At 36.9% G+C, this 144,179-nt stretch overlaps 1 protein-coding gene and 1 long non-coding RNA gene across 3 annotated transcripts; one reads left to right on the top strand and one right to left on the bottom strand.

Moving 5' to 3' along the window:
• Positions 1 to 53,665: 53,665 nt before the first annotated feature.
• cdh10b (cadherin 10, type 2b (T2-cadherin)) lies at positions 53,666 to 101,884 on the top strand. The gene is made up of 12 exons (XM_079595963.1): positions 53,666 to 53,874; positions 60,389 to 60,727; positions 75,755 to 76,049; positions 82,073 to 82,192; positions 83,072 to 83,239; positions 84,341 to 84,528; positions 85,254 to 85,507; positions 90,391 to 90,527; positions 90,977 to 91,095; positions 91,284 to 91,392; positions 92,406 to 92,657; positions 100,647 to 101,884. The coding sequence occupies exons 2-12, from the start codon at positions 60,530 to 60,532 to the stop codon at positions 101,135 to 101,137; spliced, it is 2,331 nt and encodes a 776-aa protein (XP_079452089.1). The 5' UTR covers positions 53,666 to 53,874; positions 60,389 to 60,529; the 3' UTR covers positions 101,138 to 101,884.
• On the bottom strand, positions 95,077 to 126,919 carry LOC306989898. Of its 2 annotated transcripts, XR_013795767.1 has the most exons (5): positions 126,556 to 126,919; positions 114,430 to 114,477; positions 114,121 to 114,232; positions 95,513 to 95,555; positions 95,077 to 95,405 (listed from the first exon to the last, which is right to left on the bottom strand). It is a non-coding gene; the product is annotated as an uncharacterized lncRNA (long non-coding RNA). The 2 variants fall into 2 exon arrangements; XR_013795768.1 differs by lacking the exons at positions 95,077 to 95,405; positions 95,513 to 95,555 and having other exon boundaries at positions 113,993 to 114,232.
• Positions 126,920 to 144,179: the final 17,260 nt, after the last annotated feature.

The raw sequence follows: 144,179 nt of genomic DNA, 5'->3' as shown, positions 1-144,179 counted from the left end.
TATCCCTGTGCCAGCTCACCTCATACCTTCATGAACATCCGAATCCAATTCTGTAAGCGACGGTGCTTCCAGAGTCTGAGTGACATTTCACCCGCCAACTCCACACACATCTGAAGGGAAAAATTGAAAAGCAATTTTAATGCATAAAGTGATTTGCACATTGTTATTTGGGCCAATCCTATTAAAGATGTCACAGTGTAGTTGAAGGGTCTGTAGATCACGGTTTCAAATATTCATCTCAGAAGATTGCAATGCGGTAACTGTTCTGTTGGGGCAGTTCATGAAGAATATTATATAAAGCTTCATATCATTGAAGGAAATATTTTTCGCTTGCAACAACAGAGCCACATTTTTGTCACCATTCAACAACACATAACGCAAAAAAAATTAAGTTTCAGTCAGATTTAGCATTTGTTTCTTCACAGACATAATATTAAAATATTTGAAAATAGTTTCAAAATAACATCATAAAGGTTAATTAACCAAAGAATGCACCATCATCACACAACATACATAATTTAGAATCTAACAGACTAATAAACTCAACATAAGATCATCAGTTTGAACTGTGACTAAAGCCTGAAAATGCCACCAAAATAAATGCATTTCATTAATGAGGGATTTTCTTTCTGCAAGCTGTGACTGACAAACTTTAAACCATCCATGGACCCTCATGAATATGCATCATGTGCAAATGTGTGGCAAGATCAAGAAGTAACCTTTAACACTGAGCTTTATATCATCATCAATATTTTAACCAACACCTATCATGTCTGCTGCAGGTTGAGAACAAACAGCTTACTTAGTATTAATGCATGCAAATTAATGCTTTGTTTATTCATCTTGGAAGGCTTCTGGGCGTATAAATTGTACCACTCGATAGACATTGTATTTCATGCATGAACAAAAAAGATGGTTCCCTAAAACTGACTAACCCAAAAGTTTGCCAACTCAACATACACCACATAATTGTAACTTATCCAAGTGCATTTTGGCACTTGAATGTCAGCCAAACTATGAAATGTAGCAAAGGGAAAACTACACATCAGGACTTTTGGGAAAGAATGTCTTCTAGTAATAGGCTTAAAAGGTTGAAAATGTCAATTTATTCACAGAAACCAATGCGTCTATAAGTCTTCTTCCACTGTGCTCTAATTACAGTGTTTTGATGCTATTTTCATGGCCTTGACATGCATATTGCACTTAAAAAGCTTTTATTTAGCAGCCAGGGAAAGCATCAGGAGTCAACAGAACAAAACATCTCTCCTTTGTTTCTTCCCTATTTTGCTGAATTGTCTCAGCTTTCACACTTATCTAGTGAAAAACTAATTTTCACACACATTTTGGTTATCAGAGAATGTTTTCGTGTTGCTTTTCTGAGATCTGCTGTGCTTTCTCGAAATAAGATTATTTTCAAAGTGCATTAAATACCATGCATATAGTACTTCTGCTTGTTTAACAAACACATGTGAATTACTGTATTCTCAAAAAAGTTAAGAAACTTGCAACAATTACTGTTCTTTCTAAATAGCTATTATTCTTACTGTTCCTGTCCTGATACTCATGATTTAGCACCACACCGTAAATGTTCTTCTCATTCATGAAGATGCTTGTCTTTCAGGATTTCACATACCTGGGTAAACAACCAAACACTGACAGAGTGAAAGTTTGACATCCCAATAATGAGTTGTCGGCTTTGATCACTTTCTGTCATAATTTACCAGTTGTTATTCCACACGTTTCTGACCACAAATTAAATTGTCAGGAAACAAAAAGCGCCTCTAAAACCGTAGGGGGAAAATGGCGCAGAGAGCATCATCATGTTTTTTGACACATACATTACAGCTCTGGCAGAACGCTCCTAGCTTCCATAAGATCCAGATTACTTTATAAGGGAAACACACTTTGGAATCACATCATAACAAAGCTCTTTCTTTTTTTGTGAAGACACAACAATATAGAAGACTAGATAAATGGTAATTATCCCTTGCCAACCAAAATGGTTTGATCACACTCTTTTGTTTATCATAATCAGGCAGGGAAACCTGGCCACTTAAAACTGTACAGTTACTTGCTTTCATACCACAATGACAAGACAACATTTGAAGTCTAAGCTTGTCCGGTAGCTTTGTAAAATAAGACTCAGGAAAATAATTCTGAATCAGGACTAAATTGGACTTGGACCAGTGAGAATATGGCAGCACTATCAAAGGGGGGAAATTAAAGGTTAAATAAAAGCCTTGAGAGTCTCACTTGAACTATATACACTGACTGAACCTACAGTGGCCTGTTATTGATCCTTTGCAGCTTTAACTGGAAGAATGAAAGGGATGAAGCAAAAAGAGTGAAATTTGATACCAGCAGACTTAATGGAAGTGTATAGGTGTCAGATACTGTAGTCACACAGTTTATAGTCTCAGTATGTGCGCCTATTACATTACATTTGACATGTATTCACTTTTCAGACTCTTTAAATTATTACAATTTATATTGTAAATTGCATTAAAAGTAGTTCATGCATTCTCTGAGAATCAGACCCATGACCCTGGCATTGGTATAGCATAACATGCTCAACTGTTAGAATGCCCACACGACATAATACAACCTTTCAGTCCACATGGACAAAAAACTAAACCATGTTAACAAGGTATTGGGTTAATGGGGTTATTGTTAACATATACTCAAACAGTAGAACATAATGCTAACATCGCCAAAATCATGGGTTTGATTTCCAGGGAAAGCAAGATCAGATCATATCTATAACTAGAATTCAACGTATAGCTCACATTGGATAAAAGCATCATGCCAAATGCATAAATGTACATATTAGCCCACGATGATCACTTGCTGAACTGTTAAGTTTTGGTCGAAGTTTAAATCAACCTAAACAGTTTGCATATATATATATATATATATATGTATATACACCATTATTCCAAAGTGTAGCTGATTGATCAAAAGTGACAGTAAAGACACGTTACAAAATATTTCCATTTCAAATAAATGCTATTCTTTTGAAGAAAGGAAACTGTTTCAACATTAGTAATAAGAATACATTTTTTGTAATCACCAAATCAGAATATTAGAAGGATTTCTAAAGGATCATGTGACACTGAAGGACATCACAGGAATAAATTAGTTTATAATAGAAAGTTATTATTTTAAATTGCAATAACATTTCACATTATTAGTTTTTTTTAATTGTATTTTTAATCAAATAAATGCAGCCTTGGTGAGCATAAGAGACTTATATTACTATTATATTTAAAAATATATTACTGACCCCAAACTCTTGATTTGTAGTCTATATGCAGACTTTGTTTGGACATTTCAAAGTTTCAGTTGGACTCGAAATAACTAGATTTGCCTGTCAGGAATAATTCAAAGTCTGCAGAAGATCTGTGGCTTATGAGGTATTATAGGATGCAAGCATCCCATCATGCTTGTGAATGAGGCATTTCAAAAAAACAAAAAAAAACAAAACAAAAACGTGGACCACCATTAGGAGCGACGCATTTCAGAGGCTCTGCCTTAATGAGCATGCAACCAGCGGGTCCACGCTCAATCAAACTCTTCTACCACTGTTGCTTTTAGTGACTTTGAACATATACTTGGATAAACTACACAAACAAATGATATCTGTAAACAACTCAATGCTGATTTTTGGCTCATCGATAAGAGGAAAACACATACGGTGAGTAGTACCAAACGACCTTGACATCGGTGATTGAAAATGTGTCTGTGACAAAACTTCATTTTTTTCTCTTCTTTGTCTTGCAACTTAACTTACTAATGTGGTCTGAGGGAACCAGCGGGAGATTGTCTGAAATAAATGATCCATATTTTCCATCAGAGGCTTCTCCGCACCACGGACAGATGGTTTGGGATGTACAGTACGTGTCTCCGGTAGAAGCATATTGTTTTTTTATTTGAAAAGGCACGGCGCATACAGATGTAAGATATCAAGATTATGTCTCGGTATTGAGATGTTTCTCGAAGAATAAAAGGGTTTTTGATGTGGTTTCAAATGGACCCTTTTTGCCGAGATGGAACCACAAGTGGTTGTCAAAACAATGTGTTCTCCTGTTGAGCGAATGAAAGGAGGAATAGCTAAATAGATAGAAAAATAAATAAATTAATGCACAAATTGCCTATTTGAAATGATAATGACTGAGATGAGACTATTGAGGTTGCAGCCAATATCTCCGTGATATCAGGGTCTTGGCAAATGTGAGCAGACCATTATGAACCCTGTCCAAATGCTCTCTGCATGCAGTGAGCAAATTTCTCCTTGGGAGATAATTACAGAGATTAATCTTGTGTTACCAGGCTGCTCCAAAATCAGTTTGTCATGCTTACCCAAGACTGTCTTCCAGCCAGCAGTGACTTCAGCCAGAAGACAACTCGTCCTTTGAGGCCTGGTCAGGCACCTGTCCTTGGAGATGTCAAAGGGATAGAATCTCAGAACTGATTTTAAGTCTCCATCTTGACTCCGAGACTGACTGTTCAATCATTGGAGAGATTTCAGAGAAAGGTTTCTGGGTCTGGTAGAGTCTGACTGCAGTTCCCCTCTTTTTGTTGTTATACCATATGGTGCCAAATGGCGCTTGAGTACAGAACTACAGAACAGTTCATCAATACGTAATTGACTGGCCGAGAGTCAGGCTCCCCATGAAAGTGAGCAATCGGCAAAGAGTCCTACCGCTACCAGAGAGAATATTTTGAGTGCCTGCTCTGCCAAATGCTTTCTGCGAAAAGTAATTTTCCCTATTGACTTGCATTGTTGTTGCGGGCGCATTTGGCTTAACGTTCGGCTCTATTGTTAGCTTGTCACTACTGGGGTGACACTTGACATAACAAAAGGTCCTCTGGTGAAGGAGGACGTCTTGTAAATCGAAATGGTGAACAAGCCCAACAATAATAATACAAAAAACTTTTCAAACTAAGCAAGAGTTTGAGCATTTTTAGAAAACCCCAGCATACAATTTTTTTTCTCTCTCTATCTCTAGAAATAAATTGTACATCAGCAGCAGATAATTTCTCACAGTAAATTGTTGGATACATCCAGGAGTGGAAATGACACGGCATATAATAGAAGCAATTATGCCGTGAATGAGGCATGCTTTTTGCATTGTGTCAGAGGAAGATCTTTTGTTTTGTAGAGGGGATTTGGTCTGCATGTCAATAAGCTCACGGCCAGATCTTGTTTAAGAGCATCAATTTGTTTCCTATCAACTCGGATAAATTCAAAGGCCAGCTACAGAAATCAGACAGACTATTGAAAAATAACTCACAAACCTTATTTATTTATTTTTACAAGCCTTGAAATATATATATTGTTTTTAAATTTGATTTAATCCTAATATATGAATGTTGTTTTTAAATATGATTTATTCCTATATATTCTAATTTAATATTATTTATGTCAAAGCTGAATTTCAAGAAGTTTCAAGTCTCCAGTGTCGCAGGATCCTTTGGAAATCATTCAAATTTGATGAATAGGTGCTTCTTAATTCCTTCATAATATTTTAGAGGAACTGTGTTATTTTTTTTTTCAGGATTCGTTGATGAATAGAAAGGTCATTGAACAGCATTTATTTGAAACATTACTCTTTTGTAACCTTGAAAAAAGTCTTTAAATGGTCACTTTTGATAAATTCAATGCATCCTTGCTGAATAAAAGGGTTATTACCTCAAACTTTAGAATAGTTGCATATCACTCACGATTACCATGCGTTAAATTCAAATAACATATGCTGCATTTCCTTCTAAATTTAGTGTCCAACTGACTAGTAACATTATTTGTTTGCAAGAGCCTTTGTACTTGCAGAGAGCTAATTCTGGACAAATTGTTGTTGCTGCTTCTGTTTATGGCTATTAGAATAAAGGGCTGATATACTCATAATTTAGCCAGATTAGGTATCGGTGGATTTACAACAAATGAATGAACAGCATTACATGCTAAAACATAATAAAACGTAAAAAAATAATATATATATATAGCTCATAGCAGATCTGGTCATATAAAAACTTAAAATTAAAATATTGACTTGACTTCAAGTTCAAGGAATGTATCCATGCACCAATACAGTACATCTGCCAATCATCTTGTTCTGTTTTGTTCCTGTTGTTAAGAATTGAAAGTCAAAAGGCATATACAGTAGAGTGCCATACAGACTTCTGAGGACAAGAGATATGGAACTCAGAAGGCATAATTCAACACACACACTATGCTAGATAACATCAGCAAAGGAAGACTGGCCCTCACACTACCGTTACTGGAGATTCACTTTGTGACCCTGTCTTCAATAGGTCGAAATCATAGACAATGTACAATGCAGTTTTCTATGGGCACAGTATAGGTCAATAGTTCTCAGAACTTGAAGACGGCAGAAACCTTTCAAAGGTAATACGGCCTCCACGTGAATTGTTTGTTCACACACACACACACACACAAACAATTATTGTGATGAAATAAAAGATCGCCCATTCAGTTACAACCTCCCTCTGAATTGTTCGCACAGACATGAAATATAAAAACCAAGCCTGACCTGAGATGGAATCCGCTGTATTGGACAAAACAGACAAACAACAGTTTCTGCACAACTTCAGATGGAAAAGCCAGAGTTGGTTCAAAAGCTGTAAAAACCTGGCTAGATTGAGGCATTCATTGCCGACTGAATATCAAACAGTCACTTGAATTCGAAGAAGGGAAGTCATTCTTGAAAAAGTGTGCACAAAGTTCAGCTATACTGCAGCAACACTTTTTTATTTATTTATTTAGTGCAAAGATATATTTTTCTTAGATTTTAGAGGTGCTCAAAACGACACATGAACACAGAGAAAACGTTAGAAATCTACAAGGGCAAATTGCTTGTCAAGGGCACTTTGTGGGGACAGGAGTTGCAGTTTGTCATTTAGTTATTTGTCATTTAGCTGTATAGTTATTTTGTCATTTAGCTGTCACTTTCTATTGAATGGAACTCATACATCTAGGGTCACGGTGTCTGTCAAGGAGGATTCGGGGAAAAACCTGCAGCCAAGGACGCAGTGGCGATAGGGCATACTCGGATCTCAATATTTCATCCACATGGAATCAAAACAAGCTTTTGTGACAAACACCATACTCTGCTTTATCACATGACTAGTGCCAGAGATTAATCTACCAAGTCCCATTTCTCTATCCACAAAGGAACTTCAAACTTTTCTTACGGAATTTGTAACTGGATAAATTATCAATGTTTCTATTTGCATCCAAGGTTATGTTTCTCTATAAACAAGACATTAAATCTATAGTTATACTCCCTAATTTAAAGGGATAGTTCACCCCACAATGAAAATGATATCTTAATGTTCTTACCTTCATTTAGTTCCAAATCCAATTTGGATATTCAGGAAATATTTAGCAAAATGTCCAAGTGGCTTGGAAATTAAATATCTTTTGAGGTGGACTATACATTTTAAGTATGTGACCTGGAGATCATCAGCCATCCTGCAAAAATAATTATCCGCATTATGAGTACAGTACTGTGCGAACCTGTTATGCAAACATTAGTATGCAAAAATCTAATATTTAACAAAACCTTCCGACTCGCCGGAGGGTTAAACAATCGTCAAATCCCTCATGCTTATTCGATTCTTTTTTAAATGAACACAAAAAATGCAGTTCCTTTTTAATGACCTGGAGGAATGTGGTAATTTCTCTTGGTTCTGGCTAATATTTCACACTGTGAGTATTAGAGGGCTTGACAACCATGTATGCATCTATAAATGAATGTATCCAACCCCCAAAATGCAATTTCAAATTCTCTTCTCTCACAAATGGCATGTGTCTCCTCAATAATATGTGCCTCTGTGCTGTTTATAAAGTCCCTTGTTTACATAGTTGGGCAGTGTGTAATTATTTTATTAACGGTGCGGGTTATTATTGATCTCTCAGTCTATCAGGAATTCATTATTTCCCAGCATTGCAACCTCTTGAGGTACAAATACCTGGCAATTAAAGCTACAGAAATGTGCCCAGCATCTAAATTACACAGACAGCATATCAAATTGAGTCTTCTGTAATGAAACCAGACTAAGGATTCTTATATGTTAGGGAAAAAAAAAAGATTATAAGCAATCAAATTGCCCTTAGTTTGGTTATGCTTAAATTAAACACCACCATTCATAAATAATGGTATTGATAATGTATGTTGCAAGGTGATTATGAAACATTAGTTGAATTGTTTTGCACAAGGGTAGTCTTAGGAAATATAACGTTCCTAAAATCAATCAAATATTCAATTCTAAAAATAAAATATTCAAAACATAATATAATTTCGCAGGAACATCACATGCTTAAACGATGAGCTTTTGATTTATGTGTTGACATTTTTTTTTTTTTCATGACCAAAAGAAATCGCGAATAAATAATACAAAGATGTTAAAATGACATACAATCCGATTAGAGATGTGGATTTGTTGTTTGGGTCATCAGTGTGTCTCTTCGTCTTGGCTCATTCTCTGCAGCTTCATGCCAGTGACCTTTAGCATGTCTGGGTCGAGTTTGTGGACACTGTCTTGTCCTTATGCTGCTTTCAAACAACACATGGTTGACGGCAGACGGTAAACCAGATGTCTTTGTTTTCAACGAGTGCACAAGCGCAAATGTTGCAGTGCTCAGCGGACAGCTCAGAGAATGAAGTGAAATAGATAGCTAGCAAGTCGGCTACTTTGCTAATCACTTGTATATTTGCCGGATACGGACTCGGTACTGTTGTTATCTTGTCAAATGGCTGGCCTAACATTATGCACACAGTTGTTTTTCTTATGATAGACAAAAATCATTCACGAGGAATGTCTTCTGGCTTCTATACAAGGTTTGCATTAAAGGGGCAGTTTACACACACACACACACACACACACACACACACACACACACACGCACACACACGCACACACACACACATACACACACACACACACACAAGTTTCCATTTAATGTGGGGTTTCCATGTTTTGTCCCCTTACACTAACCCTACCCCTAAACCTTAACCTACTCATCATCACAGAAGGCTTTCTGGATTTTTGCATAAAAAAAAAAAAAAAAAAACATTTATATGCGGGTTTCCTAATGGGGATCGAAATATTTCCCCATAAGGATATCACATATTGCCATCTTTGTAGGGATTCGGTCCCCATAATAACATATAGGGTTTACCAGAATCACAGACACACACACACACACGCACGCACACACGCACACAAATGTATTTTGAAGAATGTTGGGGTCTAAACACTGGACTAAAAATGAAATATGAAAAACAAATAATAATAATGATAATAATAATAAAATAATAAGTAAATAACCTCCATCTATCAGCTTAAGTTCCTACATTATGTGAATATAAAAACCGTTTATCAAAATGTTTGCAGAGACACCGTAAATTATCCTCTCTGTTGGTAATTGCACACCTGCAGAACAAATGCTAGTGTTGTATAGCATTGTTTATCCTCTGTAATTTGGTTGCTATGAGACCTCTTTGTTGTCAATCAAACAACTGCCCTCTTCATGCTTCGAAAGTCAGAGCTCCGTCAAGGAATATCCTACATTTTGAATGATGCATAAATCCTAAATGAATAACAAATTCTATTTTAAAAACTAACCTAAAAATCTACAAATGCTAATGGAGTATTAAGAGATACATGCTTAGAGGAATAGTTCACCCAAAAATGAAAATTCTGTCATCATTTACTCACCCTTAACATGTTCTGAACCTGTATATACTGTATGTATTTGTTCTGCTAACCCTAACACAAAGGAAGATATTTTGAAGAATGTTTGGAACCTCATAGTTGTAGGGCACCATTGATTTCCTTAGTGAAAAAAAAAAAAAAAAAAAAAACTATTTGGTTTGGAACAACTTGAGGGTGAATAAAAGATGACACAATTTTAATTTTTGGGTTAACTATCCCCTTTAAGTTGTCCTTGTTTGATTAAATATGCAACTCTGACTTCCGAAGCATGAAGAGGGCAGGCTTTACACACACACACACACACACACACACACACACACACACACACACACACACACACACACACACACACACACACACACACACACACACACACACACACACACACACACACACACACACACACACACACACACACACACACACACACACACACACACACACACACACACACACACACACACACACACACACACACACACAGACACACACACACAAAAAAGTTGATTACAATAAGAAAAGAAAAAAGTTTCAAATATATTGGTTCAACGAGTGACACTAAAGACTGGAGTAATGACCATCAGATAAATAAGTTTAAAATACATTGACATAGAAATCAGATATTTTGAATAGTAATTATATTGAACAACATTACTGTTTTATTGATCAAGGCTGCATTTCAAAATAATTATTTCAAAAACATTAAAAAATCTGACCGACCACAAACTTGTGACCAGTAACGTATCTTTGTGAAGGCTCCATTGCTAATTTCTCAGAACTTTCAAACTTTTTAACTTTCAAAATCCGACTAAAAGTTTTGAATATTTTTCCAAGTACACTAGTTCAAAGAGTGATGCACCATGTATACAACTCAAATAACAAAATAAAGCACTGTATGCAAGAATAACCAATGCGTTGAAAGTTACTGCCGCACCAAATAAACACACTGTGTTTGAATCACAGTCCTGCACACATGTATTTGCGAACATAAATATGTCCTCAAGCAGGTGGTCTGGTTTAAAACAATAAAATCTTCCAGAGATAGCATTACCTCAAGGGCAGCTCAGAGTTAATCCAATAAGAGTAAACTGATATGATCTGGCTCCGCAGCACTGCAGAACACACACAGAAAACATTAGAGGTCAGAACGCAACATGGAGGGACGGAACTGCAATCTGGCACATGTCAATCATTATGCCAACCACAGCTGCTCTTCTGCACCTCCATTTCAGAGGCTGAATTGAGATCTTCTTTTCTCACCTGATGCCCGGTGTCCCTGGTCAACAAAGATCAGTTGGATAATCACATTGGAAGACTTACATTAAATTAACCTTTCACAATGCATGGCATGTGTGCAAAAAAAAAAAAAAATCCTGATCTGGTACCACAGACAACTTTGGTTATATTTGAGCATATGGGTCACAGTATGCCAAAAATTACATGATTTACTTTTTAATCCTTATGTTCCAAATTCTTCCTGAGCTTAATAATTAACAAAGTTTTTTTGTTTTTGTTATGCTACTGTCTCTTTAAGCCTATTTTGCTCTAACTCCCAGGTGTCTGAACATCCAATAGGCATCACTGACATTTATTCATTTGGCAGACACCTTAGAATGTAACCCATGATCTTGCATTGCTAGTACTGTGCTCTACTGGTTGAGCTATAGGAACTGTAAACCCTAACGCTCAAAATAATTATTTGGTTTGAGTAGGACAAACTTAAATTAAACTAATTAGTTCAGTCAAATGAACTTTTAGGAGTATTTAGCACTTTCTTTTTCTTTCAAGTTCACAGAACTGATACATTTTAAGTAAACTGAACTGTTTCAATGTTTTGAGTTTTAAGAAATTATTTATTTTAATTTAGACAAACTTAAGTTTAACTGAAACGGCGTAAATAATAAACTGAGAGTAAATGCTAAAATTAAGTGTAATATAATGTTTTTTGTGTAAGATTAATGTTAAGTGGGAGATTTAGTAGTGATTAATGTTTTGTTATGCTAATTTAGAAGAATTTCTGTTAATGTTGGTTTTAGGATAGTTACCATCATGGCGACAAGTGGTGCATGCGCTTGATTTGAGAGCAAATAAAACCTTTATATTCTTGCGCTCATACAGCAAGTGCTTCTGCATAACATACTATTGCTAAGATGTTAGCAAATTACTATGTCAGCAGATTAGCTTGTTAAAGCTAACAAATTTTATACTAATGAAAGTGTTCACATTGAGATTCAATTGAGAACAATTCAAGGGTATAAGTACAAAACAAATCTGCTAGTTCTGCTTACTTGAACTTTGAATTTCAAAACGTAAAACATTTTAGGCAATTGATTGCCTTATGTTTTGAGTTCTGCCAAATTATTCGGGTTTATAATTACAATAAAAACATACTGTAAATGGAATGTGAGTAATGTAAATGTAAATGTGAGCAGTTAAACATTCAAATATCTTTTAGAACAATCAATTCTAGTCTTTTCTCTAAGCAAGTTTTGAGTTCTAAAAGTTACCAGATGTTTTTTTTTATAAAACTTGTTTTATTCCTCACGATATGACTATTAATATTTTCAAAGGCAACTCACACTATAGTAACGTGTGTCATATGCCAACATCCCACATGCCAACCAAAAGGTACCAGCATGAATAGCATTCAACGATTAACCAGCCTCCATAGAAAAAGTGACAAGAACATTTCCACCACAACTGAACAAAAGAAAAAAAAGCTGAACATTTAAAGAATGCGAACAATCAGAAGAATGGCAAAAACGCACCTGCTGTGCCGCGCTAACCACAACGTTCCGGAATGAGATGAAGTCCTCTCTTATTTTCTTTAAATCAATAATTGTCTTCCCAAGGCCATGTTGTCCAAATTATTTGATGTTTTAATATTCTAGCTGTAAGACGTGCCGGCTGAGAATGCTTTCAGAAGCTAATGTAATTGCAGGTAGCCATGACTGCACTTTGTGAGATTATGGACGGTGAACTACACAGGGAACAGACAAGGAGAGAGGTTTACATCCTACAAAGGAAATTAATGTAATACAATTAATACACACAAAGAAAGACAGAAAACGCACTATATATGTACCTACTAAGCGCTACAATTTCTTTCCGTGTTTTTAATTAATCTTAGTGAGATCATGTCTTGCATTTCAAGCACAAAGCTCAGGGCCACATGGTCCTTTGTGGCACGTGGTCATTGCAATATGCCTTTTAAAAACATGTGGGTAGTCTGTAAAAGCCGCAAACTCCTGCCGCATTGACTCTAGACTAGGCTGCCATAAAGATTCTGACATAATAGAAAAGAAATAGAAAGCGGACAGAGGAAAAATGAGAGTTTTGAGTCATCCTATGAAACAAGTGTCGTTTCCATTTTGGAGAGGTGATATTTCAATCACATTTTAAAGGGGACCTGTTATGCCCATTTCTACAAGATGTAATATAAGTCTCGGGTGTCCCCAGAATGTGTCTGTGAAGTTTCAGCTCAAAATACCCCAAGAGTCATTTATTATACAATGTTGTAAATGTCTATTTGTGAGTGGAAGTTCACATGCCGTTTCCGTGCCTGTATCTTTAAATGCATGTGGATAGATAGGCACCTGCAGAATTTCCAGATTCCAGATGCCCAGATAAAAGTAAAAAGCTACTATTTTGTGTAGATCCATCTCCGACTTCGCTCTCGAAACGTTTCGACTTCGCTCTCCAAACGTTTCGACTTCGCTCTCCAAACGTTTCGACTTCGCTCTCCAAACGTTTCGACTTCGCTCTCCAAACGTTTCGACTTCGCTCTCCAAACGTTTCGACTTCGCTCTCCAAACGTTTCGACTTCGCTCTCCAAACGTTTCGACTTCGCTCTCCAAACGTTTCGACTTCGCTCTCCAAACGTTTCGACTTCGCTCTCCAAACGTTTCGACTTCGCTCTCCAAACGTTTCGACTTCGCTCTCCAAACGTTTCGACTTCGCTCTCCAAACGTTTCGACTTCGCTCTCCAAACGTTTCGACTTCGCTCTCCAAACGTTTCGACTTCGCTCTCCAAACGTTTCGACCACGCTCTCCAAATGTTTCGACTTCGCTCTCCAAACGTTTCGACTTCGCTCTCCAAACGTTTCGACTTCGCTCTCCAAACGTTTCGACTTCGCTCTCCAAACGTTTCGACTTCGCTCTCCAAACGTTTCGACTTCGCTCTCCAAACGTTTCGACTTCGCTCTCCAAACGTTTCGACTTCGCTCTCCAAACGTTTTTGTTTTGTATTTTGTTACTGTAACTTGAACTGTGCTCCACTGAAAACTGTCAATTCCTCTTCACTATGCTATTTACAATGCCATTTTACTATTGTTTGGAGGTAAATAAGAGATAAGTCCGGATTGACATTCACAGACACAGATCAATGATCCTTCAATAATTAACATGAATGTATTGATAAAAATGTGACAAGTCTAGTGTGAATACCTATGCAGTTTATCACTGAAAACTTGTCATATTACTACATATCCAAAAAATGTAATAGGATAAAGTATAATTGATTTTGAATGAGTATATTTACAGTAGGTTCACAAAACACATAATAACACAATGTTTGTTTAATGCATTTTATCAATAGATATGGACAACAAATGTTTCGTCCATTGAATAAATAAATTCAAGCATCTGTTGCAATAGACAGGGGGAAAAAATGCAAGAAAGGAAGGCTGCAACCAAGTCAGTTCAGAGTGAATAAAATGAACTCTGTCAGCTGTGGACTTGAGACAGAGGTAAAGAAAAACAACAATATATTTAAAAAAATTCTTGCACTGGCACAAGAACTTACGAGGAGAGCTCAGCTGCAGGCTAGGAGACAGGCAGTGACTTGGCCACCACCATAGACCCACCAGCTGGAGGGCATTCTGGATAAGGGTCAAAATACATGATGAAAGTTATCCTGAATCTGATGACATCTATCCTCGGCCACAGGCAACACTCAGTGAAACCAAGCGCTGAAAGATTCACGTGGATTTAACGGTTAACGAGGACAACACATTTCTAAATAACACACTATACCAAAACTCACATACACTGTAGTAGAACTGCACCATTAAAATGACAATCAAGAAAAGAAAAGATTTGATCTGATATGTGAACACCAGAGAAAAATTCGTAAATAAATAAAATACTGTTATGGTCTGCAAGTACTGACACTGACATTGTCAATGCGGTAATGTCTGGAGTACCTACGTGAGGGATAACTGGGCCTCAAAAATGGATGTGTTTTCTGAGGACGCTGGGACAGCGAGCGCACTCTCTCCTCTAAAGAGCGATGACTGCGATCGGACAGACATGGGAGAGTGAGGGGAAATTAAAGTGGCTGACCTATTTGGGCAGCCAAACTGCTGCATACCAATGGGAAACAATGACTGACGAGACCAAATGGGAAGTGGATGTGGAGACGGAACATTTGCTGACGCATTTGCTTTTACTGTTTTTTTTTTTGTTTTTTTTTTCATAATAAAAGAGAAAGCAATTTTGAGTGTTACTTCAAGGAATAGCTCACCTCAAAATGAAATTCCAGTCATTATTTACTCTCATGTTCCAGCATCTAAATTCGGTTATATTTTCCCCACTGTGGAACACAAAATAGCTCTTCTCCATACAGTACAATGGCAGTTCCTAGTAGCGTCATATGGACAGTAGCATGGCTCAAAGCTACTCAAAAATGTACTTACAGCTTTAAGTTATGAATGCATTTCTCTGCACTTGCTCATTTCATTCATTTACAGTTCAGGAGACCCTCCATTCTATATTTAATCATGACTCTAATCAAATACGGAGTCTATAGTTAAAGCTGTACGTCAATGGAATCAGACGTTACTGGTTTGTGCATGTCTTGTGACTAAACATTATTGACATGTTCAATTTATGACTTTGTCTATATGGTGCTTAACAAATCTGGTCACTATGAACTGTCATATGGAAAAAGTTGTGTTCCACTGGAAAAATAACAACATAGCGGTTTGGAAACCTATGAGGCTTTGTTTATAATGAGATAATTTTTATTTTTGTTGGAGATATTCCCCATCACGCTGTTCATATCTCTGAAATTGCACGTACTGGAAACTTAGCAATGCATTAAATGCTTCAATAAATGCGGCCCTGTGAGCATTGCACATGTTCTCCATTTGCACAAATGTATAATCCTTTACATATTAATTAGCAATCAAACCAACAGATGAATCTGATGCTTGAGTTGTTTCATTTAAAAAGCACTGTTGCATTCTTCGGCTGGGTTTTTATGCTCTGTTGAGGCACGCTAGAAAAAAAAGACGACAACGGACTTTGTAAATCTATGGTAACAGCAAAATAACCAAACCAAGAGCATAACTGCCATAAATTACCTCCAAGTGTGGTGTGTCCATGCACAGAGGGATGCTGAACAACTGGTGTCCAGGTGCCATGGAAACAACTTGGAAATGAATATTATCCTGACACTGTGAGGCTGGCACAAGACGTCAGGAAATGTTCCTTCCACCTCCCCTCGGCTCGGTTGTAAACATGGACACAACACATCATGCAAATTACTGGGCTTGACTACGACCCAAAAGATCTCAAATGGGCCAAGAACATCACATCTGTTACTGTGTACGAACACTAGCACAGACCTCCTGCACCATTGCAGCAAAAAAAAAAAAAACATTTTTAAACAGTTTGCACTTTGTACTGAACCATTTCCTATTGAGCATGGTCTGGTTACGGACAAAAGGGTCTCAGCATGTTCTCTCTCTCAACTAACTTTTCTTACATCAAATATGTCTGTTCTGTCCCCTTCTCTTTTGTGTTTGCACCTCAATGAAACCTGAGTATATAGATGTATTTATAGATATAAAGATCTCTTTGTATTACTCTATGCATTAACCAACTGAGCTCCATTTTCACATGGATCAAGGGGTGGGTGGTATGGCACAAATGTACATTTATTTTTTTCCAGGCAAGATCATGATTTGTTGTCATGTTGGTTTTTGAGACTATGTTGCGAGATACATCCCTAACAAACTTTTATCTTTAAATAAAAAATGTTTTGAATCATAAACAGCATGATATTTTCTTAAAATTATCTCAGTATGTACAAAGATGTATTTAAATGTGTACTCTGATTTAATTAATTTGCTTAATTATCACAATCAATTTGACATAATCAATGATTCATTTGGGTAAACGAATTCATGTGCTGCAAACGTTATTTGTTTATTTATTGGACAGCCGACCATTATTTTGAAGTAATGACGCTAAATTTGAAAGAAAATGTTTCCTTTTTTAAAGACTTGCATTATGTTCTGTAGTCTCACCATGCACTTTATGCATAAATAAATGCATGTTTGCTTGACTGAATGTTAATACAAAGATACATTTTAGGGTTAGTCAAAATGTATAACTTAATGCAAACAGAGAAAACTACACTCAGACACCAACCTTACAAGTGTGAACACTGAGCAATACAATTTGAGCAAAAAACATTTTTTTTTTTGAATGTTTAGCAAAAACAATATTGTTAAAAAGCAAAACAATAAATCTCCAATTGTAAAGCTATAAGTATGTCAAGCTCACCCACGATGAGGAGGGCAGAGGACACCCCCCCCCCCCCAGTCCCACCGTCAGAGTTATTTTACCTGCACATACAATTTACCTTATGCATAATAAAATTGGCCTTATCGAGTCTGTTCCATTTGCCAAGGAATCTATTCAAATTCTGTATTAACATACCACTGCAAAGTGAAATTGATGGAACACGTCCAAATCTGTGCGTGACATCTAGCAAAATATAGATCAACAGTCCAGTCAAAACAGGTTCTTTCATTAAACAGGTGATACAAAACTCCATCAGCGACTAATATCCACTGGCAGTTGGCTGAGATTGGATTTTTACATTAGTGTCAAAATTTATTCTCAACTCGCTGTGGAAAAAGTTCAATTTTAAGATTGGGCTAGAAGGCTTTGCTGGTCAGAAGAAGAAAAAAAGTGCAGCCTATACAGTGCTGGGTAAGTAAATGATTGCATGTAATCTGGATTACATAATCAGATTCCAAAAATTAAGTAATTGTAATAAGATTATATTACATTTTAAAATACTTGTAATCATACTACAGTTACTTTTACATTGATTACGTTACATCACATGTTTTTCGCACATTGGCAGTGAATTATTCATAAGTCATTGATTCTACTTCTTTTTATATGTTTATTTTTTGCTCTCAGGCATTAAGTCATTCCAATGGCAATTAAATCCATTGCAAAATATGCCCTGGAGAGCAGCATCATTAAAGTCAACCTGATAACAAAGTTCACAAAATTCCACCACATAATTCTCTATGGAACGATCAACTTGGCGTAGACATAGTATAGGGAGACTGCTGGGTTCATGGTAGGTCAGGTTTTCTATAATGATCCACTGAAGGCAAGTTGTAGAGAGAGCCCAAGTGCAGTTCATTTAAAAACATAACCAGATCAAACATAAAACAAAAGCATGGCATGAACTTTATGAGCAAAACTTAAACATGGATATAAAGCTTACCAAACAGTGGTATAGTGGAACAAAACTTGACCAAGACACAATGCCTGTTTGGTAACAGTTAATGGTAACATTATGACTTAAATACACATGGACTAATGACAAGAGACACTTGTGAACCATGAAACGATGAACCAAAGACAACATGAGACAACAGACAAGGGAAGACATGGCAGGATCACATGACTTGAACAGAGGATCACATGACAGACATGTAACAGGAACATGAAACACACCCGCAGCAGTGGGCAGCTATTTGCTGCGGCGCCCGGAGAGTGATTGGGGGTTTAGTGCCTTGCTCACAGGCACCTCAGTCGTGGGAATTGAGGATAGAAGGGAGCGCTGTTCCCCACCATTTTCCTGCGTGTACTGAGAACTGAACCCGCAACCTTCGGGTTACAAGTCTGACTCTCTAATCATTATGCCACGACACCATCTTCATTTGTGTTCAGAAGAAAAAAATAAATGAATACAAGTTTGGAACTTGAGGGTATGTAAATTATGAATAAATATCCCTTTAAGGCAAACTATCAGTTTCTTTCCACAGGCAAGTAACATCACAAATGCAATCTCTTTAATTTTTGAATGTTTGCTCTTGTCTCAAACAGAACAAGTTGCAGAAAATATCTCAAGCTTTTTCATGTAGTTCTTCTAGGACCAATTTATCTGAGATATACCTTCCACATTCCAAGGATAGCTTTATACACTTAGTCTGTGTGTTAAACAAATGAAACATACAGTACATGAAACATACAGTCTCCTGACTGTTAATATAGAACAACCTCTGAGAAACAAAATGTTCTTCCTGTCAAACAATAAAAAGATATAGCAACCACATCGTGAAAAGCATGCTCTCAACTGGTAGAACAATGTGCTACCAAGGTTGTAGGTTTGATTCCCAAGGAAATACAAGTATTGATAGAAATCTCTTAAAGAGGTATTTTACGAAGTCTTGATTTTGTTTTTGGGGTGTACTACAAAGTTTTCATGCTTCATTGTTCAAAAAACGCATTATTTTTCACATATTTTAAATGATTACAGCACCTCTCTCCCCAGTCTGTCTCAAACATGCTGTCTAGTTCCTGTTTAGATGAACCCCTCCTTCCGAATTATGAAATGTGCTGTGATTGGTTAGTGGGCCAAATGTTTCGTGATTGACACCTAGCGTGTGTTTGGGAAATGCCCTGCCCCTCCATAACTGGGAGTTCTGCTCTAGAGTAAATATTTTCCTGAGGAGGAGTGAACCATCTTACAAAAGCGAGAGCTTACAAATCACCAGAAAAAACAAGCTGTTCTCCATAAAATGTGCAGCGCAAAATATTTTAACTTTGTCTGCCTTAACAAGGCCAAACAAAGGGTTTTGGGGAAAAAAAACATATCTTCGACTTAGCAGCAATACTCTTGATCTTCTCTAGCGAAGCTCAACAAGGCCTCTTCCCCCTTTTTGCGTATTCCGTGGGCGGGATTATTTAAATGAGTACCATTGTGACTTCATGAGATCCGGAAAAATTGCGTTGTAGTCCAAACGAGCCGTTCGTTATAGTTCTTGAAAAGTGGATTCTGTTAAATAAAATATATCCCTTTGGAGTGGACTAAAAACTTTGTAACCTTCCATTTCTTTTTTTTTTATGCTCAAACAGCAACATTACTCACTAACTAACATTGAAAAAGTGGAAAAGCATAATATGACCCCTTTAAATGCACCGAAAGTCACTTTGGATACATTTATTTGACAAATGCATACATTTAAATGTGACGCCCACCTGTCTCATCTGTTTTCAGTGTTGACAATATTTCAAGCAGATGTTAATTGTTTTGCGCTATAGGACTAAAGAATAAAGCAGAACGAATTATTTATGTAAGCATCAGTTTGGAATATGAGCTATGCTGCCGTCTATGAATAATTTGAGTTTTACCAGCAGCTGACCCCTCATTATTGCAGTCCTCAGTAAACCTCTGCATCTTGGGTTGCTTAACAAAAGCTCACCAATCAGATCATCACCATAGCCAATTCAAGTGTCACTCACAAGGTCAAATCTCACTTTTTGCGTAGGTGCTTATCATATAAATTACCGTTTGAAATGTCATCCCGCCCACCACTACCCGATGATGATTAGAAATAAATCTGAGGGTTTTTTACTTCCTTCAAACTAGAAGACTTCTCAAAACGTGTGTCAATTATTGATGAATGGTTTTAGGTAATATATCAATCAATTAATACAAAATCAAAACATTTATTCCGTCGAGAATTATGTCATTTTGTACTTACCTGCCTGCAGTCATTCTAAAGGCTATTTCACAGTTCACACCAAGAATAAATACATCGATAACTATATTAGCATCTACACCAAGCACAAAAACATTCTGTTTATTATAAGCACGCACTGCAGTTTTGTTGTGTGTCGCTTTAAATGCTCATGCTCTTTAAAGAAAGATGGATTCTGATTGGCTGTCAATGTTTTTAGCATTTATCAGCTGGAAAAAAAATAATTCTGAAAGGGATTCCAATGATATTGTTTCTCTGTGTCATTATCCGTATACTGTAGTTGTGGTGCAGACTTTTCTTAGTATTTTTATCGTTATGGTGGGTGCACGTTTTTTTGTTTTTTTTTCATTGAATACAAGTGTAGATTTTTTCATAAAAACAGACACAGTGACTTCTTTAAGAACGAACACACACACACACACACACACACACACACACACACACACACACACACACACACACACACACACCATTAAACTGTATTCAAAGTGGCCCATACGACTTGTGCAATATATCACTTGTGCACTATAAGTATGAAGAAATTTGAAAGTTTTGTGTGACAAACACATAAAATTAAGTCGAAGCTCGAATGCAACAATTTGGAATCTGAATAGAAGTCCACATTATAGAGCATTAAACACTAAAATCAATCATTTTAAATGCTGTAAATTAATTTAGGCACCACATCTTTATAATGTACAGTATGAAAAAATAGGTATTTGATTTGAGATTTTCTAAATATTAAATTTAATAGAGTTATTATATAATTAGTGATTGTTTTAAGATTAACTTTGAGTGTTAGATGTAAAAATGTAAAAATAGAAGGAAATGAAAAATGAGCATGCACAATTTTATCAGACAACATTGACACATGAAAACTTAATGTTAGTTGTTAACTGAAACCATCATTTTTGCCCCATACGATCACTAAGCTAAATTGGAAAAACAGTGACTGATTCCAGACAAGTTTCTCGATACATTGTCTGTCATTGGTCGAGAAAACATATAGTCCTGCTTATTGGTTAAACCACTAGTGCAATGTCGGGCTGGTTAATAATTAAACAAGTATAAATAAATAAATACCTGCACACATCAACTTTAAATGGACACTTTCATAATTTGGAAATAACCTGCCATAGTAAAAGCAGAAAAAGTACAACGATATGGATTTCACAGCCAGGGTCAAGCACTGATTCAAAAGCTACCAAAAAAATAACTAAATGAAAAATCTTATATAAAACCACAAATCAATAGTCTGATATGACTGTCCAGTTCTCCCCAGACAAAAGGTTGTGATGGGCAGAGAAACTATGTGAAAGGCTGTCCTGTGCCCTCTTAAATTGGAAAGGGAGAACGTTTCCACCAACACCTGATCACAGCTCAGCAAGCTATTATTAAAAAGCCTCCTGCACTAACTAGATTTCCTTGCACTGGATCATAGCAGTGACAAGGCTGCTGTCAGTCATGGAGTGGAGATGATGACCCTGTCTGGACTACACGACCTTTTGACCACCGCCAGACAATAACAGTCCCAAACAGACTTGATTCTGTTTCATTTACTGAAAGTGTCGCTTTTATCCATGCTGAAGCTTTGGTGTAAAACAGACCAGGGAATAAATAATAGCATTTTTTTTATTATTTTTTTACATGTATGCATTTGGCAGATGCTTTTATCTAAAGTGAAGTGACACTGAATCAAGCTATATATTTTATTGCACTCTGCAAATGTATCAAACCTTGCTAGCGTTATTCTTTACTGTTTGTAATAATAATAATAATAGTAAATGTAACAATTTATTGCAACTTAGTAATCATTTTTGGTTGTTGTTATTATTATTATTATTATTATTACTACATTAACACCAATAATAATCATAATCATATTTTCTAAATGTCATAAGCATTTGTTAACAAACAAGTATTCATTACTTCAATGAGCTCATTGTTTCTGCATGAAATTATTACATTGTTTAAATTAATACATTTTGTGACTTTGTATGTACATTTCTAAAATACTTAACTTAGACAGTTCCCTCTGATAAAAGATCACTCTAAATTGTAATATGGACTTTCTGTAAAGCTGCTTTTAAATTATGTGTATTGTAAAAAGCCCTATACAAATAAACGTGAATTGAATTGAATAGTATAAAAAAAAAAAAATGTATGTAAAAAAGGCGAACACATATAAAAACAATAAAATGTGGTTTAAAGCCCTGTCTGCTACCGAACACGAACATAATATTAATTATAATAATAAATTAATAATAATAATAAATTAATATAATATAAATGAACATAATACAATGTATAATTTCCCTTTCATTTGTGGACAGGCAAAATGCTTGTCACTGGAAACATATTTGTGTCTGGTAAAGATGTGTAAAGGGCAGCTTCATAACCTTTCACCAGCCGGCAATCAGGAGAACCTTGAGACAGACAAAAGCGCAATCAAAATCATTTACTTCTCTTTGCTATTGTACAGGTCAATAGCTTCTGCAAGACAATTAATAACTACACTCTGACCTGCTGATTGTTCAAGATTATATGGTAAGAAGGACATCATCTACAGTTTTTAGCACTGATTCCATTTTCATTACAGGCAAAATATAAACTGTACGTCTAGAACAAGAACAAGCTAAACTGTGAAACAACCTCCACACTCATTTTTCTGCTGGACAAAATTAGACTCCTAATCAAATTTCACTCAAACAGTTGAGGACAAGCTGACCGGGCCCTCGGCCTCCAACCGAAAAAGCCTTCACAGTATTCAGTGCATATAATGAATAGCTATGAGCTTAGGTGGGCTGAAAGACTCACTTTTTTCAACCTTCAGCACAATTACTTTCAGTTAAACAGGTAGGAACTTCCTTGCATCGTGGCCACAAACAGCACAGAAACTTAATGATGGAATAAGGCACGATGACAACGAATACATCACAGGAATCCCTGCCTATTAAAGCTGCAATGTTTTGAAGTTTTTACACTGGTGGAGAGTACAGTAGCAATAGGCCAACAATCCCTGCAGTCTTCAAAGAAACCTATTCACAATGAAGTCTAATTAAAGTTTTAGAGCGCTGTGCATCTTCGGCGGCATGCAGGGGATGCGGGCGGGTTATTTGTGTTTCGTCATATCTGCAGTGAGGACTAGACTGTGAATGCAGAATGAAAGCTGTCCTGACAACTTTTTTTGTCGATGGTGCAGCCAGGAACCTCTGTGGGAGATGATTCTCCCCGAGGAGTTGGATGGTTGCCTCAGGCAAGGTCTCTGAGGAAGAGTGATCGTACCTACAGGCACACAGTTTTTCTGTTCAATAGACGCCACACTTCTGGCATTTTTATCCACAAGTGGGAAGATTAAGCATTTTTTTTCTCTTATTTTATTCATCTCCCTGTCACTTTCCCTTAGTCCTACATAGAGACTGGGGTCAAATTCCTCAGCTGTTTAAGGTTGAGTTTAACTTGATTTATTGGAAGATCATGACATTCCGGTTCGGCTTTCTCCTCCGGCTCAGTTCAACAATTCTGTCAGTGCTGGCACCACTTGTTTTCCCTCGTTTTATTGAAAAGAGCTCATCTATATGCAAAGAACTCAATGAATATGGCATTGTAACTTCATTTTAGGTCATCAAATTTCAGTTTTGACTTGCATCGTCAACTAAATAAGATTTTTTTTTTTTTTTTCACACAAAGTCAAGTACTAAACCAGCAAAGCACTTGACCTAGTAAATTACCATACTCTTTTGTCTGCCCAATTAAAACCATTATAAGCATGTAATGACTGCACTTACATCTTGATTTCATCCAATATCAACAACTGTAATAAACCGACAAGCCCTCGCACTTGACCTTGAGGTGATTTCCTTCATGAAGGACTAATGCAGTTAACTATAAAAAGAAGCCTGTTCATCATCTGTTATTCAGCAACATCTCAACAGCAAAAGCATGTTTTAAAGGATCAGCTCACTCCATAATTAAAATATCCTGATAATTTGCTCCCTCCCATGTCATCCAAGATGTTCATGTCTTTCTTTCGTCAGTCGAAAAGAAACAAAAATTTTTGAGGAAAACATTCCAGGATTTTTCCTCAGTGGACTTCAATGGGGACTAACGGGTTGAAGGTCCAAATTGCAGTTTCAATGGAGCTACAAATGGCTCTACTCGATCCCAAGGAATAAGGATCTTAACTTCAAGACTTCAAGATTGAAGAACTCTTTTTCCCCTTCTGCCATTAGACTACTAAATAGTCGATAGGAGTTTGTTTGTTTGTTTGTTTGTTATTTTATAACTTTTATTAAGGAATTTACTATTAAGAAATTCTTCTTCTGCTATTTATTTTATTTCTGTATGACATTGTATGTATTGTATGACATTTAATGTGGACGGCAAAGTAAGAATGTCGTTGTACAGGGAAACATGCTTTCTGTCTGTGCATATGACAATAAACTCTTTTGAACTTGAACTTGAACTCTTATCGACTGACGAAAGAAAGACATGAACATGGATGACATGGGGGTGAGTAAATAATCAGGAAATTTTAATTCTGGAGTGAACTAATCCTTTAAATTGCAGATATAAGTCACCCGGCCATATTCAGTGTGTCAATGGTCTTTTGTGGTCCAACATAAAATGTTTCCAAAGTGTATGGAAGGCACAAATATTTTAGTGCTTAATTCAGTGTTCCTCTTGCTGGCTTGAAAGTATGAGTAATGATGGCTGGATGCTATTAGCTTGTAATTGTGCAGCTTGGGCTGTAACTCTCTCTCATCTTTTATGGGAAGTGTAATCAAATGGTCACTCTATCGCCACAATAAATCACACACTCTCCTCATCGCTTTCCGCTCATTTTCATTTCATAACTGCAGCTGCTCTCTGCAGTCAGTGATGCATTGAAAAAGACTAACACAACAAGCGAAATTGAAACATTTAAAAATAAAAAAAGATTAAAAAGCAAAATCGCTATTCACTTGACAAATTAATTCATGTTGCATCAGTTGAAATATTGTATTAAAATTCAGCTCAAATGCTAAAAAAGTGTTTCCATTCATTTTGACATTTTTTTCATCATTCTTCAAAGCCACATTTTATAATCACAAGCTTACACATGTCTTATATTCTCATATTTCTAACAATTTCTCAACTTCTAGCAAAATCTCTAGGGGATGAAATATTTGTGCCATCAAACCACCCTGCCCTACTGCCATATTGAATTCATCTCAATGTTTGTTATTTATTTATATTGAATATATTTGGCAGTATAGGGCAGGGTGGTGTGATGGCACAAATGTTCCATCCCCTAGAGATTTTGTTTTTAGTCATCAAAAACATGTTTAATCTTGATTGCAACATGGCCACCTGAAGCCAATAACTAATAAGCTTAATTATTCTTAATAAAGAACACATAAGCTCTGATTTGGGCTTATTTTACTAAAACAACTGAAAAAAAAAGAAAATAAATTTGTTATGTATGCAGAAACTCTTATATTACATGTATGTAGAGCCTCTTATATTATCAATATATAAAAGGCTTGACCAGTCGATGTTGCTATATTAATGATAAAATAATTAATACATACATATTACTTACAGTAGATCATCCCGTGCTGTTGGGCACATCGAGCGACAAGGTCTCTTCAACTTTTCTGGTCCTCTGCCAGCAAATCAGATTTGTCCCAGAATACAACGGCAAGCTTGAGATCGTTGATGAAGGTTCGATGACAAGTGGTGTGGGGTCGGCTCCGGCCACACTTGGCACCCGGGGGCCTCCAGTGCATTGCCAACCGGGGAATGCAATGTCGTTGCATTCATAGAATATGCCTGGCTAGCCTGAGTCGTCTTTGTGTGATTATGACTTGAAGGCTGTTGGAATTTCCCCGCAGTAAGACTTCTTCGTCTGGTGATGCGGTCGATGTACCAGATCTTGAGAATCCACCGGAGACAACGTTGGTGGAATGCGTTTATCCTCCAGACAGGGTTCACCATTAGCTTCAACGTTTCGCATGCGTAATAAGATCCTTCTTCAGGCGTCGTAAAATATCTTAAAATATATTATCTTGTGTTCTACAGAATAAAGTAAATCATACGGGTTTAAGGTCTAAGTCTGGAAAAGCAAGTTGTATGCCATTTCTACAGTATATAACAGTAAATAAAAGAACCTCCATTATTACATGCAAAAAAAAAAAATATTAGTGTGCATACGTTATAATTCCTGTAACAAAATATTGATTTAAAATATGAATGTCAAATTGTATGAGCCAATAAGCTAAAGAGGTTAGGTAAGAGGTTTGTTTTGGTCCTAATCTATCCAGGGTCAGTAAGAGCATGCTTTCTTTATCAAATCTGCCCTTATGAGGTAACGGATGTGTGATGGGGGCAGCTTACTGTAGCATTACTGGAGCTGCTCTGTGTTTTGCGCTCTGATTGGGGCCAATAAGGCAGTGCCTGTTCAAGGATGAGGACAACCTGTCCTCTGGCACTGGGTCCCCTTTCCTCGGTATAATTAGCTTTGATTTAAAGATGGAACACAGACCTATTATTTAATATAACTGCTGCTAATGGTGGCAAATTGTACTAATAATCTCATGGTGGAGTTTATGGAGGTCAGGAGATGAAGCAGCAAGAAAATGGATGTCAGAAAGTGCTGCTTCACTCAGAGAAGACAGACACTGACACACACAAATACACACACACATCAACAGAACTGAAAAATGTCTAATACATTGTGAAAATGAAGGACCAATGACAAATGGGCTATAGGATATATACAGGGGTGTAACAATATATGTATTCGTACAGAACATTTCTGCATGTATACCGAACAAATAAGTATTTGCGAATCGGTTGTTTTAACCGCTCTGTGTCGAACACATAACAAAATAACAAAGGACACAGAGTGAGGTGCTGCCAGGGAAGTGCATAATCTAAGTTGCGCTTCAAACTAAAGCATAAACCTACATTGCTTGCCCTACTGTCAGATGTGTGTGTGTTGTTTAATGTTTTTGAGATGCGTTTTCCTGTGCTCATCTTGCTGGATCTGACTGCTGTTTTTGACAGTCAACCACCAGATCCTCCCGTCAACCCTCATGATGAAGGGCATCTCAGAAACTGCACTCCAATAGTTCAAGTCTTATCTCTCAGGTAGGTCCTTCAGGGTGTCATGGAGGGGTGAGGTGTCTAAATTGCAACATCTAGCTACTGGGGATCCTCAGGGCTCAGTGCTTGGACCACTTTTCTTCTCCATGTACATGTCATCACCAGGATCTATCATTCTGAAACAAGGTTTTTCCTATCACTGCTATGCTGAAGAAACACAACTCTACCTTTCATTCCAGCCAGATGATCCTATGTTAGATGCTCAAATCTTGGTCTACCTGACTGACAATCTTGCTGGATGAAGGACCACCACCTTCAACTCAACCATGCGGAGACAGAACTGCTTGTGGTCTTAGCCAATCCAACACTTCATCACAACTTCTCCATTCAGCTAGGTTCGACAAGCATAACTTCATCCAGGACAGCCAGGAACCTTGGAGTTGTGACTGATGATCAGTTAAACTTCACAGACTAGAACTGCCCGGCCCTGCAGATTTGCCTTATACAACATTAGGAGGACAACATAGGCCCATGCTACACAACTTCTTGTCTGAGCTTTTGTTCTATCCAGACTGGACTATTGCAATGCTCTCTTGGCAGGCCTTTCTTCCAGCATGCACTGTCAAAACTCTGCAAATAAAAAAGAATGCTACAGCAAGAGTGTTCTTTCACGAGCAGAAGAGAGCGCACGTCACCCATCTCCTCATAAAATTGCACTGGTTGCCAACTGCCGCTCACATCAAATTCAAGACAATGATGTTTGCCTGCAAAACAACCACTGGCTCTGCTCCCCTATACCTAAACTCACTACTTCAGACCTATGCGCGCCCTCCAGAAGCTTGCGTTCTGCAAGTGAATGGCGCCTTGAAGTGTCATCCCAAAGAGACACAAAACCACTTTCACAGAGTTTTATCTTGACTGTTCCAAGATGGTGGAATGACCATGCTAACTCAGCCCGAGCTGCAGATTATTTTGCCATTTTCAAGAAACGGCTGACGACACATATTATGCCTATTTCAGACTACACAACTTTAAACGTCGGCAGATCGCTGTGCTGATCAGACTACATGACTTGCTGTCTATAATCTGGAGTCTTGAAGTTATTGTGGTGTTCAAACTACGTGACACTGCATAAATGATCCGCAACAGGGGGGTCACACACTACACAAGCTGTCACCTAACGACTCTATCCAGACCCCAAACCATATTTTGTCACAAAAACACACACGCGAAGTGAAATGGATCACATGACGTGAAACAACGCACGAAACAGGAGTTGTTCATTTGAAAATGGATGTGGGGAAGAAATTAGCGCTGCAAGCTATTTGCGCCATGATCGGTTTTTAAATAGTTTCCCACCCCACATGGGATTGTTTGTGCTACAGAGAGAGTTAGAGGTTAATAAAACATTTTTGTAATGAAAAAGTAGCTGCCTGGTTGTGTTGTGGTTTGGCATGTTGCTGCTGCTGTTTTTGTTCCGGTGACCTCAACCCATGCCTTGCTCTCTCATTGGCTGTACCTCGTCACGACACTTGAGTCAAGTCGGCCCATAGCTCCAGATATTTAAAATGCTAGATATTTGTCTGCCGTCGGTGAGGCGTCAGCGAGCCTCTTTTTGATGTGTTCACACGTAAATAACAAATATATATATATATATATATATATGTTTACTGTGTTAGACTAAACTGGGAAGGGTCACAGCACCTGTATATTGTTGTCCTATTGTTAGTTTAATTGCTTGTATTGCTCTATAATGTGTAAGTCGCTTTGAATAAAAGTGTCTGCTAAATGATTAAATGTAAATAAAGATTGGCGAGCACTGATTGCCTGCTGTTTTGCCCCCTATTGGTCGGCGAGCTTGTTGACTTGCAAATTGGGCTTAAATCAGGCTTAAAATCCTGTAGTGTGAACTTGGCATTAGACACATACAACTATAGAACTGCACCCAAAGGACATTGAGATACTGAGATTAACGATTTCACCTTTCTTTTCCATGTTGGTGCACTTTATGTTGTGTGTGTGTTTCTATTTTCAGAGAGAAATTGGGTTTAAAATAAGATGCAACGCATGAAGCCATTACTGGCACAATAATGGAGGACTATTCGCTGAGCTATCTGGGATGTCATTCAGCAACCTTGATTGAGCACCGCTCTAAAGACACAGGTGTGATTGCTTCAATAGCCACATTACCAGCTGAGAAACTCACTTTTTTTTAAACAACTGAAAGTTTGACAGCCAAGGATCACATCAAGCTCATTGTATCCAGCAGTGTGGCATGTTGTCATAATGAAACCTGCTTTGAACATCCAACTATAGACTTTTTTTAATTTAACTGCATGTGAAATCTTTTGATTTTTCTGACCTGAAAGTCATGACAAAATAGACATTGTGAAATCTGATTGAAAAATGTATTGCTATGGACTATTAGGCTAGTGGTATGTATATTGACCTCTAAAGGCACTCTTTGTCGATTCAAAGCTTTACTTGTCTGCCACAATAGTATATGCCACAATAATGTCTTAACTTAATTTATGTGTTTTTCTTAGCAAATACTGATTTATGCTGATGTTTATACATGTATTAAATTAAAAAAAAAATATAAACTATAAACTACCGCTCAATAGATTGTGGTTGGTATTTGTTTATGATTTTGAAAGTCTCTTACGGTATGTTCTCCAAGGATCATTTATTTAATTAAAAATACAGGGGGGTAGAACAGCAATACTGTAAAATATTATTACAATTTAAAATTACCATTTTCTATTTTAATTGTTTTATTTATTCCTTGATGGCAAAGCTAAATTGTCTGTATTATTACTCCAGTCTCCAGTGTCACATGATCCTTCTTGAAATCATTCTAATATGCTGATTTGGTGCTGAAGAAACATTTCCTATTACCATCAATGCTGAAAACAGTTTGGCTTAATATTTTGTGGACATAGAGATTGTTTTTTAGAATTCTTTGATAAATAGAACTGAGGCGAGCAGGACGAGGGCCGTGAGAGAACGGCGCAAGGCCGGTGGCGTGATTAATGATAAGCGACACACCGGTCTTGTATCTCTCACGGAGGAGCTCAAGCATAAAAAGGAGGAGCGTTTACAAGCATCTAATTTGTAATTAGATAATACAAATATAATTTCAATCACCAAGCCTATCACTTGAAGCAAATATCCACATCTTAAATGTCCGCGCCAGCGAGCGCGTGGGGCCGTTTAGTGAAACTGACCCATATCTAACGGCAGATGAAGTAAAACTAAATCTTCATTATGAGTCCTAATCATAAATAGGCTACAGTTGATATAAAACAATGATTTAAACTAACTTTAGATTAAATATGCCATTCTCATTAACGGAGTTAAACACTTAAACTACATGACATTTACTGAAAAGTAAAAAAAAAAAAAAAAAAAAAATATATATATATATATATATATATATATATATATATATATATATATATATATAGCCTATAAATATTTGTTGTGGATGCAATGCTTTTGAACACTTTTCCTTTGGCATGCTGTGTTTCAATGTTTTAACTACAGAGATTACATGATAATAGCAGATTGTGCAAATATAATGCACAACAAAGTCTATCTGTTTCCATTAAAAATATAAATCAATTAAAAAGACTATTTGGCCAGTGGAAAAGATTGAGAAAAACTTTCTCTGAAATGTATTTTACACTATTTGATTTATTTATTCAAAAACAAGGCAAGGATAGGCTACTAAATGATTTTTATTAATGTAATGTGACGGCACATCTGTATTTCATATTTTCCTAATGTCTTGTACCGTTAAACATGTTATCACGTGGATGAATAATCATATGCAAATGATATGCAGATGAGGATATGTATAGTAAAACTAGGCGTTGTAAGCTCCATATATGGTTATTTTGGGGAGGAGACGCATGTGCGCACAATCTTCCGCTGACTGGGATTTATAAAGTGAATCCTGCGCAGGTTCTGGCGTACGCACGCTTTTATAAGTCTGAATATTTTTTTGCGCACGCCATTTTTGGCTTTCGGGCGCACTACACTTTTAGTAAGGATCCTACGCACAGTTTTATAAATGAGGCCCCTGGACTATTTCTAATTTTTGAGTTATGTTTTATGATGTGTTGCAGCGGCAGTCGACCGTGAGGGGCAAGTTTCCGCCTCCTTCTTCCCACAACAACGAACTGCGTTGCAAGAACATTCAAAAGAACAGCATTTATTTGGATTTTGTTTTGTTTTGTACATAACGTAAAATTGTTTGCTTTTGCTGATGCCAAACTTTTGAATAGTGTATTATCCAGCTTGATGTTCTCAAATCATGCCAACACACTACATGCATTTTATGACATTAGACAACACACTGAACTGATCCATATAACTATCCTATTGCAATAGCTGCAGGGACAGTTCTTTGTGGTCTGGTAAAGTAGATTCCTTATTGTTCTGAAGTAATGTAGCGACGCAAGCGATACACAACCATAGGCCTCGCTCAGTCGCTAGTGTAATAGAATCTAAATGTAATGTGCGGGTCTTGACTCTTTTGTGGAATATGATATTGTGGTATGCTTTCAGGCTATGCTAACAAGGACCTCTAGAACTCGATATGCCTGGTTTAGTCCCCGAGTGGGCAGTTCATGTCCCATAGCAACAGTGTCATACTTCATGGGTGTGAGTGTGTGGGTGTGCGTGTGGAGCGCTGGATATAAACCTGATATTTTTTTGATTTGCAGGTCCCTCTTTCTCTGAGGTAATATCTGCCTGCTTATGGCTCCACACAATATGCTGCTCACTAAAAAGCAATGGAAATTACAATGCTAATAAAATCAATATTAATATGCAGTTATTTATGCTTGAATTTATTTTTCTTTTTTTACAGTTTTTATAAAGTGGCATAAAATGCTTGCAATGTTTGGCATCATTTGATACAGTTAAACTAAAAACACTATACAATATGGAAAATATGGTACACATGGAGAACTGTACTAATGACACACTAACATTGTCGTTCAGGAAAGGCCACCTCATTACTAACGTATATTCTCTCACAGACCTCCATCTCATTTAATTATCATTAGGGCACTGGAAGACCAGTACACCTTACCGTTAAGTTAATTATGATTAATAATCCTGCCAAGCGAGGCACACAGCCAAAGTCAGTCGTGGATGTCTGCCAAAACCAGTGCAGGACTGGTTAATAAGGATGTCCTACAACTACTCATTCCAGATAAAGTCAAAAATAATAGGCAAAGCAAATACTCTGTCCTTGCAAATCTAAGGTCCATTGATTCTACAATATGCAAAACTCAGGTTTAAGTATGATAAAACAATGCACAAATTGATCAGAAATGGTACATGTGCTTCAAATTGTTGAATGCAGATGATCCGAGTTCACTCTGTCATCTCTGAATTGCCCTCTTGTATAACGACAAAATGGCTATTGAAATAAACAACTGTAGCCAATTACTCTGTTGAAGAAAATTACTTATTAGTTTAGAGGACAGCATTAGACTATACCAGTAAGATAATGGATATGTGATTGTAAACTATGAGGGGAAAACAAAATAATAGGAATTATAAGAAATTATTTTCATGAAGAATTCAAAGACTGGAAAGAATAAGGGAGTTCTTAGTTCAACTAGAAGAGCCTGGCAACACCAAGATCATGGGTTTGATCCCAAGGAAAAAACACAAACATTTTGCATAAAATAATTTTAAATAAAATGAAAGCCAAATTCTTACATAAATTATTTGTGTTCCCAAGTTTTTAAAGGGATACTGTAGTTAATGACATAATTTGAAATGGTACGTTAACTATCCCTTATAAAGCCACACAAACTAGATCAATGGTATGCAGAATTAAGTTATGATTCCATTAGAAAATACTAAAAACATATTTTAAATATAAAAAAAAAATATGATTTCAAAATGTGTGTGTTGATATGAAAATGGTTTATCGGGTGTATACATTTATACAAGTTATGATAAGCACCAACAACTAGATATTGATGATAATGACGACAACGCTTTTGGGAACGTTGTTCTTCCACTATACCTCAAAATGTAATTTCAGACGTTCAAAACTCAGGTGGTTGATACAAAGCAAATCACAATGGCATTCATAGAATAACTTTGAAAGAGTCATAATAGCCTTAATTTAGAAAGCTTTTCAATGGTCCAGGAAATGCATGTTTTAATGTGAATATTGAATTTAGTGAATTCATTTTCTCTATTATTCAACATAAAGCCCTAAACATATTATTGCCTTATTTTTTGTAGCTCTGCAGTAGATACCAGCTTTTACAATGGGGCATGAAAGAATGGGCGCCTACATTATAAAACACTGCAGCAGTCTGGAATTTAAGTTATCACTTTGTCTGTTCGAGAAATATTGCACAGTTGTGAAGTTATAACTGCAGGTAATTTATCCATTCATATTCTGCTCTCTGTATTTGGCCTTCATTGTGCCTAGGAAGTTATTACCTTCTAACAGGACGACTTTGCATATTTGTTTAAAGTGAAGATATATGAAACATGATTAACTATGGAAATGATTTGATGTAAACCAAACCAAAAGTAAGCTTTTGGAGGTGAAGGAGGAAGTAGGAACACCAACAATAAGAATTTCATTGCATTTAAAGAGCAAATTAGCATTTAGTATTGTATAGCTGTAGATATAAGCACAGTTCACAGACCGTGTTTAGTAACACAGAGATTTAAAAGGTGCTGTGAGTGAACTCGAATGTTTTTTTGTACCAAACAAGCATGGGCTGCTACACTGACTTTATGATGTTTACAGATTGAATAGGGCTGTTGCAGATGGGAAAGGGATATTGTATGCTGACTATTCACCCTGAAAAAAAAATGAAAAAAAATGATGGAATATTATATCACACATCTGTTTTTGTGCTCGGTGTTGGTTTTATAACAACTTATGGGTGATTTTCATTCACATGATCCAGTCTGTCCGACATTATGAAAATGTTTTAATTAAGTGATTAATTTGTTCGGATTTTCGAAATTAACACTGTAATCCATATGGTGCCCAATTTATCCACGCTAAGAAATAATGAGATCCATTTTGAAATAGCGTGACAGTAGCTCAGCTCAGTGTTCCAAATAGTGTCGTTTCTCAGTAACTAGGATTGTTTATGAGTGTTGTGCACACAACCATTCAGCTGTGCAAACCGAGTCAACGATAAAACACAATCTCCTAAATTGTCCACAAATCATTTTGGGATGTCCTTTTCATTTCAGTGAACGAGTTCATAGATTCTGTTTGATACAATAAGATGATTAGTTGTTTAAATCAAAATCGATTTAGTAAGTCTTGAATGGTTTATTAAAAAATACAATTTCATAAAACTGGTGCATGTGAATCAGAATGCACAAGCATCGATTGGAACGATATGACAGCAAAGACAACATAACATGGAAGAATGCAGATGTTTGAGACCTGTTCATGGAGCCAAACATCATGAAAATCATTCCAATCCGAACTTCCAATCTTAAAAAAACAAACTGAACTCAATTTTTCCAACCATGCTGACTGATAACAGCTCAATTTAAAGACCAAACTACCAACAACACAAGCTTAGACTTCTAAATACACTCTTTCTACCTTTCGACACAACTGGAGTTGACTGAATTACCTCCGCTTTCGCTTTTAGCAGACCACAGATATCAATACATGATAAGCGATCCACCTCAAAACACAAACCTGCTAATTGTTTTCAGTGCATCTTTTATTTAGGGGCTCATCCAATGTTTCTGTGTGAAGGGGGGACACGAAATCCCGCATTTCCGTGCTTTATTGTAGTTATGATGTCAGGCCCTGTTGGGAATTCACTCACCTCTGTGGTTTCGAGTACATCAGATAAGGAATGAAAATGAATAATTCATTTTTTTTCATTGCATTGATTGCAATGGATGCTGTTATCTTGGATATCCAATACCATTTATGTCAAGGATCAATCAGCTTGATGATCAACATCTCATATGTTCAGTCATGACATTGTGGGTCACAATGGGAAAACGAGATAACCTAATCCTCTTCCTTCCTGTACATACAGGAACTCTACATCCACAAATGCGGACATGCGGATTGGATGTCAACATTCACTTACAGCTTCCCTATACCTCCCTTTCTTTTTCCTCTCTTCCATCAGTCCTACACAGATTGCGAAGTAGTATTTTCATCATAAGCAGCAACAAGGGAAATAATCTAGTCCCAGTGAAGGTTACAGGCAGTAATAAAGGAGGAAAAACCCTTAGTCTGGAAATGAAGCATTTTCTCATCAAAGACTCCACACACCTCACTACTGTGCGTTTAACTAAGGATGTGTGAGAAAGAGAGGGCAATGCAATCTCATAAAGAAACAAAACTTCAGTGATTTTTCTCCTGAACCACCGCCGTATTTAAAAGTGGCTCTAGTGCCGGTTCAGAGGAAATTATTTCATCATTTATTCACAATCATGTTGCTCAAAATCTGTATGATTCTGTCTTCTGTCACAAATGTGGTCCATTATTATTGTGCACTATATTACAAGTCCTCCCATAACTCCCTAAACCACTTCTCAACAATATAAAAATATAATACAGACAAATATATAAAAAAATACAATCATCTTAGTTCCAATGCACTATTATACAGATATTATTATTCATGTGATGGAGTGTTTGTCATTTTTAAACCATAATTATCCCCTAGTAAACAAAATAGAAATGGTTAAGTAATGATTGAATGATGACAGCATTTCAGTAATCGAGAGTTGCTTTTCCCATCAGTACGTATCATTTCAACGTATTTTTAAAATACACACACTGGAACCTTTGTATTTTTGTCTGATTTTAAAATATTTTTTTTACTTCAAATCAAGGTTTGTGATCTTATGATTCACCTCGTGGCTGGTTGGCTTGGTTCATGGCTTATAATGCTTTAAAAAAAACTCTTTTTTTAAATACCTATGGGGAAAATGTATGGAAAAAATACTTCAGGAACCAACGCTGCTTAAAAATGTGGATGGGCACTGTTGTGCGCTATTCATGTCCTCCCTAAGCCTGGCCAAAAAATAAATAAATAATAATAAACAATAATAGACTAGGGATGCATTAATATACTTTTTAGTATATTAAATGATTAAGTAATGATTAAATTATGACATATTTTTTATTAATTTCAACATATTTAGGTTTGGATAAAGCAATGAAAATTTCAAAACCAGTCGAATATGTCATAATTTAATCATTGTGATTTCTGGTGACATATTCGACTGGTTTTGAAAATTAAATGATTGAGTAATGATTAAATTATGACATATTTTTAATTAATTTCAACATATTTAGGTTTGGATAAAGCAATGAGAATTTTTTTAAAACCAGTCGAATATGTCACCAGAAATCACATAGCACAGAATGAAACTCGTATAATGTCAAATTACTTGAATGTGTTAAATAAATATCATGACACTGGACATATTTAATTAATGTCATTGATTAAATACATTATATATATTCCATTAGCTCAATATTCTATGAACCTAAAATGACTTGTAAACAATTGCAGTACACATTCTCATTCATAAAATACGTCCATTTTACTGTATTTTTTGTCTGATCCTCACACAAAGCTATCGTACATCTTCAAAAGACTTTGAATGTGGCACGCCAGTCATGGCCTACATTTATGGTGCTAAAATGCTGTCATTTTCAATTAAGAAAATTACTTTTTATACCGGTTATACAGTAGGTGTAGAAACTCAAAAATATCATAGCATAATATGATAATTCTAATAATCCGAAGACATACAGCAGTTGAAACCAGTTTCCTGTTTTACATCATTCAAAAATGTTATAAAATACATAGATTCCTAGAAGCTTTGACAGAATCCTCAAAAAATTGAGGTGAGAATGTCATGAGGACAATGTATTATTTGGTGTTGCAGGATAAAAGTCGCCACGAAAACATTTCGCTTATAAAACTTCCCTATGGAAAATGGGTGTATTTGTGATGTGTCTAGGCATGATCTCTGGCTTTTACTTAATCAAAGGATACAGTAAACATACATCCATCAGTCATAACCTTGCCATAAGTGTCAATTATTTCCCAATGCAATCCTCTGATTGCATCCCATTTTAGAGGACAGTGAAAGCGAGAGAGGGAAAGGAGAGAAAGAGAGACTAAAATGTAAATTTGACCTTTCTTGATTCTCCAAATCTGATCTGAGGTCAGTGCTTTATCTCTTGTAACATTTATCTGCATTCAGTAATGACCTTCCCATCATGCTCTACTGGAATACTGATGGGACTTAAACTTCACTAGCTGTCAGAGGCCATGAATACTCACACTAAACATGATCATGTCCTGCAGTACGTAGAGCTGTAAAAAAAAATCCTGACTAGTCCCCATTATGTCAGCAAGCACATAGTTTTCAGTATCTGTAGCCTAATCTTCAGCAATCCTTTCCGGTTCTCACTATGAACACTAATGGTGCTGTTTCAGCTCATTGCAGATGATGCCATTTTGTCTTGAGGCTTAATCTCTTGTCATTTCTTTCCCTCGCTCTCTTTCTCTGCAACTGTTAGTATGGGATGTATTTCTGAAGTATGTATGATACGCAATCTAAAGATGTGTTATATTGTTTGTAAGAATGAGGTGACGGAACAAGTTTACAAATGCATCGTGTTGATGCTGCTAGTTAACCTAAACTGCCCAGTCACGGAACTAATTAATATGCCTGAGAAAAATCCTTTATCCTAGTAATATTAATGCTGCCTTCAGGTGCTATCGGAAATTTCATACTTCCCACTTCTGAAGTCATGATTACAAGGTTGTTGCATTCAAGAGTTTTGTTGTCAGAAAGAACAGGAAACATGGAGGACATCGGGTTTATTCCCGGCTATTTATTGGGAAAATCGTATTAAAGCCAAATTATTAGGGCTGTGTTGAAAAAATCGATTTACCAATTCTGAATCGATTTTCATATTAATTTCTAAAGATCGATCCGTAACTCAGAGGATCGATTTAATAATAGGCCCCAAAAAAAGTGGTATCGTGTGCGGTTGTATCTAGTTTAAAAGGCCTTTTAAATATGAACGCAGTTTTGGATTAAATAAAAGGACAGTCAAGTCAAATAAAACACGTTTTATCTACTGTTTAGTTTAACACTACATTAAGATACCATTCATTAACATTACTTAATGCCTTATCTAACATCAACACATTGAGTGAAAAATACATTTTTACAACATTAATGTATGTTTGTGAATGTTATTTAATACAAAGACTTGATTGTTCATGAACAGTTCAAACTTTTGATTTTAAAAATATAAGATCGGATCAGATCGAATCGAATCGAATAATGATAATCGATTCAAGATCTTGAGAATCGGAATCGAATCGATTCTTGAAATTTGAATCGATACCCAGCCCTACAAATTATATTTAGCATCTCATTGGTTGACAGCACGGTTCATGTTGTTTGGTTAACTAGACAGTCAACTTGCTGACGATTCTGGAATTTTGGTCAAATACAGGCTATTTCCTTCCGCTAATGCATCAAATGTTTTGTCATATGTAAATATGCACTACTTGAACGACAAGACAAGGAGATGTAGCTGTTGTGGGGGGAAAAAAAATAGAATACTGTCACAGCAGCAATCGTTCTCCCCTTCGCCATGTTTAAAGAATATAGCATCTCTATCTAAATCAAAATATTGTGATTCTCAATTAGTTCATTCATTATCCAGAATTGTGCAGCTCTAACGTGAAGGAATTGAAATGCTGAAAATGATTTATTATGAAATGCCAGTAAATGAAGCACGGACCTAAACAGGTTTTCTGGGAAATCATATAAATCTATATAAATCCAGCATGCTTGAAAAGCAAGAATTCGTCCAAAAGATATGGTTAACTGTTGCTGTTCTCCATCCTACAAATGAAATAACACTCACACTGGGTTTAGGGGCCATTTGGAAAAGCATCAAGTCTAACATTATGCACCGTAATGACAAATAATCTACACTCTGGTCAAAATTGAAGTAAATTGGTAGCTAATTGAAGCTGAGTAGATGACTGGAACCCATCCAATTAGATCTCATTACTTCTGCATTCTCTTCATTTTCTCCTCATTGGTGTGCAAATTGGAAGCTAATGATTGTAAGTTTTCATATGGCAGGTATGTTTAAAAAAAGAAACTCAACATGGTTTACGGGACTAACATATGCAATCAAAAGTTTGACTACTCAAGACTACAGTTTCTTCCCAAAGTGATAGACATGCTTGCTGATGCAGTAGATGTGTTGATATGAATTATCAATCATTATTTTCTTATACCCTGAAGAGAACATTCTGGACAAGCTACTGCCAAAATGTCCAACATGACAATTTCCATGAGACACATGTCATCATAAAGCCATGTCATTCTCCCGAGGCTGGTTGGACTGTTGTTGATACGCTCTGTCACAGCAGAGTAATAGTGGTTGACAGATTCAATGAAAATAGATTTGTTTTTCTGGCCATCTAACCTAACCTAAGAGATGTTAGTCATTCTTACTTACATTCTTACTATGGTAAGGCATTTAGCAAATCTGATAATTTTTTACAGTACAGGGCTCGATAGCTTGTCCGGGAAAAGTGGATTTTTACTTACCCAACCGAACAAGTAGCTTAAAACTGTAGTGATAAAAATAATAGCCTAAGCATTGATATGCAAGAATGATTCTGATGTTATTAACTTTTAGTGAAAACAGCAAATGATAATGGATAGTGTATTTATGGTAACAAGGCCATATGATAGGCCTATAGTTAAGTTAACATAACACAACCAAGGGAGCTGTTTTATTATCACAATTGCAAATGTTACATTGATTTTATAGTTCAAGTTAATATTAGGTTACTTACATTTTAGACACAATATTGAATGTTTTTGTTCCATTTCACCGACGGAAATAGTTCCAATGGAAAGCAACACTCAGCGCGGTGTTTTGTTACTGAATGATTCAGCTTTTTGAACGAATCGTTTGAATGAAAGACTCACTCATTAAGTCACTTGCCGCCAACTATTGGCGTTTAGTATCATATATTTAAAAGTGTCATTCTTTTTTTTTCTTTTTCTTACATTTATTTAAAGCAATCTCATAACATTATTTAGGCTATTGCAGTTGTAATTTTGCAGTGGAAATTATTGAATTTCATTGATAATGATTTTGTTGATCAAATGTAATAATTTGACATGAAATAATACATACATGTATAAGGTTAAAAATGAAGGTAAATAACGTCTGAAGAGCATGACGTCATGGATTTCATTCGGTTCTGTTTTTTAGAACTCGTGAATCGACTCATAGAGTCATTCGTTCGGGAATCACACTACACTGCTAGTGATTAATGTTGTATGTTTTTGATTCATTAAACATAATCCGCTCATTAGATTATCGATCCTGATCAGTCAATGTGAGACTCTATTTAGGCGCAATCTAAAAAAAAAAAAAAAAAACATTAGCCTAACCAACAGCACAATTGTGAGTGAATTACTTAAAAAAAAAAAAAACATTTCAATAAATAATCCTAATGTCGACCATATGTTACCCGCTACCTAAACAGGGAAAATAAAAGGAAAATAAAAATAGCACGATAACCACGAACACAACTGACAATTTGACAGTAAACAACAAGCAGTAAATAAGTGTATAGAGTAACTTACATAAAAACGAAGTGCGTTGCTTTGCTTTGTCCATTTTTGCTCCACAAAATTATTTCAAACAAAGTAATCTCAGAACCACTGCGTTCCACTCCAAATTGTTATGCTCTTCACTGTTCACTATCCGTCTGGTGGACTCGGATGTAGGCCTATGTCATTGTTTACGTTGCACGAGCGCCCACTACATGTGGAACTCGTGCATAATGTTTAATATGTATCCATTCTTTTCAAGAAATGTATTGATTTATTTACAGAAAATATATTGATTCTAATTAAAAAATTTAGCGATTTTTTAATGAGAAATGTACCAATTATTTTCTAAATGTAGCGATTAATTTGAAGAAATAGCGATTCTTTAAAATGGAACTCACTAAAAGGCTGATTTATACTGTTGGCTACTTCTGCGAGTTCAATGCAGAAGTATAAATTAGACTTAAGCCCTTGATAATTTGGAACTTACTATGGAGCTGATTTATTATCTAAACCCCTTTTTATATATATATAAAAAAAAATAGTTTTATGCACCATTCTATATACAAGTTGTTGGAGAAAATATATTAAATCCTATTGGTAGGCTATGAGCTGTTGGAGAAAAGAAACATTCCACAAACTAAAAAATTATATCAATAGTATACATTTTAATTGGGAACATAAGGAAGCTATTGTGATATATGTGATCAAATCTCCACATAATTAATATAGCTATTATTATACAATTAATTCTCAAAATACTAGGCTACACTACAGTTAAAGGGATACTTCATGATTTAGCATTAAGCTTTGTATCAGTAGAAAACCGGTTTTATTTTCAAATTACCGTGCTTCCCTCCCTCATATCCCTCTGGGATAAGAGATTTATGTATTTTTTGTCTGTGAAAAATCCTCCGATGACGCAAAAATCGTCATTTTGCCTAAAAACTACAGCCAGTAGAAGGCGCTAGATCCGCATGTTTTCAATCCGCCCATAGAGGGTGGGATCTTACTCACAGAATGTACAAATAGTGTCAGCCATCTGTTTTTTGGAAGCTAAACTAACAGGTTCTTATTCTGTGGAGAAAGCTGAGTAGTAGGGGTTACCATCCTCTTTTTACCGGACATGTCCGGCCATCGAGATCGTCCAAAATGTCCAGGATTCAGCTTTTGCTTTCTGCAGTCGCCATTCATTGTTTACATGCACACCTTTTGTTTTAACTGAATTCATTCCGATTGGTGGATCTGAATGTAGTGTTTACATTAACTCTAAACAAGTGATGGGATAATGTGTGTTTTAACATTGCTAAGAAAATTCCCGCTCCTCCGTGAGAGATACGAGACCGGTGCGTCTCAGAGGTGCCGCTCATCAGTAATCACGCCACCGGCCTCGCGTCGTTCTCCCGCGGCCGTCAGCCTCGTCCTGCTCGCCACAGTAAACATAATGAATGGCGACTGTAGAACGCAAAAGCCTCGAAATCCCGGGCAGACTCGTCACGGAGACTCACTAGTAGTCTAGCCTTGTGGTTTAACTGCGCTCTCTTACCGGTAGGCGTGGCCTCATAGGGCAGTGAAGCAAGTGCATTCTGGGAGTTGATGTCTTTCATCCACATGAGCCACAAATACATTTTCTGGCTTTTCTCAGCCTAGAAGGCTCCAAATTCAAAAATAATTTCACATTTCTACTACATAAATGATCCATTTTAAATACAGATTCATCTTTACAGAGGTGAAGTATCCCTTTAAGCCAGTATACATACAGGCAGAGTAGACTCGCTCCCTCTGTCAAAATCGAGGGGATGAGATGAACTAATCTGAAATAATTTTGAACTAATAGTTTGAATGAATGATTCAATGACTCACTCACAAAAACAACTGCATAAATCAATAGGCTCAAGCTTGCATAATACAATGCAAGCTTGAAAACAAATAAAGGTTGCGTGAATGTGTGGTTTCCTGAAACAGATACAGTGTGAAAGACTTGACACTCACACTCACAGATTCAGTATCACTCACAGTAGCTCTCTGTCCGCGCGTGTGGCAAAATGATGAGAAGCCTCAAACCGGGTTATTTACAGGTAAACATGGCAGTGATATACGAGTTCCATCTCACACACTTACGACTCTATTCCACATTATGATAGATCACCTCCTCCAGATTCACATTGTCCTGTCAGCTATGACAGTAAAAAACGAGGCGCACCAAAATAAAACAAACCACAAAAATCCACATATTCCAGTCAGCTATAACTGTAACAAATGCGGTGTGCTAGGAACACAGTCTTGATCCACAGTGAAAATTTAAAAATACTGCCGACAATATGTTCCTCCTGTCTTTACCTCACTTTGTCTTTTTCCTGCACAGTGTGGAAACTCAGATGAGGAGCCTTTGTAATAAAGACAGTTCTGAGACAACAGCTGTTATCAGGATGGTTGATTTGTGGCTATAATGGTGAGCGTTGCTATCCACAGCCCAGTGGTCACAATGACAATATGAATGTACATTTTTCTTACAGATAATAACAGTCAACCTCATACAAAAACAAACCTCTATCATGCACAGAATGACCATGACATTGCACCAAGATAATATTTGTTTTCTACGGACATATATATGATGTCAATACCTTCCCAGCTAACAAAAAAATATATGTTCGTTTAGCTAACGTTGCCATTTAGTTATGGAAACATTATTTTAAAATGTCCTCTGAACATTCAAAATTATTTGGCAAACATTTATTGGTTATGCAAAATTTTGCTAAATTTAATTTTATCATTTTTTGTCAATCATTATGGAAATGTCACAAGTGACTACAAGTAGTACAAAATGTTAGACGAATGTCCAGCTAAAATGCTTCAGAAAACGTTAATGTTTTGAGAACATTATAAAGACCAGATAATTTTGAACGAACATTTTATTAATGTAACCGCAATAACTTTTGCTTATAATTTGAGACAACCTTTTCAAAATGTCAGCCAAAGTTCTGAGAACATTCCCTGTTTGCTGTGCTAATACTATTTGAATTATTATATTAATTTGACAATCCAACAATACCATGGTATATCATAGATTTACCATATCTAATCACTTTTTGTAAGGGGCATTTATCTTGTCAGGCCCACCAGTTGCTCAGCAGTGTCAAATAAGTCAATAAATATATAATTATTCTTGTGATTTGTGTGTGTAATTGCTAGGTGCAAAAGCTTTTAAAAGACTAAAAATATTTCTTCTTTTTTTTTTTGGTCCACTCTTTCATCTTCCCTTCAAATGTGTTTGATCTCTACAAATAAGCTGGTCTGACTAATTACGCAGTCAGGTCTAATTTACAGTTGAGGTAGGTGTGTGTCGGCCCCTTTCAGTCATTGTCCTCGTGTGAATGTGAATTGACAGCTGAAGGAAGGTTGAAATGAAACACGCCTCACCGCCGCTGACGGTGCTGGAGATGAGAGGTGAGGAGCTCAGAGAAACATGCAGAGACACCAGAGCGCCATTCATTATTCCAGCAGTGCTTGTCCTAATGTTTCCTCTGCAAAACTTGAGGAGAGCAGACATTAGTCAGGCGAAATCTCCATGAGAGGGTCTGATTCTCTCCTGGTGTCACGTGATCACTGTAGTGATGTGCTCTACACCAAAACATGGCTCTGGTAAAGTTTTAACGAGGACAGCCTTGTAAGCGAAACAACACTTCGAACATGTGATGTCTGAAAGGTGTGTTTTTGTGTGGACATCTGCAACATCGCACTCGATTGTCTGATTCTCACTGACGCACGTGATTCAATTGAAGGACATACAAGCTTTTAAAGAAAACGTCTGTCATGACTTGCACATCTTCTAACAACTTTAAGTTTGAAGTTTATCTACAGGATAAGGATTTATCAGTATTGTGAAAGTTACAGTTTCACTAAGAAACAAAGACTCATCTCATAGCAACATTCAATTCACATACTTTTTACATAGCGCTTTTTACAATACATATCGTTTCAAAGCAGCTTTACAGGAAATGCATGCGTCTACATTACAATTTAGAGTGATTTGATATCAGAGAGGAATGTCAGTTCTAAGATAATGCAAACCATGCAGTTAGCAAACATCATGCATTCATTTAAGGAAGTAATTATTACAAGTTGTGAACAACAATATATAGAACTTTTTTTTTTTTTTTTTTTTTTTTACAATATATATATATATAGGCCTATATGTAATATATTTATATATATATTTTATTATGTTTTATTATATTTTAAAATGTATTAATGTGATATATTCCTGCGTGGCAAAGCTGAATTTTCAGCATTCGTTTTTGAAGAATAGAAAGTTCAAAAGTATAACATTTATTTGAAATAGAAATCTTATATAACTTTATAAATGTATTTACTGTGGTTTTGACTAAATTAAAGGGATAGTTCGGCCAAAAATTATATTAAACCCATGATTTACTCACCCTCAAGCCGTTCGAGATGCATATGTCAATCATTTTTCAGACGAACACATTTTCAGTTACTTTAGAAAATGTCTTAGATCTTTCAGTGGTTACAATGTCAAGTTATGGGGACCACTTCCTTCAAGTCCCCAAAATGTGCATGCATCCTTCACAAAAGTAATCCATCCGGATCCAGGGGGATAAACGAAGGCCTTCTGAGGGTAATATGTTCGGTTTTGTCGTAAAAATATACATATATAAAACGTTATAAATGAAAATAACTGGCTACCGACAATGGTCGACGCCTGGAACTTCGACGCCGGGATATGGTTGCTGGCGTATGACGTAGAACGTAGCGTAGGAAGCGTCGTGACGTAGAATGAACGCGACAGCGCAGCCAGAGGGCAGAGCAAAACAAAACTCCACTCAGGATTTCCGCGATTTAAAAAACGTGTATTTAAAAGAAAATGTCTCTGAGGATTTTGATATTGAGTTCTACGGTCTACGTCACAACGCTTCCTACGCTACGTCCTATGTCATACGCCGTAGACCGTTGCCGGAAGCCAGTTATTTTCATTCATAAAGTTTTAAATATGTATATTTTTACGACAAAACTGCATGAATTACCCTCAGAAGGCCTTCGTTTATCCCCCTGGAGCCGGATGGATTAATTTTTTGAAGGATCCATGCACATTTTTGTTCATTCAATGTATTAATTTCTTTAAAAAACTGACTAAAAATAATGTTCAGTTGGTGATAAGTCATTTCAACTTAAATTAAAATAAACTCACTTCTACTTACTAAAAAAAAGTTTAAATTGCTTAACTTGAATTGCTTATTGATTACAAATATTTTTTGTTTTTTACAGTGTACTAACCCACACTGAAACTAAATTATGGTGTATTGCCCTCATAGGGCCTGTACAGGCCTACATACATATATACTAACATATGTCAAAAAGACACCTTACGTAGTTTTAGCATATCTTATTTGAAGCCTGAGACATTCATAACTTATTTTCGATCCCAGAAACCCCCTGGAGCACTTGACAGCCACGGAAGCATCTGGTGACGACGCTCCAGAAATCTCCCAGTAGCCAAAGAAAGACAGTGGCTGTGCTTTAGGGTCTATCGCCATGCCAACCATGTCTTTCCAGGATTATCTCAGCATCTGGGTTGGTTTACTCACATGGAGGCAATCCTCTCTATTAATCCACACAAGCTGAGCTAACCAAAGGTTAAAGAGCTAACCGCAGATTCACAGATGATTTTCCCCTAACAGATTTACAGTGTGCAGATTTATCATAACCGATTTTGAAAATGGCCTAGCGGTTAACGCACATTAGTCCCGACACTCGGGCTTTCAACATCTCTTGATCCTGTCCCCTATCATGTCCTGTCTTCTCTCAAGAAAAAGGCCCAAAAAAAAGTTATAGTTGAACATTTTGACATTGACATTGAAGGCTGACGTGATTCTGCATATAGTAAGTACGTCAATTTTATTAATATAGCACATTTAAACATAGCAGAACTATCCAAAGTGCTTAAAAAAAGTAAAGAGTGTACCATTATAAAACACTTTGTGATTGATGATGGCTCATAACCGGCCACTGTGTCCAGGACAAGGTTGTGAATAAGGAATTTTAAGTTCAACTAAAAATCATGTTTGCAAACCATTATACTCGTAATTGTACCTTCATTGTATGCATGTTTGTATTTATTTGTTTACAAATTAAATTGTTTCTATTATTATTTACTAATTCCTTTCATATTAAGGTTATTTTAGTATAATTTATATACTACTATAGTATTTATTAATATTTGAATATTTTAATTAGCTTTTATTTTATATTTTCATTTTAGTGATTTAGAAATGTGCTTTTGTCATTTGTATTAGTTTTTCTTAATATTTCGTCATTTCTTTTTAATTTTTAATTTCAGTTTTAGTTTTAGTCATTTTAGTTGCTTCACATGATTGGTTAAAGCCTTTAAGCCGATTCAAATAGATAACTGATGTTTTTTTTTGTGTGATTTCATATAAAGAACCCACTCTACTGTAGATAGTGGTTTACTCTGATGATCGGTTCAGTGAGGCGTGCACTATAGAGAAACATGTTTGCTGAAACCTATAGATAGCCTATGGCCAATCATGAAAGTCGACATTGCATTTTTACTATATAATTTTTTAATGTGTGAATAAAATATATAAATCCCTTTTATTTCCAGCCCGATCTCATGAAAGTACGTATCTATACAAATGTTATTTCTCGTGCCATTTATACGCCAAAAATAGTTTTTGCGTGCATATGATACGTAGTTTTCGCGTGCATATGATACGCACTTTATGGCATGTAATACGCACTAACGTGGTCGTACGCACACACACACTCCCCACCCCTAATCCTGCCCAAGGGTTTTCAGTGCATAGCATATGCACGCCAAAAAAAACAAAAACATTTTTGGCGTAGGCTATAAATGGTTAGATAAATAACATTTGTGATATAGATACACACTTTCATGAGATTGTGTTGTTTATTTCCTTAACAAAAATCATACTAATTTTAACTGAAGTGCCACCCCTCCGAAATTCACTCCCCCTCGGTTGAAATGGGGTTGGGGGGGATCAGGGGTTGGTGCTGTTTGGCCCCCTCGGGGCTGTGATGACAGCTCAATAGAAAGATGTGTTGTCGATTTATTGTCTCTGTATTATTCTGAGGCTCCCAGTGATTCTCTTTCATTACATCCAATTCAGACTGCGAGCACAACTCTGCTAAAACAATTTATTTTGCCGTGGCGTTGTAGATTCAGTAGCGGCACGGCTGAGCAATGCAGGAACCACAGTCCGAGTATTTTAGTGCAGCATTTCATCCTAATGTAGACATTCGTGAATAATTATATGATATTTCCTTTAAAGGTACACCATGTAACTTTTTGCCTTCTAGTAGTTACAAAAACAAACTGCATGCATTTTGCGGAAGAACATTGTTTTGGGTTTTGCTCCGGCTCTGCGTGACTGTGTTTATGAATATGATTACACATATGGCAACTTATCTGTTCTTTAAAATACCTTATTTGCCTGTTGAGTAATAAAAACAACATATCCGCGTCGCTTTTACAACATTTCAAATCCCTCAGTTCTCGCCATCTTCTACGAGGTCTGTCACATTCGTTTTTATGCCAGCAGACTCTCCTGTGTTCTGACTGAAAATTAGTTTAAAGTGAACGAGAACTGACAGCCTGTGACATACACAAAAGTTCACAAACTTCATATGACTCATATGCACTCGCTTTATTCATCAGAGAACGGTGAAATCCAAAGAAAGCTGACTGTCAATGCCCTTTTGCTCTTTTCGATGGTACTGCAGTGTCTTCGACATAACTATGTATCAGTTTCACTCAATTCACATCAATGTCTTGTGGGCGTGATCAATAATGCTCATCTGTGGTTGGCCACTTCAGAGAAAAAATCAAATCAAATCAAATATAAATACGAGAATATAAAACAGTTGAAAGCACTGCGGTATCCAGCCGGCAGTGTTTACCAGCCTGATGACTCAAACCAACTCTGACATTTCTGTTTGTTTATGAAAATAAATGTGTGTTTATGTGAGGGGAAGTTAATGGTGCCCCTGCAGTGTCCAGTAATAAGCATAAAGGTAGAGTAAACGTAATTGGGAAAATGTAGTAATAAGTGTAAGTATCTCTGCGTGTGCATGAAAGTGTTTATATTTTCATATGAACTCTGCATTAGCGCTCCCCTACTTCATCAGTCATGGTCATGTAATTCATGTGGTCTCAATTTCTCATGCACATCTGCATAACTGTGCTGGCCACATGGTAGCTCTGTTTTTAATGGTTTATTTTGTATTGTATTTATTGTTGATAAGGCCCAATAATGTGTCATTAGTCAGAGAGAGTGAATTTATGACATTAAAAAAAAAAACTTTGGCCCAATACTGCCCCCAACTGGAGACATCACACACAATGACTGTACCCAACCACAGACTAAACTTCTTACACTTGAAGCTCAGCAGTGATGAGATGAACTGCAACAAGAAAATGAGAGTATGTTAAAGCTAGAGATCTACTTTTGGCTATTTAGAAAAATTTTGATCACTAACATGATGCAAAATGACATGAATCCGTGTCAAACAGCAGCAGTGCCCCATGTGCTGATTTATTACAATGCAAAGAGATATCCATTAGTTAAAAAAATGTCTGATTCCGCATATATAACAGTTTTGAGCCTGATCAAGCTAATTTGTTCCTCATAAAAAAAAATAATATATATATATATATATATATATATTTTTTTTTTTGGCACAAGTAATCTCCAGAGCTGTGCAGGTCTCCCAGCATTCCTCTTAGGATGAAAATAAACCTTGTGTTTACAGTATCTCTGTAAAACACTTCCAAAATGTCTTGTCTTTCCCTTTTAGCACAGTTATGTGTTCATAAACAATATGAGTGCATACACACAATCTGTTTAAATTACAGAAGATGAGGACTTGGCACTACAACAAAGCAGTGTTACGGCACACAGACTGTGTTAATTGAGCCCATCACTGCTCTCACACCAACCTTTCTTTCTTTTTAGACGCATTTAAAACACAATCCTCACTGAAGTCGTCTGGTCTGTGCCTTTTGTAAATGTACCCTATTAACACAGAGTCCTAACCTGGCTTCCAGCAATGAGTCATATGTCAGTCCTAACTAAGTGTGATACTGCCGCACAACTACTGCCGGATTTGCTTTAAACGGTTTACATATATTTCATATATTGTTTTAAGTATATTAAGTACTAATAATTGATATATGAGGATATTATTTGATATATTGTAGGTCTCTCACAGTGTACAAATGCTCACATTTATTTGAGCAAAAAAGTAATACTGTGAAATATTATCACAATTTAAAATAAATGTATCCTATTTTAAGAGATTTAAAAACCAAAACAAATTATTCCTGTGATGGGAAAGCTGAATATTCACTGAGTCTTCAGTGTCATGATCTTATATTCATTCTTTGAAAATGTTCATTCTTTGATGAATAGAATGTTTAAAGGGATAGTTCACCCAAAAATGAAATTTCTGTCATCGTTTGCTGTCATCAACCCTGTCATTCCCAACCCAAAAGAATCTCATTCATCTTTGAAACACAAATGAAGATCTTTTTGATTAAATCTGAGAGCTTCTGTCCATCCATCGACAGCTACGCAACTACCACTTTGACGCAACAAAAAATCATCGCCTTAAATGATGAAACAGATTTAATTTAGGCTTTTATTCACATATAAACATTCAAGTTCAACTCACACATCAGTTGTGGTAAAAGGAAGTTCAAGCATGTTCGCTTGACGTACGAGAACCAATGAGGTTCATTCTCGTGTTACGCAGCACATTTGAGCTTCAGCAATAACCAATGAGATTCATTCTCGTGTTACGCAGCACGTTTGAGTTTCTGCAAGAACCAATGAGGTTCATTCTCGTTTTACGCAGCACATTTGAGCTTCAGCAATAACCAATGAGATTCATTCTCGTGTTACGCAGCACGTTTGAGTTTCTGCAAGAACCAATGAGGTTCATTCTCGTGTTACGCAGCACGTTTGAGCTTCAGCAAGAACCAATGAGGTTCATTTATGTGTTACGTAGCGCATTTGATTTACCTCGAGAACCAATGAGGTTCATTCTCATTTTACAGAGCAAGTTTGAGCTTCTGCAAGAACCAATGAGGTTCATTGTTAAGCGGCGCATTTGAGCTTCCGCAATAACCAATGAGGTTCATTCTCAATGTACAGAGCACATTTGAGCTTCCGCAAGAACCAATGAGGTTCATTCTCAATGTACAGAGCACATTTGAGCTTCTGCAAGAACCAATGAGGTTCATTCTCAATGTACAGAGCACATTTGAGCTTCTGCAAGAACCAATGAGGTTCATTCTGGTGTTAAGCATCGCTAAGAGCTTCCGCAAGAACCAATGAGGATCATTCTCATGTTACAAAGCACGTTTTAGCTTCCTCGAGAACCAATGAGGTTCATTCTCATGTTACCCAGGAAGTTTGAGCTTCTGCAAAAACCAATGAGGTTCATTCTTGTTACGCTGCGCATTTGAACTTCCTCAAGAACCAATGAGGTTCATTCTGGTGTTAAGCATCGCGTTTGAGCTTTCGCAAAAAACAATGACGTTCATTCTTGTGTTATGCAACACGTTTGAGCTTCAGCAAGATCCAATGAGGTTCATTCTGGTGTTAAGGAACATTCATTCTCATGTTACACAGAGCATTTGATCTTTCGCAAAAACCAATGAGATTCATTTTTGTGTTACACAGCACGTTTGAGCTTCTGCAAGAGCCAATGAGATTCATTCGCGTGTTAAGCAGCACGTTTGAGCTTTTACAAGAACCAATGAAATTTATTCTTGTGTCACGGAGCACGCTTGAGCTTTTGCAAGAACCAATGCGGTTCATTCTCTTGTTACTCAGCACGTTTGAGCTTCCACAAGAACCAATGGGGTGTGTCAAGAAAGTACGGTTGAGCATTTGTTTATGTGTGAATAAAAGCCTAAATTCACACTCGGCTGTTCAATCTCAATCTGGACTAAACAGCTAGATTAATTTTACGATCTCTCTGAACAGTTTGATGCGAAAAAGTTGTAGTTGCGTAGCTGTCAATGGAGGGACATAAACCTCTCAACTTTCATGTAAAAATATCCTAATTTATCAAAGATGAAACAACATGAGGGTGAGTTATCGATCACATTATTTTTTTATGTTTGAGCTGTACATTTTCGCATTGATTCAAGATGGATCTACAACTTTGGTACGGGTCTTTCATGACTTTTAACTCTCTCTGTCAAATGCTCTGGTAATATATATCTCTTAAGTTTGTCTTTGCAGCATTAAAAAAAAATCCAGCTTTTCTCCATCGGTTCGCTTTATGTGAGGTGATGGACTAATATGAACCGGAGGAGAGAGCTGGTAATGACACTCCCGCTGAGTGCCTGGACATGGTCCACCCCGCCCCTATCTCCTACCTCACTCTTGCCTCTCTCCTGGTGTTGATTTACTTATTATGGGCTCTTTCTCCTACATTCCACTGTCATTGAACCCTGATTAGATCAAGCTCGGATCGCTTTGGACAGTTAGCATCGATGAGTCCATCTATCACGCGACTTCCATTAGCTGTGGATCGCTACCGCCATCTATTGCCTGCGGTTCTAACGCCCGTGGCCCTCATATCCTTGACCTCTTCCCTCTCGCTTTATATATCTCTCGGTCGTTGGCAGTGTATCTTCCTAACCCCCCACCCCACCCCACAATCTGTGGCAAGCGAAGTCAAAACCGCAGCTCCAGGGGAGTAAAGCCTCTTCTTCTCTCTCTCTACCCTTCTTTTTTCTGCTGTCTTTCATCGCCGACGACTGAGTGGCAGCCAATCATGGGCTCAATCCTGCTGCCACAATCTCCCTGACACTCAAAAAGAGAGAGAGTGAGAGAGAGAGAGGGAGAAAAGCAAATGAAAGGAAAAATAATACACCGACAGACAAAAAAGAAGGTAAAAAGACAAGTAGAAATCAAAAAGCATTGTGAAAATTTAAGACAAAGGGACTAGAATAAGAAAAGAGAGAACAGTCAGACACCTCTCTCTCTCTCTCTCTCTTTCTCTCTCTCACACACACAGTAAGCTTCAGGACAATGTTCAGTCTTACAGCGAAAACTAAGAGGGAAGGTGACAAGCGTGGAGCTTATGCTAAGGAGATATAGAAGTTGCCTGAAAACACAGCAGAAAACAATGGAGTATAGACAACGAAGGTAAAACTCTCTCTCTCTCTCTCTCTCTCTCTCTCTCTCTCTCTCTCTCTCTCTCTCTCTCTCTCTCTCTCTCATCGGTCCCTCCCTCCCTCTCCCTCTCCGGCTCTGTTGCTCTTGTGCTCTCTCGGTCCCCCACTCTTGCTCAGACGGATGAGGAGAGTCCGGAAAGAGAGCAGTCATGTACGTAATTTTCTCTCTCGCTCGCTGAATCTAAAGGTTATCATTAAGACAGATGTGCCCTGCAGAGTGGTTGCCGTGGAGATCATTTTACACTGGAGGAACTATTTGATTAAAGAGTGGCTAAGACGGATATAAAGCAACTGAGAAAGACGTGGCAAACGCAAAAAGAGAGTGTGAGTAGACGTTGATTAGTTTCTTTTGCAGGTGGTTTCAAATAATGTGCGTAGGATCTGAAGAGATAGTTTAGTCGCTTTTGAAATGTATTAATGCCATATTTACAATTAATGACTTTACAGGATTTATTGAGGCTTATTGAGTTCATACTGAAGAAAAAATTCCTGGCTAGAAACTGTTAAAACTGTTTTTGTGCTGTGCTGTTTAATTGCATCTCTAGACACTGCGTTGCTTCTACTTTCAAAAGATGTTTAATATTCTTGTTTGCCAATACGGAGGTAAAATTATGTAATTTTAGATCAAAAGGCTTTTTTCATTATTGCTTATGATCTTTTTTTTCTTCTTCTTTTTTCTAAACCTGTATTTATACACCCAGTTAAGATTGTTATATGTGCAAAATAAAATAAAAACATAAAATAAAACATACAGCAAAAGATGTGTCTAAAAAACTTCATACGGGCAGGCTGCACTGCTCTGCTCTGCAGTAATTTTATTTGACAATTGCTCTGTTATGAATCCTGCAATTACACAAATGGTTTTGCTTGATTCTGATAAGCAGATTATTGCTTTGACCCGTGTGTCATCTGGCAGTTATTTTACAGGCAGCCTCAGTTTGAAGATAAACGATGTGCGTGAATGTGAATGTGAATGTGAATGTGTGTGTGTGTGTGTGTGTGTGTGTGTGTGTGTGTGTGTGTGTGTGTGTGTGTGTGTGTGTGTGTGTGCGCAAGAGAGAGAGTGAGAGATGTGCTAAAATGTTTCATAAATATGTATTGCATTGGACACAGCAAGAGTCTACCCCACTGCTCATGCCTAATCACTCACTCACTCACTGTTTCTTTCTCTCTCTCTCACACACACACACACACACACACACACACACACACACACACACACACACACACACACACACTCGCACATTAAGGTATGCTGCTGTTAAATACAGCCGATCAACTAGATCTCGGTATTGGAGGTCATTAGTGACTCATTATTGTCCAACACAAATTAACCTCTAAAGTGCTTGTTGCATTTCTGCGTTCTAAATTAGCCACACTAATAGCATCTCTTTCAAGGCAAAACGATTCACTTGGAAACACACAAAAGCCTGTGAATAGAAGATCTGTCACTGACAGCATACACATTTAGGAGACAAATGTCTAGGGCAATTTACAGGCTTAAATTACTCCTTTTATGTTTTATAGAGATTCTTCTTTCTGGAAAGATAAACTTTATTATTAGATCCATCTAATATCTCGGTATTTTCTCCATGAGATTAAACTCAATGCGAATGGAGACCTCCTGCTTCTCAGATTTTTTCTCCTCTGAGAAAAAAAACATCCTAATAGTCTCTCATGGAAGATATCTCAACAATGTCTCAAAGTTTGCTCAGATTTGCGAGATCTCAAAGTCAGAAATTTAGATATGAACTAGTGAAATTCTGAGCTATTCACAATAATTGTATAGCTTCACTCTATCACATCAAGAACTTTAGAGGTGCTTCAAATGTAACTATGGGATAATTTGTGTTGTAATGATTTTTTTATTAAAATTCTTGAATTAAGCAGCTCGTAAGAATCATTATCGCTAGAATTGTTTCATTTATTTTGTATTACCTGTTAAACATTAAAGTATTATGAAATTATTTAAGACATTTAAGACATAGAACCTTTTTGGCATAAAGTGTTCTTTAAAATTGAGCCAAGAACCCATGGATTCACATAAGAACCTTTTTCTCTAAGAGTGAATATTTGGACTGGATGCCAAAGGTGATACATACAGTATTTTCACTTTCTAAATAAAATCTATTCTGAAATTAACATAAAATAGATATTTTGCCAAAAAAAAGCAAATCCCTTCAGTACAAAATCATTAGCATTTCTTTTTACCCTTTTAGACTGAAGGCATATGATATACACAAGGAAACAGAGCGAGACACAGATACAGAACTTCCAGTGTTATCTGAGAGAGAGTTAGCTCCACCAAGTGGCTCAAAATCCTGTGCTAAGCAGCAATGAAGATCAGTCTTCATCATGCTGATCTTGAATCTTTTTAACCCGTCATGACTTTACTTTCACAAACAGACATTTAAAACCCTAAAAATCCTGCTGCCACAAGACCCAGCCCGACATTTAAAGTGATGGAAGGGCTCTGCCATATTACATGTTTAAACAAAACAGACTTAACCTCCATCTTTATCTGACCACGGCAGAGAGATTGATGCCCTGCAAGTAATCTGGACAGACCAGGAGGCTGCTTCGATTGTGAGATATCAGACAGGCCTCGGGCAATATTTCAATCTATTACACCGCATACAGTCTATATATTATTAAGCGATTAGTTCATCCTGCTCCCAGAAGTTCTCCCGTCAAACTTATGAGCTGCATGAAGTCTCTATCCTTTAAAGCTTGAGATGTCAAAAATCTCAAGGTCAAGAAAAAAAAGAAGCACGGAAAACTTTCCCCAAGCAATAATAAGCACGAGAAATGCACAGACACAAGCTGCCGTATCCCACATATGGCTCCAGACATCCATCAGAACACAGTCAGGTGTGGACAGAAATAACCCAGTTTCCCTAAATGATCCGTGTCTGATATGGTCTTAGGGGGAATATTCTTGGGAGAGAAAGAGGAGGGGTGTTTGGAGGCAGATAGCATGAGTGAACGAAGCCGCGTTGAACTCTGGCAGATGTATTCCCCAAAGACAACGCTGCCCCAGACTGCTTTTATAAACCTCGGGAGAAATATAGCAGTACCTTGCAGACAGGACAACGGCAATTACATAGACTATGGGTCTGTGTTTGCGGTAGCGGTCTGATCCTGCAGACTTTAGCGGTATATCACTGTCAATCAGTCCTGCAAATTACAAAACGTGAACTTTGCTGTACGCCTGCAAAACACCGCTCTGCACGGGCACACAATGTTTTGTGTGTCACACAGATCAACTGGGTCATCCGTGTGCTGTTTTCAGAAGGAACACGCGCCATCCTCTCTGCCAATTAATTCATAATTATATAGCATTACCTCATTATGCCTCGACTAGCATATCCACACTCGCCTAAATTCACATATACACACTAATTAGACGCTCTTAATAGGACAAGTGAGAAGATTCTTCCTCCTCGCTCGACTCCCTCGCGCATCCTTCGTTCCTCCCCTTTTATAGTATCACAGATCCTCCCTTACAGCCGCTCATAAACAAGTTTTCAACGCACTAATCAAAGTGAGATAATTAAGTGACAGTCCTAAACATCTGGCAAGAGATTTTTTGTTGTTGTTGTATGGTAACAGGCAAAATAATAAATAAAAAGAGATTCACTGGCCTAATGCTTAATAGGCATGCTGTATCAAAGATTAATATCCAGAATGCTATTAAACCTCAAGGACAGCCTTGAATGATAATTAGAAAATGCAATCATGAGAATCACCACGCATAAATTGGTGCACCAAATTGCGGGCATTTTTTTCCCCAGAACGTTCTTGACATTGCAGAGGAAGGGCTAAACTAACATTTTTTTTTTTTTTTTTCACATTTTCTGGCACCCTGTCCTGCAGTCATCATAGAAACACACAATTTCCTGTCTGGGCCTTTTTACAAGTGTTAACATCTCCCCGGCAGAGCTGGATATGAACAGCACTTCTCACTCCATTATTATGTTGTGTAAACTTCCAAAAAACCTTGTACAGCGTGTGATTTGATAACTCAACTCGCCGAGCCTAATGAAAACAAAAGCAGCCCGAGGAGGTAAACGTCAATTATTAAACAACACTCGTGAACAATGAGAACCACAAGTCGTTTGTGCAGTAAACATATGTGTGGATAAGAATTTGTAATGGCTTAAATCTAATTTCTCAGATTTTTTTGTAATCCCATGTTGTAATCTCAACAGCATCTTAAACTGTGCTTAATCTTGCCAGCATACCAAAGTCTCCAATAAAAAGTCTCATCATATTCTTCCAAAACGAAAGTATCCTTGCTATGCTATTCTCATTTAAAGCTTTTCTAATATATTTTACGAGAAACAAAATTGGGTATTGAGTCATAACTCTATAGAACTCTAACATTGAGGACATAAAATCTGAGGTATGAAAGAGCAACATCTGAACATCAAGGGAACATCAGTTCAACAATTTGAACCACAAATGTCTAAAAAATAACAAATAAATTTGTGATTTTGTGCAGATATACCAACATCTGCACAAAAATATAAAAAATCATACTGTTCCAAGAACAAATGGTTCTGGTTTGCTCACACTATGCTATGCTATGTCAATAATTGTCTAATTTGCCCATTCATTTCTTCTCAGGGATTTTAGGAGAATCATCCGAGACAACAAAAAAGATATTCTGTATACCCTACTTGAATGAGACATAACTGAGAACTCTATTAAAGGAGAAGAATGTCAATTCTAAAACAGCATCCAGATACTGGAGCCACAATTAATTTCAGCAAACTTCAGGAAACTTTTTTTTTTTTTTTGTGTGCAAAAAATGAAGATGCCAAATTATTATTAATTATCTGCTTTCCATATTCATTTTATAGCTCGCTTACTGTACTTATTTATTACTCTCTTACTTACTGTATGTGAAAATAAATGTCTATTTTGTGGCTATATATTTATTTTAATGGATTTTTAGGACAATCATCTAATAGAAAAATTCAAGATACTTGAATGAGACATGAGTGAGAACTCTTTAAATCTCCTGAGCTATAAAAGGGCAACCTCTGACTGGATGAATGTTGATTTTTAAACAGCGCTCATGGATTGAATCCGCAATACATTTCAGTAGAATTCAGGAAAATGCATAATAGTAATAAATGTATTCTGATTCTCAGAAGTCTGCAATAGACTAAACTGATTGTCCTGCTATCCACATTCATTCTATAGCTATATTCTCTTACTGAATGCGAACAATTTGAGCTATTTTTATTTTTCCTTTTAGAAAAAGAGAAATTGAGAAAATAGAGATGAAATTGATAGATAAATGACACATCACTGAGAACTGAATCAAATCCATCAGTGCTATGAGGAGGGGAGCACCAATAAGAAGACTTCATCAGGTTTTGAAAGAGTGTTGCAATAAACATGCATGAATCAGAACTCATTTTTATTACTCTTTTGTCCAAGCTCGCCCTTGAGCTAAGACCACGGATGGAAAACGTGTCATAGAAACCGATAAATCAATCAAGTCGGTTGTGGACCATGACACTGACAGATGGATATTTATCTGTCCGTCAAGGTCACGCCAGAGACTTGAGCAGATTTTTCTATGCCAGCTGCTGATTACATGCTTCTCCACGACCCTCACTCCAAAATCAAATGTGGGCGGCACTTTCCCTACATAGACACAGACCGTCTCAGTTCGTGCCAAAGTGTGATTCATATACCGGATGTGAAAGGCTCAGAAAAATCATGTTTAATTCATAAAGACCTCTGCAGACCTTCCTAATGTCAAAGTTCTGCCCTACTAGCTAACCTTGAGCTGCATTGAAACATATGTCTGAATAGAAGATTGGGCCACAAAAGGCCTCCTCTGCTGGGGCTGACAAAATTCATTACCCGCATTAGCGAAGCCAGTGATTCCACAAATTACAAGTAGTCTGCACACTTTCAAACGCTGCTTAGTGAATAATTCCTAACTTCATCCATATCTCATTAAGTAAATTATTGGATTCGTATTCACAAGACAATGTTCATTTACATGCATAACTTCAGTCACATCAAATAGAACCAGAGCCCTAATTTGCTCTTAGACAAAGAAAGGAATGGCTTTGTTCGCTGAGATGGCCCCGTTGACACCGTGTGTGTTTTATTTCTCTTTCTTTTTCTGCCCCCTTTGCCTAGCCTCCCCTTCTTTTCTTTTCTTTGATTCAGATCGTTAAACAAAAACGGCACAACATTATGAATCTGCTCCTCGTTTGCTTGCGAGACCCCTGGAGACGTTTGCCGTAATGAATGCCTGTCAGGCTAACCTGGCTCTTTGGCCTTTTCCTGCAGACTCCTGGAAAATGGGCTTTCGTCAAATGAGGGAAGAAAGATTTATTAGGATTAACTTCCAAAAGCCAATAAATTATGCATACATCCTCCAAATTACCTATCAGAACTAGTCCTAGAGGAGAGAGCGCTACTGTGAGCCGCTGCCTTTGCTTCTTATACGCTAGTTTGTGATGTCGAAGTGGAAGTCCTCAGCATTTTTCAGCAGTTCGAGTTTGCTATCGACTTGCTGCGTTTTGGCGGTAACCGCAAATCTATGCCGAGTGAGGAAAGTAAATGTTTAGAAATGTTCAAGCTCAAGAAGTTCATCAATTAGAGACCACCAAGTGACTGTTGTGTGCTAAAATCACTTAATCTTTTTGTGATCAATCAATATTAATGATTCGTTTTCTAGTTAGCCAACATGATTTTTAGTCAGCTAACATATATTTACAGAGTGTTGTTGTAATATGTGGCACTCGACCCAGAGGTAATTTTGCAAATGAAATGCTTTCTTAAAGATCTTTTCTCTCCATCACAGGTCCCAAGAAGACATAATTGAAGAGAATTAAGGATAAGATGCCCCATTTCGTCGGTCCCACTATTCAGCAGTATCTTCAACACAGAGCTCTGTTTCTTAATTGATTCCTTGTCAAGGACTCTCCAGGAGTGATCGGATACAATGATAATCAATCAAGTTACTTTCCTCCTGTTGTCCTGCTTGCTGGGCTGGAGCAGTGCACTGATCCGGCCGGTGCCTGGAATTAGCACGTTGGATCGGGATGGACGGACTCTACACCGCACTAAACGAGGATGGATGTGGAATAGTTTCTTTCTCTTAGAGGAGTGGACAGGAACTGGAAAACAGTATGTCGGAAAGGTAAGAGCTGTTACTCTTAGGGTTGAAGGAGCTGCAAATGTTGGGTACAGGTATTATATATAAGCAAAGTTTTTTTTTGTACCCCCTTGAAAACGTACCTTGGCATTACAATGGACATAGTACCATGATGATAATACCATGGTTGTCTTTCAAATAACTTACAATGCAATTTAAATGGAATCTAATCAAACAGTACCACTAAATTTGCATGTTTTTACCATCTTTATCATGGTACTTTTCGAAGCGCCATTTTAGGCTGTTAGCACAACAAAAACGTATAAAGTGACTATCCTTCAAGCCATGTGTATGTTTTAGTAGTTCAAGCAGTAGAGCATTGTGCTAACATCACCGAGGTCCTGGAATCGATTCTTAGGGAATGCATTAACTTATAAAATGTATACATTTAATGCAATGGATTAAAGCAATTGCTAAATAGGAATCGAACCTGTGACTGTGGAGTTGCTAGCATCATGGAAATTACAGTTTAAAATATATGCAGTTTCAGTCAGGCTGACCATTAACACACAACACAAACAAGCACAAAGTGTCAGTTATGAACATGACTCACGAACATCAAATGAACTCATACCTAGCGGATGATGCTTTCAGCATGATAGCTAATTATGTTTTAGAAGAAAATCAATGAGAATGTAGGCTATTACGATGAATCGATGTGTGGGATACAAAGAGCCATAATAACCCTCTTTATATTAATGACCACATCCTGACGTTCCAAAACAGAAATTATTGTGTGGGATTAACTCAAAGGCTTACAGTATAACAGTGACCTGATAATAACAACTGATGTTCTGGCTTTCAACATGCACAAAGATGCATTCAGGACATGAAACAGTTGAGAGTCAAACCTAGATGTGCCAGTTGTTGAAAGGTGGGCCTACCAGTGCAACATGATTCGGTTAGAATCAAATGCAACTCGTATGGCGTCAGATCAGAGTGCAGCGCTTGTCAAGCCACCGGCATCAGACAGCAGAGACAGCAGCAGTTACAACCCCTGTGCATGCGAGGAGGGGGTCGGCGCAGCCTGTTGACGGACAATTTTACGTCAAAGACTTCAGCTTTCATCATCGCATTCACTGTCTACAAGTAACTGGGATGCTTTGGTTGGAGAGATGAGTGGTAACACAGACAGATCAACATCTCTTCCTCTTATGGTGCAGGGTTGTTTTTGTAGAGAATACTGCAAGAAAAGAAACACGCGAGCGTACGGAAAAAGAAAGGCGAGCAAGCAAGAGTGGGTGAGGAGAAAACAATAAATCAATCAAAAACGAGAATGAGATTCCGCCCTCATAGAGTTGCATTTTACGTGACAAGGCAACAAAACAGCGCTGACTGGGAAGAGTCCATCGGATGAGGAAGTGTCAGACTCAGCAGTGTCCTGGCCTCTTTCCCAGAGCTTTGATGCTTCTCTCTTTTCTCTAGCTCTTTCTCCTTCTATCTCTCCCTCTTTTCCTGGCTGATGCGTTTCTCTGGCTTGACAGCAATCACATGCTTTTGGCCCGCTTCTCATCTACCGTCCACTCTCGTTCCCAATTAAAGTGCCAGAAAGACACAGGGCTCCCATAAATACTGTAGGAGGGCGAGGGAGAACGAAACACCCACATGCTGGTTCGGGGAGACCACTGTGGAGCGACTTGATCATCCATTCCATCCATTTCCCACCATTTCTTACTAGTGTGTGTGTGGGTGACGTATTTGATCTTGTGTAGTCCAATAGATGGGTACTTAGAGCCCCAGCGAGAAGCCATCAAAGCCATTGATGGTTCTCCTCATAAAGATAATTCAGCAACCTTTACGGAGCCTTGTGGGATACCATATTTATGTCCATCCAACCAAGACCTCTACTGGCCCCCTGACACAGACAAGCCCTAAAAGAGGATTTATTTTCCAGTGTGGAGCCAGAAATAATCCATAAAATGGGAAGAATATTTCCAATAAAGCAACAGCCCTCTCATCGCTTGCTTCAGAGGTCTTGTAGTCTAAAGCCATTTGATGTGTTTCACAAGACACATCTATATGGCACAACTAAACAGTACAAGCTACAGTTAGTTCAACAGTAGTTTTAAAAGAAGTTGGCTAGACGACAATATACAAACAAAAACTTTAGTTAACTACATCAAAACAGTATATGATTTTGGCAGTTCTGTTCAGTTTTCAAGTTTAATTGGTGGTGTTTCACTTGAGCATTATTTATATTCAATTCACATTTATTGTATAGCGCTCCTTTTTGAAGTAATGAAAACCTTTTTGTTAACAAATGATTATAACATTTTGAAAAAGTTTGCATTGGTGCATGTTAATTCAGAGTTTGCGTCATCTGAAGTCTTCAGGAGTTGGCGCCATCTCTTAATAGGTGTTGGGCATCTGAAATCTTCATAGGCTGGATCCAAACTGGAGCTGACACACTCTATATTTACTTGAGGATGGGCATCCCGAGATAAAACAGTGAAGCAAATAGAAAATAATTAGCATAGCTGCTGTTCATAACATTAAGCAAGAATAATCATGTGCATTCGATCTGATATAACTGTATAAGGTTAGGAGATGCATTATATGAATGCTAGGCTAAAGAGATGCATCTTTAATCTAGATTTTAACTGGGAGAGTCTGAGCCCCTAAATCATTGCTTTAAATAGCATCAAGCAATGAGAAAAATATACATTTACAAATAAAAACCACAAATAAAACCAAGAAATACCGTTTATACAAACAGAAATAATGAGCCATATATTATTTTACCAATATATACAGTATATATATACACACACACACCCCTAAAAGTCACTGAATAATTTGCACACAACCAACACTGGAACTAGGATGAATATTAAAGTGAGAGATTTGATATTAGCACTAATGCTCCACAGAGCAAGTATATAATTTATAATTCAGTTAGTCCATGCTATGTGAAAACAGCTACTGCCTTGAATTAATATGAAGCCGCATCAGGCAGAAATGCAAAATAAACAGGATTAAAGAGGCAGTTTTCTAAATGTAATTTTGTGATGACTTGAGCTTAAAACTACAGCGAAACCTTTCACATTTTAACAACACATACCAATATGTGTATACAAGAGAAAACTCACAAACCAGAAACATCCTTCTGGCCATCCACTGGTCATTATGACAGCCCAGGCGCAATGGTCCTGTTGTGCAGAAAGAAGCTCAGAAGTGCTGAAGCCCGCCATGCATTTTGCCGCTTTTGTGTCATGAGTTTGATGTGGGGGCAGCGGCTCACATGGCGTGCCATCAGCGCTATTGATGTGAACAAAATCCTATTAACCTTCTCCAAGCCCCATAATGCATTGTGCAAATAAACCCATTCCCGTTTTCCCGGTGAGCTCTCTTCTTCTGTCTACCTAACCCTTTTGATCCTCTTCACGTAAATACTCTGCGCTTTAATAAAACAAAGGAAGAAAAAAAAAATAGAACGGCACGATTTTGATCATTTTTGCAAGCATTACTAACGAGAAGGCAGTGATGGCTCACATTTGAATGTTTAAATATTTAGCACAGGTTCATTAGGACTTGTCAGGATTATAAACTCATCTGAGCGTGGAAAACCACATCATGAAGCGATAGAGGGGAAACTCGACTGCGTGTTAATCTGACAGTTGTAGCACTATTGCAAGTAATTATGTGATGTATCGCAGCAATTCTAAATATTACATGTTGTAACATAATTATACATGATAACATTCTGACATATATATAAATCTCTTCTAGCCTTAAACGACATTCTTACCGAACATTCATAACATATAAACACAACCGCCTTTTATGTTAGATGCGATTAATCACGATTAATCTATTTGACAGCACTATTTTTTAATATATCAATTTACTGTACCTCTACTACATTTTTACATTTATTGTTTTTATAGTACAGTTTCTTATCAGATATGAACTTGTTTTAATTTACTCCTTAATTTAAATATTACAACTGGATCAATATCCACCATCATAGTTTTTGTTGTTGTAATAATAATAATTAGAAATCCACTCACTGTACTTCTACTGCAATTGTACTTTTTATTCTATTCGTTCTTTACTCTTAATTTTATTTTCTTGTTGTTATTTTTTTTATTTAACTTGACTCGTTACTCTTTAACAAAAATATTACAAATGTACCAATATCTGTGTAACACCATAGTTTTTTTTTATAGCAACATATTATTATTATTATTAATATTAGTAATAATAATAATTAATTAATTAATTATTATATAAATAAAACCTCAGTGATTGCATTAATAGTCAATGCAAACATAATGACAATTTAAAAATTTCAATTGTTTTCAGTTATTTACACGTTGATAGTACCATAGTACCAATAATCCCGGTCTCATTATACGTCCAGCAAGGATGTAGATTTTGTGTACTTCAAATTAAAACTCTGAACACTCGTCTAAAAAATGCAAACAATGTACAAAATACAAAAAATCTGCTATGAAGCACACTGAACGGGCTGGACAAAACCTGATACAGATCTTGCGGATCCCCCCCCTGCACACTTTCTGTCACAGCAAAGTCAGGCCTCACAGGAACCTCCAGCTATCTAAGTAGTTGCAGTGCGTGTCCTTATCCACTCAAATGAACCAGCAGAGTCCACAGCCAGCAGAGGAGATTAGAAGAGAGAGAGAGACAGCTTCGCTGAGTTTGGGTTCATGCGTTTTTCAACTCCTCAGAGAGTCTGCATAAGATGGAATCTGTTGTAAACCTCTGCGAGTGACAGAGAAAAAAAGTGTAAAAACTACAGAGCGAACCGCATGGCCTTATGATTAACGCCTAACATTGAAGCCACAAAAGGGCCGACCGGGGTGGGACGAGGCAGCGAGAACGAGATTGCACTGCAGTGTTTGTGTCGAGTTAGTCAACTTGAATGTGACTCGGTCCTACTCTGAGTGAGCTCAAGATATACACAAAGAAAGAAAGGGGGGAGGGGGAAAGGGGGTACATAATTATTCTATATCCGTTCTGGGCCCAGGCTCTCATTTTCACAATCTCCTCTCTGCAGTACTAAGCAAGTGTTCACCACCGACCTGACAAGAATTGTCAATGATTTCTCCCGTGCTCGACTGACAATCCCTCTGTGTGTGTGCAGGGGATTTAATTCCTAAAGCTGCTCCGAGTCAAAGGCTAATTTTGTGCTACGCGAATTAGCACAGGCAAATGAAAGCAAGGCCGGGATAAATCCACGCTGCCTTTACTTCATATTCAACTGTCAGCTCATTATAATCAAGAACATCCTTCAAAAAATAATGGAAAAAGCACACGTTCGCTTGGAATGCTGGCACGCTCCACGTGTTTCTCCATGTTGCCTCTTTGGGGACACGGTCGGATTTTTGACTGGCAGAGATTATTTAGGCAACCTCACGCCGGAGACATATTCCTGCCAATAAACAAAGGGTATCTGTTCAGGATTGCCGGTGCCATAGAGAGCCCAGTGTTGTGCCAAAAAGTGCTCCCAGAGCAAATGAGCAAGTGATCAGTATTCAGTGCCATGCGGCACTCTCCCTGTAGTGCATTTGAAATGAACAGAGGGATTGTGGTTAGGGTTGAATCAGGATCTGTGAGGCCGAATCAAATCGCTCATATTTTTCACGAGTCACTACGAAAGGCCGCCACATGGCCGACGGACACCTTATTCTGAAATGTATTTTAATTTGTTCCCAGCAGCCCAGAGGTGCTTTGCCTCTTTCTTTTTTTGTTGATGTTTTTTTTTTTCCTTTTTTTGAGCTGGCAGTAATTAGGACACCCCTAGTCTTCCAGTGTGCAGCCAAATGGAAAACATTGGCTACACTGTGGAAACGAAACATCTGGTGTATTGCGATATAGACCTGTTGGAAAATAAATAAATAAATGGGGTTTACAATCAATTAGGCAAGTTACTAAGCTGCCTGCAGCTATAGTAATCGTACATGTGCCGAGTGTTCATGATATGCAATGATTTTAAGTCCAAAGCAGCGTAAACAACACACAGAGCAAACATAAACTTGTACTTTTAGGCTAAACGAAATGTTTGTGTGAAGCACCATGTTCATTTAACTCTACACTCCAAAAATATTATGTTCCAGTACAAATATCTAAGTATTCTTAAATCAGGATGCATTAACTTGAGAAGCAAAATACATGCATGAGATATTTAGTCTTGTTTTCTGAAAATAAATAAATAAGGTGTTTTAGCATAAAACTAAAATATATAGCAGTGGGGTAAGAAAATGAATCTTATTTTGTCCTTTTATTAAAAATTATAAAGGAAAAACTCACTTAATTTTGATACCCCCCCCCCCCCCCCCCCCCCAAGAAAAACATCTAATTTCAGGAGTTGGTTTGCTTTTCAAGTAAATGCAATTTGATTCAAGAATGTCTTCTTCAGGAATTTTTTTTTTTTTTTTTTTGCTGTGTAATTTACTGTTTGTTGATCTCAATCCGCTGCCCTCACGGGTTCATTTAGCATTTTCCAGGTCTGCCTGAATCTGTTTGCACTGAGCAAAAAGAAACACGCACAGCCCTAGTGGCAACTTTTCCGAGTTTTCAAATGCGTTATATTTAGAATGAAGCATTTTGTGTTAACGACTTAAAAAGCGCTGAGACTTGTAAATTACTGCTTGTAAACACCGTCAATGTTTATTCAGGCTCTTCATTATCTGTGTAGAATATTTCCTGTTCTCTGACTGCTGAAATAATATGCAAAGGCTAAAGACTCACCAGCAGCACTTTATAGAACAAGACAGGTTGTTATGAGACGCATTACGCCTTTGTTAAAGCGGGGCCAAAAACATCTTTCACACATCGTCTTCATTCCTGCAGGGATTTCCAGGCTCGACCACAGTCCACCTCAAATTAATGACCTAATGAAGCCTGTTGTTGTCGTTCAAGCGTGTGTTTACCTCAGAGATTAATGCAATGTTTTATGTACACCCTTTAAAGCGCGAGTAGACGCTCGCCTGACAAATACCAATTAGCCCTGAGAAGCTGGGGTTTGTATTGGCTTTATGCGGTTGTCTGCTTTCATTGCATGTCTTTGTCTCAGATGTCTTTTTATGGATTTCAAACTCACGTCTGTGTGGGCCATGGCGGCGCTGGAGGATTTCTTCACAATAAAGGACATAGAGAGACTAATTATGGTGCTGTCAAGGGATTTTATACATAGCGGAGATGAAAATGGAATCTACATCTTCATATCGGCTTCCTCTGGTTACAACTAGCATGAAAGTCCTTTTCCAGAAAATGCTCTTTGGAGGTACAACGCACTTTGTTCTGAAATTAATGAAAGATAATTAAAAGATTAATCACATATACAACGTATGATACGTGTCAGAGGTGTAGCATACATTGACATACGACTTTTAAGGCCTTCAGACGTTCATTTAAAAACATCAAGGTTGCACAAGGGTAGATTTCAGACTGTAGCTGATGTGATCTGTCATGCTTTTCTGTCTGGTTTAAATGTTAACTCTGCCCTAAACCGTGGCAAATGTTTGAGCATTGAGAGGACACGCTCATGTCTGAAACCTTGTAGTTCACTATCAACATTTACAAAAAATGATTAGAAGTTCAATATCTCCTTTAAGACCAGTGAGTTCTTGGAAACTGTTATGTAATTCATCACTTTATACCTACATTTTTTTGATTTTGAATCCCATTTTGAAAAAAAAGTGAATCATTTTGATAATTTGTAGATCATCATAGCTGCTACGTTGAGGCCTATGATATTAGACCACATAGCCTATAATAAAAGATAATTAATTTCAAACATATTTTTATTCAAAGATCAACCGTATGTCATTAGTCTTTAGTCTGCCACAAAAAACAACAACATTAAAGGACAAGTTCGGTATTTTACACTTAAAGCCCTGATTACAGATCGTATCTGATGAAATATAACGGTTAAGATTAAAATTTGGACACATGCTCCTGTCCCGAGAATTTTAGCTTTATTTAGCTTTCCCCCCCGACCCCCACAATGGTTGTCTATGTGCACTGGCAGATTCCTTCCTAAAACACATTAAACTTTTGTTTACAAAGACGTGAAACTCACCGAGTGGTCAGGGGTGTTCACTGATACGGTCCCAAAAAAAAACGCTGAAAAAGATGCTTTCCAACAGGTTTTATCGTAGTGTTTGTCCAACTCCATTGATTGTATTGAATGTGCTGTGTGAGGTACGTTATTCCTCCGCCGCTTCTTCTTCTGCTTCTTCTGTGTATTAAATGAAATGCCAGCGGTTTGCTTGCAATCGGCAAAGGTGCATTATCGCCACCAACTGGTGTCTATTATTCAAGCTCTCAACGGAAGAATCTGGGTGTGACGCGTTTGGCAAAATAGGTCCACAAACGCTAAATAAAACTAAAATTCTCGGGACAGGAGCATGTGTTCAAATTTTAATCTTAACCGTTCTATTTCATCAGATACGATCTGTAAACAGGGCTTTAAGTGTAAAATACCGAACTTGTCCTTTAACATCATGAACTCAAATGCCTTTGTGAAAAACAAAAACAATGACTGTTGCAACAGTGCGTAACTTCAAAAAAGAAACAAAAAAGATGCTGAAGCCAATGAGGAAGACATTGCTGTAACTATAACTTTACTGTAGCTGTGGCCTATACTGTATCTCTACCCTTCACAATATATAATGCTTTACAATGAACTATGTTAGAGATCTACATACTGTATTGCAATATATTTGTTCAATAAAGGGGTCCTTGATTATGATTTCACTTTTCTAACTTTAGTTAGTGTGTGATGTTGCTGTTTGAGCATAAACAACATCTGAGTTATGATGCTCAAAGTTCAAAGCAAAGGGAGATATTTTCTTTTACAGAAATCGCTTTTTAAGGACTACAACAAACGGCTGGTAGGGACTACAACGAGCTTCTTCCCGGGTTGGTGACATCACAAACCTTAAAGGGATAGTTCACTTTAAAATTAAAATTCTGTCATCATTTACTCACCCTCAAGTTGTTTCAAACCTGTATGAATTTCTTTCTTCTGCTGAACACAAAGGAATATATTTTGAAGAATGTCAGTAACCAAAGAGTTAACTTGTCCCATTGACTGCCATAGTATTTTTTTTTCCTACTATGGAACTCAATGGGACCAGTTAACTTTTTGGTTACTGACATTCTTCAAAATATATTCCTTTATGTACAGCAGACTGTAACTGCCTCTTAGGAACATTATCCATGATTAATCCATGAACAAATTCTACAACAAATATGTATAAATGGTGGATAACATTGTATCTACAAAAAAAAATTCCACTCTGAAATGTCCTCTGAAATCTGCAACTTTTCTCTTTTTATCGATATGATGAGACACGCACGGGCGAGTGTATATGCAATTTTGCCGAGAAAACCATCCCGTCAGTATCTAAATCATAAACACTTAAAACAGGCGAACCATAGTGAATCAGGGTACCACAAAAACACATTTTGGATGATTTATCGACTAATTATTCAAATTGTATAATTTTTTTCAAAAACAAGTGACATAGTGTATCTTTAAAAACAAACATTCTTCATGTTTGACATTTCCATCAGAAAAAATAAATAAATGCATCTTGAGATGTCATTTCTTCCCAAAAATTGGTTCAACCACCATCACGCTTGGGTGTAGAGTCGCTGGCTGTAAATATGTTGAAAATAATTAGATCTTATCTCAAGTTATTTATATCTGCTTTGGCTTTCCTGCATGCTGTGTCCCTCACTCGCTCTGTCACTCAGGAGAATGTGGACCCGTGAGATAGAGCGCACAAACATTTCATTAACCACATGCTAATGATCGCATGCTAATGTTTGCATAGATTACTGGCTTGGAGCTGAAAGCAGAGACGTTCTCCCCCTTCGCTTACTGTGCCTGACAAATTCTGGATTTATTTATATGGACTTTTCTGTCGTTCTTGTCGGTGACTGTAAACATTGAGGTTTGTCATTATGTCGCAGAATGTTGATTACAACACCGGCTTCATGAAAATCAAGTACAGGACACTTGAGAAAAATCATGCAAATGTTACATTTAATATTGCATTGTGGTCTGTCTGTCTGTATTGATGGATTTCTTTTCTAGAGCTGGACTTAACAGCTCACTCAACCAAAGTGCACTACTATTTATATATAAAAAAGCCTTTTATGCCCCTACACTGAGAAAAAAAGAAATACAGACGTCTGATGTGTGCATATATCCACTGACCCACAAAACCCCTGGAGCGACAGAGTCTGCAGTGTCTTGTAGTCACAAATGAATGACAGCACACTGTGTTTACAAGATGGGGGAATTAGAAAGCATACGGTACTGCATCTGCACTCATCTAACATACCAAGGCAGGATTTTATTTTAATTTCACTCTTAAAAAAAAAAGTCATCCATTAAACCTTCCCGTCGCACAAAAGGTTGTAGTGGAAAAACGGTTATTCATACTACCTCCCCAAGGCAATGATCTTGGGGGAAGCACATATTGTTTTTATAAAACCCCATTTTTGACTATCCTCCTTTGGCACCTTTATTTTTAAGAGTGCAGGCTAATGAATAAACTCACAAAAAAAAAAAATAGTTTGTCAAATGTTCAATTGGGCTAATTATCTGAGCTACTGTTAATTGTTTAAACAATTTTGAACATTGTATTGTCAATCATAATTTAATGTTAAATTGTCAATATTACAGTTTTGCCATCATGTAGAAGATTAAAGATTCTGCTATAGATGTGGTTTCCAAATCAATACATACAGTATTGTATTTGTAGATTGTATTAGTATACACTGCTGTTGCAGTAAAAAAGCAAAAGTTTTGGGTCAGTAATATTTGTAAATGTTTTTGAAAGAATAATCCTACTCTCTCCAAAAAACTATACAAAATACAGTTAAACAGTAATTTTTGGAGAAACTGTTAGGAATAAATGTAGGCTATTGCTTCGGTCTTCAGTGTCACATGATCCCTCAGAAATCACACTAAAATGCTGATTTGGTGATAACGATTTTTTTTTTTTTCAAATATTTGAAGAAGCACATCATTTATTTAAAATAGAAACCTTTTGTAACAATGTACAAGTATTTACCATCTCGTTGGATCAATTTAATGCTTCCTAGATTGATCAAATATGGTTTGATTCTGAACTTCAAAGGCCAGAACTCAAGCAATGGATATTAACTATAAGATGTACTATGGTGAAGGTTTGCCTCATGAATATTAATACTTTGCATGACTGGGCAGTCTAGAAAGGTTACCAAGCAACGTCAGCGTGGCCAAATTAATATTCATGAGATTTGCCATCGCCATGTCATAACAAACACTGATTGGACTGCAAATGCAATGTCCATTGAAGCATTTCAGTATTCTGTATTTTAAAAAGAGAATATTTCATATTTGGTCTTTTCTTGCTCTCCAAACAAACCTGCATAGTGTCGTGCGTTTAAAATTCAGAGTAAAATGAGAACGTGTCTTAAATTGTCCACATTATTTGACTATAATTTAACAACAAGCATTGATATTACTTTATCTCAATTTTCTAACGCTGGAGCCATATGGCTTTTCTAACCACTAGGGATAAAAAATAAAATAAAAACATAATCCATTGTGCATACATTGTGCAACTGCTAATATACCATTTGTCAGATGCTTGTCAAGAACAGGCTCTTCAAGATTTATTAGATTTCAGCTTTCTTATAAGGTTTTTTTTTTTTAAGTCTTAAACAAGCTTTTAATAGCACTACAACAGTGTGTGAAAAATGTGTTGTATCTACCATCTGGGTCTACACATGTTGACGCTGTCACATGTTACTCAAAACTGTTGTTTTATACATATTTCAATGCTGTAAGATATTTAGTTTTTCTTCTTCGTGCACTGATATTTGAAGTGTCATCAACAATTATTGTAATTTAAACTATGTGGTTATGCTGTAAATATGGATAACTGATACGCTCCATGATGCCTGACGTCAACCTATCAGATGACTTTTGTGAGGGAGCGGTGTATGTTTCTCTTCTCTCACTGTGTCAGCGGTGACAGCATAATCCCAGGAGAATCTGAACGATCAATAGAGTGTGAGCCAACTCTGAGACTGGAGTTTACAAAAGTAATCAAACTTGTGTTACTTGTGACACCTCTAGACAGCCAATTCTGGCATACTGTAAGCAAATATCTTTCTGTAAACAGTTCAGATACACTTGCATAAAATGAACAGATGTTTGGAATAAAAACCAAGGGCATCTCTAATCCAGCAATCAATATATCATCTAAAATGACAGTTTTATCAATGAAGTGAAATGGGGACTATTATAGTTTTGTGTGTTTCTTGTTCTGTTAAACCATCTTCATTAAACAGCACAACCATTTTCTGTACCAAACAGCATATTAGAATGATTTCTGAAGGATCATGTGACACTGAAGACTGAAGTAATGACTGCTGAAAGTATATCTTAATATATCTTAAAATCAAAAAAGTTATTTTAAGTTGTAATAATATTTCACAATATTACTGTTTTTATTGTATTTTGATCAAATAAATGCAGCCTTGGGGAACAAAAGACTCTTCTTTCAAAAGCATTAAACAGTCTCAATCTAAAGGGTTCATTTACCAGGCCCAAAACTGGAAAATGGGGATGCAAATATGAGGACCAAAAATTATGAAATAAATGACCCCCTCTGTTTCGTGTTTGTGTTATAATGAAATGGGGGGAAATACTCAGTAGGTATACAAATAAAAATGTGTATAATTGACTCATCAGCATGGTGATGGGAATTGAAAAGAACCAATCAGAAAGCCACTGGGGAGGCAAGAAAACTCCAAACAACATTTTCATGAAAAAGCTTTTAGTTGAAAAAAAAGAGAAAAAATGGTTCATATTCTACACACAACAGACATATGCGTTTAATATAAGGGAGGCTCAACCCTTAATAAAGTAATAAAGTAAAAAAAAGAGATAATTTACTCATTTGAAAAAATAATAATACATTACTGGTAATTTTCCATACAAATAAAATAAATGGGGAACTCAGCTTTCTATATTAAAAAGGGCACACATGCTAAATAAATCAACCATAAATTAACTTAATTTGACTCACACACTATATTCCAAAACTTCTGAAGTCATATGATTTGATAATTGGAACACAATTACATTTAGGTATTAACTCACTGAAAATATTGACATCTTCAATTCGCGGATGAATCGTCCTATTGAGTCACATCTCCTTGTTGAATCAGTTGATTCAGTCCACAAACTTGAAAGTTCACTGGAATAGAAAAACATCAGTGAAATTCAGCAAAATGCAGCTTGTTATCCTCACAAAGCTATCATATGACTTCTGAGGACTTGGAACATATAGTTCACAAATCAAATGGACCATGGTTATGGTGCTTTATTGGTACGTATGGTAAATGGATGAAAGAAGACCAACATGTTCCTTCTCTTGAGGTCCAGAAAAACAAAGAGCATAAGGGTTTTTACTGACATGAGGGTGAGTGTCTTTGAAACAGGGGTGCATATGGTTTCTACTTTACTTTGTGACTTCACCTTAATGTAATGAACTTTTAACATTTTAAAACTGCAATGGGATGATTTAGCACGAAGTAATGGTTACACTTTATTTTAAGGCGTCCTTGTACAATTACAGTGTAATTATACAATTAAGTAATACCAGTTAACTACATGTACGGGTTAGAATTAAGATTACAGTTCAGTTTAGGGTTAATTGCTTGAATTTGGTTTTAGTAAAGTAAGTACATGTAACATGTGTAACAAGGACACTTTAAAATAAAGTGTTACCGAAATAACTAATGTATGCCTTATTGCAATTGCTGTTTGCAGTAAACATGAAGCAAAATCACATTCACAAAGATTTTCCCCTTACAATTGCCTATGCCAGGACATAAAACTACTAAAGAAAAGATAGCCATGTCTCTGGGCAGCTTTCTAGTGTGCTGTTAATGCAATTGTGTGTGTAATGGATACCTAATTCAGTTTCGGGACGGAGAGGAACACTTGTTTCACAATGACGCAATCTCCAAATTGAGGTTTTAATTGTTGCGTGTCAAATTATCTACATCCTGATAACAGTGGTTAGAAAAGACTCTAAAATCATTTCCAATTATAGTGTACATTTAGCTGTAAGTGGACATATTATGAAATTGTAGGGTGCAATGCTTACAATGCCGCTCTTATAATGGAAGATGTTTTTTTTTGCTTTTCTTTATTTGCTGCTTATAAAAACAAAGGACTGTTTTTGCAGCCTCTTCCGGGTGTTGATTGATCACTTATTAAATATGAAACATGTTATGGCACCTATGCTGATTGGCTATTTTGTCCAGGACTGTATGGCTGGCCTCTTCAGGTAAAGTCCTAATCAGGAAAAGAGGAACTGCAATCAAATGGAGAGGGCTGCCGGGCTTCCTCTTGTTGCTAAGAGACAGGTGTAAAATGAAAGTTCTGCTCTGAAGGAGCGTTTTGTGTAATTGTGACTGTTCTGAACAAAAACAGGTCATATCTTTCCTCCACAGTGTGAAGGTACAGGAGTCTATTGACAGTTTTCTGAGATATCTGCCATATGCCGTCAAACACAGAGCTTTCTACTCAGTAAGTTCTGCGCTCCTGCAGATAATGACTGGATCGCCATTCGTCGCTCTGTGTTTGCTATTGAAAAGGGAAAGAAGAATTCTGAAACTATTACTGATACTGAAGTGAATGAAATATTTAAGTCGAAATTTCGGAGCTTTACCCACAAAGAAAATTAAACCGACCGAGGCATTTGAGAAAATTCCCATTCACATATTCATGACTCATTTAAAAACATTGCTCAAGAAACACATTCTGACTTCGGCCAGAAAGGGCTTAAACTGCGTTTAGAAAAACGTTTAATTTCGGTTTCCATTTGCACAAGGTTTAGGGCCACCGCCTGAACATTTTGCCTTGACAGACTGAGTATATTTGCAAACAATTTGCCAGTCGCACACTAAGAAAACAGTTAATTCGGGAACTGTTAATTCCAACAAAACTCTCTTTGCTCTTTTAAGCTTCACTCAGACATGGACACGGAAGACGGACATGTGAAGTACGTCCTAACCGGAGACGGGGCCGGAACTGTTTTCGAGATTGATGAGAACTCGGGTGATATCCATGCCACCAGGAGGCTTGACAGGGAAGAGAGAGCGTCGTACACCCTGAGCGCAAAAGCCGTCAACAAAACCTCCGGACAGGATCTGGAGAGGGCCTCGGAATTCATCATCAAAATCCATGACATCAATGACAACGAGCCAAAGTTTGCCAAGGACACCTACGTGGCCAGTGTATCAGAGATGTCAAATGTTGGTGAGTTGCTGGCTAAAGTTTTAAAGGGTTAGTTCACCCAAAAATAAAAATTATCCCATACATCAAAATGATATAATTCATAATTTGGCTTCAGAAGGACCCCCTGGAGCCGTATGGATACTTTTATGATGGATGGATGCACTTTTTGGGCATTAAAAAATCAGGTACTATTCACTCCCATTATAAAGCTTGAAGAACCAGGATATTTTTCTTGTATATATCTCTGATCTTGTTTAGCTGAAAGAAGACAGTCAGGCTTGAGGGTGAGTAAATTATGGGATAAATTAATTTTTTTGGGAGAACTAACCCTTTAACCCATAACGTCTTGTTATGGGTTATACACAATGCTCATATAGGGTTATGATTATTTTCGTATTTTTTTAAAGACACTGAAATGTACAGCATTAACATATTGAAAGCATCTACAATGTATTTTTTATTTTACTTTAGTAACATATTTACAGTCCCTCAGGTTGGGACTGGAATTGCAGTTATATACTTGCAGTCCATTTATCAGTACATTGTGGAGATATGCTATTCAAAACTGTATCTAAATGGCAAATTTATTTATAAATGAAAACCAGACGCTTTCCATGCAATGATGCCGATGCATGTCTAGACAAATGTAAATCACACTTTACATACAAAACTCATCAATACGTCAAATGACGACTATTATAAAAGCAGTGCTTTTATGCAGATTGTTACATCCAGGTGCAAGTTATTTTCTACATCATTAAAGGCAATCGTACACTTACTCACACAATAATCTTGTTTATGCCAAAGTGCCTCCATATAAATGTCCAATGCAAAACGAAGTAGCTGTGAATACTTCATACTTCAAAAAACAGGCTTAAAAACAAAACATTTCAGAAGGATAATTCGAAATGATTATGTGTTGAGCAAAAAAACTGGATACGTGCTTACAGAGCTGTATCCAACTTTCTTTCAGCAACGCTGATTTAAAAACTATGACAAACATTCAACTTCACGTGATTTTAGGGGGGGGGATTAAGATCTTACAATATCCCGTCTGAATTTATTCAATTATCAGTGATTTTAAACCCATTAAGAGCAGCAGAGAGAATCAAAGTAAATGAACGGGATGCTGCAAGCTGAAATCAATTACTCTTCACGAAGCAACAAATTAACCCGCAGGTTTATCTTGAATGAATCAAAACTCATTTGCAGTTCCGACAAAAACAAGGCAGCCGTTTTTGATTAAAGATTTTGTGCTATGATAAGATAATCATTGTGGATCTTAATCATTGTGACCCGGCAAATGAATCAAAGATTAATCACTAGGAAATGAGGAAATTAAGCTTGAAGTGGTCCTGGTGTACCTATTTGTGTTTGTCAATTCATAAAGCATTGTTTGAGAACGCTTGACACAATGTCTGTGTCAAAAGTTACCAAACAGGTATTAAATCTTTTAGCATTTTTACTTTAGCCATTTTTGACACATTATTAACATAATTAGAGGAGAGTGGGGTAAAGTGTGTCAGTCTGTGAGATGTATTGCCCTCTAGAGCACAATCTTCATCATGCCACCATCTATTGAGGGTGCTTTCACACTGACAGTTTAGTTTGAAATGGGTCACGGTTCGAATGAAAAATTTTCAATGTGAAAGCTGTCATGCGGACCCGGGAGCGCACCGGGGTACTAAAGCCGAGACTAAGGCTGTGTCCGAAATCTGTTTGAGGGGACAGCCATTTTTAGAGGTGACCGAAACCATAGTGGATGTTTTCAAGTGCACTCATTCAATCCCACAATGCATCACAATATTACTATTACGCAATAATGAGTGTACAACCAATGTATGCTCAGGAGGCACTGGGAAGAGTCACGCTTGGACTCGAACCACAGCAAACGTGCCCAATCAATCAATCAATCAATCAATCAATCAATCAATCAATCAATCAATCAATCAATCAATCAATCAATCAATCAATCAATCAATCAATCAATCAATCAATCAATCAATCAATCAATCAATCCCCAGGATTCAACTAACCCCTTGACATGACACTGTTTTCCCAACTTTCTTTGAGAGGTCATGATTCTGTGGCTTTATGTTGTAGATACTTATAATTGCTGATGATATATGGGAAATAGCATACAATTCTGAATATTGGTTATCATATTATTTATTCACATTTTGTTAAAGACAACTTACGAAAAGATGTCACAGCTTACCCCACTCTCCCCCTACAGTAGAAAAATGGAAGACTAAAAAATGAGCTTGATTCAAACTCACATCACCTGAACACCAAAGTTTCAAGGTTTAGTTAGTTGGTTAGCACAAGCTAGTTAGCCCTTGCTGGTAGATGCCATAACTACACAATCTGGACAAATAAATCATCTTTCTGCAGTGACCATTCAGAAGTGGCTGTGTGGTCTGATGAAATTTTAATGAAAAAGTTAGCGAGCAACATACTGTCACAAATCACAAACATGTCATTATATTATAGAAGATTCTTCACCAGTACCCAATATTTTTTGAAGCATGAAATTGACTAATATTCTCCCTGTCTGCTGCCTTTTAAGTCACAGCTCAGGATAGTCACTAGTGAGTGGTTTGGAACTGTATTCATTCTTGAAGTGCCATCGGCCAATCAACACTATTGTCACATCCTTGCCGTGACATTTTCAATGCAACATGAAATGAAATGTGTTATTAAAGTCTATAGGTATTCAAATTTCTGTTAAGTTCTGAATGTCTCATCGGAGAGTATCTTAAAGCAGCCGTGTTTGTTGAAAGATGGATCCCTGAGGCGTGAAACACTACCAGTCATCCTTTCAGACAAATGCAAGACCCACTCCAGGGACTCTCAGTTGGATTCTTGCATTACAGTGCCTGATCTCCTTTATGTCTCTGCTGTCGAGAGTCTCAAAGCACCTGTGTTTTACAAGCTGAGAACATGCAATGTTGTTTTATTCAGATGCTTCAGAACATGATACATGTCAGATTTGCTGTCACTACTGATATTTATTTCCCTCACAAATTTAAAACCACGTCACGTTACAGCAGTTCAACTGTGGGCAGAGTTATTTAGTCAACACAAATCTGGTAACAACAGCCTTGTAAATGGACCACAGTCTTTTCCCCCAAGGCGTTTGCACTTGAAACCGAAGCTCAACCTTTCTTTTTTCCGCTTCTCTTTCCGGCAGGCTCGTTCTCCCTTTCATTTCTTTATTTCTCCATGGGGTTGAAAGTTACATCATCCCCGGCACTCCGTAACGTAAATGGGACACCGTGCTCGTTTGACACTTCGCTTGAGCTCTTCCTTTCTCCCGCCTGTGTACGAATTTGCGAGCGGCTCTGCTTGCCAAACCATGAGGTCACGGTGGCACTCGCGTTTAAGCCGAACAAACCGCCCATGTGTTGCGAACGTGCCTGCCGTTAATCAGATCTGGCCATCCATGAAGTCTGAGACTCTGTTTCCCTCCGTGTTATCGGAATGGGATTGGAAGGCGACAGATGTTTCCGCATTCATTAGTATTCTCCGAGCCGTTCAGAGAGCGAATGGCACTCGGCGGAGGTCTTGTTGATGCCAGGGACGCCGCTGATCCATGGCAGAAACAACATGTGCATTCGGTCCACCTTCAGAGGTGAGACTGAGAAGCCGCGAAGTCACCTCTAAAGTCTATTCAGAAGAAAGAACTGTAAGATGTCAGTAGTACACAAATGAGAAAGGCGAAACCTCATAGGAAACTACTCACAGGAAGCCGTGACTGTAATGGAAAGCGCGGCTGTTGTCCGCGAATGAGGAGTGATTTTGCCCTTCATGTGGCAGGACAAAAGTTGTTGTCGCTAGTTATATCTGAGTCCAGGCCAAGATCAGATTTTATTGTGGGTAATGGTGTAGGCCTACTACACTCGTGAAAACATGACAAGACTTTCAGTAGCACAAAGGGCTCGGCAATATAGCTACAAAAAAGAGAGAAAAATCGTGATATTTTCGAGCCAAAATAGTTTGTGAAGGTCAGCTTGATCTGAAATGGCCAGAGAGTCAATGTTTTGTGCCACTAAATGAATACAATATTTTTTATGTATAAGTACCAATATAACATCACATCAATATTTATCTGCATGTTCTAATAAAAGTAAAAATGTTATATATGTATATATTCACTATGTTATATTTAGATATTCACTAACACAATAATTTCCCATATTACATAAAATAGATACAGCTGCAATATTGATCCCCATATATCATTATATAAAAAAAAATGCTGTTCATAATAAAAAAAGCAGCAACTCATACCTCTCTGTTTTAACAACTACCGGAATTCTATAACTACTATAATGGCCATAGCAGTCATTCTGACCGCTCATACATTATTTGCATAACATTTCAATAAGCTATATCAAATCTAAAAATAAATGGATCTGTAATGTTAGGATAGGTAATAATAAACATCAGAACACTACATTTTAATTCTAATGTGTGTGAAAATGTATAAGTTAATCGACAACCACAGAACAGCTATTGTAATTTCAGATACAAAGTCGAAATTTATACATTTTCTATTATTTTCTTTGTAAAAAGAAAACAAATGTATTCATTCTTGGATATTAGAATACAATAACTTACAAAAACATCACCAATATGCATTCCAATGCATAGATAAAACCTTTATGGGCACATATGAAACGCATATGCCCCAAACTGGCATTCTGACCGTCAAGGGAAAATAATAAGAAAATATAATAAACTGCGAGAAAACAAACTGATTTAGTAACCAATATTTGTTTTAGTATGCAAAAATATCATGCTGTAAAATGTCATGCTGTAAAATACAATGAAAATATTGTGCTGTTAAATCATAATGAAAGTATTCTCCACTAGCGGGCTAACTTGGGTTGTTTTGGGGGCAAACAGTGTGCATCAATGTCACTGACGCTTGTGGATCAGTTACAGTCAACACAGGTAATCTATACCTTCCATGTGCAGCTCCCACACACAACCTCATGACATTTGTCACAAGTGACAATTTTTCCGCAATTGGCAAAAAGGAGCAAATGATACACGATCTGTAATGCATATGGTCAGTATGACTGTTATGGCCATTCAAGGCAGAAATACTCAAAACTCTTTTGTGTCTTGTCATTTTAATAAAATAACAATGATAGAATAAAATATAGACACATTTAGGAAAAGTCAGGGTCCTATAGTAACATGAGTTTTATTTCAACAAAGTTATTACATTGCAAAATTTTAAAACAGTCAAAATGACTTTCTTGGCAGTTCTAGTTTTAATCATACTGGCAAATAGTAAAAGATTGCAAAATGACTCGTGATATATTGTGAATTGCCTACAAAATCATTGTGAAAATGTAATATACTGCCCTAATAGCACACTATAGCCAAATTTAAGCAGCCAAAATGGGTTTGAAATGAGTTTTTTCCCCCCATTACTATACAACATGGCCATGGTCGAATTTTTGAAGAGCTTTTCATATCAGAGACTATTTTTTCCTCCTCCCACATCTGTCCAAAGCCATATCAAGCTGAAAACGAACCCCCTAAAATCATGTAACTTCTAGATTAATTGGAGTAATTATAATGTTTCTTTGAGCAGATTATTAGTCTGACGTTTCCCAGCAACATACAGCAGATTCCATCAGAGCGGAAAATGAAAGGGATGACCCAGTGAGAGCGGGCGAAAGAAAAACTACAATTAAAGATATGTCCATCTCACCGTGCAGCTGCAGTAATTATGAGACTAGGATTTAGATAAGAAATACACTGAGATAAAGAAGATGAAAGAACGAGTGATCATGCATTCGCCTTGATCATTGCTTGCGCTGGGAGGGTGTGGGTCTCTTCATATAGGATATTAGCGACTTTTACAACTTGGAATTTGTCGTTCATGGTGCACCTTAAGGATGCACTGCTTTGATCATGGTTGAGGTTTTAATACTGGATGTGGGGATCATGTTTTACACTCATGTTAGGGCTCTTTGGAGCTGAAATACCTCGCTCTATAATTCTCTTTTGCCCTCTCTCTCAAGGTGCATTTGTAATGAGAGTTACAGCCACAGATGCAGATGATGAAGCATATGGAAACAGTGCCAAGCTGGTTTACAGCATACTGCAGGGCCAGCCATATTTCTCAGTTGAACCTGAAACGGGTAAGTTGAGCAAAGATGAGAGAACAAAGTGAAATTATTAAAAGATGGGGTACAATACTAATAAGGTGATACAGCATTTGCTAACATAGTTTCCTACATGTTGTCGGTGAATCGCATAAAGCTTGTCAAGAAAATGCCCAGGCCATATTTCACCCTAAATCAGCATATTTCTACAACAAAGGAATTATAATTTGCTTTAAGACTAAAGCAAACTAAAACTTAACTAAAACAACATTTATGACATTGAGATTTTTTTTTATTTTATGTTTGAGAAAATGAACAACATTTTTCCACCACCAAAAAAGAATTACTTTAATCTGTCTTGAATTTTAACTATTCTCATTACTTCCAATTATGACTCTGATTACTGTATACTCACTGTATTCAGTATTTTGCGGTATTAAAGTGAAAAACACTATTAGATATGTTTTTCTCAAATACCATTACTTCAATCTGTCTTGAATTTGAACAATTCTCATTACTACCAATTATGACTCCGATTACTGTATACTTACTGTATTCAGTATTTTGCTGTATTAAAGTGAAAAACACTATTAGATTTTTTTCTCAAATACAATAATAGTTGTCTATCTGCTTTACTGAATTTGGTACAATTTAAGTGTGTTTCTTAAAAAAAAAACACACACACATGCATTCTGTTCTCATGTTCTAATAACCTTATCACAAACTAATTTGAAGATTGACATCCTACTCAATTAAAACTCGCTCTTTAAAATACCCCAAGGCTGGGAATTTATTTCCATGGTTATTCATTTCCCCCTCCCCCTCCCTTTTTTAGCGTGACATTAACATATAAATAATGAAGTCAGAGAAGCTCATTAGATAGCACCTAAAACCTGTGTCCATCCATTCTGTCAGGCATCATAAAGACGGCGCTTCCAAACATGATTCGAGAGAACCGGGAGCACTATCAGGTGGTGATTCAGGCCAAGGACATGGCTGGACAGATGGGTGGTCTCTCCGGGACAGCTACAGTCAACATCACCCTTATGGATGTCAACAACAGTCCTCCTCGATTCCCACACAGTAAGACCACACAAAATATCTATCTATCTATCTATCTATCTATCTATCTATCTATCTATCTATCTATCTATCTATCTATCTATCTATCTATCTATCTATCTATCTATCTATCTATCTATCTATCTATCTATCTATCTATCTATCTATACATCCATCCATCCATCCATCCATCCCCCTTGCTCTAAACCTTTAAATACATTTCATGTACTAAGTGGCAATAATCTAACACAAAATGCTAAGCTTTCTGCTCAATCCACAAGAGATCAACTGCAAATAAAACCGTAGCAAAAACAGACAATTTTTAGGTGACATGAAACTAAGTTATTACTCATTTTGATGCAAATTACCTTGAATTTATTATCATTTGGAGTTTTATGAAAGAAAAATGCTAAAATGTCTAGAACAAAAGGCATGGAACAAGCCCAGCAGGTTTATATCAAATGAACAAGAGTTTGATTGCCAGTCAACTATTAATAATTGATGCAGTCTAGATTATCAGAGTGTTTATGAGCAGAATTGTGACTTGCAAATAGACTTCAACAAAAATCAGCATATGAAATGAACCGCTCATGTTTCGCATTCCTCCGCAAGTGATATTTCATAAGAACCGCAAGCATGTATGTTGTGGTTCAGTTGAATTATCATGGAAATGCTCGGGGCCCATTTCTCCTACTGACCAGGATGAGTCACAATGTGAGCCCAGAACAAAATCTCCACAGAGAGAGGCTTTTAGAGTGAGAGAGAGAAGGGTGGAAAGAAGGATAGAAACTAGAAGACAGAGAGATGGAGTGAGAGAGAGCACAGCGGGAGCTTCATTTGGGGTGATAATCCCTCTCTCTTCGCCACAGTCTCAAATCCAATACAAGAGCCACATCAGAAGCAGTTTCCACAAACTGGGTTTAAAAAGAACCTTCTCCAATGGCTCATCGGAGCCGAAATTCTATTAAAGAATAACCACTGAGATGCAGCTCTGCTTTTCCCCCCCGAGAGAAGGATAAACAAATAGACAAATGTACACTGAAGCACCCCGCTCGAGAACAAAGAGTTCGTACAAACACCTGACTGTTTACTCAATTGATTTATTTTGCTCTCCTTTTCCAGGTACCTATCATCTCTCCACTCCAGAGTCGGCCGAAATCGGATCATCGGTGGGCCGGATCAAAGCGTACGACGCAGATGTGGGGGAGAACGCCGAGATGTGGTTCACCATCCTGGATGGCGACGGGCAAGATGTGTTCAATATCATCACAGACGGCACCAGCCAGGAAGGAGTGATAACAGTAAAGAAAGTAAACAGGCCCTAAATCTAAAGTTTTAAACATGACACTGTAAGTCGCCGGTTAGAAATAAAATCCGCACCATGCCACGGTCTTTCCCTCATTCTCATTTTCTCATTCTTTTATACGCGTGCACGCGCCCATACGAAGCAAAGTGCTTAGAAAGTAATCCCCTAAATCGAAGCCTTCGTGTCCTATCAACTTTACAAAGGTGCTTAATTCTATTCACAGCCCCAAAAAAGTCCCTTTTTTTTCCTTTTGTGTGGCGCAGGGATCTATTTGCCTGCTGAAATCTGCCTATAGCTTATTTCCACTCTCTGTCAGGTCAGGCTTTGACGAGGCTCAGGCAATTATGCAAATCTTATTGCTTAAACTAGAATAAAAGATAGCTACGAAAGAAGACCTGAATGGGCGAAAGGTAAAAGATCGCACCTTGAGTCTTTAATCGTTTCATAATTAAAAGGCTGCATTAAAGCACGATACCCTGCCTTTATAAAAAAAGACATTCAACGTTAAAGAAAGGGGATAGTGATAAGCACTCTTCAATGAACGCTCCCAAAAAACGAGCTTTAGATTTGGAAAAGTTTAGGACATTGCTAGAGAATGTCGCAAATCTGTGACCGAATAGACCTGAGCAGAAACAGATCAGAGAAGTATAAGCCTCCCTTTATTCAGACAGGTCATGAAGACTGGCCTAACATCTTATCTTTCTTCTTGTAACCTTTTCTCCCATTCAGCAACTAGATTACGAGAGTAAGAGGTTATACTCACTACGGGTACAGGTGACCAACACGCATATAGATCGACGCTTTGAGCACCTGGGGCCTTTCAGCGACACGGCGATGGTCCGGATCACAGTCACGGATGTGGACGAACCTCCGCTCTTCAGTCGGGCTCTGTACATTTTTGAGGTGGACGAAGACACCCCGGCCGGCAGCTCACTTGGCACGGTGTCAGCCCGGGACCCGGATATAATCAATCACTTGGTCAAGTGAGTAACTATTAGTTGTTTTTTACAAACATCACAAAGCCTTACCCCCCAAAAAAGTAAATATGTATAAATGTTAAGGGGTCACAACCATTTTCACCTTCTCATTGGCCTTACACCGTGTCCTAACACGCGACAATTGTGAATTTGATTATGTAGCCTGCTTATCCATTTTCTTGCGATTGCAGTCAGGATTACTCTCTGGTGCTGTGCACTTGACGCGAGATCCCGCCCACACGCTGTTCTGATTGGCTGTGGGTTTTGATTGATTTTTACACATCTCTCAGTCGCGTCGAGTCTAGTGTGGACAGAAAAATTATTTGTCGCTGGGCCTGGATCTTATCACATCGCATCTGGTTAGGACGGTGATAGAAATAAATGAGTTGAATGCTACTACTCTTTTCACATTTCCGGGGTTCGGTAAATGTTTACCTAATACCTATAGACCTTATATAGCCCCGCCCCTTTATCTCAATGCGCTCATTGTCTTTTGTCTTCCGATCTGTATTTTCACAGCGATCTTACGCATTTATGAATGAACGGCTCTCGTTTTAAAATCTTCCCGGTCTTCTACAATCCTTATGATAACTTTCCATTAAGTAAATCCACTTCAAAAGCGAATTACTCATGGACAGCAATGCCATATAAATATACTGAGCAACTGTAAAAACGGAAGTTCAAAGACAATATTCTAAAGGTGGCGGCGCCCTTGTTTCTCTGGCGCATAAGGTGAATGGAAACTATAGCAAACATGATTTTTTTTTAACCATTTGCTCCAAAAGGAAAAATAAATAAATCATGATAGCGTTTCTATGACTTTCCAAAAGAGGAAAAACAAATATTGAGAGATTGATTACGGTGGTCAGAAGGGAGACAGATCAAATTTGCACTGCAGTCACTCCCTCGGCTGTTAGAAACACTCACACAGCAGCATTTAACTAGTTTTCTGTCATTTAATGCACGGTCATATCATACAACGTATATAGTGTTATAAATGTACATACATGTTTTAAAAAAATGAAAATATAAAAATGCTTGGCTAGATTACAATGTTAATAACTGTGGAAATGCATCATCACAGTCTGTGAAAAGGGTCCATTACCACAAATTTCACCCAATAGGCATCATTAACTTTCAAACGAAGACTATCATGCTGCCGCATTCTGCGTGACGTCTAGTGATGCACCCAAAGGAACATTGGCTGAAACCAAAAATAGTGGTCACATGTTGGCTTACTATTTCATACATTATGCAACATAACTGGACTTAAAAAATATATATATTGTAATTTTAATTATATATATTATAATATATATTGACATCATATTTAATATAATTTCTTAATATTAGACTAACTTCAAAAAACTTAAATATTATTTTTATTTGACATTATTAATAAGAATTCATTCATTTACACCATATTTATAAATAATTACAAAAAAAAAATCACATTTCTAACAAACTGGAAAAGACAATAAGACTAAACTCGCCATTACTTAGAGAAACATGTGTGTAATGTTTACATAATTATTAGTAAACAATATTACTTCATGCATTTTGAGTTTCTGAAATGTGCTTCTTAAAAAATAAAGAAGATCTTACATTAAAAGATTAAGGAATCCTCGATTCTGCATGATATGACCCCTTTAATGTGTTGGTGTTTGTGAATCTGATGCTCATACTAGCTTTGAGATGCACTTGCTTTCTGTCGCACTCATTATATTAGTTTCATTACCGTCCAAAGGCTTATTTAGCTAATAAGGAGGCTTCTGTCAACAGATAATCTTAGCCAGTGTAGCAGGCAATTTAATGGTCCAGTAGATATTTGAACAGAGGGACTCTTTGTAATTAAATGCCTTTGAATATGAAGCAAACAAACAAGTGGCTCTTTTCACCTTAGACACAAATAAAAGGTGCAACATTTAGATGAAACCTAGCATCCAACACTTGGGGGGGAAACAGCAAAATGCCACCAGGAAAAGTGCTTCCCAAAGCATCTGAACGTGAAGTTCATTATGGCATATAAAACTCAAGCAGAACACATCTTCACCTTCCACATTTTAGTTGTTGATCTGATTTTTTGTGCTCGGTTAAACCCAATCCATCAACATGTTCCCAAGCGTGCGCGTGTGTATGTGTGTAAAGGCGAGGGAAAAGCAAATTATTCATGGGGCCTCAGTTGGTGATTTCCCTCCGGAAGTTTGGCAAGATGAATACAGGCGCTGTTTTATCTCTCCTCCCCTCCCCTTCTGAATTCAGACTTTTATAAGTCACAAAGTTGATGTGAAAGAGTGTGTCTTGTCTTTCGTCTCCTGTCCGCATGCACACTATGAGCGATTGTCTGAAAAGCCTGTCCTTCTGGCTTACTCATGCACGTCACACTCAGTTGCATATTTAAATGTCAGCAGAATATGTAAGCTGACATTGATAAATGGGTTTAATAGGAAAGATTTCCTTTTCTTATTTCATGAAAACAAAAGGCAGGGGATCAACAGAGTGATTAGCATTCAGGCTCTTTCAAACGAGCCACTTCAAAATTCAAAACACGCAATATGCGGTTAAGGATAATTGATAGTTGCTAGTTGCAAGGTTTTCGTCACAGCTGCCTATTCATCGCATAACGCATAACTGATTACTTAAAAATTAGCAGTTACTGGCACTGGGTACCACTATTCTGGTGGGATAAACAGCATGGTCTTCAGGTTTTGAATGCTGTGCTGGTGTTGCAACAAGATAAAATCATAATTCAGAATAATTTCATAAGTATTCGATACCTTTAATATGATACACACTAAATGAGTGAGTGAGTGAGTGAGTGGGTGAATGAATGGATGAATTAATGAATTAATGAACGGACGAACGAACGAATGAACAACTACTCAAAAATAGATGAAAAATAGTGATCTAAAATATGTCAGAATATAAAATCCAAAATGACTAATTATGCATTCAATATAATACTTGAATAATCACTGACATCTGGTTTTTGAAGTTACATTAATAATTACATAAAAATCATCTGTGTGTAGTCAGGTTTTTTTTTTTGTCTGTGTTATAAATACACATCCATCCATTGAGTCGTTGTGGCATAACTTACACCATTACAACACGCAAAGCAAAAAGTAATTGAAAAGCACAAGGCAGGGGATGATTACAAGAAGACTTTCAATGTCCCCTGGAGTACAGTTAAAATCAATAATTAAGAAATGGAAAGAGAGTGGCACAGCTGTGAATCTACCAAGATGAGGATGTCCTCAAACAATAAGAGATCGTGCAAGAATGAAATACTAAAACAAGCTTCAGTACCTCAGATTGGAAAGACAATCGACAACTGTTCTTCACCAGTCAGAGCTTTGTATGAGAGTGGCAAAGAGAAAGCCACTGCTAAAAAGCTGTCATATGACATCTCGGCTATACAGAAGGCATGTGGGAGACTTTGAAGCCAGCTGGAAGAAGGATCTCTGATCTGATGAGACTAAATTGAGCTTTTTGGCCATTAAAATAAACGCCACGTCTGGCGTAAGCTAGACACTGAGCATCAGCAGAAACTCATCATCCCCACTGTGAATCATGGTGGTGGCAGCATCATGCTGAGGGGCATATCGCTTCTCTGCGGCAGGTCCTGGAAGGCTTGTGAGGGTAAAATTAATGCAGCAAAACACACAGAAGTCCTGGAGGAAAACCTGATGGGGTCTGCAAAACACCTGCAGCAGAAGATTTGTTTTCCAGCAAGACAATGACCCAAAGCATAAAGCCAAAGTAAAAAAAAAAGAAAGAAAAAAACCCTAAGTTTTAGTGGCCTGGAGTGGCCCAAACATTTATGGATGGACTTCCACTCATGATCTCCAAGCAACCTGACTGAGATTGAGCAGTTTTGAAAAGAAGAACACGGAAAACCTACAGTGGTCCGGTGTGCAAAGTTGAAGGATGTTTACTAAAAAACACTTGAAAACATAAATACTTGCACAAATGTGGGTTGTGCATCATTCAGAATTGCAAATAAATTTCTGAATTTACACTTAATTTGAATTCAACAGGTATAAAAAATAAGTATAATTTTTTAATGCAATTAATTAATGAATTTATTTGAGTTGCAGTTCAATAAACTCCACTTCCTGCCACACCTCCTGTGGGTGCGACTGATTCAATTGAAATTCATGAACTAAAAATAATCCAAATGCATTTTGCACAATTATTTTGTGCTTACTAACTTTGTAAAAATGTTCCCATGTTGGCATAAAATAATAATTTTCTGTTGAACACTGTCAAAAAGGCAAATTAGATCCAATGTGATTCAAAGTTATACAACTTGTTGGTTATTTTATTGGTTACTTTAGACATTCTGTGTACTATAACATTGCACCTGCATGTCAAATATCTTTCTTTAGTGTCCGTTGAGTATTAGTAGAGTATTATCGACCATCAAATAAAGTGTTGACCAAAAAACTTCCAAGATGGTGAATACTTCTTTAAAAAAATGATGTAAGCCAATCTGGACCAGCATGGGAATTCGATATCTGTTTTTTTTTAAGCAGGGTAGTTTGTAGCGTGGTCTTAAAAAGCAGAGGTACAATGTGTAGTTTGTTGTGCTCGGCTTGTAACTAACATCAATACCTTTGACTAGCGCAAATTTGTTCTCTAATAGAGATGTCAAATCAAATACGTCATGCCGTTTGAAGGAAAATTAAACCAGTCTTGGCTGATTTATTACGGCTACCTGCACAGGCACTGTTCTGGGCCCTTGATTACGGGTGTGTGATGTACCCGCATTCACTTCCTGGGGCCTTGTTTACAGCACTTTAAAACACTGAGGATGTTCCGTCCCTGTGCCTGGCCATAATCAGAGCTCCATTGTCTTGCATTCATTACCGTCATTCTTGTTTCAGATACACCATTGATCGCCACACAGACCTGGAGAGGCTGTTTAACATTGATTCCAACAACGGGACCATCAGCACACTGCAGGCTCTGGACAGAGAAACTTCCAAATGGCACAACATCTCGGTCCTGGCGACAGAACTCAGTAAGTTTGCTCCGTGAGCCTTTGCTGGATTACTGATATGAAATGGGATAATGCTGCAAGGTTTACTTCCAACAATGCGGAGAGACGTCGCCTTTCAATTTCAAACTGGGAAATAGTTATGAGGTGAAATTCATTTTAAGTGTTTCTGTTTGTTCAAACCTGTGAAAAATATTGTGCCACAACGTTATCTCAGGTGGACTGAAACCTCAAGAGCCTCAAGACAATTTCAGAAATGGCTAAAACCACAACACTGCAATAAATGACTGATGACAAAAATCAAACTGTCAACTTGAGTTGTGGTTTAATTCATGTTTTCTCCATTCTCTTTAGAAGAATATATGCCTAGGGTAAAAGGCTGAAAGGCAAATACAGAGAAACGAAATTAGACCTCTTGAATGCAAACTGAATATCTTCCAGAATTGCTGAAAGCATTAATCATTGGCGTCTAGGTACTGCCCTGCAAACCAGAGTGCCGGTGTTTATCAAAGTGCGAGACGTGAATGACAATGCGCCTGAATTCGCCATGTTCTACGAGACCTTTGTCTGTGAGAATGTCAGAGCCGGTCAGGTATGCTGCTTTTTCATGTTTATTCATTGTTTCCCGGAAATATTTTACTGGACGCCTCTGCTTGCTTTGTTTCTTTCACTGTTCTAGAGCTTTAGCGCTACATTTATGATTAGGATGGCTTTGCTATTCTACACAGTTCTATTTTAAGTTAGAATGAAGTGAATAATCTTGGCTTATTATGTTTCCAGCTCATCCAGACCATAAGTGCTGTGGACACGGATGAACCTCTTGTCGGGCACAAGTTTGTTTTCAGTCTAAGCACCATCAATCCAAACTTCACCATCTACGACAATGAAGGTAATTCAATGGAAGCCTATTTTGCATCAGAGTAAAAAAACAACAACAAAAAAACATGTAAATGCATGATGTTTCAAAATAAAGAAATACGGTGTAAAATATAACTGTTAAGCTATATATATATAAAAAAACTATATATATATATATATATATATATATACATATATATATATATATACACTGTACACTTGTTTTTCAAATATAACTTTAAAAACATTTGAAAGAATAAATACGTATAATATATAAATACAAAATAATAATAGTTAAGTCCCATTGTGGATACACACTACTGTTCAAAAGTGTGGGTAATATTTTTATTTTCAAAATAAATTAAACATTTTATTCAGCAAGCCACATTAATTTAATCAAAAGTGATGGTAAAGGCATTTAAAATTGTACAAAAGATTTCTGTTTCAAACAAATGTGATTCAATTATATCAATACAAGTTGAAATTATTTGCAAAAAATATACATTGTTTAAACTCCAGAAAATGTAATTTCTAAAGTAAATTGTTAGAAATTAACTCACATAAGCAAAACAAAGCATCAATTAGGAGAATTGGTAACCATTGTTTAGAAATATGAAGTCACACGTGTGAAATAAAAGTTAGAATTAGTTAGAATATATTTTTTTAATATTTTACTCTTGAGATAAAAAGCAATGTGCAATTCCATTTGGTGCCACTAGAGGCACAGGCATGACACACTTTACATTTAAATGAGATACAACTCTTCATTGTTGATAATTTGTGCTTGATAACAGTCTCAGAATTAGGTATAGAACACTAAAGATGCACATCTATGATGCTGGTTCAATTGGTCGCAGACCTGCATTGCTGTCACTTATGCAAACTCTAAATGGTGTGTTTAGTGTATTCAATACTATTAATCATGATGAAACAATTAAACTGCTAGCTAAAAATACAACTCAATATTAAAGCTTTGCAAACAGCACCTACCATCACACAGAACCTCGGTTACTCTCTCTTAATCTTGACATTATTGTCTTGTAGACAACACAGCGCGGATACTGACCCGCCGGGGCGGTTTCAACAGAAGAGAGATGAACTCATACGTGCTGCCTGTCGTCATCTCAGACAATGATTACCCCATCCAGAGCAGCACCAGCACGCTGACGGTCCGTGTCTGCGCCTGCGACAGCCGTGGGAATGTGCAGACGTGCAGCACTGAAGCCCTGCTGCTCTCAGCCGGACTCAGCACCGGAGCCCTGGTGGCCATCTTACTCTGCATTTTAATACTACTCAGTAAGTGTTGAACTCCTGTAAATATACATGATTGGGACGTGTTTAGCTATTTAAAAACATTAATTCGGCCCTGCATGATGCCTCCCTGAACAGGGTGCCCCTGGACAGATGCACAATTGCCCATATGGTTAATCCGGCCCTGTTTAAGCCACCCTGAACCTGTTTACTTGTTTTTGTTCATTCTAATGTGTGATTTGACACCTCATCATATACAGTGCACTTTCTCAAAAGCATTTCATAGACTATATCAATATCATCTATTGCCAAAATATGCACTGATGTTATACCATAGAACAAATCCACCAAAAAGTTCTGCGGCTCTGCAGTGCAATCAAAATGGCTCAAACAGAGGCGAGAGAAATGTGTTGAGGCTGCTTCTGTTGTTATGTCTTACCACTTCAGGTCATAAATGGGATGTTACTGCGATCGAGTCCTACATCTCCGGGTTGCTCTCAGAACAGGGTTTGTTTACTCAGAAGGCATTTAATCACCTTCTGATGAGGAGGAGACTGTACTTTGGCACAGTGTTGTGATTGGCTGTGGACTTCAGAAGTGGCAACACAGTATGTTCTACACGTTCTTGTGGATCTGTAAACCTCTATCAGAACTAGCCGGTTTATCACAGTCTTTGTTTAGCCTACAAGTCTTGGGGTAGGATTTACTAAACAGGGCAAATTAGCGTGAGAGCACAATCCCATAAAAGCGCAGATGGGAGTGGAAAGTTCTGCGCGTGATCTACTGACGACGCGCAAATCAAAAACACACAGTCAGATCATTTGCATAATGACCAACGCAATATGCCAAGAGTAGCGCAAATTAGCGCCTGGTTTAAGACTCGCTTTTGGGGTGGTAAATAATGGTGTAAATACCAGTAAATTGACTAGCGCAAACCTAAGTAAGTAAATGTAAATAATCTTTCATGATTCATGTGAATATTCTCATCCCATTCATTTTGCATCACAAAGAGAAACTCCTACAAATGTATATATATATATATATAAAATATATATATATATAAAAGTAACCTGCATGGTCCACGCCTTTCCAGCGGTAATTTCTCACTGCATTTTTTTAATGGCAAAAGAGGGTTTGCGCTGACGCAAGCTGTTAGTAAATCTAGCACATAGTTTCTAAAGGGTATTTTAAAATCCCCCCAAATTTTTTTTTTAATTTGACATAACAGTCAGAAGTTATTTTAACACTTCACAAAACGTTTAAATGTGTTAAAGGATTAGTTCACTTTAAAAAAAACTTTTGCTAATAATTTACTCACCCCTATGTCATCCAAGATGTCCATATCTTTCTTTCTTTAGTCGAAAAGAAATTAAGGTTTTTGATGAAAATATTTATCCATATAATGGATGGCAATGGGCCCCAAACGGTTCAAGGTCCAAATGACAGTCAGTGCAGCTTCAAAGGGCTTTAAACGATACCAGGCAATGAATAAGGGTCTTATCTAGCGAAACGTTCGGTCATTTCAAAAATAAATTAAAAAGTTTAAGTTTTATAAGCACAAATGCTCGCCTTGCTCTGTTCTGTGATGCGCGTTCGTGACGTCATGTAATACGCAATTACGTTGAAAAGGTCACGCTTCTATGAAAAGTAAAAACTTTCTGTCCTGACGAAAATTTTCTTTTAGGCTTTTTAATATTACAACACCCAGGATACGCACACGAAATGGGCATTTTAAACGATAAACTGACACAAAGACATTTGAATATGTGTATATGGTCCTCCTTCTGCACATTTGTAAACACTGACTTGGTACGTCAAGCGTGACCTTTTCAACGTAATTGCGTAATACGTGACGTCACGAACGCGCATCACAGAGCAAGGCGAGCATTTGTGCTTATAAAACTTAAACTTTTTTTTTTTTTTTTTAATGACCGAACGTTTCGCTAGATAAGACCCTTATTCATTGTCTGGCATCGTTTAAAGCCCTTTGAAGCTGCAATGAAACTGTCATTTGGACCTTGAACCGTTTAAGGCTCATTGAAGTCCATTATATGGAGAAATGTTTTCATCAAAAACCTTCATTTCTTTTTGACTGAAGAAAGAAAGACATGGACATCTTGGATGACATGGGGGTGAGTAAATTATCAGCTAAAGTGTTTTAAAAAAGTGAACTATTCCTTTAAGGTCAAAAGTGGATGGATGGATAATGTAGACAGACAGAAAGATAGATTGATAGATTCACATATTTTTCTAGACCAACACTGCTTGTTCGATGCAGTAAATGTTCTTATTGTTAATCACCATCTCAAAACTACACTAAAGATAAAACATATCTGCCCTGAGGACATGGACCAAAAATAAACACTTGTAACATCTCAGCGATGCGTCTGGCGAGCAGAACATAATGTATCCTGACCTCTTATCCTGCTCTTCTGATGATGCAGCACAGTGTGGGCCATGAAGCATCCTTCTTGTGATGTTTATTTGGTATGCATTCATTTTTATTTTGAATTTTCTCCAAATATTTCCTCCAGACAATAAAAAAGTAGGGCACCCCATTAAGACATTACTGTAGGTGCTCTCCCTTTCTTTCTTTGCTTTTCTCAGAAAGTGCAGCGGTGTGGAAAAATAGCTTTCATTATTAAATGTATGCAATTGACAAAAAGGCCTTTGTGTTCTTCTGAGGCTTAAGTAGGTCGCATGCTACTTCTTGACGTCCTAAAACACCACTTGTGCGAGGTAATGCGGTATGAAAGCGCAGCCGGCTCTGAACAGCATGTGTCTGTGTTGTTTCTGCAGAGAAAAGGAGGGAAAAAAATGTTGCGCTTAAGTTAAAACATCCATCAATAAGTAATTGTTGAAACTGCTGGTGAGTGCATCTCTCAAGTCTCCAATCTAACCTGAGGCAATCCGTCATCGTTCAGCATTTTTCTCTATCTGCCTCTGTTTGAATGGGAAGAACGAAATATTTTAAAGGACTTCAGGTAAACTTAGCTATGTATTATTCATGCTGGCGAAAGTGGTTTCTACAAATTTAAGATGTACCATCTTTTTTTTTAAAAATGAAACAGCAATGCTGTAAGTAAACATATTCAAAAAGCCTTACTCCAGCGTCAACGTTTCCCAGTACTTCAGCTGTGTTGTGTGTCGGTCAAGTGTTTTATCGTTGTGCTCAAAGTCCTAACATATTTACCTTTGATACGGTGTGTCTTCTGACCTTCTTTAAATGGTGGCTGAGTTTTTAAACTAATTGAAATTCACCAAAGCTTTCAAAGTCCTGTTATTCTTTTCTTTTTGCAATGCATCAAAGCTGGTTTGGGAAGACATGGTCCCACTTTAGGTGCCTTTATGTACTAACATTTATATTAATCAACATTATGATACAATTATATTAATTGTGTACATACACATTTTGTTTTGCATATATTATATGCATAATTATGCAAATTATATGCATAATTTTGCATAATTAGGTATTTTTTACATGTAATTACAGAACTTAATTACATTGTACTTACATCTTATTACACTGTTCCCTTACACCTCAACTCACCCTTAAACCTACCCATACACCCAAACCTGTCCCTAACCTTACCCGTATCACACCTCAATAGTAGCACGAATGTTTTGCATATTAACACGGACACAATAAGTTAAAGACACCTAATATAAAGTCTGACCGAAGCCATTTTAAAATGTCATGCTACTGTATAGCTCATAAGTAGTTGAAAATAGTTCACTTTACTGCAACATTTACACTACACAAAGATATTAACAAGTAAATACATGAACATTTTAACATCCATGTTTACACATCAACACAAGTCATGTTGTCATAAAGTCACTAATGTTACTGATTTATGAAACCTAATTGTAAAGTTTTACCAAAAAAAAGGAACTAAAATATTCCAGGTGCATCAATCCAACACGAGCGGTGCATGCATATATTGCATGCTGACTTTAAAGGTACAGTAAGTACAGTAAAGCTGCCTGTTGAATTCAAAAGAATCAAGAAATATGGTGCAAGAAACCTTGACTAACATTATAAGTGAAAAGAAATGACCCCTTTAAAATAACATGTGCACGTTTTACACATGACCCCTGTAAATCCCCCCAGAAATGTTATGTATACGTTTTAGACAACACAGACAATTGTGCGCCGTGTGTTCAACCACTTCTGCCATCTCATATTCTGCTGTTCCCCTGCACAGGCACCATCTAGTCCACCGCTGATCCTCTCAGGGCAAACTTAATATGGATACTTTTCCCGTTATCCTTCTCCATTTTCAGTATCTTCCCCTAAACCCGTTTGCTGGCGCTGAGTGGACAGGTTACTGAGGACAGAGCCTTTCCAGAACAAACTATCGCATCTTTCTGCTATTCTCTTTTTTCTTTTGTTCTCAGGCTCTTGCTCTCCACTAGCCCCTCATTTTACATTCTTTTTGTTGGACCCTTTTCTGATGAGCTGGCTAATGCTAACCCAAGAATATACACTCTAAGAGGAAGTAGCCGGTTTACGCGGCCAGAGCGAGAAATATCCGCATCCAGCCCACACTCGTTCACCAGCGTTTCCCTTCCAGATCACAGAATGAGCCCCGCACACACCACAGGCCCCCAGGCTGGGCAGAACACAGCATGTTGCCCCCCACCGTTCCTTCTTCATAATTAACACCTGAGTGGGAGGCAGGGGCGAGCTCTCCGATTACCTGCTGGGAGGAGAGAGAAGCCACTGAACAGGAAAAACAAGCTGCAAACTACAGCACCTGTTCCCTTTTTAGGACCATACTTCCCTCTTCTCATCTCTACAGCTCAGCATATGAACATTTCGTGAAGATTTCACCAAACAGTTGTAGCACTTTTGCATGTGGCATTTGAGCACAAACACCTGTGCCTTAAACAGTCGTCCGATTGTTTGCACGATTTATAAAATGCATCACATATTTGTTTTCCTTGAAAAAAAGAAAAAGTACTGAATCAAATATTATATTTAAATGAACTGTTTAAAAAAACAAAAACAAAACTCCCAGAATCAGAACAGAATCCCAGTCAAAAAAATATTGAACTGCAATTTAACATTCTATGAATCTAATTTCACTAAATTATGTTTGATTATTTTTCACAGAATTTGTGAAATATAATTGATTGTATTATTAAATAATAATACAAATACCAACACAAATAGGCATCTCATCCCATGGGTCTTTTTATATACAAAAATAAATAAATACAATTATGATTATTATTAGTTATTTAATTTTTATAATTACTTTTTTTTTCAATTATCATTGTTATTTATTTTATTATATTATTATAATACATTTGTATTTATTATTATTATTACTACCATAATCTCTCTATGCATTTCCTCAAAAAACAAAACAAAAAACAAAATCATGATGCAGTACTTTATGTGCCCTCTGGAACCTTCAAAGATTTGTATGCAATTATTATTGTTACTATTTATTGTATTTTATTATTATAAAACATTTCTATTTATTATTATGATCATCCTCATCTCTCCATGCATTTCCCAAAAAAAAAAAAAAAAAAAAAAAAAAAGTCTTACTGCTGTACTTTACGTGTGCCCTCTGGAACCTTCCAAATTTGTAATGCATGAGAGAAGGCCGCGAGGTCTTTTTTACTTCTTACACAATTTTAAAAGGTGATTGCTCCAGGCAGTACTAAGTCTTTATCTGCATTACGGTGCGTCTCTCTCTCTTCTGTATTCATGAGTACCTTAAGCGCATGACACCTTTTGAAACACACTCCTCTGTATCTTCCGCTAAGCTCTGTCTGTAGTGCTGCGCGCTGCTCACTGGCTTCTTATCGGGCTGCTCTGCTTTAGCCATCCAAGAACAGCCTGTGATTCTTCGGCAGTCCTTTCTTCTCGCCGCAGTGATTGAGATTATGCACGCTTTCTCTATCCGTTTCTCTGAGCAGCCACAAACTAGCTCGTCTGCTTTTTCCAGCTGACTCAGTGCTTCTGTTTTCGGTGACTGTGACACTTTCATTGTCCTAGGCATCGATTGTCTGGGATCCCGCTGATTGAATTAACTAAACTTAATCATAAGGTCTCACTCTTTGGTGTACTGTGTATCTTGCGTGTTGCTTTAGATATTGTATTCTGTATCGGTTTACAATGTCACAGCAAAATAAATTGCATGCTCACAACTAAAAAACATAAGCAAAACCAGTTCCAACTGAATGATGTAAACTGTTAGTTATTTCAAGTAGATTATCTAGCTCAAGTACAAGCAACTAACTAAAAGTATCTTCTTCTTTAATTTAACCAAACATTTATTTCTCATCCTGCACTGCACTGTAAAAAAAGAAAACAATTTTTTTTGAAGCTGTAAATACATATTTCAGCCTTTCAAAATGTCATGTTTATTCAGTGTTACGTGCCGTTTCTGTTAATTGTTATGCAATTAACTAGCAATTTCTGAGTGAATACTATTTCAAAGCCATTTTTTTTAAGTACTCAAGATTATTATCCTCACAAGTGCTCACTAGAATGAGAGTGTCCTTCACCCTGAAAACTTTCAAAGACCGCCTGTTGTGAAAATCAAGTTTAATTGTTGTTTATGTGCCTGTGTTGTGTTTTTAATATGCTTTAAACCATGTGCGAATTCATACACTCTTAGAAGAAAAGGTTCTATATAGAACCTTAAAAGGTTCTATAGGCGCTTCGTATTTGGAACCCCTAAAAGGTTCTACACTCTTAGAAAAAAAGGGTTCATTGGGGTTCTATATAGAACCATAGGGTTCTTTACTCAACTCCAAAGAACCTTTTATGCTAAAAAGGTTCTATAATGACAAGAAAGAACCCTTTCTTGGGTTCTGTATAGAACCTTTTAGGGGTTCCAAATACGAAGCGCCTGTAGAACCTTTTAAGGTTCTATATAGAACCAAGATTACACCATTATATGTTTCTGCTGAAATGAAAAATCGGGTAAATTTAGCAATATAGCGAGTGAATTATGTATATGATGTATATTACAATGTTATGAACTCACTTACGTAATTTGTTCAAAGCGTTTCTAAGGATTTATATTTTTCCAAGGCAGCTGTCTGACTCTGAGATGGCGAACGGGAACATGGTTTGCATAACATTAGCAACACATTATTAGCTGTTTGATAACGCAGTCAAGCAAAAGGCTTATATTAATTACAGTTGTGTGTCTGACATTATATGAGCGATAGATGCATTCCAATTCCTATACATCGAGCCTGTATAATTCGCTCTTCCACTATTTGAATTAAACCAATATTTCCCATTGCCATTGTGCAGCGTTTACTACAGTAAAGTTGACAGAGTGGATCAGGTATTCTAAGCTGGTGTGAGTGAGTGGAGGCGGGGCTCATTTGCAAATTCATGGATCTGAGGGTGCAAGGGTGTAGTTACATTTCAAGCTATAAAAAAAAAAAAAAAAACTTTAAATATGTAATTTTGGTGACCAAAGATGAGTTTTAAGGGATAACATTATTGAGTACAGGGAGACTTAAACAACTAGCTAGCACACTTTTAGATTTTTTTAAATAAAAAAATGGGTTCTATAGATATTTTAAATTGTTATCTTTGTTTTGTCTTTAGTGTAGTTATTTAGATTTGTTCGAGCTGCTTAACTCATACAATTTTATTACAAATTAAAACTGAATGAATTAAAAGTAATTCCATGAAATTATCCCATGATGGAAACCCCTAAAATTATACATGAAGCGCCTGACATAACATAGAAGCATTTCTTTTAAGAGTGTAGTGAAATTATATATAATTAAAAAGTATATCATATAAAACTGCATTTGCATTTTTCCTGTAATACATCATTTTTACATTTAAATGAAATAAAACAAATAAAATGTGTTAATAGTGGCATATTAAGACAAATGATCCTGCCAAACCTGTAGCAAGCACTGCTCTAGTGTCAGGTGTCTCGGTGACATTCAGAAAGCATGACTATCACAGAGCTTTGTTCAGCTTGATTTGCACCATGCTGATGATATCATTCTGTTCATCTGCCTCTGTCTCCATAGTGATTGTGGTATTGTTTGCGGCCCTGCGGCGACAAAAGAAAAAGGAGCCCCTGATCATCTCGAAAGAAGACGTCAGGGACAACGTGGTCAGCTACAACGACGAGGGCGGCGGAGAGGAGGACACGCAAGCCTTTGACATCGGAACTCTGCGGAACCCCGAGGTCATCGATACCAACAAGCTCCGGCGGGACATAATGCCCGAAATGCTGTTCCCCTTCCGCCGCACGTCTCCCATCAAAGACAACACGGATGTGAGAGACTTCATCAACGGACGGCTGCAAGAAAACGACTCGGATCCCACAGCGCCCCCTTATGACTCCTTGGCTACCTACGCATACGAAGGCAACGGCTCTTTGGCGGAGTCTCTGAGTTCTCTGGAATCAGCCGCCACCGAAGGCGACCAGGAGTTTGAGTATCTGAGTCACTGGGGTCCACAGTTCAAAAAACTGGCGGATATGTATATAGGGCAGGAGTCCCAGAGAGAGACTTAAAGCGGATATGCAACACAGCACACTTAAATATATCTCAGAGCACTAAATTAACACATACACACTGAATCTCCCTCTGTTCTCTGCTGTGTTACGCATATAGACGAATCAACGAAGACTTGAACATTGCGCTCAACTACTGGGAACTCTTCTTCACATAGACATTCTCTCTTCTCTTTAACCTCTTCGTCTACTTTAACTTTGTCTTCTTCTACTTCTGGTCTCTCTCTCTCTCTCTCTCTATCTCTCTCTCTCCATCTCTCTCTCTCTCTCGCTCTCTTTCTTTCTTCCTCCCTCAAAAGAATCAGTAAAGATGCCTTTTAAGATTAGGGATTTGTTGTAATCAATGGTGTGGACAATGTGTTTTATAACCAAGGTGAGTGATAGTAGCTTTCTACACTATCGATGTTTACGGCTAAAAAAAACACAAAAATAAAAAATAAAAAAAGCTTAGCTTTTATTGCAGACCAAGTCTAAAATAGGTGCAGTATGTGTATAATATGTTTTACAAGTATGATCATTATGTAAACTACTTGATATCTCTGTTTATGAGGCAGTTTTCCTGTGGAAGGTTTATATGGGTTCTGTCATACTGTGGATTCATTTCAGAACATAGAGTTAGAGCTGTACAATGAATTGTGTACTTGTAGAATATCGGTCATTCTGTTCATGTTGTTTGAATGCTGTCGCATTGTTTTATACAGTATTTATATTTTTATACTTATTTTGATAATAAAGTTTTTAAAATCTTTTTCTCTCCATGGTTTGCTCTTAATTTAAAGCTGCATTGGATTAAACAATTTGCAATATATATTGTTGGACAAATATTGGAGTGCGCACACACACACACGCACACACACACACACACACACACACGTACACACACACACGCGCACACACACACGCGCACACACACACACACATACACACACACACACACACACTATTAGTGAAGCCATTGCGTAGACTTCTATTGGAAGTCATATCAGATTAATGATATTTTCTATCGGCTAAACAGACCCTATCTATCTATCTATCTATCTATCTATCTATCTATCTATCTATCTATCTATCTATCTATCTATCTATCTATCTATCTATCTATCTATCTATCTATCTATCTATCATGCCACAACAAACATTTAATAAAAGTTACCTAAAATACGTACAATAGCTGCTATTTTTGAAATAATACAGTAACGCTTGGCCATCAAAGCATTGGGCATTAAGCATCAAATGAAATGTCTAATACATACACTTTTAGTGTATGGACAGCTTTATAATTCTGTACAAATCTTCATTTTTAAATAGTCAGAACTGACATTTTCAGCCAAGTTTTGCATACAAAAATAACAACATACAAATATGAATAATGCAATCACGTAGGCTACTCTCTTGAATCAGCCCCTTAAATAAACCTAACAGCACAGTGAATCCTAAATAATAATCTCTTCCATCATAAAAAATGATGGAAAACTGAAGTCATTAACTAATTAACCAATAGAAGGGCTGTCATTCGAACTCAGCTAATGATAGTTTAAAGTTATAAAGGCATATTTGAAATGTACTGCAGTGTCAATATGGCCTGCTGCATTTAATTAAGGGTTTGATGGATTATGACACACACTAATTATCAAAAATGTAGCTGCAGTCTGTGGTCTAAATGAAGTGTTTCTTCAAACCAAGGTTTTTTTGTCTCCATTCAGGATATGACCATGATATATAGATTATTTAAAAATAAATAAAATAAAAAATTGTGATTTTGTTATTCTGATATTAGTTTGTCCACAGGCAGAACCGCAGCATGTCTGTTCTCATTCGAGTGTAAAGGCCTTTGGTTGCGGTCATGGCCAAGCTGAGGTAGAGTATAATTGGCATTTTATTTCATTAACTCTAGACCGCTATTACATGGGTAAGGTTAACGGAGAAATAAGCATCTATTAGGACTGGTGCTGCCCTCTTTTCCATCCTGACCTTGAGGAGCTCAATAATAATAATCGTTCTTTTGACAATTTAACTATTACAGTCTTTTCTTAATGCCACAGCATTTCTCATTTTCCGCCTTCCCTCGGAGAAACTATAAAATTTGTGACCTTCACTTCCAATGATAGGCAGCAGCTCCCAGTGTATATAGAAATTGGTACTGAAAAGAAAAAAAAAATTAAAAGACTCCATCTGCACACTGTCACTGCCTATTATGGGGAAAGGAGATGCAAAGCACTCATCTATTTCTATACGCAGCTCCCAGGTCCATAGTATTTCTGTAGGTAGCTTCACAACAAAACAAATCTGAAGAAAAAAACCCAACACACACACAAAAAGAACTCATTAAAAGACAAAAGACATGCTATTCCACAGTTGCACGTGACAAAGTAATTGCGAAGACTAGGAGAACGTTAAACTGCTGAGAGAGGCAGAAGTAGGAATGAAGACATTTTGCTTGTGCCTGCACAAGTTACAGAGTCATACGTTTGGTGGAACCTTTTATCTTCCCATGCTAAAACATTGTTCAGTGTTCACCTCCCCCAATCCCCTCTTGGTGCAACTACACTCTCAATCCTCACTTCAAATACAAGGGAAATTGCTTAAAAGGCAGAAAAAGTTAGGAAATGCATCACTTCAAGTCTGTAGCTTGATGTTATTTAAATGAAGAACAGCGTCTGCTTTTGCCGTCGCATTAGAAGCCGGTGAAGCATTGTAGCGTATGAAGGTTGATCTCGGATCAGCTACGAATAATCATGTTCGCGAGGGTATTAAAATCAAAGGGTTAATCTAGATTAGTACATGTGAGGGTGGTGATTGCAATGGTTAAGACTAACACTGCCAAACAAATGTAGCTTTGTGTGTTCAGCCTCAAGTAGGGGTGACCCAGAAACATCACAGTCCTGCCATGCCACTGCGCCCTTGAGCAAGGCACTTAACCCTACAACACTCCACAGAGACAGTCCCTCAAATTAGTGTTCTGTAAGTCACCACGGATGAAATTTGTCTGCTAAACAGCAAGCAACCTCAATATTCCCAAAACGCACATCCGATTTTGTGCCTTTTCATTTGATATGTAATTAGAAGTAGGCAATAATGAATATCATGTTTAGATTTATAGTTACTAGGTAAATACACAGCATGCAGTTAGCAGTTGCGTTTCTCCAAAGTGAATTACAGTAGACTAATTACACGGACAGACCCCTGAAGCGTCCGGAGGTCAGATGCCTCGATCAAGGGCAAAATGGTAATTGCTCATGGACCAATCCTTGATAGGTTCAAAACAGCAATTTAATTTTAACCGCTACACAAAAACATTACAATTCCAAAGGTCGTTACATATAAAAATAACCTTTTGAACTCAGGCGTGCTCACTTCAAAATCGAATAAATAACGAAACCATGAAATAAATAATACTAATTTAAATAATAAAACGACATGTTTATATAATTAGTTTATTGTTGGTTATGTATTTTCATTTTGATTATTTAATTACAAATATAAATAAACAAACATTTACTATTTTCTACATATTGAATGGCACATAGTGCACTATATACGGATAGAGACAGTGTAAATATGCTTTCCATTGGGTCGAATAAAATCTGGTTTCACGGCTTCGGTCCAGAGACAAGATAGCACAGAGCGGATCATATGCATTCAACTATTAGTTCAGGGCTGTGCACACTTATGCAGTTAAGTTATTTGAGGATTTTTTTTTTCTTGGGAATGTGTCACTGTTTTTTAGGTTGCATTAAATTGCATTAAACGTAAAAGATCTGACATGATTTATCCTTGTCCAGCTTTTTTTAACAGGGGTGTGAAGACTTTTTATATCCAATGCAGAACGCATATATTGTAACCATACTTTTGGTCCTTTGGTCACTGTTGTATTTTTATATTAAATGATGGACCCTTTAAAACATCCATGGACGGAGGTTTCTTTTGTGCAGGTGTGTAGAGGCATATTTTTACTACTGCGAAACACTGGCCATCTCACATATATAGATTTCACAGTGAGGCAGAAGAAGGGATAATCATTTTCCTCCAACACTCACTCCACAACTCAATCTGAGCCGACAATGTAAATCTACCCTCACCCTACTTACAGTAATGCATCAAAAGTGTGGATATCACTAAATGAGATCCACTTTTCATTTGATCAATAGCTCCTGACCTGCAATTTGTGAAGATATTTTCTCTGCAAAGCTACCATGCAGACTTCCATTTTAGCTCAGAAGGGTTCTTGTTTCCGCAGTCTCTAAAAAAACATAATCTCCCAGCAGTCATAGTTGAGCGTTACAGCAAATGCAAAATCTAGCCATTCCACAGAAGGAGCCACTTATCTATTGTATAGAATATCATCTCTCTCCCACATATTCTCCCACGTACAGCATGCAGATCAATCAGAGAAACGCCTGAAGGATAAACATAATGAAATATACTCTCATTGTAATAGATAAAAGGTCTTTAAATCTTACTTTGCGTTGTGTTTCTTTTCTTTCGTAAGTACACATGTGCACTTAAATATGTGTCTTGCAGTTTACATAAAATAAAAATTGTTACAATTATAACACATATTCATAACGATTCCGCATGGATGGATGGGTGGATATAAATTTACCTTAAGTAAAAAGTGACAACATGCCTCGGTCTCCCCATCCCCAGTATCCCTCTTTGAGATCTCGAACTCATTAATGCAATCATTGAGCCTTATCTATCTATTAACCCCATTGTACGTCTCTGAATTTAATGTATCCGTGTGGTTCTTAACCAGTGAAAAGGGAAGAAGGCTTAAAAAAAAAAACATTCACACTAATGGAGGCCATTTAATCAAACCGAATGATGCCATTGTAATCTGACAATGTAATATTAATTCAAATATCAATGCAGATTGAATTCGCCAGCCAAATAATTCTCCATTTTAATACTGCGAAAAGTAGACCATTTATAATGAGGAGGTAATTGGATACCGCAGCAGCCATATATCCGAATTACAAATCACAGCATGCGTGACCCTCGCGCGACATCTGAATATGACCAATGAGTCACAGAAGGACTGTCGCACCTGGAGGGTTTGTTGGTGCGTCCGGCTGTGCTGTCGAACTGTATTTTGCACTGTTAAAAGGGCACATGGCGGCCTGATACAACTATATCTGTAAATTAAACCTGAGGTCAAGGTGAACCGAGACCAGTTGAGCTGTCACTGCAGATTACCCCTTCCTGATGATCTAAGAAGGGTCTGGAGCCATCGGGCAACCCGCTGCCAGAAATGTGTCGTTAAAATCCGAAATGACCAAGCCAGATCCTCTCCTCCTCCTCCTCATGCCCTTATCTTTCAAAAGAGGTGCGGGCATTTTCCGCAGCGCTTCAAGGTAATGTGCTTATAATGGATGTAAGAATGTTACTCTCCGCTCACGTAGACCGTGTCTATTTCTCATGAAGCCCTAATCATCAAACAGTCTACTGCCTGAATACGACCGCAGACCATTTTAACATAATAACAACAGGGAAAGTTCTGCCATAGTAAATTTTCAATCTAATTGAGATCATTTGTCTTCGATAACGTTTCAAATGAGCCTTAATGATATTGAGCAGCAGACAGTGTCACATTAAAAGCCTCTAAAACACATGTGGAGCCGTCATTAATTTTTCAATCAAAAGAGAAAAATGCTAGGCACAACGCTTCCATTAGGTTGCTACAGCACGGAAATGTCTGTCAAAGTCACGACTTTTTGATTTCTACGCATATTCGCCACCAACGGGGTGAAGCTTGACGCGAGGCTTGACTTCTTGTTGTGGTGGAAACAGTTTAATCACAGCATTTAGACTGAGTAGGGGACCGGGCGTCATACGGAGAGCTATTTGGAGAGACCAATGACCCATGGACTGCAATGAACTGTGGGAAACGCCTCCAGTCCAGAGGGACACCGCATGGTTGCTGCAGCAACGTGGCATGAAAGATGCTCACACACATCAATCACGCCAATGAAAGAGAGCGATCAGAGAGATGACGCTAACACGCTCGTATATTGTCGTTTTTTTTCTCTCACGTGGCGTCGTAAACTAGTCGCACATCATAAAGAATAACACATGAAAGTCGTTTCATTTATGTCTTGCTGGCGGTCTGAGAGTTAACTGCTGGCGGAGCGTCAACCGTCTTCAATAAGCTGTCAATTACAGCACGGATCCCAAACTCGGTAAGCTGATGGGAGGATTAGATTTGATGTAGGTTTCTTATTACCGGAGGCCATTTTAGAGTTCTACTGTAACTTGTTAAGTCAGCAAGGACAGAAATATGTGAACACCTTCCCTCCGCTGTTACCTGATTCAGTAGTGTCAGCCTTCTTATCAAAGTCACGTCAATGAGCGCGCATGAAACAGCAGGTGTGTGACGGTGACCCAGCAGGCTAAAAAGAGATCGATTGTCATGTATCTCTTTGATATTGCGTGCGTCTTAAAACTGTTGCATCAGCGTTTAACATTCGCAGCTGGTATTTCTTCTCGAGGCTTCAGGCTCTGAGACTCAGCTCTGCTATTTTGTTCTTTTCTTTTGGACTTTGCAGCATTAAATGCGATTATTCTGCTGAATGTGACTATTTTACTATAAAGCGACCCAACTTCTCACAGAACTTTCAATGATTTTCATAACAGTTCAATCAATTCAAAATTACAGTTTTGGGTAACACTTAATTGAACCCTAATCCTACCCTAGCCCTATAGCAAGTATATGTTGTTATTAATATTACTCAGTACTTAAATACATAATTAAACTGTAACAATGACTCCTTAAAACAAAGTATAACCAAATATTGTCTTCTTTTTAAACTCACCTTCATGATGCTCTTAACCTGTAAGACAGCCAATACTTTTATTTTATTTATTTTTTACGAAAGTTGCTCCTTTCCATGGAATTACAATAGGACTGGAGCTGTCAAGAATAAAAAAAGACTTAAAATGCTTTAAAATTATAAAAAGCATTAAATTGGCGCAAATGCATTACATTCACTAAAAAACTTGACATTAATTAATTTCAATTAGTTGATTACAGAAGTAGTAATGTCTGATTTGGGAATGAATCATTCTTCGGAGTCAAATATTTTAAATGAATCAGTTGATTTGGTTCGCAAAAAAAGGAATGATTTATTTACAAGTCAGACTGATCGTACAGGTGTGATATGGCATGCAACTTTTATTTTTGAGTGAACCATTCCTTTAGCCCTCTATTACACTATTGTATTCCATTTTCTTGCATAAAAAAATAACATATAACTAGATGCAAAGGCAAAATTCAAAAATAAATAATAATAGTTTGGAGGGAACCTTACCTGGACTACAAAGAAAATTAATTAATTAATTAATTAATTAATTGAAAAAGGATTGCAGTTATTTTAACATTTTCAGTGATATTGAGCGATGTAAAATTACTAAAAGTATTAACAATCAAGAAGAATAATGCCATTATTTTACACATTTATATTACACTAAACATGAGCATAACTAACCGAGAGAATGATACTTAAAAAAAATAATTCTAAAACGACTGCAAACATGTCTACTTCACCTCATCCATTTCACTGTGGTACAATGTTGCTTCTACACAACAAACACATTTTTCTCAGCTTTTCCTCATAACATACAAAGCATTTTTGACTCAAAATGTTTAAATGTTTAAAAGTTTACTCACCGACAAATGCAAATCATATTTCCAGAAAGAAGTTCTCCATAGTAAATATGTGAGTCCTTCACATGGTGCACTATGCCAGAAAAAAGATTCAAAAACTTACTTCTTTATTCTTTAGAGAATTTGCTAAAAATGATTCGTGCACACTGATAGCATTTCTTATTTACACGGACAATTCACGTAAGGAATGCAGGTAAACACCTGGAAATCAGGTCAGAGGCCAACCGTGATCTAGCATACTTTACTGGGGCGGTACAGCATCACTTCAACACTGCTGGATATCATGCTCTTCTCCATCATTTGATGAATTGATATAGTCATGATCACAGAAATTCCATCTCTTTTAGACAAAATTCAATGTATTGCCTGCTTTATTGCTTGGTCAAAATAAATGAAAATAAAACAACAACAAAAAAATATTTTATTTAAATGCTAGTAAATGTAAGCATCACAACCTTTTAATGAACAGTAGGAATAATAGATGCAACTATTTCCCTATAGCTATGAGACCCAACTTTTCACAGATGCTTTTCATATAGTTCAATCAAAAAAAGGACATTTTTATAATTTGTTAGTCACCATCATGTCATTCCTAACCTGTAATCCAGTCTCCATGGAAAACAAAACAATAAATTATTAAAGGGGTGGTAAAATGCCATTTTCACAAGATGTAAAATAAATCTCTGATGTCCCCAGAGTGTGTGTGTGAAGTTTTAGCTCAAAATACCCCACAGATATGTTTATATAGCATGTTAAAGTTGTCACTTTTTGAGGGTTTGCAAAAACGCACCGTTTTGTGTCTGGCCCTTTAAATGCAAATGAGCTGCTGCAGAGGGCGGGGTTTCAAGAGCTTGTGTGTGTTAGCAGCTGCGATTACCTCACGCAGACACACTAAAATGACAGAAACTGTTCTGCCTTTAATGTTAAAACGGAGTCAGACAAAGATAAAGAGACTCAAGAAGAAGTGACAACATGTAGAATGCAACAGGAAGTCTCTGAAATGTTAGTTGATGAATTTATGTTGCTGATGTGGCATTAACTATCTTCAATAGCATATGTCATGATCATCTATAAATCGCTTGTAAGAACTGTTGTGAGATGCACACAGAACTTTCTATTGCATGTGAAAAGATGGATGCTGAAGTTTGAGCTGACTCACAAATGTACTCTTATACAACAACTCTTCCTCTTCTCAAAATGGACTTGCGTGATCCTGAATAATTTTTATGTAAATTTTAGGGTTGGTGATGTCACTAACCCGTGAGGAATGTTGTGAAGTCCCTACCAGCCGTTTGTTTTATAAAAAATAAAAAACGATTTATTTAACAGCAAATATCTCTTTGCTTTGAACTTTGAGCATTGTAACTTTGCAGATGTTGTTTATGCTCAAACAGCAACATTACACACTAACTAAAGTCAGAAAAGTGAAATCATAATCAACCACCCCTTTAAGAAGGTACTCTTTTACAAATCATTTAACAAAGGTCGCTCTTTTACAAGCAATGGACTGCTCAAATTCTTGAGTTGTCAAGAATCAAAAAGTACATAAAAGCACCATAAAAGTATGATACAATGCTTGTGCGCTATGACAAATTTATTTGAAAGATTCCATGCAACAGCTTTATTAAATTAGATCATAGGTCTCCCACAAATACAAATTTTGTCATATTTTACTCACCCTCAAATTGTTCCATACATGTATGATTTTTTCTTTCTTTCTGTTGAACACACAAAAAATATATTTTGAAGAATATGAGTTACCAAACAGGTTGTGTGGCACCATTGACTATGGAAATCAATGGTGCCCATCAACTGTTTGGTGTCCATCAACATTCTTCAGAACATCTTCCTTTAGACAGGTTTGGAACAACTTGATGGTGACTATCCCTTTAAGTTAAGTGTAAACAAATATGGTAAATGAGCATGCACAATTAAACATCCAATTTTTTTTTTTTTTTTATATATATAAAAAACCTCTAATATTGGTTAAAAATCAATATATTGTGCATCTCTATTTTTCTATGGGCAATTTGTTCCTATTTTTTATTTTTATTTATCCATACACTTTTTAAAAACTAAGGTTCTAAAAGGGTGAAGAACCATTTTGGGTCCCACAAATAACTTTTCAATAATAAAAAAATAAAAAAATAAAAACTTTTGTTGAATGTAAAAGTTCCACGGATGTTAAATCTTCTTCACAGAATCATCGCTGCAAATAAACAACCTTTATTTTTAAGAGTGTATGCAACATTGATCAAGCCATACAAAAATACGGTTGTTGAATGGGTTAAGTGAAATATCAATAACGTATCTTACCACTTTTATTAGACGTATACTGTAGATGCGCAATGACTTGGGAGGAAAAGGGCAGATTATAGATCAATAATGCACGTCATATTTGATGTGCCACGACAGGTTAAAAAGGGTCTCTTCATAAGACATGAGCGAGGAAAAAAGAGAGAGAAGACAGCGAGGAAAAGATTAAAGAAAAGGACTCTGAAGTTTTACAGGGTCGTGCCACAGGCAGTAAACAGGTACTCTAGAGCGAGCTCAAGGGGGCATGATGAGTGGAACACAGCCCAGATGTACAATTAATCATTTGAGTCATGCGGCCCGATGTCCCACAGGAGGTACTCATCGCTTTTTAAAATCCATCTTAAAAAAGCAGCCCAGCTCTCCAGAGACTTGGGGGGTAATAGTCAGGTAGGGGCTCTAGAGGTGTTTGGCTATGACGATAGAAGCCTAACAAGCTGCGCGGGACACTGGAGGTTATGGGATTCTGAACCAATTTGGGATGAGAGCTTGATGGATTTGCAGACACTCAGAAAGGTCTAATGGTTATATATTTATAAATAACAGCAATATATTTTTTCATCTCTGCACTTAGCAGCGGTTTTGTTGTGGGTAGCGCTAAGAGTTGTCGGCTCATAAGTGATACGTTCTAAAGCCTTGTAAAATAAAACTAAACGTGATATATCTTCTTAAAGACATACTGTCGTGGGAGAGGCACGATCTAACTATATCATATCATGGGCGTTATTGAATGCCACTCTTTAAATGTAATTTACTCCATAAAAGTCCATAAATCTAATTTGCAGAGAACTTGCCAATTACTCCGCGAAAGAAGGCACTTACAGGGAGTCGGCGAAAATGCATTCTGATAAAGCACTCAGCATCTCCATAAAACCGCTTGCCAACGAGAAAAAGCCCTGATACTTTACCTGACTGAGCTCATAAAAAGATTTTATATTTGGCACTTTGGTAGATTTGCGAGGCCTCGTGGACCTTGACTCGAGCTACTAGCGAGGACTTCCTGACCTACTGTGGAAGAAAACGACACATATCTTAAAAAACACACACACACATGCTCTTTCAAGCTCTTGAAAAGAGCACAACACAACCCCCAACCTTGGCCTCGCTCAGTTACTGCTAGTCTTGCTCACACACACCACTTATAATGTCATCGCAAGCTTCATTACACAAACATCGGCAAAGAATGAGCCACATAAGCATCAAAACAGCATTTTAAGCGACAGCCATGACCTCATTCGGCACTGCGGAATGACTCTGAAGCGTTTAAAACGGAGGTGCACGCCCCACTATATTGTAATGCCCATTTCAGTCAAAATTCAGAAGAGGAGCGTTAATGGTTACACAATTTTTTTTGTGCATATTTTGGCTCCATCTGGGTGATTTTCTTGGGGGAAAACTGTAATTGCCATTCTTGAATGTGGGTTGCCCGCCTCTTTTGAGCGGCAGTAATACGCATCCATCATATCTCCCGTGATTATGGGAGCTGCAGATGCCAGTCATGTCATTTCCAGCTTATTGCTGATGGCACGGTCTTCTCGTGCCGTCGATGTGTAATTTGGGAGGTTTAGGAAGGAGAAGACGAGCAGGAGAGAAGTGGTGAGGGCTGATTTAGATAATTGCTGTTTCAGTTGCCAAACTGAAGGCTTGTATTAGTGTCCTACCCAAACGCAAGGGTACGAACAGCAGAAGGTAAATAGCTTTGAGATTACCAGCTTGTTTTTATTTTGACACACCTCTACGGGTTTGAATGAATGACAGATTGTTCTCTAAGGCGATAGCTACATAAATTAAACAACACGGTTTAGTAAAAGCATTCACACAATCTTCCAGAGACATCTTGTGAATAAAACAAGCATTTTAGATCATACACGTGATGTGTGTGTGTGTGTGTGTGTGTGTGTGTGTGTGTGTGTGTGTGTGTGTGTGTATATATATATATATATATATATATATATATATACACACACACACACACGCACACACACACACATATATATATAAAATAATCATAGTGAACATGCTGGAGTAAGTGCTTTTAGACTCAGACATGTCAACGGAGCTAAAGTCCAGTGTGTATATGGTCTGTATCATGGTATCTATACCCTATTCATTAAGAACACACAAATCAAGTTTTTTTAATTCCATGGCACCATCTAGTGGTCAATGGTCCGTTTGTTCTGTCGTTCACGTAGGCTAGGTCTTGTTTGTAGTTAGTTACAAAGTAAAAGTGCTTAATTATTACGCAGACATACTTCAGCCAGTTAAGAAAAGTATGTTTTTAATGTAATTTATTTACAAATATTTTATTTATAAATGTATTATTATTCACATCATACTACATATATATATATATATATATATATTTTTATATATATATATATATACATGTGTGTGTGTGTGTGTGTGTGTGTGTGTGTGTGTGTGAGGGATTTTGCATTTGAATAGTCAAGATAAATAATTACATGAAAAATTAAGTTAATCATTACACCAACAATGTAAGTTTATATCACAGCTCAGACTATTGTTACACAATATTTTAATACTAATATTAACATATTTCTTTAGAAATATTTAAAATAAAAAATGGTGTAATAAAATCAAATAATAAATGTGTGTGAATTTGTAAACAGAAAATTACAAGTACAACAAATATTTTTTTCAAATATGTTTGCATAATTTAGATAGCCTACATTTAATATATATATATATTTATATATATTGCAGCTATATATAACATCTTCTCCATAGCAATACTGCCAATGTTGAAGTCTGTGATTGCCTAACATATCACGTTTACACTATTTTCAGCCTCCAAACTAATCTGCATACATTTCCGTTGAATCTTTTTAGGGAACAACTATCGCATTGAAATACTAGACCTGCATTTCAACGCACAACAGATTCGGGCGTCCTTGACTTCTTATGCTGAGTTCAGCAGTTACTTGGTGCCATCTTGAGGTGAAATTCTGTATAGAGTGCAAACAATGCCACACTTTACCAAGGTCACCTGAACATCTGCCGCCACGCGCATGATGAAATATCTAGGAAACATGGTTACTGCATCTTGGTCTGTAGTATGACTCCTCTGTTGTTCACGGTCATTTTGGAAAGTCAATCATCTAAAGAAAAAAAGAAAAAGAAAAAAATGGATGGTTTAGTTCATTAAAATTTTGTTTTGTCTTTTCAGAAACTGCATTAAGATGATGTAAAACACACTTTGACTTAAGTGTAGGTGATAATAGAAGTTCTCAGATGAACCTCTGTCTCTGAATTTACATTTTTGTGCTGGCTTCAAGCCACAGAAGAGAGGACTTACGTGACTTGTGTTCCTCATTTTTGTAAAGAATGGAATCCTGTGATGGCACTATTAAAATAGGGGGGAAAAAATATAAAGATGAATGACCTAGAAGACAACAAAACATCAGCAAAAATAATCATATTGACAATTTGACATTTAAACAAAATAAATCTGTCAAAACCCCTGCAAATGATTTTGAGGTTGTGGTAATATGCTTTCAACACTTCCATGTATATTTAAATGTCATTTAAAATGCTTGTTTGAAAAAAAAAAAAAACTCTATTAACTTTCCCGCAGAACCCACTGATGCATTAGAGATAAATTAATGCGTTTAAATAATGTAGTTCGATTAATGGGTTTAAATAATTTAGTTTGATGTACCAGAGTCACTATTCACCTACACACGTCCCAATGACCTACACCTTTTTTTGCAGCCCGGGGTGTTGGTTGTCTTTAAAGAGCCTCCAACATGTACAACTACCAATACTCAGTAATGTTCTTAAAGGGTTTTATTGGCATTGATGGTTCCATGAAGAACCTTTAGCGTCTATGGAACCTTTACATTGTACAAAAGGTTCTTTATAGTGGAAAAAAAGGTTCTTTAGATTGTCCTTCACATTTAGAAAAAAAAAGAGACATTGTGAACCCATTTCACTAAAAGGTTATTTGGGGAACCAAAAATGGTTCTTCCGTGGGATTGCCGCAAAAATCCCTTTTTGGGAACCTTACTTTTAAGAGTGCAGTCAGTAAAATGAATTTGTTTTGGTTACAGACCAATAAGTAATTAATAACATCACATAATTTGTCAATGCAATTCACCAATTAAACAGATTTATATGTACTATTAAATGCCCAATAAATAAATACAAATAACACAATAAATATATTTATGTGTGTCATGAAGCAACTTGCACAGACACTCAGAAATGTAAATGGCTACTGGCAAAAAATAAAAAAAGATCAATTAAATCCTTATAAAGCAGCCATTTATGACTTTCTAGAACTGCAGCCTTGATGAGAATGAATTTGGGTTTCTCCTTGACCTAGAAAGTGGGTCTCTCATTTCATGAAGTGCCTCAATAGATTTGTGCCCAACCATTCATGAATATTGCTCTGCAATCTTTCAACTTGAAAGGTTCAGAGGGCCATGGCCATGGGTTATGACAGTCTTTTATCTTGACGGATCGAGGTTGAGGAGAAATTACGGTTTCTGCAAGGTGCCAAAAGCTCGTTCTTCTGCCGTAACTAGCCAAGGTTTAATGCTTTGCATTCTCAGAAGAATTTTGGGAATTTAAATGAATAAGTGTGTAATTCTTATGCCTCTCTTTGGGAAGGTTAAAATGGATTACTCTTAATTATTCATTTGTCATTCAAGCTGACACTTTCATCCAAAGCAACTTGTAGTAGCATTATTACAGGGAAAAATCCCCCTGGAGTATCCTGGGGTAAGTGTCTCGCTCAAGGACACATTGGATTGGCTCCTGCTGTTTGAACCTACACCCATGAACTTACAACACCTTCAGGATATTCCACCACTGGATATGTGTTTTCCAAATGTAATATTCACAACAATGGAGGAAATAAAGACCCACACAACACACAATACAGAGAAGAAAACACATGCACACACGCACGCACAAGTAAATACACTACCAGTTAAAGTGGTGCATATTTACATTCTATAAATAATTATTTGAAGCATATCGTAGTTTATATACGCAGCGAAAATAGCCTGTACTTGACAGAAATTCTAGAATTGATCAACTGTAGATAGCATGGCTAATGTGTATATGGCTGTCAATGAATGGGACGCTAAATATAATTTTGGCTTTAATAAGATTTTCCAAATGAATATGCAAGAATAAACCTGGTGTCCTCCATGATTCCAGTTCTGTCCGACAACAGAACACTTGAATGCAACGAGCTTGTAATCACAACTTCAAAAGCAGGAACACACACACACACACACACACACTGTTACTGCTATTCTGCCACAAAAAGGAAAAAGTGACTACAAATCCCAGGTATCTTAAACTATGACGGATGGGTTTGGCTTAATCTATGCTCAAAGTATGAATGTTTAATAAATAAACAAACATACATTTTCTCATTTTTAGTGTCGGTGTAGTTATTGTGCTTTGCATTTGCAGGACAGTATTGCTATTTGCTATTACAACAGAAGAAGTTTATTTCATACTTAAAAAAAAAAAATCCTTGAATGTGCGATGGATATAGGGACACATTCTAGGATTTTTGACACATTCTAGGATCCATGACACAATCTAAGATTTTTTTTTTTAATGTATGAAATGAATTTCTTCTGAAGAATTTGGAAGGTCCTCTTAGTGCACACAGTGTTGCATTTTATTTGGAAGAACTTTTCCCAACAATTTTCATGTAATGCGTTTAAAGTAACTGATAATAGTTGAGGTGTTCTGTTTAAGCTTCAGTAAACTCCATACATTTCAGAAAACAATGCAGCAAGAAATTGAAGTTCAGACAGACATGCACATAGTAATCATAAGTAAGTAAATTGAGGCCTCCGGGACTAGACAGGAACACCGTGTGAAGGGCAATCAGAACGCTGTGACAGAACGCTCTTTAAAAGACTAATCCTTGTTCCGGAAAAAGTCCTATCACTGCCCAATTCCCTGCAAGACTGTTGAAACTACAGGGTGTGTTTGAACCCCCTGTCATTTCAAAGGAAATAGAAGAGCACCTTCTCCCAGGAGCCTCAAAGCTTCCTAGCTTGAAGAAAATCTCTAGGGGGGCATCAGGGTCACAACAACACAAGAGGATTTATATTCTATATTTGTGCATCTATACTTTCTTTAGGATAAGGTCGTTCCACCTGACCCCAATGCCCTAAAAGTCACCTGAGATACTTGACAGGGTCAAAACTTTTAACCAGATGTTCTTTCAATGTACAGGTAAATGTGTTTTCCTCCAAATTAATACAATGTTGCTACATATAAATATAAAAATGTGCACTCAGATTCCTATATATTTAGACCTTACATGGTAGGTAAACAGGAAAAAAAAAAAAAAAAAAAAAAAAAAAACACGTTTGGCCCTGAAATTGACTGTTTAAAGGGCACCTATTATGACATTTAAAATGTTCCTAATGTTGTTGTGGGAGTCCCCAACAACAATTTTACATGCATGCAATGACAAAAAACACTTTTGCTTTCGTATAATATGCATTTATTTTTACCTGATTTGCTCACCGACTCCCAAATGATTCGTTCAACGACTCATTTTTCAAACCCCTCCTTTGCGCGACGCTAATCTGCGTTGATTGGTCAGATGACCCAGCAGTGTTTACAGAGATAATACTTATTTTTAACACGGAGTGCAATGATGCTTTTATCAATTAAATTGTATTATAATAATGATTATAGTCCACTGCTTTATAGTTTGTAGTAAAAAACGAAAAATAAGATAAAGAATTTAATGTTATGTTAGCGAGCATAGCCCAGAGTTCATATTGTAAAAGCACAATCAGTCTTTGTTTGCATTAGCCCGATGCATAAACATAACGTTTTTACAAAAAAAAAAATGCAGTTACGTTACTACGAGGTATTACTCTATTCTTTAGACAACTCCGAAAACAACGACAAACACTTCACATATCTCAATACAATTGTCATTGAAGACCTAGAAGCTAAACGGTGCTTACACAACAAACAAAATAATTATTAAGCATGCTACATAAAATATAAAAGCAAAAATTATTAATAACACTTACAGGTTGTGATACGGAGGAGGAAGCTGATGCAAATACACTTGGAACTGAACCTTCCTTCAATATCATTCGGCTCGCGAATCCAAGTTTGATTGCATTTAAAAAGCAATCGTCTTCAAAATGACGCGAACAAAGCACAAGGCTCGGACTATACTTCTGTGGTATAGTGAATTGTAGCCACTTAGTCTTCAAATGCTCCTCCTTGGGCAGATGAAAAAAGTTTGCTTTTGAGCCGCACTTCAGAACACAGCGTCTCGTCGCCATGATATTTTCCCTGGGCTTGGAGCGCAATAAGTGGGTGTATCGTATTCAAATAACTTGACAAGTTGACGTCATCTAGTCAGAGAAAAAGCTTCGGTCTTCTAACGATTCATAAAAATGACTCCGAGTCGACTCTCACTTTTGAAAGACAATAACTTTATATACGGTGCACTTTCATATTTCAAACTTTGCAGGATGTTTTTGTTCACTTAGATCTATGTTACACACTACATGAAAGGTAAATTTCAAAATTCCATAATAGGTGCCCTTTAATCCCATATAAGTTTGAAGGCCCTAATATCAGTATCTCTATAATGAACAAAAAGCATAGGCTACAACTAGCAGTTCATGAAGTGAATCAGATGTTGATTCTCATAAGAGTCATTCGCTAGTAAAATTTTATTTTGCCGTTTGTTTTTGATTCACTAAAAAGAACCAGCTCATTTAAGTTATTTTCTCGGAAATTAGATTATTGGCACCACAGTTGTTATTGTTTGTTTTTGCGTGCAGCCAGCAACAACTCAATAGAAATGTTCTCTTAACATTATTTTGTCGTTTCATATCCCATTCACTATGACACTCCAGAATCAAGTGGCGCAGGAAACACTGAGCAAGTAACAATGAGCATGCGCCTTTTGTCACGACCCTGGTAAAGGAAGAGCTAAAGGACAAATGCACATTGTGCACATTGAAAAAAACATTGTGTAGAAACAATTTTCACTCAGAAATTGCTATTAAAGTTATAATTAAATTATTACCCAGCCAGCGTTTTTGAAAAAAGTTTCTAGCCAGTGCCCACATTTTTGATCATTTTCACAAAAGTTTCATGGCCTCCAGAATATTTAGTTGTAGGAATATCTGAACATGTAATATATCAAAAGAAAAGACCCTCTGCTTTTAAACACCACCACCAACAAAAACATTTTATGCAGCTGAATGCATTTTTTATTTAAATCAACATTTGAATGTGGGTAAGTTTCATAAAAAGCACCATTTTGAGCAAAAAGCTAAGAAAATTGCATTTTTGTCAAAGACTACATCCGGATTGGATTCAGAACAATGATCAAAACATAGATGGAGTAGATCGAGTCCACCAACACCCCCAAAGCTTACAATCCTATAGCTCATCCTGGGTCGACATTTCATTCTGTAATGTTACGCAGTTTTGATTTTTATCAGGGATGCACCGAAATGAACATTCTTTGCCGAAGCCGAATAATAATGAAACGCTTGGCCGAATACCGAACGCAGTGTTTCGCATTTTTTCCATTTATTTTGCCAAATATTTCACCATTGCATTAATTAAATAGTAAAAATGTGTTTTTTACTATTTTGTCTTGCTTTTCAGAGAGAAAAAATAATCTAATTACAAAACGCAATTTAAAAATATTTATTTAACACTGAACATTTGTTTAACATTCCAGCAGATATTATACAAACAAAGCACAATATAACTTAATATAAATAAATTAGTAACATATATTTGTATTTGGCCATCTTTGAAGCCCCCCTTCTTGAATAGCCTATGTTAGGCCTTTAACTGACTGCTGAAAGAATGTAACTGTATGCCTACAACAACAACAACAACAACAACAAAAAGTGCATTGAAAAGTGCAAAAAATGTGGATGAACCCACAACAAATGAATAACTGTCCTAGACATAAGGCTACTTAGCCTACTTCTTCAGGAAAAGTGTCAGGTTCTTCTTTATGAAAAGTAGCTTCTCTGCTTTCTCGCATGAAAGTCGGTTCCTCTTCTCATCGATGGCATGAGATGCTGCACTAAACAGTCTCTCGCTGTCGGTGCTTGTGCATGGATCAGACAAGTACAGAATAATTAACATTTTAAATATTGCAGTTTTCTGACAGTTGCTCATTTCAAAACAAACAATGTCTCTGAGATAATGAAATTTGAAAACCGGTGTAGGCCTACTATTTTACTACACTGAAAATAGTATAAAATACATAATGTCACACTTTACAACAAGGTTCCATTTGTTAACATTAGCATTAACTATAACATTAACTAACAATGAGCAATACATTTATTACAATATTTATTAAACTACTTATAAAGTGTTACCAAAATATAAATAAAATCTTAAATAATTCCCCATACAAGTAGCCTAGCTGTGTGCCATCTGTGCCAGGTCGGGAAAGCAGCCTTGATTGGTCCTCCACAATTCGAGAGGGTTATTGCTCCTCCGGGGAGTGGGGACTTCTGAGAGATAACCTAACTGTTGAGCGGCTGAGCTTGTCCTCTGTCTTGCAAATGGGTTATTCTCTTGGAGGATCTCATCGAACATGTCGGACAGCGAGATGGTGCTCATCCGTAGTACGAACCCGTTTTCTCTCTGCGCTGTGCATCACCTGACCGTCTACATCACCTAGTGGCTTACCCAAATCCAACTCGGCCTAGATCTTTTCTCGTGTGCGGAGCTTTTTCCCCACATCCAAGTAATGATCTTTATATCGTGGACCAAGTCAGCCCGGTCTCACCCCAAAACGTCATATACTGACGGGTCTTGACCATACGTCAACATACGACGAAAAGGGTTCCCCTTTAACGTCAATATGAGACGCAGACATAAGCGCACCAGCAGCGCCTCCTAGCGGTACCCTAACGCATACCTAAATCTACCCATAACCCGAATCGTCACACATGGACGTTAAAGGGTACCCTTTTCGTCGTATGTTGCCGTATGGTCAAGACCCGTCAGTATGTGACGTTTTGGGGTGAGACTGTGTTAACCAAGTACAGTCACGATGCAGTACAGGGGTTGTGAATCCACCTGACTAATGCTGCGTTCCAGTCCACTTTTAGACACGCACTTGCAAACCTCCCTAAGCACTTCCCCTCGGGGGAATCCATGCCGCCATTTTGAAGTGCGTTCCACTTTGCGAAGTGGACGAGGGAAGTTTATATGGACAGACCCTCGTTCCCTCGATTTTGACAGAGGGAGCGAGTCTACTTCATATGTACACTTCAGGCACCTAATATGTCCCACAATGCGTACTGCAGTGTTGGACATATAGGTGCCTGAAGTGTACATATGAAGACTCGCTCCCTCAAGATTGTGATGTCAGCACAGATCACGTCTAATCACCACCACAACAAACAACTCTATGATATATTAATTATATATTTTTTATTTAAAACAACCCAAAACACACCTTTATACATTTGGATGCTGCATTAAACAAATTATTAAAGGGATTTAAAAATAATAATAATACATCAACTCTATAGCTGATTCCAAGTGATCAAGGGCTTAGGACGTTCCAATTCAGCCCATTGCAGTTTCCGCCAGTAGTGGGCACTCGTGCAACGTAAGCAATGACGTACATCCGAGTGAACGAGACGGAGAGAAGTTAGCGAGTAAAGGGCATGACAATTTTGGACAGGAACGCAGCCCCGATCGTGTGCGAGCGCACTTTTAGTTGTTTCCAGCCTCTTTGCTTAAAATACGCTTTAAGAGAGTCTTTTAAACAAAGATTGAAGAGTTAATTAAAGAAACGGCAAGTAAACTTGAATTAAACAACATTTTTCAGTACGACTGAAACTGTATTCTCTTTATTTATATTTTTAATTATTTAACAGTGTGCTGCTCAGAAAAAAAAAACACATTTTTTTCTTGATTGGCAGATTGTTTTAGCGTTTTTACTTAAATCTGCCTTATTTTGTGTAACATTATTATATGTATTCTACATTACATTATTCCTTATTCAGTGAACTTGACCTTTTTTATTTATTCCAAAGTGCCACTGTGAAGAAGAAAAAAAAATCATTATTACACAGAAAGTAAGTTTCAGACTGTTCTGGGTGCATCCACTTTACCCAAGATCATCTCTGCTTTGTGCATCCAAATGGCCTTGTTCCATGTTCAATAAAGCAGCATGAACACAGCAGCAAGCTCACACAATGCAACATGGCCTTTTACTGCCCCCTCTGGGTATCCATTTAAGAGACTGCATGGGAGAATGTCTGATAAACTGTTGTATGAACCACCTTATCTCTTCCAGCCAAGACCACAGAGCAGATAATATTACAACAGAAATGGTCCCTTCACCAAAAGCAGCCAAACACTAAAATGCGCACACACACACACACACGCATCCCAAAACATCACACTGAAGGTGTTATTGGTCTCTCCAGAATCCCTCATTTACACACACTCAGTTCTGCATTGTTTTCCTCCACACCAATTTGACACATTGCATTTGGAGAGCTGGATGTGAGACAACATGGCGATTGTGTGAGCTTTGCCCCAGGGTGGGCTTTTGGACTGGGCTCTTGTTGCTTTCTTACGTGCCAATCAATTGTGTTCATGCAGGATTCAATGAAGCACAAGGATCTCTGATGGAGGCTACAGCGTGTCTGTATTTAAAAATGCAAGGAAGAGGATAAATAGAGCCAGAGAAAGAGAGAAATGGACATTTCTACCCCAAAGCTACAGTACGACTCATCTATGTGCAACAAAGAGTCTAAAATTAATCTGTAATCATATTCATATTAATGGACCAAACAGTGAGTCAAACAACCGAAGGGTTAACAGTCATTCAGACTATAATTGAGTTCACAATCAATTGATTATATTTTTTTCTATTTCCATTGTTCTTATATTTTTATCAGTGGTTCTCAACTTGTGGATTGCAGGTCTGTTCTGATAGGGTTAAAGAGAGAAGGAAAGGAAATGGCAAATAATTAAAAAAGTAATAACCGTAGTAGCACATGACAGGCTTATCATTAAATAGAAGTATTATTTTTAAATTAGAATTATTAGATTAGAGTCTGTGGATCCAATCAAACTCTAATGGCTGGTAAATCACACCTCTGCTTTTTTTTTAAACTATTTATTCAGTCCATAGCATGTTAATCATTATCCCAGCATGTTTTTATTTAAAACTTAAAATTATAGAGATTTCAGGTCCGAAGGCTCTACACAACATGAAACTGTGCTTGAAGTATCACCAGGGGCTCTACACATGAACCTGAGCATTGAATACATTGTTTGTGTACACAAAGTTTACTAAAAAAAAGATTTTGAATTATTTTCTAACTATTTCAGTTAGTGTTTCCGGTGGCTGGAATTTTGTCAGTCAAAAGTAGTCGATCTCTGAATGCAACGTAACATGAGGAGTAAAGATGGAAAGCTCCTAAAGCTTGTTTCCATATAAATTGCCATGAGCTAAGTGTCTAAGTTATCATGCTTTTCATTGGTATTACAAGTTCATGACATTTCCTCATATGGAGTCAGTTCATTACGTTGCATTCGGAGATCGACTACTTTTGACTGACAAAATTCCAGCCACCGGAAACACTAACTGATAAAGTGAGTCGTACAAAACCTTTCTTTTTAGTAGACTGTGTGTACACAAACAATGTTGTCAATGCTCAAGTTCATGTGTAGAGCCCCTGATACTTCAAGCACAGTTTCATGTTGTGTCGAGCCGTCTTAATGTTTTAAAAATAGCGATTTTGATGCTATCATTGTAGTGCTCCTAGCACTCCCATACAAAAGGCATTTTGACTGAAAACGAAAATACGGTCAATCTTAAAAGAGGCGTTTCTATTTTAATTATGCTTTTACACAAATGTTTGACTCGGCAAGATTAACAAAAATAGCCTAGGTTGCAATTTGGTGAAATTTACCCTTTAAGTGTGGTTGTCTGTAGTAAAAAAAAAAAAAAAAAAAAAAAAAAACACTACATAGAAAGAGACACATTTTACACAGATAGCAATGCTTCTGGGAAATGTGTCATCTATACTGTATATATTAAGTACATTTTACATGCAGCTTCAGGAATCTCTCTCTCTCTCTCTCTCTCTCTCTCTCTCTCTCTCTCTCTCTCTCTCTCTCAAAAACAACAACTTTGTTGCAGTTGATGTAGTTGGTACATTAGGTATGAATAAACAAAAAAACATGCACCACTAACTCATGAACAGCAGATGGCAGTATATGGCAAGTTAAAAGTCAATGCCTTCTACTTAAAACATGTTAGAGACATACTAGAAGATGTATTAGAACACTATTTATATTTCAAAGCAGCACATTCTATAATGTTTTATTCATGAAATACTGTAAATGTCAGAAGAGGGGCTCTTAGTCTTTTCCAGCAACTCACTTATCTTTTTTTTTTGTGTGTGTGACATAAGTGACATTTAGATTTCTGAGCTTTTTTGTCTTTCTATGCATGTTTTAGTTTAACCTTGTTAAAAGCATCTTTGTTATGTCAGACCTGTTAAAGCCCCATGAGTTCAGTAGTCACTCTTCTAAGCTGAGCATTAATATATAATCCACAGCTTAGTCTTTCGCTAATAATAGTGTCAAGTGTAAAAATAGTGTCAAGTTTGATGAAATCAAACCAAAAGACTTGATCTTTGGGGAACCTTACCCTTTAAGAGATGTTCTGAGGGTTAAACGTAGGTCGATATCACGAAAACACCATTGTTATTCTCAAACTAAAAAAAAACCACCTGATATTTGAGCTGTATTTCACCTCACAGCACATATGTGTAAGGATGCATGCATTTTAAAGATAGAACCGAGAATGCAAATTATGTTTAGAAAGTTGAAGAATGGCTTGAGAAGTGAGGGATGACATTTACAACACTCTCCCCTTTGAACTGTTGATAGATTCATTTCCATATGCAGTTTTTATAGAAAGCAGCTCAGCAGTCTCTTCGTGTACTTCATGTCATTGTGACCGAGTTCAGTGCATTAGACATAATAGCTCTGAACTGAAACCAACCGCTATATGGTGCTTTCTTTAAAATGTAAAAAAAGTTAATGCAATGAAATAAAATAAAAAAGCTGACATACTGCAAGTATACGTTATGTTGATTGAAGTGGTGCATTACAGGTTATATTATATGAGTTTTCAAGGGCTGTTAAAACCCCACTGTGCATTTAAATAATAAAATTCCAAGAGGAAGGTCAGCTAAACAAAAAGGAATTTCACTGGTAAGTGATTAAAAAGCCCAAACTTATACAACAAACACGGACTGAAAATGCCGAGCATAATACACATAACACCTTCACAAATAAACTAATGATTTATCCTACACCATAGTGCGTATGACGTGCGTACATATACATATTGGCCCGTTTCTTATCCTGGGCAGGGAAACAAGGAGCCACATAGACTAGCCTCTGTCAATACAGGCAACACAAATCATATCCATAACCTGCACCTGAGTCTCCATGACAGAACCTGCTCTGAATTATTTATAACAAGCCCTTTCAAAAAGAGCACATATTATTGAGCTTTGCATTGATATATCGGTTGCCAAACAAATCCTGTCAGTCCAAATAAATGGCTCTTTTACCCGCCCCACCTGCAAATCCTGGTGCCGATTCTCAAACGCAAGCATTCCATATCAAGTTGTATTGAAGGTATGACATGTTTCTCAAGTTCTCCCGTGGCTGAGTGTCATGTTTTACATTAAAGTATCATGCATATTTAATGATAAACTCTGCACCGCAGCGGGGCCTTAATATTGACTCTGTGCTATTTTTAGCAGGCCTCTTAGACAGAGAATTATTTTGAGGGGACCTATATAACCTTCATATCAGCAAAGACAGTTTTTACATGGCCTACGGATGTTTGCATTTGAAGCAGCGGTTCTTACAGGTCATACGAAGGTGCCTGTGAAGACTCAGACATGACATGACGAGTTTTTTTATTTGGAAAAATGCCAAGCTGTTTATTTTGGTCAAAGTTAACCAAATGACACTTCTCATTAATAGGTTACAAAATATAGGGCCTAAAAAGTTATTTTAAATATTAATATTAGTATTAGTATTTTTCCATCATAAACAGTTAAAGGTTCTACATAGCCCATATGTAAGAATTAATGGCTTTTGTATTGCCAATGTGGGAACAGCTTGTAACAACATTTTTCAAACGAGACCTTCCCCGTCTACACAATACTGCGTTTTTCAAAGCAGATGCAGAAGTGATAAGTTCCGTCCTGCACAAAACGCAGGCACGGAAGATAGCACCGTCCTTTTTCTTGTTCGGAAACCTGTGGACTCGATGTCCTGACAGGCCATAATTCACAATAATTTACCACAACGATGATTAACTGAAATACAATAACCACCGAAAACACAATAAAACTATAACAATAAATACCTCATCTGTCGACATGATGCTGCCGGTGAATTGCAGAGCTGGTGCAAACATCCACAAAGCTATGATCAGATGACCGAAACTGCTGCTTTCTCACCGCTGTCATTTTAGTTGTGTTTATTTTGTTGTTGAGAGGAAAGTGCGCAGCTCATTACATATTCATCTAACCGTCGCTCTCAGCAGCGTGGATGGCGTTCGGATGCTCTTGACAGTAGGCTATATCGCTGTAAAGGTATTTCCAACTTCTTTTTACCTCTAAGCAATGAACAAAAAAGAACTTTGCCGTGAGTATATCTGGGCCTTGAATCACGACACCCTCAGTCTCTTACGCACGTGAGAGCACGAGGAAAACGCTGCTGGCTGCAGTTCACTTAACGGCCACTAGTTCTCTAATAACAAGGGTTTCTGAATTCTACATTCTACATATTAATTCCAATATTACAAACGTTGTAGCCTAATAGGCTATTTATTGGATGTGGATTGCTAACATGGCTTCAGAAATACTGTAATGACTAACAGACATAGAAATGGATAATCATTTTATTATTTTAAACATAAAAGGATTATTGTCATTTCAGAAGGTCGAATTAAACATTTGATGTGTATACGAATAGCGCTTTAATTGTATATATAAACCGTTATCATAATAATAGAGGTATTGTAACAAAACACATCGTTCTGTTGCTCTGAGCTTTACAGCTTATTATGGAAATATGTTCTAATATGTTGATATGCAAGCTCAACACCATTGTGGTAACTGGCAATTCCTCCAAAATGCAACAAACTGCTACAGAACAAAAATTGTTCCTTTTGACAACTTTAATTAAAAGCGTGCTTGCTTTTCTGTTTTGCATGCCCAATGGAATCAGCTAAGTAAAAATAATTTCAAAATGTATTCACAACATATTCATCACTTTTGCTTAATGTCACCCAAGTTGATCTAAACCTAATTGGGTCCATATGGACTAATAAAGGAGGATATAAATTTCAATCCTCGGGTTCATAAATCTTCTTCTGACTTAAACTCAACTAGGACTCCTTGCAATTCTATCAAATACCGGTTTGGATGTTCGGAATATGCTAAATCCGCTGTCATGCGGTAGGAATTTCCCGTTGTCAGCCAGCTTTATACAGGTTGACCAAGAAGTTTTGGCTGGGGGGGTTATATGGAGCTTATATTATGACAAAATGATTTGAATTTGAATTGTGTAAATCTGAATTATTTGCAAGTGTAATCTAACAAAATTGAATTTTAGGTGGTAGTTTAAATAGTTCTGAATTTGAATTTTTTTTAACGAATATTGAACATTTGAAATTTAACAAATTGAAATGTTTTATGGCTGAATTTTATAGACATGTATTTTCAAACAGTAATATTCAGTTTTAAAAAATTCAGATTCAAGTTTTCAAGATGAAGAAATTCAGAACTTCAAATTCAGTTTTCTAAAATTCAATGTCAAAAATTCAAGTTCAAAAATTCAGATCTGACAGAAAGTAGGTCACAGGTCATCCACAGGGAAGAGTAGATGATCTCAGAAAAGTCGAACAGAGCATTTTGGCCAGTTGCCACTCTCTGAGGGACATTCTAAAACGCTTACGTGAAAACCGCTTAACGTGGCTCACTGTACGAAGACAGTGATATTAAAGGACCAAACTCAGTACAAATCATATTAATAAACCATACTTTGTATAAAAAATCAGATGAGCCCTGAATACCTACGCAACGCGTTTAATTGTGCGTTAAGCATTTCCTTACCATAGAAAACCGTTATAAGAAAACGCTTAACGTGGCTTACTGTACAAAGACAGTGATATAAGGACCGTACACATCATATTAATAAACCATACTATGTATAAAAAATCAGATGAGCCCAGAATATGAACGCAATGCGTTTAATTACGCGTTAAGCATGTTCTTACCATAGAAACCGTTATAAGAAAACACTTAACGTGGCTTAATAAACCTTAAACCTGATTTGTTATACATAGTAGGCCTATGGTTTATTAAGGACCATTTAAGGTTTATTAAGCCACAGAGCCGGCCCGAGCCTTTTTGGGGCCCTAAGCAGAATTTGATTTTGGGGGCCCCTCCTACCACGCGGAGTCACCTGTGCTTGACGATTACTGACACAAATGTCACGCTATAATGCTACATTATAAATACAGTGAGGTTATGTGTTAATACAAAATAAATACTTAATTGAAACTTCTAACTCATTGAAACTTCTGAAAACAAACTCTCACAAAACATAAATAAATTATTTGCAAATTTACAATAAATGTGCAATCTTCAACTACAAAATAAAACCAAAATAGACAAACATGGATATAATCAAAAATAGAATGTTACAAAAAAAATAGATAGGCTACTTAAATAATGAAAGTGCATACATTTTTCACTTTTGTTTTTAAAACGTTTAACTTTTACTTTACTCTTTTACTAACTCTCTCAATTATTTACATAATTTAAAATAATGACAAAACTGAGAAATCAGAAACATAATAACAGCAACAACAATGACAATTATTGACGGTGTAACTGTCCTCAAATTTTTTTTTTTTAAATATAGGCTATAGATTATTATTGTAACAGACTTTGTTGGATTGTACATGCATCATGACAGAATCCAACAAAGTCTGTTACAATAATAATGATGTACTGGCGCTAGTTGTATATGTGTGCATGCAATGTATTTTTCCCCTCGGGGCTTGCCGTAGATGCGCACTCGGTACTGGAGTGTCGCGGGGTTTTGGAGTTGTGATCTGATGTGTGGAATATAATAAAGTGGAGAAGACTTCAAACTGCTATCGTTTATTATTTTCTTATTTCTGTTAGTGTTAGGTGAACCCTATACGAACGCTCGGTCACATTATTAAGATTATTAAAACCATATTAATAAAGTTGAAGTCTATTTTCATCACAGAAGTCTCCCCACCCACGAATTGTCTATGCACGCGAGGTGTCTAGATTATGCGCTTGACTCAAACGCTGGCAGACACAGCAGCAGTTGTAGGCAGGTATATTGATCATAAAATCAGAATTCGCTTGTCATGAATCATTCATTCATTTATGTTATTTGTTTAAGTTATCTAATATGTGTAAAAAATAAATTAAAAATAAAAACTCAATTGGGGGCCCAGGGGGCCCCATGCAGCCGCTTAGTTCGCTTATGCCTCGGGCCGGCCCTGTTAAGCCACGTTAAGCGTTGCGTTGCGTTCATATTCTGGGCTCATCTGATTTTTTATACAAAGTGGTTTATTAATATGATTTTTACTGAGTTTGGTCCTTTAATATCACTGTCTTCGTACAGTAAGCCACGTTAAGCGTTTTCATATCGGTTTTCTATTAAGGAATTTGCTTAACGCGTAATTAAACGCGTTGCGTTCATATTCTGGGCTCATCTGATTTTTATACATGGTTTATTATTATGATGCGTAGGCTACTGAGTTTGGTCCTTGTCTTTGTACAGTAAGCCGCACGTTAAGCGTTTTCTTATCGGTTTTCTATGGTAAGGAAATGCTTAACGCGTTGCGTTCATATTCTGGGCTCATCTGATTTTTATACATAGTATGGTTTATTAATATGATGTGTACGGTCCTTATATCACTGTCTTTGTACAGTAAGCCACGTTAAGCGTTTTCTTATAACGGTTTTCTATGCACTCTAAAAACTAATTCAGAGGACCTTTAGTCATTACTTAAATATACACATTGTTGTGAAATAAAAAATCAAGTTCTGAGATACAGTTAGACTTTTTACTTGTAATTGTTATTTTATTGAGCTTGGATGACACACAAATTATGCCTATTGATTCAATATACTATCATGACTTGTCAGAGTTTAACATTTTCAGTCAATCAAAAATAATTTAATTTTAAGTTCTGCTAATGTAAAATACAATTTGATGACGTGTAAACGGCCCACAGTTTCCGCGCGCATGCATGTTCAAGGCCAGACGACGAGTGGGACCACGCAGTTGAAACTCAATCTGGTGAATGGTTAGTAATTTTATGTTTAATTACACATTTGCATTCGCTCAGGATTATGTTGGTGATAGCCTACTGTATAGTAACCGAATACCGAAATCTCTAAGTCCTTATTCTGAAATTTGAGTTGAGTGTTGATAGTATAGGCTATGTAACTGTGCGTTCACACCGGACACGAATAGCGCGTCAAATTCGCGCCTGCCGCGTCTAATTTGACGCTTGAACATTTTGAATGCATTCGCGCGTCCAAAGCGAAATGGACGCTATTAAAAGCAAGCGTTTGGAGCGAAATTGATGCGCGTCCGAGGCGAAATCCGCTTCTTCTGGGAGAGGCAGGCAGGAAATTTAAAAATACTACTGTTATTGTGTCACGAAATGTAGTTTTAAGAGTTGTTCAGTCGAGAATGTAGTTGTTTAAAGCTCAAATCTGTGGTTTATTTATAAAGATAGCGCCTATTTAAAACATTTGATCGGACGTTTTCGGGTTGTGTGAGACCCAGGAGATCACCGGGTGCTCGAGCCCATGTAAGCCGCCTGGAACAGCCTTTACCTCGGCTGGTCCTCCTGACGTCTGCCGCTGGTAAACGACTCGAGAAATGTTTAAATTCACAATATATAGCTTCTGTTCTATTATATGAAACATATAATTTAAAGGACATTAATGACTCGTTATAACGTATGTCAAACGACTTCTTTAATTATGTTAATATTATTATATATTAATATTATAGTTCATTTAAATGTTTTGAAAGGGAAATATATTAAAAGATGAATGTTACATGTATGTTTAAAAGAGAAATATATTACAATTTAAAAATGGTGCTAAAAAGATAAATAGTGATTGGAAAGCTGTTTAAAAATATACATAATTCCTTATAAAAGTCAGTCATTTCATTTGTGTTATTTAAAATTAGGGCTGGTCCGAATACCATTTTTGAGCTTCGAAGCTTCGGTAGGAAAAAGCTTCTTCACCTAACTTAAAACATTATGTTGGATCAACTTAATTACTTGCATTCATGTTGAAAATTATTAAGTTCATGTTACTTAGAAATGCGTTTTATTGTGGACTAAAAGGTAATTCACCATACTCAAAACATCGCTTTGAATTAATGTAATTATGCCAGCAGTCTTAAATTAAAAATTCTAGTGGAAAACGTTAACATATTTTTTTTTGTTGACCCAATGTTTTATTTTTTAGAGTGTGGTAAGGAAATGCTTAACGCACAATTAAACGCGTTGCGTAGGTATTCAGGGCTCATCTGATTTTTTATACAAAGTATGGTTTATTAATATGATTTGTAGGTTACTTTGGTCCTTTAATATCACTGTCTTCGTACAGTGAGCCACGTTAAGCGTTTTCACGTTTAGCGTTTTAGAATGTCCACTCTTGTCATGAATCGCCCGGAGGTAAGTGATTCTTAAACATGAATGATTTTGTGTTTATATGTTAGGTTAGCGTTCTCAGCACGTGGGACATTTGTCTAAGCGGTCTCTGGTGTTTGTTTTAAAGTAGCCTACATTTAGTGTAAAATTGATTAAAACGCCACCTTGTCTACTAGACCTCAGTTACACAGACAGGACGCGAGCGGCGCGACGCAACACAGCTTGAAGCGACTGTTGCAAAGAGCTGGGACTAGGTCAGAAATAGGATGGGGAATCCGTGTGCTGTTGGGGATTTCACGGGTCGCGTCGCACCGTTCGCGTCCGGTCTAGACTGCGTCGTACATGTAATAGACCTCCGGGCGATTCATGACAAGAGTCAGAGAGTGGCAACCTCTAGAACCACCACCACGTTCGCGCTGGAAAACTTCCGCAGTCCCCAATTGGCCAAAATGCTCTGTTCGACTTTTCTGAGATCATCTACTCTTCCCTGTGGATGACCTGTGACCTACTTTCTGTCAGATCTGAATTTTTGAACTTGAATTTTTGACATTGAATTTTAGAAAACTGAATTTGAAGTTCTGAATTCCTTCATCTTGAAAACTTGAATCTGAATTTTTTTAAACTGAATATTACTGTTTGAAAATACATGTCTATAAAATTCAGCCATAAAAACATTTCAATTTGTTAAATTTCAAATGTTCAATATTCGTTTAAAAAAATTCAAATTCAGAACTATTTAAACCACCACCTAAAATTCAATTTTGTTAGATTACACTTGCAAATAATTCAGATTTACACAATTCAAATTCAAATCATTTTGTCATAATATAAGCTCCATAGGGTTAAGCCCAGTGGATTGAGAGAGAGAGAGAGAGAGGGGGGGGGGGGGGGGTCGTCTTTGTGGGCTGTTTTGAAATGAAATTTTTTAAGCGTAACCTGTTGCCCACACTTTCTAAAACCTTGAGAAAATCTCCCTTTCAATGTGAAACCCCCAACCGAAATCTAAGCACGTTGGTCAGTCTATGCAGAATATTGATTTTCCTCATGATTTGCAGCTAAAAACAGTTCAGTAATATGTGTGAAATAGAAAAGCCATGAGAAAAAGTTGATCAAATGGCCTGAAAATGAGAGCCATGGATGCATTGGTCACACCATTTGAAAATAAACATCATCTCAGCATGTCTAAAGCTGATGACCTGCATGGCAAGTAACAAGGTGAGCAGGTTTTTATAGGTCCAGAAACAGTGCATTCCATAGGTTTCATACTGTAGCTTTTACCAAGACCATCAACAATGTAATATTGTTGTGTGGCATGGAGTAATTACAGTTTGAAGTACAGTTTAATGACTAACAAACATAGAAATGCAGTATTAAATCTTATATTTTGTGCAATTTTTTCCCCATTAAACCATTTGCTTCAAAAGGAAACATTCAATTATTCAAAAGTAAAGATGTCCACATTGTAAACATGTATCATGGTTTCCATATACTAAGCAGCTCAAATGTTTCAACATTAATGATAATAATACTTATTACTCAAGCATAGAATGATTTCTGAAGGATCATGTGACACTGGAGACTGGAGTAATGATGCTGAAATAGCTTTGCCATTACAGGAATAAATTATTTAATATAGATCATTTTAAATTGTAACAATATTTCATGATATTATTGTTTTAATGTATTTTGATTAAATAAATGTAGCCTTGGTAAACATAAGATTCTTTTTTTCAGAAACCTTAAAATATGTTACTACAAACTTTTAAACAGTTAGAAGTGAGTATCAAATGAGAATCATGAGTAAGACATTCATTTTAAAGAAATTCATTTTTTTTTTTTTTATTACAAAGAGAAGTTGCGGGCAGAAGGTCAAATAAGGAAAGCAGGCCGACATAATGCAAAAACCTCAATGTTCCACAATATTTTAAATACAAAATAAAAATAAATAAAAAACTTGACTTTGTTGGAAAATATTATCTGGACCCCGAATAGGCGGACAGATTAAAGTGTCCCCCAAAAAATGGCAAAATAAATTTTCTCTTTCCTTGAATCTTCATGTTGTTCCAAACCCGTAAGACTTTCGTTCATCTTCGAAACCCAAATGTTTAATGAAATCTGATACCTTCTCTAGACAGCTATACACTTTGACGCTTCAGAAATGCATTAAGAGATCGTAAAGCTAAATCATATAAATTGAGCGGTTTAGTCAACATTTTCTGAAGAGACTCCATTGCTTTAATGAACAGATTTATTTTGGTATTTCATTAAAAAAATAAACAGATACTCAACCAAACCTGCGAAAACAAACCTCATTGGTTCTTCCAGAAGCTCAAACGTAACCTCATTGGTTCTCGCATGTCAAGCGAAAAGCTTCTGTTTACCACAGATGATGTGTGCATTGATGAATGTTTATATGTGAATAAAAGCCTAAATGAAATTGGTTTATCATAAAAAGTGATCGAGTCTCTTCATAAAATTTAGACTAAATTCATGATCCACTCAATTTATATGGATTAGTTTTCTACCAGAAAGACTCGGGAGATACAATTATGTAACAAAAGCATATATTTATTAACAGCCCAGCAAGCAAATATTTATTGGCGTAGGCCCCGTCCGTATAGCTCACAATCCGAGGGTAGCGGAATCTGCATTTCCTGACTGAAGGCGAAGGCAGGGGCGCAGCCGACCCCCGAGAGATATGGGAAGGGACCATCCTGGTGGTGGCGGGGAGGATGGAGGTAATTGTTTGCATCTGCGAACTCAGACATGTGTAAGTACCGATCTTTTATTCTAATATTAGAACATGATCGGTTAGATGTGAAGGTAATAAGTGACGTAACGATTGAGTCTTCGTTGCAGAACTTTCATTTACGATCACTTTATGAACTTTTTGTTGCGTCGAAGTGGTAGTTGCGTAGCTGTCAATAGAGGGACAGAAATCTCTCAGATTTCATCAAAAATATCTTCATTTGAGTTTTAAAGATAAACAAAAGTTGCAGGTTTTGGGATGACATGAGGATAATTGTCGACAGAATTTTCATTTTTGGGTGAACTATCCCTTTAACCTGTTTACCGTCAGCATTAGTGTTAGTTACCCCAGTCACAGGAACACCACCGATACACAACTGAGAAGCGAGTATGATATGGATTAATCTATTGCACAACCTCAGAGTGTTATTGACACATGCTGTATTGGTTAGAGAGTTGTCAGCTTCTCTCTCTATGCCACTGGGAGTTTCCATTTGAGCCTTTATGTAAAATAGCTGGAGGGTAATGGCCACAAATCTCTTCCCAAAACACACACAACAGCTGGTAACACTAAGCGCTCTGGTACAGTATAAATAACAGATGTTGTGTGTTCCAGGTAATGCTTAGAGGAAATTGGAACAATTTGTTAGGTATTTTACACACACCACTGGAAGGGCACACTGCTTTTACCCTCAAGACAGAAGATGATGAATTCATTATTTGTTATATTGAATGTAATGTCTATAAAACCCACAACTAAACTCCCAATAATTGTAAGACAGTAGTATATAGGACAGTATGTATATTATGGTATATAGGACAGTATGTATATATATATATATATATATATATATATATATATATATATATACTGTACACACACACACCGAGTAAAATCTACACACCCAGTAGATTTAAGACATGGAGGTTTTTTTTTTTATGAATAGTTCACCCAAAAAATGAACATCTTGTCTTGGTTTCCTCACCTTCATGTTGTTCCAAACCTGTATGACTTTTATATAAACAATTTGATACTTTATGCTTTCATGTCCTTTTGGTTGAAAGCTTATCTTTTCTACATCCAAGTTCTACAAAAGAAAGTCAAACTGTTTGGAACAACATTGAGAGTGAGTAAATTATGTCAGAATTTTCGTTATTGAGCGAACTGTCCCTATATAAAACATGTTGAGATGTTGAGAGTTCAAACCATCCCTGGGGCAATTTCCATCAACCAATAACTGTTAGTAACTGTTCAATACTCCCAAAGAGCCCCCACATCTGTAATATGCAATGGCATGGTTGATTGTGTATAGTTTATGTGTGTCCGTTTATGTGTTTACAGTATGATCTATATGTGTATGCCCTGGGGTACCTCTAAATGTGAGGGCAGCACAAGTTCAGTGAGCACATCTATTAGCAGTATGTGCCTTCTCTGATGCCAGTGACCCTTTCAACCTCTCCCTATAAACTCAACTGTTCTGGACCCTTTCTCAACTGACCAGTTTAACAATGGGGTTTGCAGTTGTTTTAGATATTATCATATGGAATCTATATAACATATCTATAGATGAAGCACCTTTGCTTTATAGGGAATTCCAGATCATACACACTCAGGGAGTTTGTTCTTAAAATACAAGTTTATGGGGGTGGGCATATAATGACCCCAAAAATAGAGATGAAAACAAAACAAAGAATGCTTGAGTGTTGCATGCCATATTGAAGATCGGCAATCAGGACTGCAGACATGGCAGCTTCTTAATTAAAGGCTGATTCATTAGTCAGTGTCATTCTGAGGGAAGAGTTAGGCTTTACCCACAATACCACATCCTCTTGTTAGCTTTATTTGGTTTATTCTATGTTAATAAGATTTTTCATATTGCACACATGAGCATTGCATAAATTATATCAGCCATAAATTATAATGCCTGGTCTTGTTAATCTACATGGAATGGAACCCGAATTCCAAAATAAAGGCTGTACTGCATGGATGCTTGCCAGAATTACTGAATTAAAAATGTGAGACATCATTTTCAAACAGTAGTTTGTGCAAAAAGATAAATAGACTTACCTCTACTTGCAAGTATGGCAGTGTGAATTCTGTAACCTGTTAAAATACATATGTAATAAAGCTGAGGTTTAAAGCTCAATGTGCTGCTATTCTGAGCAGGACTTCTGTTCACCTCCAGCAGGTGGAGGTCAAAATCAGCCATACATTTAGAGTGAGATCATCTTCTATTGTTTTTATTAGATTTGTATTAAGTGCTCTTCACGTCAAGACCCAGATTTAACATTGGACATTAAGTGGCAACCCAACAAGTGCTAAAAATGGTAATAATATAAAAGGTAAACCAAAAATGTCCTTTAATCAAATTCTGAAATGTATATGTAATGCAACACTGACTGATTTAATTTACAGACTTTACCATTGACAACAAACGATAGAAATAAGTCAACTATGCACAATTATATGGTAAGTCACATGTAACAAATTAATGACTTGCTTCCTTGCTTTTCACTACCTTGTCCAACCCGATCTTAATTTTACGTGTTGCCAAATTCGTATTAATTCGTACGAATGACCTACCCCTGACCCCGCCTCCCTAAACCTACCCATCACGTGAATTGAGACAAATCGTACGAGTGAGGTCGTATGAATTCATACGATTTTTTCATACAAATTAGCCACCTTTTAATCACTCGTACGAATTGGTTGTGAGATAGCATTGCCCTGTCAGAACAGCTCTGTAACTCATTTTTGGGTCATGACCCACTAGTTGAGGGCCGCAGGATTATTTATACCTGATTGATATCCTCTATAGAGAGATTGTGCTTTTGTGGAAAATATGAAGGGGTAATATATAGAAAAATTACAATAAATATAAGTCAATAATGAGGATATAAGTCAATAAAGGCAAAAAAAAAAAAATGTGATGGAAAAAAAAAAACATGAGTGGAAAAAATATGTCAATGCTTTTGTGCTCTTGAAATTGTTTTCCTCCCATCTCATATTTTTCACCCCAAAATGTCCCTTTAGTGGCTCTGTAAAATAGATGTTAGAGGGTGTTTTTTTTTTCATATTTTTGCATTTATGCGTCAAAAACATTTGCATGAGCATAACAAAGACATAAGATACAGAGGGTCTTTGAAGCCATATTTTCCAGAAGTAATTAACAATTATAATAGATTACATCAATACATATCTAGTCAGCTTCCACATGTGAGACTTAAACACACAAACAAAGACAGAGTTGATGCATCCCGCACCCGCTAACATTGTTATCTACATTCAAACAGGCCAAAGCTGATGGGAAACAAGTTTGTCCTCTTCTGTCCTTCAAAGCATCCCTAATAATACCATGCAATACATTCACAACACATTCCCCACATCAAGGCTGGCATTATTCACACTTAAGATAATGCTTTTTTTTTTTTTTTTTTTTCAGAAGGGGCAACACATTGATGGACAGACAAGGCAATTACAATAATGAAAGACTGTTTGAAGGAATCAACAGAGGCATTAAAGAGGGTGTACAACTCTGCCTCGGTTCTTCTCAGTTCCTCTCATTGATGGCAGCAGGATGTGAACACTGAAAATGCTCTTTCAAATACAACTGTTACACATGTATTTATGTTTTAGCTGTCATATTTAATTTTTAAGGCCATGTGACAAAGAAATTGAGGATTAGATGTAGTTAATATGTTATTATGTCTATATAATCAGTTCATCTACCTATTAAACATATTTAATATTTATCAAAGTGATGAGTGGTTCTTATTTAGATACAAACAAATACTAGTATAATTAACATCTTAGTGACGTTGGCACAATACTCTGTTTTGTGATCTTAATCTGCCACTTTGCATAAATATTATAGGCTGTTAATTTCTACAATTATCACTCATAATCCAAAACATATTACGCTTCCAGTGTTTTCTTATTCTAAATGAGACATATTACATGTTATATTAGACTTAATTTACACCTTTTAGTAATTCCTGAATGAGGTTACAGTCTGTTGTGCAATACAAACGTAGGTGTGAATAAATATAATTAAGCACAATTGTAAGATGGCATCAAGGGTAAATACCATGAGATTTGAACGATAATGAACGCAAACCATTTTTAATGCCTTGCATGCATGCATAAATAATAAATTAATAAATAAAACGCACAGAGGCTAAGTGTGCAAATGTTTTTTTTTTTTTTGGTAACACTTTACTTGAAGGGGTGTGCATAAGACTGACACACGTCATGAATATGAAGGAGGTTTTATGCATGTTTATGACAACTGTCATTAAGTGTCATTCGCTCAATTATGACATTTTTGTTGCAAATATGACATTGTTTGAGATGTCTTTGTTATGACAACTTGACATAAACAAATACATCATAACCTGTCAGTGTCTTCGTCATGACAACTTGACAATACCAATTCAATGTGTACCACTGTATAGTTGAGGTCAAGAAAAATATTCATGACACAGTTATAATATAATTTGAAAGAGTATTAACACTTAATGACATTTTAATGACAAATTCAATTTGTACCACTGTAGTTGAGGTCAAGAAAAATATTCCTGACACAGTTATAATGGCCTCATGACAGCCAATGTCAAAACCAACCACATGACAGTTTAATGTAATGTTAACCCATAAAGCCTAAGTGGTTTCTTAAGTTTGATAATGAATCTGCTATGTCATGTTTATGACATATTTATGACAATTTATGTTGTCTTGGTATTGTCAAGTTGTTATGACACTGACAGGTTATTGGTTTATGTCAAGTTGTCATGACAAAGACATCTCAAACAATGTCATATTTGCATTAAAAAGGTCACAATTGAGCGAATTACTCTTAATGACAGTTGTCATAAACATGCATTAAACCTCCTTCATATTCATGACGTGTGGTGTCATGATTATGAAGGTGTCATGTCAGTCTTACTGTGTCACACCCCTTCAAGTAAAGTGTTACCGTTTTTTTTTTTTCATGCCTCTCGAAACAATTCTGACCCCAACGTCCAACCCCCCCACCCCCACCCATCTTTCTAGAGGTTTCTATGGTAACTGTCATCACATTCCACACCTTTATAAGCACATGACATATCAGCTATACGCCAAATAGCCTGGTGTGCTGGCATGGGGCATTCAATTATCCATATTCTCCAACTGTGTGTGAGACAGACACAGACAGAGAGAAGGGACATACAGCTTGATGTTGTACAACTGTGACATCTTGCAGGTGCTCGATCAATACACTTCCATTTGGCATCTACTCACAAACTCGAGCTACACGTGTACAGAAAATAATGTATACAAAAATAGTATTTCTGTAATGTATTATTGTTTATATTAATTCGATTTTTTTAAACAGTCATGTTGTAAAATGAAATGTTTTATACGTATAATGTAATATAATAGTAGTGCGGTCAAATTGATTAATGGTGATTAATCACATCTAACATACAAGTCTGTGTGTTATATTTACAATCTTTTGTTAGATGCGATTAATCACGATTAATTTGTTTGACAGCACTAAAAATAATATAATATAATATAAGCACAAGTCTGTATAACAATTCAGAGGGACTAAATATAGTTGACCCTTACATCAATTCTACACCAAGTACATGACCACTCAAGTCATTACCTAGGCTATATATCAACTTCTTAATCAGTTGAAGAATCTGTGTGTGTATTTCCCAGTTTTCCCTGCGGCTAGGATCTGAAACACGCCAATAAGATTATCAGATAACATTCACTACTGAGACTCTGAGAGTCCTAATGTACTTGAGACCTATTTATAAAAAAAACTGTGTCAGTCATCTGTCATGTTTGTCCAGTGTATTAAGGTAAGAAAAAGCAGTGTGGCTGAATAACATGCCGGCTTACCTCTTTGTTTGCTGTATTTATATCCGTGGACAATGTTGTGTTGTCGTCCTAGTGAACTTAAAACAAAATTGAGACTGGTACTGTCTCAGGCGATGGAGGGCTCAATTATCAGATCCTCAGGAGTACAGCAAGGTTCTTCACATCCAGTCATAGGCCACGTTCACACAGCAGCAGAATAGTAGTCAGACCTGTATTTGAGTCCTTAATAACGCGGTTACATTCACACACAGTTAAGTTATTTACAGGAGTGACATCCTTATTCTATAACTGAACTTACACCCGTAAATTAGGACTCACACCGCATTTTCAAAAAAAAAAAAAAAAACGATGTGTGAACAGAACCAGATGGGACAACTAGCTGTCTTTCACGTCATATACTGATAGAGAGCTGCTCTGTGCTGCATACATGCGTCTGACGGAGATGTGAGGGTTTTAGATCCAGTCACTGTTCTCCACTGGAGCTGCTCCCATCAGTTTCGTGTGTTACGTGCAACTCAAACAATCTCTCCGCCCAGATATCAAGGCTTCTGTCTGTGAATGAAGATTTGATGGATAAATTCGCTGCTCGATTGGAATCTTGTCGTGTTAAAACTAAGTGATAAGACTTTCTATGGTCGTCTTTGATTTTTGATATGTCACTGTCGCTATGGTTACTGGTAAGAGAATACGGTCTTGTCTCCCATTGCACCTTCATAAAGACAGCATTCGAGACGTGCTGTGTGAACAGGACTCACACCTTTTTAGTAAATGTGGTTGTCAATCCCAAAAACTCACAGTGTGAATGACGCCATAGTGACTTTGGTTCAGGGTGCAGCGGTGAGCATCTAAAGACACTGATATTCAAGAATTAGAGTGTGTGCTAACCCAAACCTATTAAATTCCATTTCATCGTCCCACACAGTTTTAATCATGTTGCTTGTGACTTGTGATTTTAATAAGGCGGCAAACATATAAACAAAATAATCACATATACTGGAGACATGAACTGAAGCGAGCCAAGCTGTATTTAGAGAGCAGAATAACATGGCTCTTTTGGCCAGTGAGAAACCAAACCACCCAGAACATTTGTTATACTCAAGAAAATTATGTTATCTATTGTTTCACCAGGCAAAACTGAGCATCACACACAATCTGTCTTCTCCACAGATGAACACAGGCTGTGAATTTGTGCTCACTAGAGTATATGTATGCAATAAGTCTGGGACGTTCCAAGCAAGCTTCAGAGGTTCAAAATATGAAGGTCAGAGAATCAATCCCATATCACCCTGTGTTATATAAATAAAAGTACTATCCTATCCGTGTGCAAGGTACCAGATTCAGGTGCAGGCATTGATTGAAAAGGCAGGGAAGGGCATCTGTAATTGTGGAGAGAAACACAAACTCCCTGGGCTGCGCTGGGCACTGCAACTGGGATTGAAAGAGATTAATTAGCTCTGTCTACAATGACCAGACTGCACCAGGTTATCCGCTGGCTATCAATTACCCTGCAACGCAATAAAAAATAGGGACTGATATTTTATGACAGCAGGTGAGTTTAACCAATTTCAAGATTATTTCAGAAAAGAATGTTTTTTTTTTACAGAGATACAGGATGTGTACAGCATGTGTCATATAGAGACATTTACAGAAGATTTGTATGTCAAATAATGCAGTTTTTTTTATTATTTTTTTATTCATCAAAGAATCCAGAGGGGAGGGGGATAGCACAACTGTTTTCATTATTAGTAATAAGAAACGTTCTTAATGCAGCAAATCAGCACATTAGAATTAAGGATCATGTGACACTGAAGACTGGAGTAATGATGCTGAAAATTCAGCTTTGCCATCACAGAAATAAATTACATTAAAATATTTTAAAATATATATAATATTTCACAATATCACTGTTTTTTTTTTTTTACTGCATTTTAATATATATTTTTGTACCCTCAGTGAGCATAAGAAGCATTACAAAATATTGCCAAGTGCAATAAACCACACAAGCGCTTGACTAATGTTTGCATGCACACACATACTGGTTGACCTGTGTTCAGGTTTGTATATAATTATACTACTGCTTCAAAGAGAATTTTAAAGACCCCCTGTGATGAAAATCCAGTTTTTAATGTTGTGTATGTCTGTATGTGGTTTTAATTATGCTTTAAGATAAACCATGTGCAAATTCATCAGTCAACACCATTACTGGGTATGTTAACCCTAAAACTGCAGTGAACCAGAAACCGCCCGTTTCCTACCGGTACAAACATTCAGCCAACCCCATCAATGTGCGGGCGGGGCTTTTCTCCACTCACTTTCTATGATGTTCAAAGCATTTCTGAGGATGCTTTTAGTAGGCAGTTGTCTGAGAGTGAACAGGAACATGATTTATGTGACATTAGCAAAACATTATTAGCTGTTGTAGGCTATAACATGTCAAGCCAAAGGCTCATCATACACAATGTGTCCGCCGTTGTAGAGAACGATACATAAAATGCATTACCATTCTGATACATCGACTTGTAAAGGAGATTGTATAAATTAATCTTCCTCTTTATCTTCTGAATCAGTTTCTGGTTCAAACATATATGGCTGAAACCGGTATTTCCACTTGCTTGGCCTTGTAGCGTCTGCTACAGTTGATCGAGTGAATCAGGTTGTCCAAGCTGGTGTGATTGAGTGGAGACGGGGATCATTTGCATATTCATGGTTCCCCGTATATTAAATGAAGTGAAGATGTAGAGTCGCATACAAGCTATTTTAAGACATGAAGAAATTATTTACACAGGAAAAACTTTTAAAGTTACTTGGTTTATCAAAGATAAGTTCCAGTTATTGACTGCACTTTAAAGCTTTTAATGGACTTGTGGAGTAATGGACTAATTTTGCTAATGGCTTGCTTGGTGTAACAGAATGGTGTGGCTTTACAACACGTACGGCACAGGAGACTCGAAGGAACAGTTTTTATTTACTCAGAATGTACAGGTGAATAATAAAAGAGCTCGTTAACATGCACATAAATTACAAAAATATCACATTATTGAAATAACCTGTAGTCCGTGTTTACATTCAAACCAATAACCCAACAACGCAAGTAAAATGCGTTTACAAGACTTCATTAATAAATCAGGTTATTTCCCAGTAGTGTCGTCAAAATGTAATAATTTGGGTATATGATTCAGACTTTTTATTTTGTTGTCGGTTATGATGTTAATTAAAGGATTAAGAACCAAAAGAAGAGTACACCTCATATATTATCCTCTCATGCCGTTATAGATCCAGTGTTTTGACTGTAGCACTTCTTCTCCTGCACGATATTTCAAGAAAAGAGTGTGATCAAGAAAGAGTCTGAGTTTGTATTTCCTTCTCCCTGTTTGCTCTGCATGGATGCGCATTAATCCACAGTAATGTAGCGTTCCTGTTACATATCAAACATGCTCACTTCAATAAGCCAGAAAGCAGGTTAACATGTTTACATGATCTTGTGCATTGTCAGCTTATTAAGCATAATCTGGTTAAGAACGTGCATGTAAACTCACTCAAGGATCCGATGTTAACATTGACTAGACTGAACAATGAACAGAAAAAACTCAGAGCTTAAATACACATGTGTGGAACTAATTAATTACATAACCAAAAC

This window comes from Phoxinus phoxinus, assembly GCF_949152265.1.
Source record: "Phoxinus phoxinus genome assembly, chromosome: 21".
Taxonomy (NCBI): domain Eukaryota; kingdom Metazoa; phylum Chordata; class Actinopteri; order Cypriniformes; family Leuciscidae; genus Phoxinus; species Phoxinus phoxinus.
The sequence above is the reverse complement of the archived record's forward strand: the minus strand, read 5'-3'. Positions and strand labels throughout refer to the sequence as shown.

Coding starts and splice junctions, on each gene's coding strand:
- cdh10b (XM_079595963.1), top strand. CDS start 60,530: ATGATAATCAATCAAGTTACTTTCCTCCTGTTGTCCTGCTTGCTGGGC. Junction 76,050..82,072: donor ATCAGAGATGTCAAATGTTG/GTGAGTTGCTGG, acceptor CTCTCTCTCAAG/GTGCATTTGTAATGAGAGTT. Junction 90,528..90,976: donor GGTCCTGGCGACAGAACTCA/GTAAGTTTGCTC, acceptor ATTGGCGTCTAG/GTACTGCCCTGCAAACCAGA.